The sequence below is a fragment of the Cupressus sempervirens genome, chromosome 2 (assembly GCF_028749045.1).
Source record: "Cupressus sempervirens isolate cs-2001-9-10 chromosome 2, ASM2874904v1, whole genome shotgun sequence".
In the NCBI taxonomy this organism is placed as follows: Eukaryota; Viridiplantae; Streptophyta; class Pinopsida; order Cupressales; family Cupressaceae; genus Cupressus; species Cupressus sempervirens.
Window position 1 is genome coordinate 279,894,952 of NC_143119.1, and position 144,179 is coordinate 280,039,130.

At 35.5% G+C, this 144,179-nt stretch overlaps 1 protein-coding gene across 4 annotated transcripts; it reads right to left on the minus strand.

Annotated features, from left to right (window-relative positions):
• Positions 1-34,782: 34,782 nt before the first annotated feature.
• Positions 34,783-84,889, minus strand: LOC149572138 (F-box/kelch-repeat protein At1g67480-like). Of its 4 annotated transcripts, none has more exons than XR_016359901.1 (3): positions 83,715-84,889; positions 41,059-41,251; positions 34,783-35,261 (listed from the first exon to the last, which is right to left on the minus strand). XR_016359901.1 is itself a non-coding variant. In XM_089813430.1 (2 exons), the coding sequence occupies exon 1, from the start codon at positions 84,820-84,822 to the stop codon at positions 83,716-83,718; it is 1,107 nt and encodes a 368-aa protein (XP_089669556.1). In that variant the 5' UTR covers positions 84,823-84,889; the 3' UTR covers positions 34,783-35,261; position 83,715. The 4 variants fall into 4 exon arrangements, 2 of the variants coding, with proteins under 2 accessions (XP_089669556.1, XP_089669555.1); XR_016359902.1 differs by having other exon boundaries at positions 34,783-35,268; XM_089813430.1 differs by lacking the exon at positions 41,059-41,251.
• Positions 84,890-144,179: the final 59,290 nt, after the last annotated feature.

Below are 144,179 nucleotides of genomic sequence, written 5' to 3' on the forward strand. Positions count from 1 at the left end.
TATATTGATAGCAATGGTAATGAGGCCAATTCCGCCAAAGGAAGAGAAATATCTAATGTTGGTATTGTTACTTCTTTTAAAGATGGTCTTGTCTCATTTCAAACCTATATGGTGAGCATGAAATTACAGGCATAAAATCATAGAGACTTAGAATCAACCAGTCTTGCTAGAGAAGGAATGAGTAACCCAACTACAATGGGACTTAGAGGAGCTTCGTGAATTAAGACTTTTAAAGAAGTAAAGAAAGGGTCAACATATGAATAAAACCATTTGGCTAAACTTTGTAAGAATATTCAAGGAAATTTTAAATATGATTTGTGAAAATTCAAAACTATCTTTTTGTTTGCAGTCATGTTACATCCTATTTTCATGCATTTATTGTTATGTTAATGGATTGATAAATAAGTTCAATCTATTTGGAAGTGAAGTATATTTAATCCTCTTTTATTTGAAGAAAATTAGAGGTTTTGGATGAGAAATATATTGACAAATCCTTTGGTTTTTGTAAAAATTGTCTTGAAACTCTTATTTAGAGACCTAGTGATAAGGGTTTGATCAAATAACACATTTTGACCATGGAAAAATGTTGTGTTTTACCTTTTGGGAAATAAGATTCATGCATCTTTCAAATAAATTTTTTTTGATATTGTTTGGTTTTGTATCTTGGAAGTTATTTGACATTCTAGAGGGCAGAACTCATAAAATATATGACAATAATAATCGGTGTCAGTGCAGAGGCCATAAATTTCTATCTAACTGTTGGATGATTCTGATTTTTGGATATGTTTTAGGAAGGCTAAATATCCACAATCCCACCACTGTGATTGGTGTAATAATGTATAGTTTAAAAGTTATGAATAACAGAATCAAAATTATCAAAACTACATATGATAGTTTCATGGCAGTGAGTAGGTGAAATGTTATCATATTATTTAGGTTTGGAGAATCTTGCAATGTAGCTTATAGAAAATAGATCTCAAATGCTTAATAGAATGAGTATTAATATCTATGTTCAAAAATATAAGGATGACTAATATTTGGCAGCAATATAATACATGTGTGTGGAACATCTTATAAAAATGGTATGTTTGTACATGGAACACTAGAAAATCTAATTCACATGGTGTCCCTACATGATTACCCTCCATAACACCAAACTACTACTTTACAAGGTATGGAATTCCGAATCCATTCCCTATATTGATTTCCATTTCTATAAATTGACACAATCAGCATAAAAATGTCCAGCTAACAATCTATGCATTGTAATATCATAAAATATTTTGAATCTTTGAAAAGGCCTGGGTCAACATACCTATTTTAGCAAATAACCCTTTAATGTCTTTAACGGATCTCTCCAAATTAGAGAGAGGTGTGCAGGCCTGCTCAGTCAGAGTGTTTCTGCTCACCATACAACATCCCAAATGTAAGTCTCATCTAAGAATATCCTGTAAACTACATCTACTAAATAACACTACTAATAGACAAAATGTCAAATAGGTTAGTATGGAGAAAAATAATACTGAAACATATTTCAAAAGTCTCCTTGTCTGAATATTAAATAAACAAATATCATTATTGAGAAATTGCCACCGTGCAAATAATTTTAAATTGAAGTTTGTGTTTACCATGTCCAGAGAAGAATGATCTAGAAATTCAAATGCTAATATGATCTCCCCGAACTGTTGTTTTGCTGCAGAGAGTAGTCTCTGTAAAAAGAAAACAAAATTTTTTAATTTTAATACAACTTTCAACTTGAAAATAGTTCTATGCTCCACAAAATCTGAGGTATCAATCCCTATAACATATGATATGTGCTCAAGTTTAAAGTGAAAGAGACCATACAAACTATTGTAAGTTGTGCCCAACTGGGACACATTTAAAATAAATTAAAATACAAATTTCAATCAAATTCATGTTAGAATCAGTCATATAAATCAATACAATTGTTCCCTTTCCAGCTCCATAATACTACAGAAATTGGTAATCATATCAGATCAACCATGGATTACATTCTTTGAAGTGTCTAAAGTAACTAGCAAAAATCATCATTTCAAAAGTAAACATGAAAAGAAAAGTGTGAGAGATTCTCATCCACTAACAACAATGCTTGAACATTTTTCTCTATATGTTGAGCAGAACTAACCTAAAATACATTCTAGTGTATTTGTAAAGATCACAAGTTATCCCTCTTCAACAGACCCCTCTTGTACACTCTCCAGTTATAGTAGCCACATGGACTCTTGTAGCAATTGTACAGGCACAAAATCCAAATAATTGCTTCTCTAAAGCAACAAAGTTTGAGCTGGGAATTCAAGAGCTTTTATGCAAGTATTTTCTCAAATTTTAAGGTATTTTGGTCTTACATATCCACTTTGACAATTATATGATAACTAATCTCCAAATTATACTCTTCAAAACATCAGAAGCAATGTAGGTAGCAAACTGTATTTAATACATTTGTCTTATAATTGAAATCTCATAATATTAATAAAATATTATGACTGTCAAGTCAAATGGGATGACCTTGAATGCTAAATCATAGAGACTTTCATAATAAAAACACATGGTCAAATCACAAGGATACATGTTACATGCCTAAAATGCACAACTGTTGAACATTGAATTCATGTATAGTATTGGAGAGTGTTTGAATTTAAAATTAGATTAACCATGATATTTGATTTGAGAAACACCAAATGGACATTCCCTTGCCAAGAGTTGCTTACATGTGTCATCATACCTTTCATATGGTTCCATAATGTGGTCAAGTTGCCAAAAATTCCTAAAGGTATTTAAGTCAAAGTGTTTATTGAAGTGTTCTATGTGTTTTTTGACAAGTAGGATTGGTTATAAAGTGTAATGTCCTCATTTTAGCTTGTCATGGTTTATGTTTGGATTGACCTATTATTGGCCCTCGTAGGTTAAGGTTGATGGCTAGAGGGCCCCATCTGAAAAAACAAGAGGATCTTTCCCTTCTATAGTACACAAGTGTTTAGGATTGCTCCTCGTTTATTTCAGTTAGCTACACTTACAATTTATAGTAAGTTAGGTATCCAACATTTCTACATTTGGCAAGGCACCTAGACCGATCTTAAAGTAGTAACGACCCTTGGCACTACTGATTTTATCAAATATTCAAGGAATTACTAGTTATAGTAGGTTAGGAGTTAATAGAGAGAACCATTAATATTTTTAGTAAGGCAGTTGGTTGTGCGATGGAAGCAATGGTTGACCAACTGGTTCAGATGAGACAGAGAGATGATGAGTAATCAATGAGATATTAAAATTATAGTGACAATAATAAAGCTATTTATAATGGTTATATTGTAAATTTATTACTTATCTTCATAAAGTATTATTGAGGAGCCATTATATTTAATGGAAAAGTATGCCTTTAATAATGACATAACTTAATTCAAACTCAAAAAATAGTTATATAAGTCATTAAAGTGACATATTGGTGAAGCCTCATGAGTCAAACTTTATTGAGGAATTATAAAAGCCCTAGAAATGAAATTGATTGTTTTTTTGTTTATTAGTTTTGACTTTTATATTGGATGTTCCAGGGAAGTGTGCAATGTGACCTAGGGTTTTATATTGGATGTTCCAGGGAAGAGTGCAATGTTGAGTTACAAAACATTATATGACTACTCCAAGTCTTTATTGCATTCAAAGCATGAAATTTAGTACTGGTCCTAAGTTTTCATAGCAATCAAACTATGGATTTTGTATTGATTGATTCTAAGACTTTATATTATTCAAACCATGGATTCTAATGTTAATTCTAGGTTTTTATGGCATTCAAAACATGAATTGTAGAAGAATCTATATGGTCTAAAGGGATGCTGCCCCACACTTCTCATCACCACCCTTGTAGTCAAATGTTGTTCTTGGACTCCTAGGATATTATTATTGGGTAAATCTTAAATGGTATTGAATTTTTTTGTTTGCTTTTGCTATTTGGGGTTCTTTGGAAAGGGAGGAGATCCTGGCAACGGCAAGCCCAAACTTTAGATTGTTGTTCCTTCTAGGGCTTTTGGTGGAGCATTAATAAGTTTTGTACTATGCCTAGCACAGTTGATAAAGGTAACAAGAACTAGAGTTTGTATCTATTGTATGTATATAAATTGAACTCTAGACTCCATACCATTGACTATTTGTTGTTTTACAATGTAGATTGCAAGTTCAGGAGAATGCATATGTGTATTTCAAAGTGAACTTGAATTTTTGTTGTCTCCAATGATAACGTGGCAGTGTGGTATTTAATGGAAGGAATTTACAATTGATTGAATTGCCAGTGATTTGACATAAGTGGCTGAACATATTGTATTTATAAACAAATATTGTGTGTGCATGGAGTACTATTCTAAGTAATATATGACAAGAGAGACTTGGGATTCGAGGTTGCCATAGAATTATGTTGAGGATTCGGTAATGGTATTGAAATTATTATTGAAAGTTTCTTATAATGGACACTTGAACAAAGCTGAAATTACTGAAACTTTCAAAGAATGAACATGAATTCTTTTAGTTTTGAGGAATTCCATGATTGGTATTTATATCCCTCGTTATAATGGTTCCACATAGTAATTCTTTAGCACTTCTTTTATTATCTTGTTGATCAATCAAATTATAATATTATTAATTAGATAAATATTAAATAACAATACATAAAATCATCAAAAAGCCCATCGTAGAGCCTCATGGCTTTGGTGAACCATCCGAAGGGAGAAAGAACAATATGGGCATGTCGATAGGGGTGACAGGACACATCTGTTTACTCTTTCTGCTCATGTCTATTAACAAGAAAATGTCAAATACTACACAATATGCATAAAGATTCATGCTTCAGTTGATCTCAAATACAGTTTGAGATCAAATTCTAATTTAGGATCAAAACTGTGAGATTGCAAGATCTTCAACTGAATATTGACTTAAGATTCATGAAGGTAATGTTAATGATGTCAAGTTTCCACAACAAGACCAAACTGCTAAAAACCATTCAACCAATCTTGGGTAAGTTGTTCTTTTCTCTTGGAAGCTTACCATCCCAGAGAAATCACACAGTGTTAGTAACTCTCCTTGTGAAGATCAAGCCAAATTTTTAGGTCATCAATCCAAACCAAACCAAAGTTTGGAGTGATCTCCCTATAAATCTAATTGAACATTTGAGTTGTTACATCAATTTATCTTCAATTACTTTTTAAACTGATCAAAACTGAGTAAAAAATAAAGTTGTTTGTAAAAGGGGTGTTTAAAATTAAAACATCAAACCAATATTGCATTGAAACGTTTGTTGAAAAAGAAACTACAGAAGTATTAGCTAATTCTGATCTTCATGAATAGGTTTAGTTCTCATATTATATGTGTAAATCTAATACAATGCCTACTTCTTTATGCATCGTGTGGGTGTTCATAATGTTAGCAGAAAATATAGCAACGTGGAAAGATGCTTAATGAATAGATTCCTCTATTACCAATGTGTGTTATCCCTGGCTTGAATTTTTTAAGGAAATTAGGATCAGATTTAATACCTTCTTAAATTATATGAATACCCTTAATGCGATGGATCCACTAACTTGTATCTTCTTGATGATGTGATTAATCAATTTTTCTTGCAAGTTTCGCATATATAGTTTGACTGCTAGAACTGTAAGTATCTTCTTGAAATCACTTTCAATATTGTTTTCTACATTTTCCAATCGGCAGCGATCTTGATAGTATATATAAGATGCTATGTGGGTGAAGCCATGTAGGGACATGGCCCTACATGGGGCATGTTAGAAAGATATGATTATATTCTACTAAAATTTTGCAGTAAAAGAAGTCTTTAATGTCATGGAGTTTAAAGCACATCTGCAAAATGAAGATTATGGTAAAGATGGTTATGACAGATAAATATCTCCATGTGTGAAATGAGTCTTACATTGAAGGCAATATTTGGTGCATCAAATATGGATGAATGGAATCTGCTTGCCACATTCACGTGGAAGAGGAGTAAAGATTCTACATAGCAATGAAGACATCAAATATAAATATACAACATAGATATAAGATGGTATGTAATCTGAGAAATGACATGGATTGAAAAGTAGGGTCCACTATTAGAGATGAAATATGCGGTGATAAAATAAGACAAATTGTTAAGCTAGAGATAAAATAATCATGTTGTACTATGATAGCATTTCTGATATAGCACAAGTTTATTAATAAGAAAATGATGCACCAAAATAGCAAGTCCTTCATGTCATAACATCACTAATAGTTGTGTCATTAAAATTCTAGAACATACCTAAAGCGAAGTTGCAAGAAAAATTAACAAAATGCACTAATTTATTGATGCACTATAATCTAGCTTTGTCAATGTCAGTATTATCTCTTTCAAAGGTTTCAAAAATTTTGAATATCTTTAAGAAAAAGGACCCATGCCAGATCGTGAAACTCTAAGAGTCCCCATATAATCCCTGTCTCTTACAAGTTTAAGAAACTCAACCTGTATATCATAACTAGTAGTCTAAAAATATCATGATTGTGAACATAGAAATAATTGACCATCCTTTTATATCAAATATACTAAAAATTATAATCAATGAGAATATCTCAATACTTTCTTTAATTGAAATAGAAACACAAGATTTTCCTCAAAGAAGTTTGAATTCCACTGCTTGATATTTTTAACAACCATAACAAATATGCCTTTATTTACCAATTCTTGCATCTCCAATACAAATTCAATTTTATTAGCATAATTTTAATTCAAAATACCCTAAATAAAAGATCAAAAATAATTGAGGGTAAGTATCTAAGAAAACATGATCTCCTTAAGGGAAAATTGATCTTTTTTTGCTCACATGTACATGACCAAGAGTCTTACTACTATGATCTCTTTGTTTGGTAGAATCCACCATTAAATTCCCTTGTGATTCACTCTTATTATTACTCCCTTTCCATCTAGGATGATTTTCTAGATGTACTCCTAATTTATCAGTATGACAAGTCTTGTTGGAGCTGCAAGCTTCACTACCATGAACATGTTCGATTGGAGATCTCAATTCAACATCTTAATCATGCTTATATGAGAAATTTAATGGGATTTCATACATCACCACATCATTTGAAATGGTTTTAATAACTACCTACTCTTATCCACTCCTAATGTTAATAGTAGAAAATTCCTTTGAGTATGTATTATCTGGATTGGTATCATTTGTAATTAGCTTCAATGATCTAATTGTGAGAGAGATGTCTAAACCTGTCAACAAAAGTCACATATTATGACAATTTGAAGTAATATCTTGCTGAGGATAAATAATTTATTTCAATAATTATTGGTGTCTCAAAACTAACAAAAGACACCCTTTGAAAATGCATCTTGCATTTGAAAATCCATAAGTGACCATATATGAGGGAGAAATTATACTAGAATGTACAAGGCCTCTATATACACAATATTCTTGAACCGGGTCATCAAGCATTCACATGTTCAGCTTCATTCAACTAAGTTCATTCTATGAGAAGAAATACACATAAGAAAATAAATTCATTCAAAAAACCTGTGACAACTTATCATGACAGACAAAATGGAGATGATACCTTCTATTTGGAAAATAAGTAAATATCTCCAAGGAAATACCAAATTCAAACTCATGCTCAAGTTGCATGTGTCAACATTCCCCATCGACCTTAGTTGCAAGGCTAACTAACTTATCAAGAGTGTGTATCCCAAAAATGTAATTGGTATAAATGTTACAACCACCAAATTTGGAGAGCATGGAAATTCAGTCATCACTATCCTATGTAGTACACTTAATTTCATATGTTGGAATCATTTTGTGACTTGTACACATGATAGTCCAATAGTTGTTAATGTCATCTTCATCACAATTTTTCTATGATAGTCTAATAGTTGCAGGTGGCATCTTAATCACAATTTTTCCATGATATTTTGTTATTCATCCAAATGGAAACCCTTGTAGGGAAGACCTAATTGCAATGCAACAATTAAATGTAATTTTGAAATATAGGAGAGAGATTCTTTTGGTTGAACTAGAAGATAAATCATCTTCTAACAAAATGACAGAGACTTTCGGTGAAGGATCCAAAGTACATCAATTCAATTATAGTCTAGTAAATTTAGGTGCCATCTTCATCATAAGTTTTTGAAGATAGTCCAGTATTTGTATGTGTCATCTTCATCAAAAAATTTCCATGATAGTCTATTAGTTTATGGAGTCATCTCCATCACAAGTTTTCCATGGCATACTTGTAGTTAGAGGTGCATTGAAGACCTTTTATCACTACATGAGCTAGTAGTAGATGGTGATTATTCATTATCATCATCATCATCTAACATAGAATCACATGAATGTCATGTTTTATAGCCCACATGGCCTAGGTATTGAGGGTACAACTCCAAGCACTAAACACACTAGATTTCAAATTATTATCTTTATGTGTTGATGTTTAAGTTGAATGTTCTAGAGTTGAAGAGAGAAACACACTCAATTTTTTTTCTTTTTGTTCTTTTTTTGAATATAAAACTGTTGTCTAAATGATACAATATAATTATGTATTATTAAAACAAAAATACAAGAAAAATATGATACCAACACAACTATATTTATAAAACAAAAAATTTGTCATTATTTTTTCTTCTAAGCTTTTACAACTACAGCTTCTACATATACATTTCCTTTCTTTTCTTTCATTGCTATAACAAAAAGTATAATAGTTGTTACAGTAGACCAACATTCCAAATGATAAATCTGCATCTACACACTTTCAATAAAATGAAACAACAAGTGCATTACATTCTTTTTGCAACTAGACACTTTTTAACACTTATCATCAAAACATCATTGAGAAAAAACACTTGAGCGGAGACTCTCCCATTTATATTACACAACAATGGCTAAACTTTGGCATAAAAAATAATAATGATAGTAATAGTATCCACTTCCATCTTCAATATTATCATAAAAACCTACAACAAAAATATGCATGTACCTATGGAAATATGCTCAAAGAGAAATCCCTCTCCTCAACCACCGGAGATGTAGGTGTGATTGGAGGTCGTGAATGGAAGAGCTTTTGAAGTCGAGCACATCAAGAAGAATGAAAGAAAGACAATATCAAGAGTTTCAAACTAATATTTTTCCCCCCCTATATTGATGCAAATGCAGGGGCCCCTTTCATATTATTCCTAGGGCTAGCAGGCGTCATTAATCAAGTGGGTGGAGAAAACCTGAAATGAAATTGGGCTCAGAGAAAACCATGCAAAAATGCAGAGATAACCATGTGAAAATGCTCCAAAAATGTCAAATGAAACCAGACGCGAAAGACATAATAGGGAAAATGTTTTTTTAACTTTGTGGATGTATAAGCCCTGTATTGGTCGAAATTTCGATCAACACGAGTCTTATATGTAAAAAAATGAAATTTTTGCCTTTACATTTCGACCACCCTAAATTTATTTAGTTGATGGTCAAAATTTTTGGTCGAAAAATGATGTTAAATGTAGTAGTGAATTGTTATAGAGGAAGTGTATTGGAAATTGTTGCCTATTTTTGCCCCCTGCCAAAATTTGAATTCAAATGCAAGCTCACCCAACAGTCTCTCCCTCACTTTTATATTATTTTAATGCCATGGAAATATCAAAAAAATGAAATGATAAAACTTTATGATATTTCTTTATTTCCTAAATTTGTTTCGACTTTCCTGTAACTTTCTGAGCCATCAGATCTTGCATAGATCCACAGTGGGCGCTTTCTTGCATTCTCCAAATGCACTACCTTTTTGTAATGTGGGGAAGCCACTTTGTGACACATGGATCAATGAGTCCTTGTTGTTCTTGTGGGCCACAGAGGGGAGAGTTACTGGCTGAGCTGGTGATTCTATTGGCACTCGCTTTCCCGCAATCTAAGTTTTGTCAGATTTCCTAACAATGCAGGGAAGCACTTTTCAGCTGCATGGCAAGTGGGTCTGTATTCTTTGAGCCATCGCAGATGGGGTGGACAAAGTAGCAGGGTGAGTTGGTAGTTTGATTGGCACTCGCTTTCTCGTATTCTATCTTTTGTCAGACTTTTTGACAATGCGGGAAAGCACCTTGGTGACACATGTCCATATGATGTCACGGTGGATATTCATAAAGATTTAGAAGGTACGGGTTATGTACACAGTCAGATCTCCCAGGATCAATGGTTGGTGCATGCTCTCATTATAAAGTTGCAAGGAAATTAAGCAATGCAGCCAAGCGCCTCACTACCGCGTGTCCTTGTGGGGTCGGGTTGGTTTCATGGACCGCAAGGTGATGCCAACATGGTGCCAGGTCATGCTGAGTTGGGTGTTGAATGGTTCATGGGCCCAAAAATTTTGAGGGGAAAGTGCAGTATTATAAGGATCTTTCACGATCATTGATCTTTCGGAGATCAACGATCGGTGCTTTCCTGCATTATGAAGATGCGAGGACTTTAAACAATGTGGGTAAGTGCCTAAAGGACATGTGTCCTTGTAGGCCCAACTAAAGTATTAATAGTTAGGCTAGCGGTTATGTAACATCGCAATTAGGGTTTTGAGGAGGTGGCGTAGTTAGTCAGTTAGATGTGGTCAACCACATGGAGACTTGCAGGGTGGCAAAAAAATGAAATATTATTGGTCCACGTGGCTCACCCTAGTGGTAGAGCTTGGTTGAATTGCTAACTTTGTTGATTCACAAGCTAGGGATGAAGGGGATTGAGTTTTGTTGCATGATTTGATCCTCCTGATCAATTCCAATCACTCCCGAGTGAATGTTGCACTCCGCCACCTCTAATCCTACCCATCTACTTAGTCAGAATGGTTTAATGGCATCGTTTGTTGTCTTCTCGGGGCCCTGTTTCAACAAGAGATCAGATTTCATGGTATTTGAGTCTGTGCCAAGGTTGGATTCACCCTAGATATGCATGATTATTCTCTGTAGGACTTAATGACAGTGGTTGTGGGGTAACTTCAATTAGAAATATCTCAGTTATGCCTAAGCTATAAAGGAAATTTTTGTAGATTTTTTCTTGGTTGACTCTTCTCTGTTTTCTCTGATATTGCTCTACAACTTCAGTGTAAATTCCCTTTGCCTCTAAACTGTATGACATTCTATCTTATCTCCTTCAGCCATTAATGAAAAGTGCAGGAACTATTTGCCTCCCATTGGTGTATTGTGGATACCTGCAATCTTGCATGACTGTATCTCTTTTGGCCTATGAATGGTATATAAGTGAATCCTCTCTTTCCTTGTGTCATTCATTTGGCTTTTCTGATCTGCATGTGATTGTTAGATTAAAGCAAGTTTGAATGTGTATATCTTTTGGTGTCATGATGGTTCAATAGTGCATGTATGGGCAGATATTTGTTTGAACACTCTATTTTGGTGCATCACCCTCTTAGCTTAGAATAGGTAGATTTGCTTCTATGCATTCTTTCTCCCTTTTCCTCTCCAAGAGTAATTAGGTGCACACTGATAGTGAAGGAAGCAGGCCTTTTCTAAAGACTCAACCTCACAGTTCAAGTCCCACAGCTTGGAGGTTATTTCCATGTTTCACAAGGTTTTCCTTAGGTAAAAAAATTGGACATCGATGCAAACTTTCGTGACAACAATTTTTGGCATGCCCAGTGGGAGACTATTCAAAAAATTTCAAGTCTACTGGTGTCAAAAGGAAGATTTCAAGATTAATGCCAAGGAGATAGTATTGGCGTCGGTGTTCAAGCCTTCAAAAGGCTCATTCTTCAAGTACTTGGTGACTCTAAGCTTCAAATACATCTGGTTCCAAACCAAAGCTGTAGTAATTCATGTCCAAAGCTGAAACAAGGGCATCTTTTAGAGGTAAATTTCAGTACCAAGAGCTTTCATTTTTTAATCCTAGAAGAAGGAAGACTAGAGTATCTTTATCACTAGTTAGGAGTGCAATAGTAACAAATACACCTGCAAGATCTATCTCTACTCCTCCTGTTGTTAGACATTAGTCTAGATTGTCATCAACACATATCAATAGATCACTTGTCTATATGGCACAATCTAGGGCTCATGCTTTTGCCACCTTTAATGGTGGAAGTCCTCTTTTTTTGGCCCAAAGAGATGACATACCATTAGCTACACTCAAAAGCATACCAGAAATTACTGGTGAAACGTCTACCTCTCCCTCAGAAAACATTCAAGAAGTTGCAAATGTTTGTAATATCCATGGTATTATAGAGGATGATGTTGTAGTTAGGCTTCTAGCCTCATCCTTGAAAGGAAAAGCACTACGATGGTATAGAGGTTTGGCTCATGGTTCTATAACAGATTTGGATGGATTAGAAGCAAGACTATGTAAACACTTTGAGGACAAAAGTGACCATTTGTCACTTTTAGAACAGTTGACTACTATAAAAAGAGCCCCCCATGAATGTATGACTAATTTCAACTATAGATTTCAAAAGACATGGGATAGAATACCTACTTCAGTAAAACCTACCCCTGGTAATGCCTTCTTGCATTACCTCGGAGCCTTTAAAAGTGACATTGCCACTACAATCCAAACTATGGGAGGAGATACATTGCCTAATGCTTATGACATAGCAATAAAGTCATAAAACATCCTAATACAAGGAGGTAAGCTAGCTCCAAGGCCTCTTATGCCTTTCTTTCCTGATGTTCCAAATCACCAACCAGCAATGGCTCCTCTTCCCACAACTTCCACATCACGATCTTTTGCTCTAGTCCCTCAAGCTTCCACATATTCAAATGGAATAGATTAAATCAAGGGGATGATGCAATCTATGATGCTAAACGTAGAGAACCTAGATAAAAGATTACAAGGTCAAGAGAAGAAGATGGAGGATAACTTCTCTACGATGCAGAAGGTGAGCAACAAGGTGGTGACTTTAGAGAGACAGCAAGCTCATGGTAGCAAGGCTCATCAATTGAACATCAAACTCTAAACAGTGGTAGGCCTCCAAATCATAATTATGGGAACAATTATTTTGATCAAAATAGGTAGAATAGCCATGCGTCAACCTCAAATGTAAACCAAAGTAGGGCCATAGTTCCTCACAACAATATGGCCCAAGATCAGGATTGTTGTCCCTCCTGTAACTACTCCTATGCCCATTGCATGTGTTAGAAGGTTGAATCTTATTTGGCTTTGACCATCCAAGAGCCTGTAGTAGGACAATCATACAGGGAGGACCAATTCAAAGATACCTCGTATATGCAAGGACAAGGTGATTGCTCCTTTATGAATCATCAGGTGGAAGAGCATTGTAATGTAAACCAAGATCCCTTGCCCACAACACTAGGAGCAAAAGAAGAGCTATTGAAGATGCTACCCCTCCTCCTCTCAATCATGCCTCAAGTTCAAATGCAATACCTCATGAGCAAGCAGTAAATGATCAATCAAATACCTTCCAGCAGCAAAGGATAAATAATAGCAGAAGGAATGTAAGTGATCCTCAGGTTGTTCCATCTCAACCTCCTACAAATGTAGCTCCCAAGGTTTCTACCAAATTACCTACTACACCATTTAGTGTGGTAGAACAAATGAAGAAGAAAAATTTGAATATTTTCATGTGAGATGTTGTTGCTACTATACCCATGCAAAAGAGGTTGTTGCAACAAGAATTGGAAAGTATTGAACCAAAGGATCAACCACCCAGCATGGAAAGTGCTCCAAGCCTAGTACAACCATCAAGGGAGGAAGAAACAAGTAAAAAGGTTAGAACCCCTCCATTTTATGTCTCTCTAATTATAGAGGGTAAACTTTTCCACAATTGTATGATTGATTCAGGGGCTAGTAGTTCAATGATGCCTAAGTGTGTTGCTGATGCTTTGGAAATGAAATATAAGCCCATTGTTAAGGATGTATTACAGTTGGATTGTAGTACTGTCAAGACTATAGGGATCCTTAGGAATGTGGAAATGGCCCTACATGCATGCCCTAGTTGTACTATAACTCAAGATATATTTGTTGCTGAAGTCAAGCCACATTTTGTCATCTGTCTACCAAGAGACTTCATTGCCCAAATAGGTGGTTACATATCTTCTTATTGGTCATATATGTCTTTTAGAATGAGGTATGGGACCAAAGCTTCAATCAGAGTAGAGCCTCAAGCCCTCCATCATTTTGAACCCTACACCCCTAATATCATCAACATGAATTACACTATCCTAGAAATGAATGAGAATGACATAGCGAATGAGCCTACTACTTCCCTAGCAAAGATACCTGATTTTTTCTTAAATGAATGGCCTAATGCATATCAATTTGATCCTATGTCAGAAACCCTTGAGACAGGCCTCAGTACATATTGTATATTAGAGAAGGATGCTCTAGTTCCCAATCTTGTGGAAACTAAAGATGTGAGTGGGATATGGAGTATGTACTTTGATGGATCAAGGAATAAGAATGGATCAGGGGCTGGTGTTGTTGGATACAATTGTTCAATTGTGTGTTGTCTTTGATGTCACACAAATGTAATATCAGTCATCAGACAGTGTCTACCGAGCTCAGAAGGTCAACAAGGCAATAAACAGTGTCTACCGAGCTCAGAACATCAGCAAGGCAATAGACAGTGTCTACTGAGCCTAAAAGGTTAGTAAAGATAGATTGCAGTGTCTACCAAGTAGACAGTTGGTTACCGATCCTTCAAGATAATCAAAGAAATTTAGTTCTTATCGAGCTCACTCAGTAATCGAAGAAAATATGACAAAAGCAATTCTTACCAAGCTCACTCATTAATCAAAGAAAATATGATAGAAATAGTTCTTACCGAGTTCACTCGGTCATCAAAGGTAATTTGGTAAAAGCAGTTCTTACCGAGTAAACTTGGCAACCAAGGGATTTTAAGATATTATAATGTTAACCGAGTCAAGAAGGTTAACTCTAGAAATTATTGGAAGCAGTATTTACTGAGCAGGGTTGGCCGGTAAAGGAAATTTATTTGTTTAAAGAATAATATCTGTAGCCGACTATTGAATGGTTTATTGGTAAATGTAACATGTAAATGAGCCGACTTGACAATCTGAATAGTATAAGTAAGAAGTCAACTTGCGAATTCAAAGGAGTATCGTATGGAGATATGAGAAGTTAATGTGATATGAAGACTGATTATTGTGGAAGTGAATTTGAAGAATGATCAGAGATCATTGAGGAGTAGCAGAGTCATATCTGATCAAAGAGGATCTAACGATGCTGAACAGAGACCTATATCCAGCAAATTCAGTTGCATCTTGTTTAGGTCAATTCATTTTTGCTTTCTAACCATTGTAGCAGTGATTTCAAATCTCTTAACAGAGTTGGTTTAACAACCATTTTGTAAATCTTCTAACAAGGTGACAGTTCAATTGAATTCTTCTAAAGACCTCTGGCAAGGCCACTCCTAACAAGGTGATTAAATCCTCTAACAAGATCACACTTAACAATGTGTATTGTAACCTTTAATAGGGTTGGCTCCTAATAGGGCTCACTTCAGAAGAGTGAAAAATTGGTGACTAGTTACTTGGTGGTTTTTCCCATATTGGGTTTCCACGTTAAGTTTGGTGTCTCTTGTGTTCAATTTATTTTCAGTTACATGCATGATTATAATAGTTTAATTTACCGAGTTACAGCAGTTGTTTACTGAGTAAAAGCAGTAACTAGATCATTAAGACATCTAAGAGATTTGTGGATTAATTTTTGTAAGTAACTGATTCACCCCCCCTCTTAGTTACTTTATCTTTAATTTTAACAATTGGTATCAAAGCTTTTGGTGCTTACAAGAAAAGATTTCAAGGATCTAAGCTAAAGATCAGGATGTCTTACAAAAGGGAAATTCCAAGACTTAACAGGGACAACTTCTCAGCATGGCAAGGATTGATGAGGCTTCATTTGGCTTCCATTGGTGATATAGGGTTGCAGTACCTTGATGAAAAATATGAAGAACCTTCTGGTACATTATCTGTCAATGATATTGCTAAAAAGAAGACTCACAATAACATGATGATAGATATAGCATCTGCTCTGAGTTATGAAGAATTTGATGACATCAAGGATTGCAAAATTGCCTTTGAAATGTGGAACAAACTGAAAGAAATCTATAGAGGAGATGATAATGTGAGAAGAGCCAAAGCAGAAAGTTTGAGAGGGCAATTTGATCAAATGAGGATAATAGAGGATGAAAACATTGCAAAATATGTTGAAAGAGTTAAAGCATGTGTTAGTGCAATCAAAGCATCTAGAGGAAATATCAGTGAGGAGATAGTTATAAGTGAAGTTGTTAGAACTCTACTTCCTATTTATGCAATCAGAGTTCTTGCAATTCAAGAAAGGAGATGTGAGAAAAATCATAAAATAAATCTAGAGGCCATAGTTGGAAGATTGACTGTATTTGAGCTAGACAACTATGACAACTATGTTCTAGCAGCCAAGAATGTTGAATCAGCATTTGAAGCCAAGCTTTCACTCCAAGAAAAAGGAAAAAAGATGAAGGAACCACAATCAAAAAGTGATGAAGAATCAAAACAAAGTTCAGACAGTGATCTTAAAGTGGTTGAAGCTCTACTAGCAAGAAAATATTCAAGAGGCAAAGGAAAATACAAAGGTAAATTTTCTCTAATTTGTTTCTCTTGTGAAGAAATTGGACATATTGTTGCTAGGTGCCCAAATAAGTAGAATAAAGATGAAAAGAAAGGTCACAAGTACAATGGCAAGAAAGACTTCAAATCATTCAAGGATTAAGGTAAGAAAACATGTTTTATGGCAAAAGATTCCAATGATTCTGATGATGAAGAAGAAGATGAAAATGTCTACATTGCTATAAAAGATGAATCTGATAATGATGAGGAAATGACACTAATTTCTCATATGAGAAAAAATGATACATGGATCATAGATAGTGATTGTTCTCATCACATGACTGGTGATAAAACTAAGTTTGAATACTTTGAAGACTATGATGGTGGCAGTGTAAGATTTGGTAACAATCAACCTTGTATAAAATGAAAATGGAGAATCTCACTAACCAAGGAACTTGTATGTGATAATGCATATTGGGTAGAAGGACTAAAGCATAATTTTTTGAGTGTAGCATAGCTACTCAATAATGGATTCAAAGTAGAATTCATGCATGAAAAAGCAAGATTGTTGGATGGAAAAAGAAAGCTGATTGGATCTGGCACTCAAACAAAAGGTAACTTATTTTATCTTGAACTTGGTGAATGTTCATGTTTCATTGCTCAAATTGAAAAAAGTTGGTTATGGCATAGGAGGTTGTGTCATGTAAACTTTGACAACTTAACAAAGATCAGTAAATTTAAGAAAGTAAGAGGTATTCCTAACATAAAGAAATCTGAGGTTGGTCTATGCAAGAATTGTCAAATTGGTAAAATGGGAAAGACTAGTTTTAAAAGAAAGAACTATCAGATTGAAGAAGTTTTAGAAATTGTGCATACTAATTTGTGTGGACCTATTGGCATTGAAAGTTATACTGGTGAAAAAAGTTTCATTCTGTTTGTTGATGATTAGTCGAGAATAATGATTGTCATGTACCTTAGAAAGAAATCAGAAACATTTGAAAAGTCCAAATGGTATTTGGCCAAAGTAGAAAATAAAATAGGCAAAAGACTAAAATGCTTAAGGTCTGACAAAGGTGGTGAATTCATTTCACATGAGTTCAATAACTCTTGCATTGAAAGGGGAATCAAAAGACAGGTTTCAGCATCTAGAACTCCTGAACAAAATGGAATAGCATAAAGAAGGAACAGGTCTATAATGGATTGTGCAAGCACCTTAATGATTGAGAAAGGCATTGCTATCAAATACTGGAATGAAGCTATCAGCACTGCAGTTCATACCTTGAACCGAGTACAGGTGAAAAAGGACTCATTCAAAACACCCTATGAGTTGTAGTATGGCTACAAACCCAATGTAAGTTATCTAAAGGTATTTCGAAGCAAATGTTACATTTTGAAAGAATCTAGAAAAAGTAAATTTGACGTTAAAAGTGATGAAGGAATATTTTTGGGATACTCTTGCAAAAGCAAAGCATATAGATGTTTGAACTTATCTACCCACAAAATTATAGAAAGTGCACATGTGAAAGTTGATGAGTTTGCAGAAAGAATAGAAGAAGAAAGTAAAAAGGAACCTGAAGACTACAGAAGATTTTTTTTAATTGAACCTAATACAATACCAAGTATACCGATCAATCAGGAATCCTGAACTCTAGAGTCTTCATTAACCGAGTCACAAGAAGTTCAAACGGAGTCAGCATCTACCGAGCTGCAAACAGAAGCTACTGAGTTAGCATCTAACAAGCTTGAGCAACCTAAATTAGAACCAGAAGTTGAGAGACAAAAGGATAACAATGCAAGTCATTCAAAAGGCAAGGAGCTAGTGTTAGCCAAATATATGTCAAAAAGCATCATACACCAAATCAGATCATTGGTGATAAATCAGAAGGAACAATGACAAGAAGTAAGTTGAAAGGCACTTGTTTCCTTGTTGATTTTGAACCTAGAAATATCAAAGATGCACTAGACAATGAAATTTGGATTGAAGCTATGAATGAAGAGATAGAACAGATAGAGAAAAAAAAAATGGACTCTTGTACCTAGACCCAAAGACAAGAATGTGATTGAAACAAAGTGGGTATTCAAAAACAAACTAAATGAAGATGGTAAGGTATCAAGGAACAAAGCTAGACTAGTATGCAAAGGATATTCTCAAGAAAAAGGTGTAGACTATGGAGAAAATTTTGCTCCTGTTGCAAGATTGGAAGATGTTAGAACCTTACTTGCATATGTTGCATTTAAAGGATACAAAGTTTATCAGATGGATGTCAAGTTAGCATTTCTCAATGGAATATTGGAGGAAGAGGTTTACATTGAGCAGCCTGAAGGTTTTGTTGATCCAAACAAGAAGGACATGGTCTGTAAGTTGCATAAAGCATTATATGGTCTGAAACAAGCCCCTAGAGCATGGTATGAAAGATTGCATAACTATCTTATTCAGATTAGTTTTCAAAGAACTAATGACAATAGCAGTTTGTACATAAAGGAAGGACCAGATAATTAGATTTTTTTGGCAAAAATATTTGTAGATGATACTTTGTTCATAGGAAATGATGATCTTTGCAAAGAATTTTCAGAACAAATAAACAAGGAATTTGAAATGTCAATGTTTGGTGAAATAAAATTCTTAGTTGGTCTTCAAATTCAACAAAACAAGAATGGCATCTACATCACTCAATCTAAATACATCAAGGAGATACTGAAAAATTTTGGTATGGAAGATTGCAAACCAGTTGGGACTCCTATGTGTACTGGATTAAAACTTACCAAGGATGATGAATCGAAGGAAGAAGATCAGACACTGTATAGATCTATGATTGGAAAGTTGCAATATGTAGTGCACACAAAACCAGACATTGCCCTTGCAGTAGGGATTGTAGCAAGATTTTCAGCAAAATCAAAAAAAAAATCACATGATGGCAATCAAAAGGATCATGAGATACTTGAAAGGAATTGAAGATTATAGATTATGGTATAAACTTGGAGGAAAACAGGATTTAAATGTGTTTACTGATGCAGATTGGGCAGGAAATATTGATGACAGAAAGAGCACAAGTGGAGGAGCTTTCTTTCTCAAACAAAGGTTGGTTTCTTGGACAAGCAAAAAGTATAATTGTACATCTCAATCCACAGCAAAAGCTAAATATGTTGCAGCAGCAGTAAATTTCTCAAACATTGTGTGGTTTAAACAATTATTGAAAGGTATGAAGCAAGAAATCATAGAACCAATTGTTATGTTTTTTGATAACACCAGTGCAATTAACATCTCCAAGAATCTAGTGATGCATTCAAAAACCAAACATATTGCCATAAAGTATCACTTTGTTAGAGAATTGGTGCAAGAAAAGGAAATAAGATTGGAATATGTGCATACAAAGGAACAAATTGCTGACATATTCACAAAGCCTTTACCTAAGGATGCATTCTTGTATCTAAGAGGTAAGTTAGGGTTCATTCCCCTATCTAAAGCTCATTAAAATACAATTTTAGTGATGCATCAACAGGAACAGAATTGAAGATCTATCAGTTGATCTAGCAAACCAATGAAGACATTGCATATGAATCAGTACATCAGGTGCAATGCTATTCAGTTGTTTTAAGCTATCTTTGGCATGTGTTGTCAAAGAGGGAGAATATATATTGCCATATCGTTTTGAAATTTGCAAATAATAAGATTTTGTGTAAGAGGGAGAGATTATATGTAAGAGGGAGTTTTGTCATTAAAAAGACTTGTTTTCAAATTTTATTCTGCTATGACATGTTGTGTTTCCATCAATGCCAAAGAGGGAGATTGTTTAATACAATTGTTCAATTGTGTGTTGTCCTTGATGTCACACAAATGTCATATCAGTCATCAGACAGTGTCTATCAAGCTTAGAAGGTCAACAAGGCAATAGATAGTGTCGACCAAGCTCAAAAGGTCAGCAAGGCAATAGACAGTGTCTACCAAGCTCAGAAGGTCAGCAAGGCAATAGACAGTGTCTACCGAGCTCAAAAGGTTAGTAAAGATAGATTGCAGTGTCTACCAAGTAGACAGTTGGTTACTGAGCCTTCAAGGTAATCAAAGAAATTTAGTTCTTACCGAGCTCACTTGGTAATCGAAGAAAATATAACAAAAGCAGTTCTTACCGAGCTCACTTGATAATCGAAGAAAATATGACAGAAACAGTTTTTACCAAGTTCACTCGGTCATCAAAGGTAATTTGGTAAAAGCAATTCTTACTTAGTAAACTCGGCAGCCAAAGGATTTTAAGATATTGTAATGTTAACTGGGTCAAGAAGGTTAACTCTAGAAATTCTTGGAAGCAGTATTTACCAAGCAAGATTAGCCAGTAAATGACGTTTATTTGTTTAAAGAATAATATCTGTAGCCGACTGTTGAATGGTTTATTGGTAAATGTAACATGTAAATGAGCTGACTTGACAATCTAAATGGTATAAGTAAGAATTCAAGTTGCGAATTCAAAGGAGTATGGTATGGAGATATAAGAAGTTAATGTGATATGAAGACTGATTATTGTGGAAGCAAATTTGAAGAATGATTAGAGATCATTGAGGAGCAGCAAAGTCATATATGATCAAGGAGGATCTAATGATGCTAAACAGAGACCTATATCCAGCAAATTCAGTTGCATCTTGTTCAGGTCAATTCATTGTTGCTTTCTAACCATTGTAGCAGTGATTTCAAATCTCGTAATAGAGTTGGTTTAACAGCCATTTTGTAAATCCTCTAACAAGGTGATAGTTCAGTTGAATTTTTCTAAAGACCTCTAGCAAGGTCACTCCTAACAGGGTGATTAAATCCTCTAACAAGGTCACACCTAAAGTGTGTATTGTAACCTTTAACAGGGTTGACTCCTAACATGGCTCACTTCAGAAGAGTGAAAAATTGGTGACTAGTTACTTGGTGGTTTTTCCCATATTGGGTTTCCACGTTAAATTTGGTGTCTCTTGTGTTCACTTTATTTTCAGTTACATGCATGATTGTAATAGTTTAATTTACCAAGTTACAGCAGTTGTTTACCGAGTAAAAGTAGTAACTAGATCATTAAGATATCTAAGAGATTTGTGGATTAATTTTTGTAAGTAATTGATTCAGCCCCCCCCTCTTAGTTACTTTATCTTTAATTTCAATAGGTGTGACGTTGGTTTCTCCTACACAAGTAAGGTACTACTTCTCCTTTAGGCTCCAGTTCAGTGGCACTAATAGTGTGGCCGAGTATGAATCCTTGATTCAGGGTCTCCTACTTGCTCAGAAAAGAGGAATTCAAGCCTTAAGTGTATATGGAGATAATGAGTTGGTGGTTAATCAAGTGAGAAATTAGAATATCACCAAGAAGGATTTGCTCAAATCTTATAAACATAGGATATGGGATCTGCTTGAGGGTTTCAATGCATTTAATATTCAGAGCATCCCTAGAAAAGAAAATAGACATGTTGATAGGCTTGCAGAAATAGATGCATCTCATGATGTGCCAAGGAATCTTAAGGAGAGGAAGAAGCAACAAATTAGAATGGTAGTAAGGCCTGTCATCCCTAACAACAACATCCATTGCCAAGTGTTTGAATGTGATGAACAAATTGTAAGCTTCTTGCAGAATGAAGCAGAATTTTCAAATAGAAACTAGTCGAGATTGCAGGATCAGTATGGTGATCAAATCATTAACCTCAATTCCAAAAAATTACCTAAGGGTCTCATTACCTTAAAGAGTGTTTTCAATCCTGATGAAAGCAAGAGGTAGAGTCATGAACCTAACTGTCCCAGTCACAATTGCTAATGGAAAATCCTTAAACATAGGGAAGGTATGTTCTGAGATTGAGCAAGAGAGTTTTATTCATCTATGTCAAGAATTTAATGATGTATTTGCCTAACGTATGATGATTTAAATGGTTTTGACCCAAGGTTGTTTCAGCATACCATAGATTTAATTGATAATGTCAAACCAGTAAGACAAAAATAGAGGCCAGTCACTCCCAAATTGAACCCTTAATGAGAAAAGAGCTATCCAAATTGATTGAGGCCAATATAATTTTCCCCATCAAGCACTCATCATGGGTAGCAAACCTTATCCCTGTTAGGAAGAAAAATGGAGAAATTAGATTGTGTGTGAACTTTAGGGACCTTAACCAAGCTTCCCTTAAGGATCACCATCCTCTCCCTTCCATGGAGCAGATTTTGTCCAAGGTCAGTGGTTCAAAGAGATTTTCATTTCTTGATGGATTTTTTGGCTACAATCAGGTGTTGATCAAAGAGTCTGATAGGTACAAGACTTCATTCACTACCAAATGGGGTACATATACTTATTGTAAGATGCTATTTGGGCTAATCAATGCAGGTGCTACATTTCAGAAGACAATGGAGATGGCCTTCAAAAATGTGATTGGAAAGTTTGTATTAGTTTACCTTGATGATATTACAGTGTATTCAAAGAATGTGGGAGATCATTTTGATCATTTAAAATAGGTGTTCTCAAGGTGTAGAGAGTTTGGGGTATCTCTTAACCCAAGAAAGTGTGTCTTTGCTACCAATCAAGGAAAATTATTAGGACACATTGTATCTGAGGATGGTTTAACCATTGATCCAGAAAGAACAAAAGCAATACTTGCTCTCCCTCTTCCTAAACATAAGTAAGGGTTGCAAAGTTTCCTTGGTAGGATAAATTTTGTGAGAAGATTTATCCCTAATCTTGCTACCATGGTAAAACCCCTTACAATTATGCTTAAGAAAAATATGGCCTTTGCATGGACCAAGGAAGGGAAGGAAAGTTTTGAAGAGATCAAGGTAGCCATAGCCTCAGCCCCTACTCTCATTAATCCAAATTTTGAAAAGGATTTCATCCTTTATACCCTAAGTGGTGAGTCAAGCATTTATGCTATCTTGACTCAAACAAATGATAAAGATGAAGAGCAACCCATAACCTTCTTTAGTGAAGGGCTTAAAAGAGTATGAAGACAAATACAACTATGTAGAAAAGCAAGCCCTTGCAGTCATCAGAGCTTTAAAAAATTTTAGACATCTCATGTCTCATAATAAAATTCATCTGTTAGTACCCCATGCGAGTGTGAAGGATTTTCTTTTGAGCAAAGATATTAGTGAGAAGAGAGCTAGTTGGATTACTAAAGTAATGGTGTTGACATCCAGATCACCAAGTTGGTAAGAGGGAGGGGGTTGTGTAAACAGATGATATCATCTTAGGAACCAGATGAGGAAGTCGCTATGATACTAATAGAACAACAAGAGACAAGAAATGATGACCCAAGGAATTGGATGGATGATATGAAGAATTTCTTATTAGGCAATGGATATCCTCAAGGATTAGATAGAACTAAAAGGAGACAGTATAGATTATAGTCAATTCCTTATGCCATAGTTGATGGTATCCTTTTTAGGAAAGATTTTAATGGAGCCCTATTAAGATGCATTAACATAGACCAAGCTGAAAGAATTATCAAAGAGCTTCATGATGGTCCTAATGGTGATCACTTCTTAGCAAGGACAACTGCAATGAAGGTCATGAGGGCTGGTTACTACTGGCCTTCCCTATTCCATGATTATCATAGGTATGTGAGGAAATTTGAAAAATGTGCTTTCTTTTCTAGTAAGAAAAATCTTGTAGCTCTTCCTCTTCATCCCATTTAGGTGGACCAGCCTTTTGCTCTAATGGGGATTGGATTTCATAGGCCCTATCAATCCTTCTTCTAGTTCTAGTCACAAATGGATTTTAGTTGCTACAGATTACTTTACTAGATGGATAGAGGCAGATGCATTGAAGGACGCCACAGAATTTTCAGTTGTTGAGTTCCTTGATGGAATTGTGACCAAGTTTGGTGCCCCTTCAACCATTATTTCAGATAATGTAAAATCTTTTATGGGAGCTCAAATTTGTGCATGGGCAGTTGACCATAATATCTACTTGAGCACATCCTCAAACTACTATCCTTAAGGCAATGGTTTAGTTGATTCATCCAATGAAAACTTGATTAGGATTATGAAAAGAACTATAGAGGATTACTAGAGGTGTTGGCATCAAAAGTTGAGGACTACACTGTGGGCTGACAGAATAACACCTAAGAGGTCAATAGGGAATTCACCATTTATGTTGGTATATGGCAGAGAAGCAAGGCTTTCAATTTCATTAGAATTCTCATCCCTAGAACTAGCTCATTAGCTGGAGCTAATTGAAGATGATGCCATGACAGTAAGAATGGCAGAGCTGATGGAGCTGGAAGAAAAAAGAGGTCGGGCCATGCAGATCCTAGAAATACATCAGCAGCAAGTGAAAAGGAGCATTGACAAGAAGGCTAGGGTCAAAACCTTCAAAGAGGGTGATTTAGTTTTGAAATGAGATGCAGACAGGGAAAAACCTGGGAGACACTCAAAATTTGATGCATTGTGGAGTAGTCTGTATCTCATTTTCAGTTGCAAGCAGGCCAATGCTTTTCAATTAAGCAAGCTTGGTGGTGAAGTTTTGCCTATCCCGATCAATGGGATCTATCTCAAACCATGTTTCTGACAGGGGTTGAGGTTTCATGTACATAGGTAGCTTAGTTTCCTTCCTATTGTTTTCCAGCTTTCCAAGAAGTGCACGAGCACATGTGTTTTGCAGAAGGTTTTTGGTCTCTGGTTTCAGTTGCAAAGGGCAGGTTTTCCAGGGTTTTGTTCTCATAGAGGTAGGGTTAGGGTTTCATGATGCACGAGATCCACATTTTTTTTTTACTCTATAGCCCAATGGATGCATAAGGTCACTGGTCATACACATAGCTGGCTTGCGTCCCCTTTGAGTCGCCAAAAATGTTGCCTATTTTCGACCCTCGCCAAAATTTGAATTCAAATGCAAGCCCACCCAACGGTCTCTCCCCTACTTTTATATTATTTTAACACCATGGAAATATCAAAAAAATAAAACGATAAAACTTTATGGTATTTCTTTATTTCCTAAATTTGTTTCGACTTGCCTGCAACTTTTCGCACCATTCGATCTTGCATAGATCCACGATGGGCGGTTTCTCGCATTCTCCAAATGCACTACCTTTACATAATGCAGGGAAGCCCCTTTGTGACACGTGGATCAGTGGGTCCTTATTTTTTTTGTGGGCCGCAGAGAGGAGAGTTACTAGCTAAGTTGGCAATTCTATTGGCACCCGCTTTCCCGCATTCTAAATTTTGTCAGATTTCTTGACAATGCAGGGAAGTGCTTTTCAGCCACATGGTAGGTGGGTTTGTCTTCTTTGAGTCATTGCAGACAGGGTGGACAAGGTAGCAGGGCAAGTTGGCAGTTTGATTGGCGCCCACTTTTTCGCATTTTATCTTTTGTCATACTTTTTGACAATGCTGGCAAGTGCCCTCGTGACACATGTCCATATGATGTCATGGTGGATATTCACAGAGGTTCAAAAGGTACGAGTTATGTACACCGTCAGATCTCCCAGGATCAATGGCTGGCACATGCCCACATTATAAAGTTGCAAGGAAATTAAGCAATGCGAGCAAGCGCCTTGCTGCCGCGTGTCCTTATGGGGTCGGGTTGGTTTCATGGGCTGCAAGGTGATGCCAAGGTGGTGCCAGGTGGTGCCAGGTCATGCTGAGTTGGGTGTTGAATGGTTTGTGGGCCCAAAAATTTTGAGGGGCAAGTGCAGTATTATAAGGATCTTTTATGATCATTGATCTTGTGGAGATCAATGATCGGCACTTTCTCGCATTATGAAGATGCGAGGACTTTAAACAATGCGGGTAAGCACCTGAAGGACACGTGCCCTTGCGAGCTCGGCTAAAGTATTAATAGTTGGGCTAGCGGTTATGTAACATCACAGTCAGGGTTTTGAGGACGTGGCGCGATTAGTCAGTTAGATGTCGTCAATCGCATGGAGACTTGTAGGGTGGCAAAAAAATGAAAGATTATTGGTCCACGTGGCTCATCCTGGTGGCAGAGCTCGATTGACTTGCTAACTTTGCTAATTCACAAGCTAGGAATAGAGGGGATCAAGTTTTGTTGCGTGATTTGATCCTCGTGATCAATTCCAACCACTCCTGAGTGAATGTTGCACTCCACCTCTGATCCTACCCATCTACTTGGTCAGAATGGTTTAATGGCGTCGTTTACTGTCTTCTCGGGGCCCTGTTTCAACAATAGATCAAATTTCATGGTATCTGATGAATCGCCCTAGATATGCATGATTATTCTCTGTAGGACTTAATGACGGTGATTGTGGGGTAACTTCAGTTAGAAATATCTCAGTTATGCCTGAGCTATAAAGGCAATTTTTGTAAATTTTGTCCTGGTTGACTCTTCTTTGTTTTCTCTGATATTGCTCTGCAACTTCAGTGTAAATTCCCTTTGCCTCTAAACTGTATGACATTCTGCCTTATCTCCTTCAACCATTAATAAAAAGTGCAAGAACTATTTGCCTCCCATTGGTGTATTGTGGATATCTGCAATCTTGCATGACTGTATCTCTTTTGGCCTATGAATGGTATATATATGAATCCTCTCTTTCCTTGTGTCATTCATTTGGGTTTTCTGATCTGCATGTGATTTTTAGATTAAAGCAAGTCTGAATGTGTATATCTTTTGGTGTCATGATGGTTCAATAGTGCATGTATGGGCAGAGATTGGTTTGAACACTCTATTTTGGTGCATCACCCCCTTAGGTTAGAATAGGTAGATTTGCTTCTATGCATTCTTTCTCCCTTTTCATCTCCAAGAGTAGTTAGGTGCACCTTGATAGTGAAGGAAGTCGGCCTTCTCCGGAGACTCAACCTCATAGTTCAAGTCCCACAGCTTGGAGGTTGTTTCCATGTTTCACAAGGTTGTCCTTAGGTAAAAACTTTGGACATGGGTGCAAACTTTTGTGACAACAGAAACAAAGATCAAGAATCAAATGGCTTATCGAAGGTGATAGTAGCACCTCTTTCTTTTGTAGATCGACCTCCAAGCATAAAAAGAGAAATACCATTTTGACATTGGAGGATGGCAACAGCAATCAATTGTAGGATCAAGAAGAAATTGGGAGGTGGTTTGTCCTTTTTTTTTTTCTCTAAAGCCTATGTCAAACCTAACAAAATAATTAATACCTCTGTCAAGGATAAACTTATCAACTGTTTTCCTAGAGTGCTTGACATCGAAGATAATGATATTATTGCTAGCCTTGTCTCTAAGGAGGAAGTTAGGAAGGTGGTATTCTCCATTAAAGCATACATGGCCCCAGGCTCAGATGGCTTTCCTCCAACTTTCTTCCACCATTTTTGGAATGTCATAAAGTTGGACTTGATCAAAGCCATTAGGTACTACTTCAGGACAAATATGCTTCTAAGAAAGTTAAATAACACTTTTATTGTGTCTATCCCTAAGGTGTCAGAATTGAAGATCTTAGTTGATTTTAGACCTATTAGCCTTTGTAATATTGTTTACAAAGTCTTCTTCAAGTTTCTTATTAACAAGATAAAACCTTTCATTGGTAATTTTATTGGTTCCCTTCAAAAAGGATTTGCCCCAAGTCAACAAATCCTTAATGTTGTGATAACAAATCATGAAGTGATTTACTCAATGGATAAGAGAAGAAACTATGGTATGGCACTAAAATTTGATATATTCAAGATATATGATAAGGTTGATTGTTCTTTCCTCTACGAGGCCTTGTATAGAATTGGTTTCAATGGCAAAGTCACTAGAATAATCAGGACCATGGTTGAACTGTAATTTTTAATTTCCTTATTAATGGTACTCCTTGGGATTTCTTTGGTGTTCAGTAAGGGTTGAGGCAGGGGAGTCATTTTTCCCCTTATCTCTTCATAATGGTATTAGAGGTGTTGGAAGATCCTTCTCAAGCCTGGCTAGTTCAAGAGCTAGCAAAGGGATTAAGGAAGCCTCCTTCTTACCTCTTGAGGTTATACAGCAACTTGTGGATGGTACCTTCTTGTTTGGTTGTTCCTCTGTGATTGAAACTAGGTGTTAGAAGGTTGTTGAATGACTTCCCTTTCTCTTTTGGTCAATAGATTAATTATAGCAAGAGAAAAATTACTTTAATACAGACCCTAATCTGCAAAGGCATATAACTACTATCATGGGATGTCAATTTGTTGGACTCTTGGACACTTACCTTGATCTCCCCCTTACTATGAAGGAAGTTTCTCCTCAGTTTTGGAAGATTGTCCTCAAAAGAATGCAGAAAAAACTTATGAGATGGAAGGCGAAAGTTTTAAGTAGCATGGGCAAACTTCAACTGTTGTCAGCCTCTCTCCAAGGATACCTATTTACTCCCTTTATTTAAAATTTCCCATGGAACAGATGAGAACCTTGAAAAAATTCAAAGAAATTTCCTTTGGACCATAAATGAGGGAAGAAATAGGATTGGCCTTGTAAACTGGGACACGGTGTGGAAGCATAAGGAGAAAGGGGGATGTGAATTAGGAAGATCGCTAACTTGAATAGAGCTCTAATTACTAAAATTGATTAGCATCAGGCTGTGAATCATACTAGATGAGGAGATATTATTAAAGAAAAATACCTTAACAACTCACCCTTTGTGTATTGTGCAAATGACAATGACAGGCCCTTGGGCTCCAAAATCTGGAACAAGGTGATTAAAAATAAAAAGCTCCCACGAGAGGATCATTGATGGATGGGGGGAAGAGGGAATGGAGTGAGATTCTTGGAAGAACATTAGCTTAGTAGGAAGCCATTAATAATGAGCAAGTTTGGTCGTCTTAAGGATTATCTCAAAATAAAATTGTGGAGAGGAAGTTGATGACAATATTACTCTGCATGGAAAGTGGAGGAAGATTACAGAAGGTGAGTTACCATGTAACCTTGGACCACTTGCTACAAAACTTCAAAATATCATTGAGGCTAATAGAATAAAGCATTTCCTTTAGAAGGACAAATTTGTTTGGGAGAAAAACGCATCTAAGAAATTTACTATTAAATCGGCTTACCTCTTCTTTAAGAGTGATTTAACCCCTTAGTATTGGAAGAATGTTTGGAATAGTTGGTCCCTAAATCAATTTCTTCTAGTGGATTGCTCTGCATGGAAAGATTCTTATTATTGATAACTTAAGGAGAAGGGACTTTGAGATCCCAAATAGGTGCTACATGTGCAAGGCAGAAAAGGAAGATATTCTATACATTTTTCTCCTTTGTCGGTTTTCCATAGAAGTTTGGTCTCTCCAGAAATTATCTCTTTTGTGAATCTTTTTTGAATGACTTGTAACAATTTATTCTAAACTAGGATTTCCCTTTCTACCACCCTCTAATCAAATTACTCTGGAAAATGATCCCTTCCCTTGGGAGATTTGGAAGGAATAGAACAACCATAGGAGGAGTGTCTAGTTGATGTGGTGGTTGTCATTTCTAAACTTTTAAAGGAAAATTCAAAGTGTTGTAAGTGGAAAACTCTCCCTAAGCCCTCGTTTATTGGTGATCAAAAAGTTGCTTTAACTTGGAATCTCTCAAAAGCCTTTAAGGTTTATGACAAATCCAAATTTTCAAAAGAGCACTAAATGGGATCTCCTCTCCCCTTCCATGTTGAAATTGAATTTTGATGGTGTTGTGAGAGGTGGGTGTAATGCAAATAGGGGAGTGGTCATAAACTCTTATGGTTGTCTACTAATGACCTATCCAGGAAACTTTGGCTACAAGTCAAATAACATCGTTGAAGCATTGGCTTTATAGTGGGACCTGAAGTTAGTTGTCAATATGGAGTTGAAGCATCTATGTATTAAAGGGGACTCAAAAATTATTGTGGAAATTGTCAAAAGAAATATGGAGCCATGATGGTCAATATCCAATATTATTGGTGACGTGTGGATACTTCTCATAGGTATGGAGAGATACAAATTACAACACATCTACAAAGAGGGCAATGTTGTGGCAGCCTCATTGGCTAGCCTTAACTTGTTAGTCAAGGGAGTTAAATGTTAGAGACAAATTGCTACTCTACCAGCAAACATTCAATCCCTCTTAGAAAGGGAACAAACTTTCATACATAGGGAATGATCATTACTTTATGGGTTTGGGTTTTATATTGGTTTTTAAAGGTGATGCTAATTTTTAAGCAAGTTACCTTTACGAATTCATATTTAAATTTAAACACCATCATAAAAACAAGGTGATATTTAACAGTGGCTTTTTGGTTTATGTATGGAACTATAATGATCCAATCCATGAGGATTTTGAAAAGGATTTATAAAAATTATGTAAGAGGGGGATTGAATTTAAAATTTTATTTATGTCCTACTGAGCTCTTGGCACTGATTAGTGAACATGTCTCAAAGAGAAGTTGTAATGATAATTGATAGTAGGAATGGTTGTCCACACATGTTTCATTGTTGGTGTCTGGATGGACAATTCATTACCATTCTGAATAATAATTATAGCAACTCGAAGCAACTCTTTACCATTAAGCTTCACTTTTGTGAGTTGTCTGTGATTACCTATCTATTCAGTCAGGGTTTCTAGAGTAAGGGATTGATTAATATTGTCAATGTAGAGTTGCCTAAAGGGTCTCAAGCAAGAGACGGAGATTAGAGGTGATATGGTGAGGGTTGAACCTCCCAAAATTGAGGACTATATGCAGAGAAATCATTGTGTCTAGATGGCTATTAAGGTGGGTGGGTTGGTTCTGTTCATGGAGGCTATGACAAAACATGATAAAAATTGCTCCTTGTAATTTTTTAACTTTTAGAACAACGGGAAAGTTACCATCAATGGCATTACCTTCTAGGGTAATAAGGAAATTATTACAATGGCTTTTGGCTTACCTATGGATGGCAGAAAATGGCAGAAAGTTACTAGGGTTTCAGAGGAGACCAACCTCAATAGGTTTTTTAAGAAGGATGAAGCTCTAGTCAAGCACAAATGTCAGTTTAGTCGTGAGGACCTACATAAACCCTAGGATGAGGTATGTCTTTTGATTATGAAATATCGAAGTAGGTTTGGTGTGCTATTACTACCACATTCCTTTATTGGGTCATTATAGGCACCATGATGAGATATATCCATCCCCTTTTTCTATTGCATGATCTTGAGGCTATGGTGATGGATGTCAGGGGTAGGAAAAAGAAAGGTAAGAAGTTTGTAATATTACACCATGGGCTCATTCTCTATCTTTATAATTTCCATTTAACTCTCCCCTCCCTCCTTGTATTGCCTTGCAAGATGTCCAAGGTCTGTCAAATCCCTTGAGGAATGTGTGTGGTACTTGCTCCACGGCTCTCACTCCTCAACCATCCCTATCTTCCACTCTCTGGAACCTCTAAAAAATAGAAAAATAATATGGACAGGGCCACTGTAAATGTTTAAAAACCCAAAATTGAACATTTGTTGGATTTTGAAGAAGATAATGATAGGGTCGAAGGTCTAACAAATTGGCCAAGAGTAAGGTGAGGTGGAAGCAAATGGCATATAGAAAGATGGAGACTCAAGAAGCGTCAAGGTTGAGGGTGAGTGAAAAAAGGAAGCCAAGGAGGAAGTAGAAGGCATTTACGAAAAAAATATGTTGAGGATGCGCTGGAAGAAGACGAAGCGAAAGAGGAAGCCTCAAATTCAGTGGTGGAAGAGGTCAAGGAGACCTGTCATGATTCCAGTTTCACCATCAATACCATTGATTTCACCTCCCCTTCCCCCTTCTACTCAAATAACAAATGATACATCCCCGATGATTGCCACTTCCTCGGAGAGTACCAAGAAAAAAGAAAAAGAAAAGGTTTTATCTAACCCAAATTTTTTGCAGGTTCGAAATATTATGATGCCTAAAGACAAATGTGCAGATTGCTAGGTTCTAAAGGGTACCATGGAGAAGGCCAATGGAGATATTGAAGCCGTAAAAGTCCAATTTACCCTGAATGAGCGTTTCAATACCCTATCAAGATTCATTGTGAAAAGGACGCATGCAATAGCTACTATGTTGCAATTGCTCCAACAAGAGGAGGATGAGGCATTAAGCATTGATGACTCCAAGAAACTTTATGGATTCCTAGTTGACGATTGAGCGAAGATCTTACTATCGAGGAAGGGGAAGGAAAAGGCAAAAATTAGGCCTTTGATTTTCATGTTTCTTTTATTGTGATGTGTGTTTGTTGCGAAGACCCAACTGTGAAAACTCTCGATTGGCCCTATGTGGACTTTGATGGTTACTAAAAAAATTAAAGTAGTTTTAGGACTTTTTTATGTTATTGTTATTATAATGGACAATGTTATAGATCTGATTATGTAGGTTTTGTGGGAACGGGTTTTTGATATTATATGTTAAGGATGTAAATGTGTTGGTTATCATGTAGTCGGTGGTCTGTTATTAATAGGTTTTCCATAGTTTTGTTCTTAAGAGCCAACCCCCTTGTTTTGGTCGCTTTAATGTCAAGAACATTTAAGAAAAAAAGTAAGCCCATCCTAATGCTCTCTATTAAAAGACCTAGCAGAAATATGAAACCAAATATATCTCATCTCATCTCAAGGACATGAAATTTAAAATTAGTGCACTACACAAATTACATTTACAAATTATAAGGGAATTTGACAAACATTATACGTGATCACAAACCTAATTTTACCATATATTGACCTAGGAAAATGTGTCCCTTTGGTGTACACCATCTTTAAAAGTGTGTATAATATCAGAAGACTTCGGATATTAGAAAAGGTAGAGAAAAAAATAACAAAACACAAAACATGAGTAACCTAATCATTTTCACAAGTACAGGGCATCTCCATGAGCGTGGATCTGACGCAAATCCGTAGACTTGACCAACACATTACTAGATTAAAATCACTCTTCAGTCACAAAACTGAGTACCATTGTGAATTCACCAGCACCTTACTAGATTGATTTCATTCTTCAGTTACAAAACTAAGTACCACTATTTATTACTTTGATAATCATATGTCCAAAATATAAATCTCCCTGTTTATAAATCTGGGATTATTTGTGATTATGGATGTCACATGTTGAATTGGCTAAACTACACTTCAGAAAGTTTATTTTCCTTTACGATTATATCACCTGTATTTTGCAGCTCTTCAAGTATATGTCGAGCAAAATACATAAAAACAAATTGGATCTTGTCTTACAATTTAATTAATTGCTTCCGTATTCGGTGATCTGTGTAAAAGAATATTACAAGACCCCCATATAATACTCTCATACATTTCCTCTGTGGCCATCTAAAAGCATAGATTTCAGTCTATATAAAAACCAAGTATTCAGTAAATAGGGGTAAACGTCAGGATGGCTGGCAGTCGCAAGAAAAAAAAATTCATAAAATCGTCATTTAAAAAACTACACCTTGAAATTTCCCTAATGCAAAAGATGGATCTATCGCACAAAGGCAGTAGTTGTATAAACGAGAGAAAAAACTATACCGTTCATTAATGCAGTGTTATTTTGAACCTGCGCCTGCACATTCAGCTGGGTATCAAGCATTGGGAACTTACTGCAATGACAAAATGTTAGCCCCATCTTCCTTTGCAAATCATCGTAAATGATGTTTTTCAGAACGGGACTAATACAAGCCAATTGTGTGAATGAAATATTTCCATAAAAATTATCCAGGTTATTAACAATGTTGAGTGTGAGCGAAACAACGGGAGAACTCCATTATAAGGGATTAAGCTTTGCAGTGCTTTAGTTACCTCTGAACACATAAATTGAAAAGGAATAATTAACTCTGTATGGTGACTATTGGAATAAAGCTTCCTTATCCTTCCTTGCATGGAATAAACAATCAGAAGCTACCAATCTTAGGGGAAATCTGAACTGTCCTATTCACACAAGGTAAACCAATAAAGACCCCAGAATTGGAACTGAATGAAAAGTAAGCTCAAATTGTCTAAGTCTGGTTACGCGTGAAGTTCTCTGAAGGCAATGGGGCAAAGAAAATACCCAAAACATTAAAAGAATAAACTAAGCAAGATCATGACAGCGGATCACATGAAATTTTCATTTGATTAGGGTCACCTTAGGGTCATATAAACGTGTGCTTAAATATCAACATCTCCACAAATGTTGAAAGATTAAAAAATGCTTGATTAATACCGTTTAGTGCAATACACCACTTACTCTTAAACAAGACTAGATATGATTATACCCAATAATAAAAGGTTGTGAAGACTTACTAGAACTGTTCTTGAAGCATGCATTGGTTGGATGCAACATCATGATCTAAGTGAGAAAGATACATAATTAACTCCAAAATTCTTGCATTCTGTTAACAATATCTTCTAAGGAGAGCATTTTTAAATCTCTGACAGGCCTCCAAAGGTCAATTCTCTTTTACTTAGTAATCCAGACAGTACAAACAATGTTTTTTAAACCATGAGAGTACTTCAAGGTTGTCTTTATTGACTGTATATTTTACATTAGAGAAATGACCAAAAGGTGAAGGTTATGAACAGATTACACAACTCAGAATGATTACAATTCCGAGCACGATGCCTCATTCATCAACTTGTACAGCATTATTTATAGTTTAGGTCCTTTGTGAGTTAACCCAGATATTATGATAAATGTTGCTGCAAAAGCTGTATAACTATATTAGAAAGATTCGGCTTACTCCAATTTGGAAATGGGGAAAATTTTCTCATCCGATGAGCACAAGCATCCAACAGCAGCAAATACTTCATGATGTGCCAACTCTTCTCTTGAAAATTTGCAGATAAGTAATACCAACAATTATAGGACCTCTTCCAGGCTCCCAACAGCTGCAGGTGTCCTGATAGCTTGCCCAAACACAAAACAAAACAAATATAATCAGACATATATCATGATATAATCTAATGTTTCACCTGCAGAAAAATAAGAAAATTGAGAACAACAAATATATTCCATCACGGTGATAAATTAGTTTATTCTGATTGCCAACAAGCTGTGACATTAATACACCCAATAATAGCAACCGTGGCCATAATTTCAGATATGATTTTTAGATTTCCAAATGGAACAACCATCTATAGTAGAAAAGATGGTTAACTTTTCTGGCTGGGGAAAATGCTATGAACATGTACACGTAATAGAAATTGTCAAAAAAAAAAAAAGACAGACCAGAACAAGCAGAAACAAGAGCTCGGATGGAGCTAGAGTCACTGCCTATTATAACAAATTTAAGGCTAGCTTTGTTCTAGGATTAGGACATTGTTAATTTTGTTTAGTCTATATGATATATGGCCTCAAATTTAATTATAATTTTGAAAAAAATCACATATTCTATATTAAATTAATGAAAATAGTATATGAAAAGAGTATGTACCAAGTACATGATGGAAATGTTTTTGATTTGAATGACAAAGAGATTAGTCATATTTGAAATTTTGAAAAATTCTAGTCAAACATAATACTCCAATTTGGAAGAGCCTTTTCCATACCAACCATTACAATTTATTATCTACAATCTACAAACGCAATCCAAGATTTAACATTTTTCTAACATATATATTAAAATTATTCTATTTTATTTTCAATACATTAATAAAAAATATTTTAAATTACAATTAATAAATTATAATCAAAATAATAGAAACCACCAAAATTAACCAATTCATCATAAATTTATTATTTGTAAAATATATTACAACACTAATCATAATTCTAAACAAACTTTTAAAATTTACTTGTCATGTGCCTTAAATCAGGTTAAGTCATAAACCATTTAATTAAAGAGATGTCAATTTATACGTTGGTGGGCAAAGGATAAGTAATTTACAAATTATTATTTTTTTAAAACAAAAACTATGGCCAAACATTGTTGTTTCCGTCTCCTCATTGCCCATCATAAAGTGGAGAGGCCTTTTGCGAGAGATTAATGTTAAAAGATTTATAGCAAGTAAAACTTTGAAATAAAAATTGTCAGCAATACGACGATGTCATCCAGCCACCACCAATAGCCGCTGGCCAAACATTGTTGTTTCCGTCTCCTCATTGCCCATCATAAAGTGGAGAGGCCTTTTGCGAGAGATTAATGTTAAAAGATTTATAGCAAGTAAAACTTTGAAATAAAAATTGTCAGCAATACGACGATGTCATCCAGCCACCACCAATAGCCGCTGTCCACATATAGAGCTATTTTTAATTTTTACTCGACTTTGACTATTTACAGAGTCAGTGATTACTTCTCCATCATTAAATCAAACCGTAAATTTGGAGTGCATCTGACATGATTATCAAATGTAATTAATATTATTGATTTATATTTTTCTAATTTTTTTAATAGCAGTATTTGTGTGCCAGATGAATTTGATTAGCCCATCAAAATCATCTATATATCCTGATCTAAAAAAAACTTTAAAATCACATTTTTAGATGAATGCTAATAGAAACTTTAAACCCTAAATAAATATTTTATTAAAAACTGTATATCATATTAGAAACTGTACAGGAGATCATTTCCAAACAAAAAAACCCAGCATCTCAAATATAGTTTTCAAAAGCAGATATGGTATTGGATAAAGAAATGCCACACTTTTAAAATCTCCTAAAATATATACTACTAAAATAGAAAAATTATTAAATCACACACATTACTTTATTCATAAGTCTAAATTCATAGGCAATACCACTAAAAATATATAGAGCTATAGATATTTTAATTTTATATAATTAGTTTGTAATATTTATTTTACAAGAATTATTAACCTTTTATCATTTTGGCATGAATAACGTGTGTTATGTCTTTTATGGTTAACATGCAATTCAAAAATAGGTGGCATGAACAATTTCATGCATCTGAACAGTTGTTCAGCTACCAGACATTATGACAGAACACCGAATAATCATTTCTTCCCAGTGAACAAGGTGTTAGTAGGAGGATGATCAAAAGATGGGCCAAGCATTGTGAAATGGCAGTAATTTTAATTCTTTTTCTAACACCTCTACATTTCGACTTGCACAACAAATTTGAAAATGGCAGAGGCAAAAAACGGTGAGAAAATCTTTGATGGTGGCTGCTTAAATTCCTTGTGGAGACATTCAAGGGTGGGCAGTGAAGATGAAACTTTCGAGGACTGCTATTTATACCACTTCCATTGTTTCATGGGTGGGATGGGAAAACTGCAGGACGGCCTGACATAAATCGTAGAAGCCTGGAGTCGGTGCAGGGTAATTGAATACACCAATTCTTTGACTTGACAGAGAGTTCGGTATTGTTGTTTATGTTTAGAATGCACCCATGAAGCTAAACAGATTGAAAGCCTTGTCTTCCACAAAAGCGACATCACATGGCCTTCAATAGTAAATGTCCCAAGAAGAAGAAATGGTGCTGGTTCTCACATCCATCTTTAAATAGGGAGCTAATTGTGCTGTAAATATGGGAGATTTTGTTAATGTCTTTACTTGTAAAGTTTTTGGACAGAAGACTTTCCAGGTGACTCTGCGACAAAAATAACGCCGAGTCTGAGCATTTCAAAGGAATTAATGGATGATTTCTTGGGAACGGCTGCTTATTTTTGGATTGGGGATTTTTTTCATTTTTTAGAGTGGATTGGGTTGCGCTGTTCTCTTGATGGATTGAGAAGGCTGCACAAGCGCCTTGATGGTATTCTGGTGCAAAAGTTTGAAGAACAGAGGAGTGGACCTCTGCCCTAGAGGACGACATCTAGATTCAACATTCTTGTAATTAAGTTCAAACTAACTTCAATAACAGAGTTCTGTAAAATTTGCTGTGTCACAAACATTGTGAATTCTTTGTTTCAGTGCTTTCACTAGGGTCTTTAAGCAGCGAGTTGTGTGGAATTGATTTGTGAGGAGACTGTAATTCATACACGGATTTCCAGCCACAAATCTCAATTGTGGCAGGGTTCCTCTGGAGGCCACCACTACATTTGGAGAGTTAAATGCTTATGTATTTGCAGTGGCAGATGCTGCTTACAGGCAAGGCCACTGAGGGCCGACTTAGCTTGGAAAATAAAATGTTGATTTCTACTGATCAAATAGACGGCTTTCGTTGGAAATTCCCTCTAATATCCTACACTTGAACTCTGTATAACTGAGACTCTTTCAGGCTCGTCTGCTTATATATTTTGCGAGTATATCATATGACCTTACAATATACAATTCCACTATCTATAATTGTTGCCTTACACTGATTTTGATGGCATCAAGCTAAGCATTCCATCCTCCTTACTTATTCCAGTCTCAACTTGTATTTTCCGCTTCGTGTTTAATCCTCCAAAGCTTGTTTCAGAATTTGAGATTTTGCTGAAAGACCCAATTTGAAGTGGAAATATCAGGGCTTCTGCTGATTCCAACCAATGATTTGTCACCTGCCATTGACGACATATCTAAATCTGCGTTTAAACCGTCCATGATTAATAAGAAATTTCTCTTCATCCAAAAGATCATAATTTGCATCAACGTGCAGAGTAGTGGATATGCCCTACAGTTTCACACACCGCCCACCGATGGATAAGATGAAAGAGGACGTTCCAGATACTTCTAGAATTTGGAGGAAATTTAAGATGCTTGCCATTTGTCTGGCTATCTTGTCGGAGAGACAATCACCCATGCTTCTAAATCCGTCAGCACTGACGGTAATTAATGCACAGTTATCTATTCACTTTTTTCCCCCCTATTTTTGCTGTAGAAAAAACAATTTTACTCCCAGCAAAATTGAAACTGACCAATAAGAATTCCAAAAAATTTGACAATAAGAATTCCAAAAAATTTGACAATAAGAATTCCAAAAATTTTGTACAAAAAATTGATTTAAAAAATAAACCAATTTTAGACCTTAGATACAAACATTGAAAATAATTAATAGAGGGAGGTCTAATGAAAACATTTTTCATTAGTGCCTAGGCAGGGACTAATAAGAAATGATAAATGATAATTGGACTAATAAGAAATGATTAATGATAATTGAACTTTCAAATGATGATTAATGATTAATGATAATTTTATTATTTTCTCTTGCTTTGGGATGTGTGCAATCCCTCTCCTCCTGATCTCCTTCATTTGGTGAACCTATGCTAAATCTGCAACTTACATTGTTTTACACCTCCTGCTCTCTCATCCTGATGATGGATCACGTAGTGTGATTCGAAACGTTGATGAAAAAAATTTCACACAATCTAATCCAGAAACTCAGTATAACTAATAACGATAATTGAACTTTCAAATGAAATAAACATCTACAATTAAAAATAGAATGCTAATTCATCTGGAAAAAGTAAGGTATGCACATGTATACACAGTAGAAATCATCTGTGAAACACTAAAAAGATGTAAGAAAATGCAGAAAGTACTGCATATCTAAATTCAAGCATTTTAGCCTTTGCCGCAAGGAATATCATATGTGATCCAGTGTACTCTCTCTATAGGAATTGCATACAACAGAGCTAAAGGCGTCCCCAGGTTCACTGGATTAGATCTTTTGGACATATCATAATCTAAAAACTATTCTGCTGTCTACATAGTTGAATAATAAAATTTCTGGGCACAAGCAATATAAGGTAGTTGTCCAATAGGCTCAGCTGAGATTTATTAAAGCATTTGCAAGAGCATCAAATAATTTAGGTTCCTCTCACTTCCATAAAGAGGCCCATAACCCTAGAAAACCTGTAGTGATGACGATGTGTAATAAAAAGGTAGTACACTCAAACATAACCCAGGTTTAACAAAGTACACTCAAGCATGATGCGGCTAAAATCTAAAAACTTTTGTCCAAGCTTACCACATAGGAATGTGATGATGCCTGCCCTACCACCTTAAAGGCATGCCCTAACATCACCCAGTTTCTACCAAGCAAAAGGTTAGTAAATTTAAAAATTGAATGCCGAAATAGAATAGTGTGCCAGCATACCGTATTGTTCACCTTCAATTAATGCTTAATAAAAAGTAAAAAAATATTCTGATAAACTTGCTCAGAAACTACCCAGCTTATAGCATCATGCTACTTAAACTTCTGAGCTTGCTTATTACACGTATAACCTTTCTGAAATATAACAATCAGCATAGGGTTTTTCTCAAAGTTAATAGGAAACACGATTACAGGTGCATTTCCAAATTCGGCCTCTCATGGTATGAGTATGAGCAAGCAAAATGCTGAAACGGTCATGTATACTAAAATTAATGATTTTCTTATTTAAGATAAGATATGCCAGTTCTATGACCTTCAGCTGAACTTATTTTCGTATATTTCATTAGAAAAAGGTCAAGTCAATATATGATGTAACTACAATCAGCATACATAACTCTTGCAATGTAACCACGTACCTTTCTGCAGATCATAAGCAATATAAATTCATACATCACCATTAAAACATTTAGAAGTATGACTCAACCAAAGGAAATACGCTTTTCCAGAAGTACACCAAGTCAAGATATGTAAAATTCCACAGGTAAGAGGTGGAAATCTAACAAACTACAAATTAACACGGAATTGAGCATTTTTTTTCAATCCTGACAGATGACTTGACATTTAAATCAATTCTTCTACATTTGAACGAACTTATATTATGATATGTAGCATAGAGGTCAATTTTGGTTTTTATCTTTTTCATCTTCTTTCTAGTTTTTACCTTCCGATATATCCAGAGATGCTAACAGTACACATCTGTGATAATGGGAGATTTCAGAAGACATCTGCTTGAATCAACAATCATCTTCAGCCAATCCTTCATACTAGAAAGTCGAGGACATACACCTGTGATAATGGGAGATTTCAGGAGACATCTGCTTGAATCGCCAATCATCTTCAGCCCATCCTTTATACTACAAATTCAAAGACGTACCGAGGGTCAGGATCAACGTGTCTTTTTCTATTTTTGGGCCCCACTGCTATAGTTTTGATAGAATTTTAAAAACAAAAAGGGTGTAATAAGTTTAGGCAAAGACCATTTATCTAGTTATTTGTTAATGTTCGTCTCTGAAAACCCAAAGATTAAAACTCATTAGTTAAATTATTACTGTTTAGGGCCCTAGGGGCTTATTTCCATCTTATAAGAGTAGTTTTATGGGTGGCAAAGGTGGGAGTAACTAATGATTTTAGAAGTATTTGCTTGTAAGAGACAAAATGAGGACAAGAACCCAATAATAAATCAAATATTATAAGAAACATATGTTCTTTATATTATATATGTTAACTGAGAATGTAATCACAAGATTGAGACAGACAGCATACCCATCAAATAACTGACAAAGATGCAAAACATATGAAAACAAGCTCCAAGTGTGGCTGCCTCCTTGCCCAAAGATACATCATAAACAATGTAAAAGTGGAAAATAACTTCAAACCAAATTTTATTAATACAAGAAAATATTTATCGTGTTTTTATAAATACTGTTCAAACAAGCCTCCCTGGTAGTTCCCATCCAACAATCCAAACTGAAGTTGGACACAACAAACTATTTCTCAATTGAGTTTGTGAGAAAAGTGCTAACATCTAAGTTGCCAATTCGGGTTCTGGTTTGGTTAAGGATACGTGGTTTGGGTACGTGGGTACGACAATTTTTCCCCTCCTTGCGGATTCACGTTTGTCCATATATATATATATATATATATATTTATTTATTTATTTATTTATTTATTTTCAACATCAAAGTTACAAATACAAAAAGAAGATTGATGCTCATAAATCCATATTGGCGAATAAAATTATAAATAAATAATTGTATTACTAATATGGTTTCAGATTACATCCATTACAAATTGACATCAATTCAGACATGATCAACAAACGTAACTAATGGCTGGGTTATACAAATCTATCAACAGTAATATACTCGGCTCTTCAAATTTAAAAAATTAATCCGTGACCATCAAATGAATCAAAGTAGGTTGCTGTTCACTACTGTCATAAACTAAGGCCATTACATAGACCAATTTTAACTTGAATAATACTAGCAAGCTGTTGCAAGACACTATGTAAAGCTGATGCAAAGAGCATGCTGATGAACAAATCAGAAATACATACATAAACTAACCTACTGCCTTGGGGTACTTCCTGGGTGCCCATGTTTTTTGTGTGCCCCTTCTACGAAGGACCCAAAGAGAACTCATGAAGTACCCTGGAAGAACCTGTACCAAAACTGTACCAGTACCAGGACCCAGGCCTAAACAGCAGTACCCGGTAACTGAGGCTAACATTGATCAAGACATTTGAAGCTTCTTTCCATTCAGAGCAACATGTTGATCCACACTGGATTCACCTTTGGTAAGAGAGTAAAAAATTAAAAGTATGTGCAATCATTTAGTAGTAACTTTTATTCATGACTTTTGCAAATGGTATAACAGTCAGAATTGGGGTAATGTATTAAAGAGGGTCCAAATAAAAAAGTGGATGTAACACTATTTTGAAATTTGAACAATAATAAATTAGTAAACCCCCATGCTGATAAATAGGAGATAATAGCTGTTGAGGGCCGTGTGGAGGATTAGGCCCTCATTTGCTAGTAAGCACATGTGCCATCCTACGGGTAATTTACTACCACTGCTATCATATCAATACTTAAAAACTTACCAAATTATGGTTCCATTCACTTGTCAGTTAGAATACAGAAGTATATTGTGTTGGCATCATTGATGCAGATTGTATTGAGGAATGTTGCAGTACGAGTTTGCTGCCAAGATGATCCGTTGTGTTGTCATTGATGTCAACTTAAGTTGTGTTGGTTGGCAGTTTATCGGGTGAGCTGCTAAGTTCAGAGGTACTTGAATCCCATGTTGCGACAGTAGCTGGAGTTAAATTGGAGTGTACGACTCAAACGGGAGACTTAGAGATGTCTCGTGATGTTGTATTTTGGATTGCACAGGCTGGCAACAAGCATGGAGACAGTTCTGATCGATTGAAGGTTGACAGAGCAACTGGGAGAACAGTCAGTGACAAATGAATGAATGATTTGATTGGTTGATCAAATATACGAGGTTTCAAGTGTTGTGGTTCAGCCTGCATTACCCAGGCTCAGCCATGTGATTACTGTTTCAATCGCACAATGATTCATGTACCGGAAGACATAATTTCAGTGGATTGAAGATCTTTCTGTGAAAAGTTGAGTATTTAAAGCAGTTGACATTTGATTGATAATTTGGTTGCTACCAGTGAATCATTTCATGATCCAGGTGTCGTCATGAAATGGCAGCATGATGTGTAATGGTGAGATGATCTCGTATCGATTGTGGTGATCAAATTTCTCGAAGTTATGGAAGTTTGTGGGAAAAGTATAAAGGTCTAACTATTCTTGGTCAAATCGATGAGTGATTACATTTAGAGACCATCATCGATTGGTAAATGATGGATTAGGGTTTGGTAACACATGTTGGTGGACCAGATCAATTCAAATGATGAAATTCAAGTCTAACGCATTTTAGTAAGGCAGTGGCGTCCTAGCCAGTGTGAAGTGTATTTATATTCAGCTTGATGTATTTGCAAAGTTGTAGATCGTGGATGTCAGGGGCGATTGGGAAGTATGTGGATTGTCTGCAAAAGAAGCAAAGATTGTGCTTAACTGGTTCTGTACAAGAAAAGGTGCAGTGCTATTCTCCTATCACTTTCACTTGTTGAATCCTAACAGGTTCTCCAAGAAAATCCCTTAACCTGATCACTCTTTAACAGGGTGAGCAAGATCCTAACATGTCTGAAGTTGAAATCCCTTAACAGGTGGCTCTTTAATTAGAGTCCTAAATCCTTTAAAAAGGTTACTCCTCGTAGGGTAAAACTCACAAAGCTAGACGTAAGGGGTAAATCCCTTAGCCGGGTGGCTCCTAACAGAGAATTTTGTAAAATCTCCTAACAGGGCTGGGCCTTTAACAAGGCGTACTTCAGAAGAGTGCAAATACTTGTGGGTAGTGGGTACTAATTCCCACCGTGGTTTTCCCCTCTAATCAAGTGTTTTCACAAACAAAACTCTTTGTGCTCTTGTGGGGATGAATTTATTTGTCTCATAATTTGTTGCTTCACAAGATATAAGTTAATGCATGCAGTTGAATGCTTAATGAAAAGGTCTGATTTGGATTGCTTGGTTAACAAAAGTTTACGATTTGGTAGATTACGATTTAGTCTTCACCATAACTAAATTGTTATGAGCTTACAGCTTTTCCAATTTGCGTCAGTAAGTGTTGCAAGAATGCATTTTATCTACCAATTTCCAATCAAGCGAGCATGATGCAGTCAAACTTATAGGTCCTCAAACAAGGAAAGTCTGTACCTTCTCCAAAATTAGTGCAGCTCAGATCTCAAAACATAGTTTCCCAAATTTCCATACATCATCAATCTTTTTTAATAAAATATTTTGAAAATTTCTTGGTTTTCTAACAAACTCTACAGATCATCAACAGCGGAAAGCTCCGTTGGTACTACTAACATAAAAAAACAGCTCATCGAAAAACTAAAATATTGCTTTTCCAAAAAAGAGCCTGTTAATTATTGTGGTTTTGTAACCACCGTACACAAGGTTCGTGCAGATCCTAAAAAAGCCAACATCATTACAGAATCGTCCACACCATTAAACATAAGAGACAACAGCCTTTTGGATGGCATGTAGAATATTATGCCCATTACTAATATGGTATAGCTTACGCCTCAATGGAAGCTTGGAACAGAAAATACCTTCCGAAGCCTTAAAATTGCTCCATGGTCAACATTAGCAAGCATTTGATGTAGAAATGTATGCCTCTCATTTTAATTAGGTGTAGTTCTTTAGTCAGAAGGATGTGAGATTTCTTATCACTCCAAAGCCTTATAACATATCAAAGTCAGTTCTGGCATGTGTGGCAAAGATTATGTATGCAGGTCATGAAGTGTGTTGTTCCTGATTTGCCAAAGTAAAAACTAAAATATATTATGCTAAGCATATCTTATTTTCAGCAGCTCCAGCTATAAAAATTGCTTCAACTGAGCATCACGTTACAAACTTTCCCCACATATAAGAGGAAAAGAAGCACAGTGGCTTGCATCCCTCTGATAGTACTCAACAAACAAAAAAGATTCAACCTTGGCAAAAACTCAGCAAAACTCAACAACTTATTATATACTTACATTTCTTTAAAATTTACTTTTTAAGCAAAATACAGTTTTACTGCTGACCCACTTAAAAGACAAATTTCTCAAAACAAACCATAATCTGTGCAATCAGCAAACAATCACCAACACAAACGATGGAATAGTGCAATAAAGTAATGTTTGCAATGTAAATGAGAAAAAACTACCAAACTCAAGTGAAATGGGGGAATAAATCAATCAACACAATCGTTGTCAAAGAGGACCATCTAGACACACCATTTGTGAGTGTTTTGAGTGGCAAATACCTTGTAATCACATGACAACAGATATACAATAGTGTAGGTCATCAAATAGTGTGAGTACCTTAAAATGTATTTGCAAGGACATCTATTTCATGTTGTTTGGCAATAGAGCACTAGAGAAACAAATGTTTCTAAATGACAAACATAAAAATGCCAACAGCATTTGACAAAGACCATACAATCAGCATTAATCGTGAAATTGCACAGATACCTTGTTTTTCCGAAAAGAAAATCTACATTGAAATAACACTTTTTTAGTCATAATAGTATCATTAAAGTTTTTGTCTCGAACTCATCAACTGAATTTTCTGTTTCAAACCCATTCAGTACCCACCACAAATTCAGCATTAGATTATTAAAGTACCAAAATCTATATTTTTTCTCAAAAACCCAATATGATCTTCTATTTGTTCAGAGGTCAGTGCCTCCATCCCCTCTAGGTTGATGCCTCTGTCCAGCATAGACCGACGGATTTGTGAGATGTGCTTAACTACCTCCCCTGGATCCTTGTCTCTCGATGTTGTACTGTTCATTGACAGCGCAAGCTTTTGGTGTAACGGCAGCAGTGACTCCGACAAGTGGGATCAGAGCGTTGGTTTACAGGTTCAAATCCCTTGGGTCGTACTGAGGGGGGGATTGTTGAGAGGTCAGTATCTCCATCCCCTCTAGGTTGGTGCCTCTGTCCAGCATAGACCGATGGATTTGTGACATTTGCTTAACCGCCTCCCATTGATCCTTGTCTCTGGCTGTTGTAACGTTCATTGACAGCTCAAGCTTTTGGTGCAACGGCAGCAGTGATTCCAACACTATTGCATCCTTAGATGATATGGAGAATCTAAGTGATCTAAAATAAAAATATACATCTAGTAATCAATCTTGTTTTATGATGATTTTATGAGCGTACATCAGCTTAGTAATCCTGTTATCATTTCCAGATGCTCCATGACATGTAGAATACTCAAGAAAGTGAGATCTGGCTTCATTTTCCACTAATCAGATACTTGAAAGCAAAACCTCATCTAAGTATTCTTGTTGTAATATCGAATTTTACAAGTGACATGATTTACTCTACATGTATTGTCATTGCATCTGAGAGGCCTCAAGCATAGTCATTTCCATACAAAATCTATAAATTTTCAAGTTCATGATCAAGAAGGTTGACATTTTTTGGCCTAGCATTTTTCAGCCATAGTCATACCATTGTTTGAAGACTAGACCTGTGTACTGTGAAGGACAATGCAAACCCCTGAACCCCCTGAGCTAGCAAACCAAGTTTACTAGAATCTCGCTTTAGGTCTGGTCAAATATTGAAGTGAACTTGGCAAAGTACAGCTCCATGACTCTCTGAGTCTCATGCTAAAACTCCCGAGTCTTGAGCTCAAACTCTTATGCTTGGTGCTTGGACATGAATGCCACACTTCTTAAGTGAAATTTCAACTCTTTTAGATCATTTTTTGCTTTTACTTGCCCAGTTCACCTACTGGAGCATCAACATAGTGAGATGATTTGAGAAGAAAAACTTTGAGCATTCAAAGTTGATCAAATCGGCAAACAGAAGCAGCAAAATTGGATGCAATGGAGAGAAAAAAAGACACTTTTTGAAGATACAATCTATCATCATTTTGATATTGACTTGCCTCGTAGCTCAAGGCTTGAAGTATTAAGTTCCAGTAGGAGGGGAAAGATGAAGATAGAGATTGTTTTTGGTTGTTTTTCATTTTGATATCATCATGTGTAAACAGTTATGATGCTGATATACATTTGTTATTTATTATTTTGTTGTATTACAGTGTATTGTTCAACTTTAAAACTATGATTTCAAATTTTGAAAGCTTGAGCATCAAATGATGTATAACATTCGACTTATGACAAATTGATAGTCGAATTCAACTTCTGTAAATGCATTAGTTTTAGTTTTTGGAATGAATATGAGGTAACAGGTTTTTACCAAATCCGTTTTGATTCCAAATCAAAATTTTGTTTTGTCAAGCCCAGTTTAAGTTCTCAAACAATGATCCATACAATCACACCATCCTACTTTCTATATTATGCACAGTTTTTTGCTATTGTGCAGTGCTGACATCATCACTTCAAATAGGAATCCTTCACCATTGGCTATTTTGACTTTGAACCCCAACACTAAAAGATAGTATCTCAGTCAAATAAACAAGATTGTGTATTTTTTTTATTTTGGGCTCTTTTCAGCTGCTATTTCTGGTGTTATCAATTTTGAGGTCTCAATCATTTTCCAAAATTTGAGTTATATTTAATATTTTATTGTTTAGTCGTGTCTTTTAGAACTTCCACAAACAAGTTTCATTCTACGAGTTACTTTTCTTTTGAAGTTGATATTTTTCAGAGCTCTACATGATGTAGTTTTTTGGTCTTTATCGTCGAAGCAGATATCACTTTCAACATTGAAATCACATTTGGGCCATTTTAAAGCTCTATTAATAGTGTACTTGGCATTGCAACATATACTAAAATAGAGTGCAAAACCATACAATCTCAATGAGAGTCATTGTGCTTTCACTTTTCCATGTGGTTTTTTTTACTTGTAAAGCTAAGTAGGTTTCCAAGAAGATAAAAGAGAAGCCTAATTAGTTAAACTTTTGATTTATAGCTCTATTCCTTACATTTCCACGATAAATATTTGAACAGAATTAAGGGTTTGAAAGAACATTTAGTTTACTAATACTGTATTATATCTTTCAAATGGGAACGGTTTTCTAGAAAATAAAAAAGGCAAATCTAGATTTTAAACTCTGCTACTCCTGGCTGTATCATTCTTTCATTCTACCTCAATTTAAGTAATAAAGTACCTAGAAATTTGGAAGGATAAAACTAGTTTATTCCCCTGTTATTACAGTTGCATTAAAACACATTTGGTTCCTATATAAAGAAGGGTTTCGTAGATTATGATTTCTTAATGATGATTTCAAATTTGTTAAAATACTTTTGTTATGTATTTTTCAGACCTTGGGATTTAGCACCATGCATCAAACCTTAAGAATGTATTCCTTATGTATGGTACAGACCTTGGGATTTAGCACCATGCTGTTCTATATCAAACCTTTGGAATGAATTCATTATGTATATTTCAGACCATGTGATTTAGCAACATGCTGCTCTATATCAGACCTTGGGAATTAATTCATTATGTATGTTTCAGACCTTGGGACTTACTGTTCTATATCAGACCTTGGGAATGTATTCCTTACGTATATTTCAGACCTTGGGACTTAGCACCATGCTATTCAATATCAAACCTTGGGAATATATTCGTTACATATATTTCAGACCTTGGGATTTAGCACCATGCTACTCTATATCAGACCTTGGGAATGAATTCATTATGTATGTTTCAGACCTTGGGATTAGCATGTGTCAAAACTTGGGAATGAATTTGTTATATACATTTCAGACCTTGGGATTTAGCACCAGGCTGTTTTATATCAGACCTCGGCAATGAATATGTATATTGCAGACCATGGGATTTAGCACCTTGCTGTTCTATTTCAGACCATTGGGGATAGAATCAGGTTAATGATTTCAGACATTGGGAAATAAAACATGTAATCATTCCAGACTTCGTGAAGTAAAATAAAGACTAAGCTCGTACCTAAGAAATAGAATAAACCTTAATCTTAAACAATCATGAGCCTTAAACTTGATTATCCCCTTAAGTGGGTAAGGTTAGGAAAAGATTTTATCTTGTCTATAGGATGAAATCATTCTTATTCCATCTTCAGTTTGTGAAAAAATTTTGATTAGAATGTTGCATTGACTGCACGGTCATACGTGCTTGCACAAATAAGACCTTGGCCAAGGTACACTAAGTCGTTAGTCAGTTCTGTACCAGATACATGATTGAGTCAGAGGTCATAGTAGTTAGAAGTGCCTATAACACCAGGATTCAATTGACTTTAACTGATGACCATTTGACACCCCTGCAAAGGGTCAAGCCCAGTTCGAGTAGGAAGTGAACAAGGGCATCAGTAGATCCATGGATGGGTGGTTAAAAATGCCCTAGTGATATTTTCCCTCCAATAGTGCATTAGAAGGGACAAGAGACAAAATGCAAACCTTGAGTACATGAATGCAGTAAGAAGCCCTAATCCCATCTGTACTTGTTATGGTAAATCAATGTTGTTGTAGTTGTATTAAATAAAGGAGATGAAAGCTCCTTATATAGACTTACAAAGACGATGTTTCTAAAAGAACAATCGTGAACTAAAGACAAACAGAAACTACCCAATAAACTAAAGACCAACAAAGATGACCACTAAAGAAACATTACAATATTCTAATACCCTCCCTTAATGATCATTCTCTAACTGTTGTGTTTTGGTCATAAATTCTTCAAAACATTTGTTGTTGTTGAGATCCTCCCAAGATCTACAGAATGTCAACAACAAAGAGTAGCCAAAATCCATCCAAAAAAGAACAGAGAACGGTGTCTTCTTCAAAATGCTTTGCAACAAGAGACGAGAGACTGCCACTAACTCTGCCATTGAGATGAGTATGCCACTAACCCTCCCATAATCAGCAAAATATCCGACTAGAAATCATCACAAAAACATCCAACTTAATTAAATAACAAAGTTGCTCTTCCCTAGAGACATAGACAAACATTAAGAACAGCTGACACGATTTTGAGGAAAAATCAGCAAGCCCTCCAAACTTTAAAGATGAGTATGATGCCCCAAAATAAACTGCGAAGCCACAATTTTTTTATGAGAAAATTGACGAAAAAACCAACATAATTTTTGAAGTGAAAAATTGATCAAAACCCAGCATGATTTTTGAAGTGAAAAACAATTGAAACCAAACAGCACCCGAGACACAAATAACAGAATACAAAACTTTGTTTTTGAGGAAAAACGGTAAAACCCACCAAATTAATTTTTAGGAAAAAATTATAAACCCACAAAGGAATCCCACACAATTTTGTGAATTACAAAACCAGATATTTTTTGAGGGAAAATATTATGAAAACCCATCAGATTATTCTTTAAGGAAAAATTATAAAAACCCATCACAGATTTTTTAAGGGAGAAAATTATGAAAACCCATAGCGAAACCTTCATGATGCAAAATGCAAGACTTTGCATGGCAAAACAACACATGCAAGTAACAAAATGCACATGCAAGAATATGCAACTTACGTGCAAATACATGCAACCTTCGAAAATCAAACACTATTGCTCAAACCAAGAAATCACGCAATCAAAACCCTCGACTAGGCTCACGATTTTGGGCAAAAAATTTCAAAGGTGAACCACAAAATTTCATAAAATAATTCTTATGAATTTCAATTTCAAAAATCAAATAACAAAGTTCTAGAAAAAAACACAGGATTAGAAGAGGCTTGAATTTTTCTTCAAAAATTTGCCAAATTTTATGAAATCCCATTGACCTGCTTTGATACCATGCTATGTTAAATTGATGTTGTTGTAGTTGTATTATACAAAGGAGATGAAAACTCCTTATATAGATTTACAAAGACGATGTTTCTAAAAGAAACAATCGTGAAATAAAGATGGAAATAGAAACTACCTAATAAACTAAAGACTGTCTAAGATGACCATTAAAGAAACATTACAATATTCTGATAGTACTTCAATTATGATAATTTAATTTCATGTATCATACTCCAGCTTCATTTCTATAGACCTTTTTCTATCTCATTTCAACACTTCCTTCCATTTAAAAGTTCATTTTAGTCTTAGTTTTTACAAAAAAATGCACTAATATTGTTCAAGATGTTAGATCTACTGTAATAGGATTCCATTCATTCAATTCCTAATTCATGTTATTAGTTTTGTTTATTTATTTATATATAGATTAGCCTATTACACCATTATCAACTAATCTCATGTGTGTTTATTAGATCACTCACATAGGTTCGAGCAAGCTAATTGAGTTCACTATCAATTCAATGATGGTCAAAGAAACACTTTGTGGTTCTACGATTGCAATGTGGGGAACACATCGTCAACCTCAACTCAACCAATAAAGCTTGACTACAAAGTTGCTTTTTGTTCATTTTTCTATGGCATTTGCCAGGGTACATCCTTGGGAATCATCCAAAAATAAAGTTTCATAAAAGAAAAGGCATGTAGGGCTTTGTAGATACTAGAGTTGGTTCACAATGATTTGGCTAGACCATTTTCGCCTCCTCCTTTCAATAGGGCTAAAAATGTTTTATTATTCATTGATGACTTTTCAAGGTATGCTTGGGTGCAATTTCTTCAACAAAAAATTGAGGTATTAAAAACTCTCAAGATTTTAAATCTTTTGCAAAATCAACCATCATTTTTTGTGCGCAAATAATTGAGAATATCAACAAACATCTTAGGTAAGGAAACCAGATCAAGGCAATTGCATCCATCAAGCAAAATGGAAAAAAATAACAAGTCAATGTATAAGGCACAATTGGTTGCAAAAGGTTTTTCTCTGATCCATAATGCAAAGATGAATTCCATTCACCTTACTTGCAATCACTGCAACACATTGCTAGGAGGTTCACCAAATCAGCATGAAGAGAATGTTTCTTCATGAAGGTCTTGACAAGAAGATATGTAGGTAGCAGCCATAAGGTTTCATATAGAAATATTCTTTGGTTTGCCAACTGTGAAACCTATCTACTACCTCAAACAAGCCCCTTGGGCTTGGTATGCCAGAAGGATTTCTTCCTTGTCACGCGGGTTTTCTTGATGCCAATCAAATCTAAATATCTACATTTTGCACAATATGATTCTCTCCTCTTTTTAGTTCTTTATGTTAATGACCTATTAATCACAAGCAAATCCCCATCCATTGAAATAATAAAAATGCCCCTCGTGATAGGATTTTAATGATCGACTTGGGATCACTACATAACATTCGTGGGTTTGAGATATTTCATCTACTTCTAGGATTGCCATTGCATAGTACAAGCATGCGCTTCTTGACTCGCATGATTTCACATGGCTAACTACAAGCATGGCATTAACTTCAATGCTCATCATCTTTTCTTAATAGTACCTTTTATCAACTTGTTGGGAGCAATATTACAACATCGATATATCATGAAGCAAGTGACCCTAATTGAGCATTGGGAACTCGAGACTTAGGTACCTAACAAGTTTGAAAGATTCACTGAACCCAACAAGTCCCATAGGCTAGACTCAGTTGGGGTGGGGAAAGAAATTAGTTAGTTTAATAAACTAACAATCTTTCAATGTTAGCTTTATTAAATGCCCATCAAGGATTTTAACTAAAAAATGAAAATGGTATGTGTCATGAAAGTTTGTGTGCTTTTGAAGGTTTCCATTTGCGCTAGGCAATGAGGCTCCACCCTTCAACCCAACCTTGTCTCACAACAAAGAATGCGCGAGGGATGTTGCCCCCAAACCCCTATCAAACTCTAAATCTAACCAAGTAATAAACCAATGATGAATCATGTGCACACAATCTACAAAATATATATTCCTTTTAGCAAATTTTTGCTTCTTCACAATCAAAAGCCATAATAAAGGATTTCTATGTTCCATACTTTGGACAACTTCTTTGATATACAAGAGTTGTCGTAGAAAAAGTTGGCATGCTAAAGTCAATATACTACTAAATACAAGTTAAGTCAATTAGGAAGAAATGGCACTTTTAAAATGCCAAAACTGCATCAATTATATCTTCGAAGGTGAGGTTCTTGTATGGGTTGATCAAGTGGATCAAGAAGCAAAAGCAATGGCCATCGACGAGGAGGATTAAGCACAAGGAGAACCCACGGATGGTGTTGTCAATAAGACATACGCAATTATCACGACCATATCATCATCTACGACCTATCTTAAATGCTAGTGCAAGACTTGCCATGATGTTGGGATGCGCTATGCAGGCTCCTCTGGGCCATAGACTTATATTTTTAGTGTTTGTATGCCATGGATTTCATAATCAATGAGATTTGTATACCTCTAACAATAGATACAATTTTTATTTATATATCTAACAATGTTGCTACCTTCAACTAAAACTTGAATTTCATTTTAAATAGTTTTAATATTTTATACTCATGTAATTAATGCATACTTGTGTATATGATCAAAGTAGTTCTATTTGATTAGTTTGTTGTGCCTTTAAAGTTTATTGATTGAAGTGTTTATAAATCAAGTTTTAAATCCATAAAAATCTCTACATTTTACAATTTCTTCAATTTGTTGAATCTAAGCATTCAAACCAAGTTTGAGTCTTGCAACTATGGTTGGAAACCTTAATGGATTAATTCATATGAGGGTTGATATTTAATATGTTGTAGGTATGGTCTCTTTTTTTATGCAAGAGCCCCATGAGTTGTACTAAAAGACATAATGTTGCTACCTTCAACTAAAACTCAAATTTCATTTTTGATATTTTATACTCATGATTAAAGCATCCTTGTGTATATGGTCAAAGTAGTTATGTTTGATTAGTTCGTTGTGCCCTTAAAGTTTATTGATTGAAGTGTTCATGAATCAAGTTTTAAATCCTTAAAAACCTCTATATTTTACAGATTCTTCAATTCATTGAATCTAAGTACTCAAACCAAGTCCAAGTCTTGTAAATATGGTTGGAAAGCTTGATTGGTTAATTAGTACGAGGCTTGATATTTAATATATTGTACGTATGACCTCTTGTTTAATACAGGAGCCCCATGAGTTGCACTAAATGGCAACCAAGTTGATTCTGCATTACATTTTGGGTATTCACAATTTTTGGAATTCACTACACAATGAACATGATATTGACTTGGTAAGCTACATAGTTTCAAATTGGGTAGATACTTCTCATAATTGCAATATCACTGTATATTACAACTCCTCCCTTGGTACGAGACCTATTTGTTGTTCAAGCAAGAAGCAATTTATTGTTGCATATTCCACTGCCGTATCAGACATTAGTTAGCGGATAGTATGATCGACATACAAATTTAAGGACACCTGTAGCTGCAACATTAATTCTCTATTCTTTAGGCCCTTTCGAGAAGAGCTCATTCATGGCGGTTTGAGACCCACATGATAGGGGTTCCTTTGAAAGTCAATCGATGTGTTCAAGTACAAAAAACGAGGGCTTGCATTTGGACATGGCCAGACATCAATCCATTCGAACAGTGAGAAACTAAAGAAATCAACCCTGGCTCTTTGTCTTGTATTATCAATCCATGAATCTCTTTCCTACAGTTTTATTTTGATGATCAAGATTTTTCAATTTGATCACAATTCTCGAATTTGACCAAGATTCTTGAATTTGATGGCCAATTTTGATCGCAGGACGATCATATTTCTAAAGGTATTTAAAATCGAATGGACGTGAGAAACATTTATATTATCTGTACTTGTTTTCTTGTTCATAAATTATTCGCTACTCTATTACCTCTACTTTCTCTTTACATGGAAGCCCCCAAATTCTTTCTTATATTTGTTTGATCATCGATCCCAACCTAACTCTGATACCATGTTATTTTATTAGGATCTCTACAAAATGAAGTAGCTATTACAAAGTAATTGGTAAATATTTGCTTGATATTAACGAAGACCGAGAGGTCAATATATAGAAAAGAATAAAATGATGTTTCCTTAGGAAATGATTGTAAAGAATAGAAACATTCTATTCTAGCTAAAATAAAGTTAAAGAAAGATAACAGATAACTACAGGCTAACTAATATTAGAAACACTCTAATATTTACAATTGATTACAAATAGATAACCATTAACTAATAGTAGAAGCTTATCTATTATCACAATACCCCCCCTTAATGGTTAATCTATCCACAACACCCTAATTGTTCTCTAAATTTAACAAACTTATCAAGACCAAGAGGCTTGGTGAGAATGTCTACAGTTTGATCCATTGTAGGAACCATAGTTCCAAAAATCGCCATGAAATCGCCGAAATTGCGATAAGATTCATGGCTCCCAATTTTTTTGGAATCGAAAATCGCTGGTGGCGATTTTTTCTTGTGAATCGCCTGAATCGCCAAAATTGGCGATTCATGGCAAAAATCGCCAAAATCGCCATCGTGAATCTCCAAAAATCGGCCGCGGCAGCAAGGATAGAAAGTTCAATTTTTTTAAAAAAACACATGTTTTATTTGCTTTCTAAGTTGACTTTCCTCTTTGTTATAACCCTAAAGAGCCTTCTATTTGCTTAGTATGAGTAGAAGAGAGGAAGAGTGAGAGAGAAGAAGAGAAAAGAGAATCCATAGGTTTCCAACCGGCAAGAAGGAAGAGCACCAAAGAGATCAGAAGTCCATTTGGGGAGGCCATAAATTGCATTGGGAGCATTAAGGAGTCAATATCAACACTCCTCAACTCATTTGCAAGAGGTAAGTGTTGGTTTTTTTTTTGCATGTTAGTGTAGTATGCATTTTTTGTTAAATTTTTTTAGTGTTCATTTGCAAATCTTGAATGTTTTTTATTTTTACTAAATTGCAAACTAGGGTTTGTTGTTTTGTAGTTTTTGTTTATTAGTTGCAAACTTTGATTTTTTACATGAATTTTTTTATTGCAGCAGCCCTTTGCTTTCATTTTCCAATTTCCACAATGGGTAAAAAAGATGAATGCTGGAAATATAATGAAGAGTTTCCTGGGAGAACCAAATATCAAACAAAATGTATATTTTGCAAAGAAAAAATAAATTCGGGAGGTATCTATAGATTGAAATACCACATTGCTGGCATACCTGGCCATGATGTCACAGTTTTCACTCAACAAACTGCTGAGGCAAAACGCTCTTGTTTAGTGGCATTAGAAAAAATTGAACAAGACAAGTTGACTAAGAAAATGCAACTTGAAGGGTTAAGAGGTATTGGTTCCCGTGCTCCCACATCAGCAATCGCATCTACATCTGCAAGTGCATCTGCATCAGCTTCCGCATCCGTAGGTTGTGTTGGAGAGGGTTCTTCTAGGCCTCATTTTCATCCTAGTGCTAGTGCTCATGTGAGTGTTAGTGGTAGTCGGTCTCATACTGAGACAAAGTCCAACACCAACCTATTGCGGCCTAGAGTGCGGAAAAGCAGAATGGATAGTTACTTTGTGCCCCGCACTACTCCTGGCTCCCAACCCACGCTTGAGGGCATGGGTTTGAACAAGGAGATTCATGATGCTGCCAGAAAAGAGATTTGCAAATTCTGGTACTTTTGCAACATTCCATTTATTGCAGCCAGGTAATTGATTCTTTTTTCTTTGTTATCTTCAAAGTTAAAGTTAAAAGTAAAAGTAAAACTTTAATTATATCTACTTGTTTTATGATTTTAGTTTTTGACATCTAAATTTCTAATCAATATCATTATCTATTTGTGACAGGACTCCTTATTGGCAGAACATGATAGATGCAGTTACCATTTGTGGTCCGGGGTTTAAAGCCCCAACTGAGACTGAGTTGAGTGGATACCTCCTGGAGGAAATGGTTGAGGATATGAGGCATGAGCTTGAGGACAACCGAAAGGAGTGGATCGAAAAGGGTTGCACCATCATGACTGATGGTTGGACAGATAGGAGGGGAAGAACACTCCTCAATTTTCTTGTATCCTGTGGAGGTGATTGATCATTCTACTTTCCTACATACATAATTTTGAATCGTGATTGACTATTTCAAATTTTGATTTGTTGATTGCTAATAGTAATTATAATTCGTTGTTTTGTTACTTGTAGGATATACCATGTTCCTCAAATCCATTGATGCTTCTGCTCATGTAAAAAACGCCACATACTTATGTGAGGTTATTGAGGAAGTTATAGCAGAGGTGGGGGAACAACATGTGGTGCAAGTGGTGACGGATAATGCAGCAAGTTATGTTGCTGCATGTAAACTTTTAACTTTTTAAGTTTTGAAAATAAATTTATTTGAATTTTGAACTTTTTCTAATTCTAACTTAGAATTTCTAAGTTTCCTAAGTTCTAACATATTTGAAATTTGAATTTCTCATTATCTTAAAATTGTTGTAGGCAAACTTTTGATGGAGAGGCACCCCACCATATTTTGGTCCCCTTGTGCAGCACACTGCCTTGACCTCATGTTGGAGGAAATTGGCAAACTTGAGTTGGTCAAGTCATGTGTGGAAAGGGCAAAAAACATATGTAAGTTTATTTATAATCATTCATTTGTCCTTAGCACAATGAGGAAGTACACAGGAGACAAAGAGTTAGCTCGTCCAGGGATCACGAGGTTTGCCTCGAATTTCATCACCTTGCAGTCCTTGTTGACATCAAGGGATGATTTGAGGAGCATGTTTGTTGGGCGGGAGTGGATTTCATCTTCCTATGCTACGACCACTGCAGGGATAGATGTGGTGGATTGCGTATTTGATGATGATGGTTTTTGGAAACCTGCTAGAGAAATCCTTAAGGTAATTTTATTGCAATTTAACATTTAATATTTTACAGTTTACTATGCTAATTGTTTAATGATTTAGTTTTACCTTAAGTTATATTATTGAATTATACTATGTTTAAGTTTTGACTCAAATTTTTGTTTTACTTTATATGTAGGCCACTGAGCCTCTTGTATCTCTCCTACGAACTGCTGATGGGGAGAAGCCCTCTATGGGCTACATATATGAGGGCATGGATAGGGCCAAGGAGGCCATTAGAGCTCAGTATGCAGGAGTGCAGGAGAAGTATGCCCCTATTTGGGACATCATTGATAGGAGATGGCAAAATCAGCTCCACAGACCCATCCATGCAGCAACTTACTTTTTGAATTCAGCATTTCGTTTCCGTCCTGACTTCAAGGCGGATGAGGAGGTTCTCACCGGATTATATACAGTGATCCAGAGGTTGAGTACTGATGAGGATAGCAGTGCTACAATTATTGAGCTTGATAAGTTCAATAATAAAGAAGGGCCACTTTTCTCTAGCAGGGTAGCCATAGATGCTCGGGAAACAATACAGCCAGGTAAAAATTAAATAATATATTCAATGTTCATGAATCTAGATTCTAAACTTAAAGTTGATTATGTAATTTTAGAGTTAACTTGTAATTTGTAATTTGTAAATGAGACTAATTATTTTTATTTTCCCTTATTTCAAATAGATGGTGGCAAATGTTTGGGGCCATAACCCCAAAACTTCAAAAAATTGCCATTCGTATTCTGAGTCAGCCAAGCAGCGCTTCTGGATGTGAGCGCAGTTGGTCCATGTTCGAGCACATCCACTCGAAGAGGAGAAACAGGTTGACAGTGCAGAGGTTGAATGATCTTGTCTTCGTTCATTACAACCTCCGTCTTAGGATCAGACAGATTTTGGGCACTGACTCCTCTCCGATCATTCTGGAGGAGATTGATCCAGAATCAGAGTGGCTCACAGAGGTTGTAGATCCAGTCTTCACTGAGGAAGACCGTGCGTGGATTGACCAGGTGGATATAGAGGCTGAGGCAGCTAGAGCACGTTCTTCAGGCATTGGTAGACGCACACGTGCACGCACAGACACAGGCCCTAGCGACATTCGTGAGCCCATCTTATATGCGGGAGATATGGCTCGACAGTCCTCTATGACCTACATTAGACGCCTTGCTACTAGGCAGACTGGATACTCAGAGGCTAAGGCTGAGGCTGTAACTGAGCTTGAGGATGATGTTGAGGATGATGATGACTATGAGCCTGAGGCTTGAGCGGGAGCCTTGTTTTTATATTTTGTTTACAGATATTGATACTGAATCATTGATAGACATATGTTTCAAACTTTCATGGATCTTCATCTTAGATTCTTACATAAATTTATGATTTGATGTCTTATGGATCATTTTACATACATTCTATGATTTAAATCATTATGATCATTTGATTTCTATTTACTTCAGCTAGCCTACAATTTACATTTTAGATAACATAGTTACGTATGTGATGGATTTTATGTTCCATGTTTATGTAAAGTTTTAACTTCTATTTGATGATGTTATAGTGTGCTTAAGTTATATTCAATAAAGGGTGCATGAAATAAGTTTTAAATTGTTAAAATCTTTAAATTTAAAGGGTTTTTTCAAATTTGCCGATTCATCGCCGATTCATTGCCGATTCATGATTCGATTCGGCCTTGCCGATTCCGATTCACATTTCTTTGGTAGGAACATACTGCAAGTCTATTGTCTCATCTTCAACCAGTTGTCGTATGTAGTGACAATGAACATCCACATGCTTGGTTTGTTCATGAAAGACTAGATTTCGTGCTAATTTGATAATGCCTTCGTTATCAACAAAGTGGTTGGTCCTGCTGGTGACATCTGTATATCCCTAAGCATCTAACGAAGCCAAACAACTTCACAACCTACCTTAACTGTCCCTCTATATTCAACCTCTATGGAGGAGAGAGAAACTGCATGTTGCTTCTTACTGGTCCATGTGATGGCACCGAATCCCAAACTGAACATATATTCGGAAGTTGACTTTTTATTGTCAACAAAATCTACCCAATCTGAATTTGTGAACCCATTGAGTCTAAAATTAGAACTTCGAGAGTAAATAAGTCCAAAATTTGTAGTGCCCTTCAGATAACGAAGCACACACTTTGTTGTCATCAAATGATCAGCCTTGGGAGCTATCAAAAAGTGGGAGATCTAACTGACTACGAAACTGATATTAGGCCTAGTACCAAAGAGGTAGATGAGGTTGTCTACTAGTTGCCTGTATGTAGTATCATCAACGGGAGGAGAATTAGACTCGGCTAATAACTTGAGACCTTTCTCCATGGGTGTAGATGTAGGCTTGCAATCCTACATACGGAATTTGTCTAACAAATCCCTAGCATATTTGGACTGAGAGATGAATATACCATAAGACTATTGCCAAACCTCAAAACCTAGACAATAGTGCATGAGCCCAAGGTTAGTCATATCAAAAGACTGGCATAAATTTTGTTTGATCCCCTAAATCAAAAGATATCGAACTGCCAATGATGATCAAATCATCCACATAAATAACCAGAAAGATGATGTCACTATCAATAGTCTTGATGTACAAATTTGAGTCTGAAAAACTCCTTTGGAAGCCTTGATCACTGAGGTACTTATCAATTTTCATGTAACATATCCTAGGGGCCTACTTCAAGCCATAGAGAGCTTTACTAATCTGACCTGAGAGATGAATATACCATAAGACTATTGCCAAACCTCAACACCTAGACAATAGTGCATGAGCCCAAAGTTAGTCATATCAAAAGACTGGCATAAATTTTGTTTGATTCCCTGAATCAAAAGATGTCGAACTACCAATGATGATCCAATCATCCATATAAATAACCAAAAAGATGATGTTACTGTCAGTAGTCTTGATGTACAAATTTGAGTATGAAGAACTCCTCTGGAAGCCTTGTGTAATAACCCTAACGGATTATTGACTCAAAAATCTTAAAACTTCAAGTGTTAGTTAATTCGTCAAACACTTCGCTGGCAAGCTCTAATACCACTGAAATGACCCTGACAGGATTATTACTACTTCCAACACCAAAATCTCATTACTTCAGGGGTTTGACATTACGTCAAACAGTTTGCAAACAAGTTCAATTCTTACTGTAACATTAAGTAACTGTACTGGAAAGTGATCAAAGTACTTGACAATGAAACAAGACCAATCCTTAAGCAATAGTTAATGACAGGATTCAGAAAGTGATTTAGTGGCAAGTAATATGGTCATAGCAACCTTAATATTAACAATCAAATAGAAGAATTACTGAATTTGAAAAATTACAACTGAGTACTGAAAGGGACCTGATAATTGGATAATGCAGAGCTTGATCCAAAACCGTCTTCTTTCAAATGTTGGATCTGCAACAACTGGTTTGAGGCTGTACTGATACTTCCGAAACTAGCCGCTTGATGATTATGCAGTTATCTCTTATCCATGTTAATGACAGATTTTACAATATTATTCCTTGTGGACAAATCGCAAGCTGCACATGCATTTTCCAATATGGAAATCGCGGGTATCTGAGGTTTCTCCGTGTCCGGCTGATGTAGTAACTGACGGGTTTACCAAATCGTGCTGGACGCCCTTTCAAAGCCTCTCCAAATGATGACTAGTTGGCTGAGTTGGATGATGTCTGTGGGTTCACCCAATATTGAATCACGATTTCCACTGAGTTCCCGAAAAAGTCTGCGACTAATCTCCAAACCCGCGGTATATTCTTGCGTTCTCTTTAACTCCCAAACAGGTAACTGACGGTCGTGTTGTAATACGAATCTCGCGAAGATGAGCAATGCCGAATGAGAGGACTCTGGTTTCAGCGAGTCTCAACCCTTGAATGTTCGTTGTTAATGGGATCTCATTCTGTGACGGGTAGGGTCTTGAAGCCCATCGACTCGTCCAAGCAACCCGTGTAATCCTCAATGATAGGTCATCCAAACCTGACCTGAGACTCGCATGCCAAACCTGATCCAGCCACTTGAATTTGCTTGCAAGTGAAATAAATTGATGCCTATAATATCTTCTACAAATTGCACCTTCTTGTCCTGTTGTTCTGGATCGAATTCCTGATTTGAAGTTAATTCCTCCCGAATTCTCTCCAATCTCTGCAACAATTTGTGGAATGATGACGAACTCTATCCTTGCTGCTTCCTAAATGAACAGTGATGCTTAAAGCCTTCAGCCACCAATAATCGCCCTGATGAAATGACTGGATGTCACCTCCAATCAGCAATAATTCAGATGATATTTCACACCCTCAAAATTGCGCACCAATTGAGAGTTTTCGTTCTCAATGGCCAGTTGTGACGATTGCAGAAACCCTAGGTTCCACAACGCACCTGTGATTGAATCACAATCTGAAACAAAGAGAGATAAAACATTGCCTGATTCGAATGGAGCCCCGGGCTGCCTATTTATTCTTTTCTCTCCATCCTCTCCAGAGACTTCTAGAACATTTTTGATCTTATCCCTCAAGTGACTTTATTAAATATTTTTATAATCCAAGTCACTTTATTAAATATAAAGTTATCTTTTAATATTTATTAAAATAATTAATTAGTCGTCCTTAAAATATTCATTATTTTGGACAACCAGATTAATTAAATTAATTAAATCGAACTGTCACAAAAAATGGGGACATGACACCTTGATCACCGAGGTACTTATCAATTTTCATGTACTATGCCCTAGGGGCCTACTTCAAACCATAAAGAGCTTTCACCAATCTGAGACCCGATGTTATTTACCAACAACTTTGATACCAGTCGGTTGCGTCATGTAGACCTCTTCATGGACAACACCATTCAAGAAAGCACTCTTGACGTCCATCTGATGGACCTTCCAACCAAACTGTATTGACATGGCTAAAACTAATCTAATTGTGCTCATCTTTGCAATAGGAGCAAAGGTCTCCTCATAATCAATGCCCTAACGCTGAGAAAAGCCTTTTGCAACTAAACGAGCTTTGTACTTTTCCAAAGTACCATCAAATTTGTATTTGATCTTGTAAACCCATTTGCAGCCAATGGGTTTCTTCCCTGGTAGATGATTAGAAAGGACCTAAGTGTTATTCTTCAACAGGCTCTGGTGTTCAAATGTCATGGTCTATTCCCACTCTGGAATTCCTTTAGCCTAGGAATATGTTTGAGGTTTAAATACACTGTGAATGTTGGTCATGAGAGAAAAGTTAACAAACTTGGTAGGTTTGCTCTTTTTTTGACCAATTCTCCCATCAATGAGTTCATCATCACAAAGATCAGCAAGTGTCTTAGCCCCACCACTTAGGCTAGAGAGGAGAATGACCAACATTAGTATCAAGAGATACTCTATGATCAGGTTCCTCATCTAAAGAATTTGGATCAAACTCAGGTGAAGCATCTACAAATCTAGATGATCCTGAAGGAGAAGTTGGAGGTGTCTATACAAGGATCACTGGTATAATTGGTGCTGCAAGAGCTATCGGAGCCCTCCCATCAGGTGGACCTAATAGAAGCCTAACTCCCAAATCATGAGCCTTTATAGGTTGGTCTGTTGGATCAAGAACAGGAGAAACAGGAATGAATGGTCCTTGTTGCTCATCAAAGACTATATCACAATTGTACAAGAGACGAGATGTCTCAATATCGATCAAGCAGTAGGCTTTGTGAAGACTACTATATCTAGCATGCATGAGTTTTTGACTCTTGGCATCCAACTTGGTGCGTGATGCATCAGGGATCAAAACAAAAGCAAGGGAACCAAAAAAATCCAGTGACTAATTCTAGGCTTGTGACCTACCTAGGCCTCTTTCGAAATCTTAACTTTAACTGCTAATGTGGGTGACTGGTTCAAAAGATTAACTGCAATGTTAATTGTTTTTGCCCAGAACTTCTTCGGAAGATGTCTATGTTCGAGCATGGAGCGAGCCATCTCAATTATTGTTCTGCTCCAACATTCAACTACACTAATCTGTTGTGGTGTGTGAGGTGTGGTTACATAGCGTTTGATGCCATGAGTATCCAAGAAGCTAGAGAATTCATTAGAGCAAAATCCCCCCCATTGCCTGACCTAAGAGTAATAATAGATTTCCCACTCTTTTTCAACTAAAGGTTTAAAATTCTAAAATATAGGAAATGCATCTAATTTCTTTTCAAGAAAATATACCCACATTTTTCTACTGAAATCATCAACGAACAACAGAAAACACTTGGACCCAAGAACAAAAGGAGTGGCCATAGAGCCGTAGATATCGACATAAACAACCTGAGGTACCTGAGAAGCTTGCTACGAATCACCACTGGTGAAAGGTGTGTGATGTTGCTTCCTAGCCTAGCATGCATCACAAACTCCAACCTACTAAGTCTGAATCTCTGGCAAACCAAGGACAAGCTCTGGTCAAGCAAGCTGAGAGAGATAATGCACATTTAAGTGCCCATACCATTGATGTCAAAGTGTGCTAACAGAAGACCACCAAGCCTAAGTCCCGAGAATCACCAGAATCAATAAGTTGGAGAAGATTGTGATCCTCAAGACCCACTGCAACAATAGACTAAGTTGCCCTATTAGTGATGGTACACTGACGTGAACTGAAGGTGACATCCAATTGTGGAGAATGTCGTAGTAACTAACTGACTGAGAGTAGATTTAGTTCCATCCCTAAAATCTAGAATACATCGAGGAAAATGAGATTTCTCCTAGCACATTGAATCTAAATGTTGCCTTTGCCGACAACGGTGTACTCTTCTCTACCACCAAAAATAACAAAATCTGAATAAGGTTGGTCATTAGTGAACCACTCTCTATGGTGGGTGAAATGATGCGAGGCTCCTAAATCAATGCACTAGGCAGATGATTTAGCCATGAAGGCGTAAAACGCAGATTACGTCTGCTCAGTGTGCTCTACACTATTCACTTTGGGCTGTGAACCTGATTGCTTAGATTAGGTAGCTAAGCATTTCTAACATTCAACTTTCATGTGACCAAACTTGTGGCAATAGTTGCATTGAATGTCCTTCTTCTGGGAGCCTTCTGAAGCGAGAGCAGAAGACTTTTGCTGAGAATACTGTTGAGACTTGCGTTTATCTTTCTGAGAGGATTTAGCAACAAAGGTTTGCTCTGTGGAGGTGGAGTTGGAATGGGTACTGAACTATTGTTTCCACTGATCTTGCTGAAGCAGAAGTGTGCCGAGATCTGTGAACTTCAAATCAACACCAAAAGACATGATGTTGAGAGTCTCGATAAAATGCTCGTGGGACTTGGGTAAACTCCTAAGAATGATGACCACAATGTCCTCTTTCTCCATCTTGCGACCAATGGCAAGAAACTAATCACAGATTTCCTGAATCCTATTCAAGTGAGCCTAGAGCGATGATCGCTCATTCATGATAATAGAAAACAAAGTATTCTTCAAAAAGAAAGCTTTGCTATTGTCAAAGATCTCACGAAGATTCTTGAGATGTGCCCATATCTCCGCTGTTGTCTTGTCGGATGAAATCTGAGAGAGTTGATCATCAGCTATGGATAATTTCAGAACACTCACCACCTCCCAATTATTCAGATCCCATGTATCCTAATTAGTTGAACGTTGTGTAGCACCCAAAACAATCTGATCAGTATTCTAATGTTCAAAAATTGCAATGATCTGCTACTACCAAGTGCCATAATTTTGTCCATTGAATTTTGAATTGCTCTTGAGCTAAAATATTAGTCAAAGATGCCATAGCACGCTTTTCAATGAAAAAGCGTGAAATGAGAATGCACATATTTTGGGGCAAAAAAAGGAAGACCCAAAAAAATTGAAGGGGTACCCAGAAGAGAGCTCGAAAAACCTAGAAAGAACATGTTGTCGATTTCTAGATCCACTTGCTCAAAAATCGAGGCAGCCAAAAAAATATGACAACCCAGTTGAGCTCTTGAAAATCCCTCTAAGAATCTATGATTAGAAAGAAAATTCGACCCCAGAAATTAGGGTTTCGAACAAAAATGTCTTAGGCTGAAAAAAGCTTGAAATCAATGGTGAATCTGCAGCAAAAAACATAGTTTTTGGGTGTGAATTTGTTACTAAGGGTTTTTAGGAAACCCTTAGCGTCACTCCCATCCACAGATGTGCAAATTAATGGACATAAATGCCTAAAAAAAATCATGTTTTTTCAAAAACGGTCAAAAAAAAAAACGTGAATGTTGATGGTCAATATTCTCAGACAAACCCTAGTTCAAAACAAATATTTTAGAAAAATAATTTTGAAAATACAGTCTGCTAATTTCAGAAAAGAAATTATGATTTTCTGTAATGCCCCGCCAAGAGATCCAAAGAATTTCACTAAGTTTTGCCAAACAATTTTTTTTTTTTAAAACATGAAAGATAAACCATTCACAACATATGCGGAAGCAATAGTAACATCCAACTACAAGTAATCATAACATACATAACAGATTACACTCTTTAAAGATCCCTTAACGTTGCATTACTTCTAATCATAACTTATTCATCTAACATCACATCTTTATGAAATAACAATGATGCATCCAATGTACTTAAACAATATACAAGTGTACATTTTAGATTGCTCAATCATCCATGTAAATAAAGTACATCATCATTCAATACTAATCCATGATGCAATAACATAATGAAATCATAAACCATACATGTTACATCATCACAGAAAATATAAACATCCATCATAAAAAAAATAACCATATATCACAAACATAACTAAGTGCACGGTTCCTCCCAACCGTTAATAGCATCATTAGACCATCATGGATCCTAGCCATCCCTCCGTGCGTAACATTCCAAAGCATCGAAGAGATCATCGACTATATACATAGTAGGAATGTCACTCCTAAAACATCCTACTAACATGCAAAGTAAAGCATAAGATACCATCATCTAACATATGCATATCATCAATATAAGAAACACACCAGTAAATACATCCATCATAAGGTACATCATCTATCATAATGCTCCAAGAACATAATGAAGATAAACACCAACCAAGAATACTCCAGCCACGGTGTCTCAAACGGATCTCAAATGATAAGAGTGATAAAACACTACCACCCGACCGCGTGGAACCTAAGTGGTCCACTCCCACCATGCTGAGGAGATAGTCTCAAGTCCCAAACAGGATATCAAAACCACAAAGTACAAATCTCTATGAGTCCAGGAATCCTAAAAAGTATACTACTCAAAGGTTCCATCACTCACCAAACTGACAGCTAATTCCCAGAGGCAACACAATGACATGTAGGAAACCTACTCTGCAAGCGAGAAAGTGTCATCGCATTTATCTCGTACAAGTTACCCTGGCAGTTAGCTAAACTCCACGGGTCCATATAGATCTCATGCAGCCATTAGTATCCTCTCATACTGACGAGGCATACTATGGAATGCAAGGTCGCAACCATGCGTCTCACTACTCCCATCCTAGCCTGTACAAGCGCTCAAGGCATGGGCGAGAACATCCAAAACAATTATCTTTTTAGGTTCATTTAATCCTCATTTAATGTGTAAATGTTATCCCTTATTAACCAAACTTACAATGAGTTACCCTGGTAGCCACTTAGGGCCCCGGCCCCCATTGCAAGCCACTTCCCGACACTACAAGTAGATTACCTACCCTAATGCTCATGGAATCATAAATCACCACAGTCCTGTACAAGCGACTGTAAAGAAAATCCAAAAGATAATCCATAAAAAGAATCATCAAATATCCACAATAAGAATCATCAAATATCCATGATAAAATCATCAAATATGCATAAAAGCATCAAATCTCCATGAGCATCTGAAAAGCATCCATAGAAAATCATGACCACAACAGTTCTCTATTGGCAACTGAAGGCATCACTGATAATCATAAGTATCCATTGGTTCTCAATAACCAAAATAAATCATCACATCCATTGGTTCTCAACAAGCAACCAAGAATATCTCAAATTCATACTGATCGAAGACTCCAAAATGGTTGAGTCAAACATGTCACAACATGACATCATCAAGAAATAATTCCACATTATTGTCCCATCATGGCGACTAGAAAACAAACCAAGGATAACTGATCGATGACTCAAAAATGATTAGCTTAGGTATCTCATACACATACATCACAGCTTCACACATGAAGACTGATGAACAATAACAATCAGTTAATACAAACATTTCATAGAGCATACGATCACATAACCATGGTTGGGCTTATAAAGATCGAGACCAAAAAAGATCAACATACCATCACATCTCATAACCCCCGAGCCTCTGGTAACAACCTAGGACCGGTCAACACTAGTCAACCCAAAACCCAAAACAAGAAACATATAGAATACACGATGCAAACACATGTTTTGGTTTTGCTATAATACATAGTTGAACCAAGTGTAGAGTTTCATTTTCCATTCTCAAGTGTAGGGGTTTCAGTTTCCATTTTCAAGTATACTTCAAATGTCTAAGTTTCATCATTGACCTACAAGTCAACCCATTTGTTCCCCGATAGCATTATCCTTCCATTATTAAGAATTACACTCTAAAAATAACTTAAGGATAATTATTCACTAAACTGATCATCATTGACCTTAATTAAATTGTTCTCTATATTTAACCATGATCCATATTCTAATTGAGTAACTCTTCTTTTAAGGTTACTTCAACTTTTCACATAAATCAAAGATCATTGATCGTTAAATTATAAGAGAGCCAATTATCATTCTTCGAATAAGATATCATAACTTAATTAGAATGATCAATTAAATTCATTAACATAGGTACATCATCCATGACCTATTAACCCTCTAATAGTTTCCAATTAGAAACTTAATTAAGTATTACTAAAGTTTGAGTCTTTTAATTTAATCGATCAATTAACATAGGTACACAATTCCATGATCCATTAACATTTTAATAGTTAAAACTCAACTAAGTATCTCTAACACTTAAGCCTCTTAATTATAGTCATTATTAAATTGTCACTAATAACTGTTAAAATATCTAAGTCATAATTCAAGTCATAAAACTTATCAACTTCAATATAGATAATCTACAATCTCGTCAAAAGATTTATATTAATTAAATCTCCATTACATAACTTAAGTATTAAATCCAATTAACTCTAATTAATTGATTTAATTAATAATTTCACAACCAAACCATCAACTCAATGAGTATTAGTTGACTAACAATAGTTTGTACGTCAAAGTCAACTTCAATCCAATACACAAATATTAATATTTTAATAATAATATTAACAAGTTATTTTGGAAATCTTATCCATAATGACTACATTCATCTTTCTTAACAATTTCGTATTAATGATAATCATTTCCTAGTTAAATCTCTATCGCATTTAATTATATTGACAACTTATTAATCAATTATAATCCAAATCCAAGAACTAATGTCTTTACAAGACTTCAATCGTTAAATAATCTCTTCTGGATTAATTCTAATCAGCTTATTTGATATCTATTTAAACTATTTATTATTTATTAATAGTTTGTTAGACCCAACAAACATTAATAAATAAACTAATCACAACTATAAATAGTCGATCTAGAGAATCTTTGCATAAACTTCATTAGTCAATATTTAACTAACTCTTAGGGTATAACGTATTAACAAATTCAGATCATGACTAGGTTATTAAATATTATAACAATGATTTTGACCTTTGTCAATTAAATCCAATATCATTTAAAATCTCTTAATTAACATTATAATAATTCACCATTAAACATCTTTATATACTACCATCTCATAATTATTTAATATATATTAAATAGTATCTAATATACATAAAATTAACATTAAAAGTCAACCATTAGACTCCATTTTCTAGTTCCTCAATACTCAAATTAATAATTCAATATCTTTTTTCTTTCACTCGCAATAGTTTACAGTAACTAGCGTTGCTTAAGAAAGCCCTCGTTGATTCTAAGATCAACTTCCGTTAACATTTGAATTAATAGTTTAATATTAACTTGTTAACAACTAATGACAAGTTATATTAAATTAACCTCATTAAATCAATATTTTGAGATGTTCCTACAAAATATATTCCATATTTGAAAAGATCCCTATTGTGTTTCAGAAAGACTCATTGCGAATTCGATATTAACAAATATAATTTCCCCCCCCTAAGTTCATTTAGATTAGATCTATAACATTAGATGTCAACAGAATTATATATATATATATATATATTATTTAACATTAATAATTATCATTGAAAATTTATTAATAATTAATATCATTATATGCAATGATATAACATATAAAATTCATAGTATTATAACATATAACATTTGTGTTATAACAAAAACGATAATAACATGGAAAGCGATTTAAAATCGCTGCCGTTTATACAACTGTCACATATGTGACTTAACGTCGCAGCATGCCTACCGACGTCATCCCGTCGCGGGTACTCTGCACACGCAGGTACCCTACGACCATTGCAACAACGCAGTACTACGTTGCGGGTACACTGCGTAGCAGATACCCTGCGACATGTGATCGCAGCCACCATTTTTCGCAGGGTGGGGTACGAGGAAAAGTATAACCCGCCCCCCCTATATTTAATAAAAACAATTTGTATAATGGTATTAATAAAGGTTTTCTTTCTATCTTTTTTTTTATCGCGACTATTACCGATCAATGTTTATATATATGTATATAAATATACATATATATATGTATATGTATATACATATATATATATATATATATATATATATATATGTATATGTATATGTATATATAAATATATATACGCAGAGATTGTTAATCAGTTTTACAGCATTTTAAATTTATATATATATAAATATTTATATTTATATATATATATAATTGTATGCAGATTTTATATATATATATATATAGAAAGAAAACATATATATAAAACTTAAATAAGAGGGCTTTCAAATTCCTGAATTAAGAATTTTCCCTTTAAAATAATTGTTTTCTAAACATATCCATTAATCCATCCAATAGGTTTAACTATAAATTTGATATCATCTTTCTCAATTTGATTCTAATTAGAACCCAAACCCGATTTAGATCTAATTTCTCTTTAATTGGATCTAGGGTTTTCTAATGTTTTCTAATCAACCAACATAATATCTAGATACCAATTCAATTGTAGATTCTAACACAAGAGTATTCAGACACATAAAATAGACATGATGAAGACAAGAAGGGAAATAGTGCAAAGAGAATATGAGACTATCACGAGTGCACCTGGACACCAATGCTAATCCGTCATGCCTCAGAAGTCCATAGCAAATTCCTTCCTTTTCCATCATTCGCAATCCTTCCAAAATCCAAGCCAACCGAATCCTCCAAGTGACTAGAAGGAGCATAGAAGCATATAGAAAATATATGAGCATGAAGAAGAATATGAGCTTGTAGCTTGTAGCTTCCATTAAACTTCTACTTCAGCTTGTAGCTTGTGGCTTGTCCAAATACACTAGGAGAGCCTCAATTTAAAGGCCTCTAAGATGCATCTACAGTGTCTCTAGAAACAACTAGAAGATAAGCATGACAACCAAGCATGGGTCTTCTCCAACCTTCTAGATGAGTCTTAAGGTTGTAGACACCATGTGCTCAAATAAAAATGCTAACTTCTAAGTGTAGACAACTTGTGCATTCTTAGAGTGCAAACTCCAGTGTTGTCTACATGACAACTCTCGAGAATTTGCCAACTCCTATGCGAGCAAATACTAAAAATAATGCACATTAATTAATATAATATTTAATTTACTCTTTCCAATTTAATTTATTTATTTATTAAATCTCATGCACTAACTTTAATAATTCCACTTTTCAATCTTAATATATTTATATTTTAATCACATGAGATTTAGAATCTTTTATTAATTTAAATATATTTTCTACTTTTAAATTTCATTTTCCAAAACTTAATTGCTAAAATATTTATTAGCTTTAATAATAATATTATTTAGTCATTTATTAAAAATGAACTCCAAATATATTATTATTAAAATAAATATTGTCACATTCCAAGTTTAAACTTTAAACTTTTATTTTCACATTTAATTATTTTATTTAATTAATTTTCCATTTAATTAAATAAAATAAATATTAAAATACCATATTAATTTTTCATTTAATTAAACCATTAATTAAATCTTTTAATTAAGCTTAATTAATAGAAAATAAATCAAAGACTCTCAAGGTAAAAATATGAAAATCCATCATAGCCAAAATACATACAAAATCAAACCAAGGGTTAATATCACGAATTATGTCATCCGACATATTCGGAGGGTACTCAACTTAGACACTTGTCCTAATTTTTCAATTAGAACAAATGGCTTAAAAGGTAGGGATTTGGACTTGAGAATTTATCTCCCCTCTCTTATCATTGAGATAATGTGATAGGGTACGCTCATCCTGGAAATTCAGGAAAGTCGATACCCGGTACCTGCAACCTACATAAAAACCATGCATGTACAAGCACAATATACACTAAACTAAACAGGCAATGGCAGGAAGTGGTGCATTGTGTAGATCCCGACTAGCAGGTGACTATGACTCCCTTCCTTGACCACATCAGACACGCCATACAAAAGCAAACACGCAAAGAAAACATGCACACCATACACATGCAAGTATGGGGTAAGTATCCATAATAGAACACGTATGATAATAAATCATCTTACTAATCATCATTAATAACTGAAAACAATATAATGATCATCATGCATACATGAAATATAAAGTCTAAGTGATCTCATCACGTAATAAACTGAATCCATAGCAAAATATCCGATAATCTCAAAAGAATGCTGCTAACCATCAACATAAAACTAGCTCCAAAAGAGTTCAACAATGATAACAAAATGCGAACTAGGGGCAGGCACTACATTTTCAAAATAATTTTAAGTTGTGGCTCTTATACCATATTACAAAGCTATTCATAAATATTTGTTTGTTATTAACAGAGAACGGGAGGTCAATATATACAAAATAGCAAAACAATGCTTCCTTAGGAAATGATCGTAAAGAATAGAAACATTTTATTCTAGCTAAAAAAAAGCTAACAGATAACTACAGACTAACTAATATTAGAAACATTCTAATATTTACAATAGATTACAAATAGATAACCATTAACTAATAATAGAAGCTTATCTATTATCATAATAGTAGCACTGCCTTTGCGGTATGTACTTTCCAAATGGCAGCCATCTCTCTTATATTAGATGAGATATGGATAGACATGTCTTGTGAGTCTATTCATTAGTATGTAATATAATAGTTTGTTATTTAACACGCACATATATATTTGAATATATATAAATATCACATATATAATATATATATGTAATATATCTCATATATCTAATTTGAATAAATATCTCATATATATATATATATATATATATATATATATATATATATATATATATATATATATATATATATATATATGAGTCCGAGGCAGAGGCGGCCTTTCCGAGGCAAATGGCCGCTGGACTCTAACTCGGCTGAGTCCTAGCAGAGTCCACGTGGACTCACCGAGTCTCAAGCCCAAGAATCTCCCGAATTTTATTTTATTTTTAATTTAAAAAGATAGAGATTTCTAGAAGGTGTTTTTTTTTTTAGTGTATATTAATTCTGAAAATGATGTTATGATATGTCAAGAATTTATTAAGAATTGAATCTTAAATCTTAAATCTTCAACTTTATATTATGTTATTCAGTTTTTTTTCTTTAGAAATTCATTGTTATACTTGTGTGATCTATGCAAAATTGTGTATGAGTGTTAAGTAGCTTCTATTTATCTCAATTATTGTGTACTTGATGTTAATTGACTAAATGATGCATGAAACAATCGTTAAATCCTTAAAAATCTTTGAATTTCATGGGTTTTTTAATTTTCCGAGTCCTTGCCCAGTCCAGTCACCGAGTCTAAGTCCGAGTCAAATTTTGACTTTCCGACTCAGAGGCGAGTCCAGGTCCAATAACTATGATCTAAACTGTGTTGTCTGAAAAGGCATCGTTAAAAACAATATTACAACCCTTTCTTCTTCAACCTGTTTAAAGTATAGAGACTCGATCCACGTGGTGCTCATGGACATCTACTTAAGAAACTTTGTTGAACCTGAAATACTTTGCAATGTGGCTGAGTTGGTTGCAAATTGTACAAGCTCTTTTCCGTTAGTGTACTCTCCCACCAATTTAAGCACCTAAATGTGGTTGAAGATGTATTTGGCAATGCTCTCCACCTTTTCGACCACAATTTCATCTATATAATTTTCCCTACATCTTCAAACATTAGATCGATGCAATAGGCCAGATGTCTGTCCATTGCTGTATTTTAGTCACAACTTAAGTGTTATTCTTCACACCCACTTTCATGACCACCTTTTGCAATTTCAGAGTCTTCAAATTTATCACTTGACATGAGGCATCAATTGAATTTGTAAGTGATCAAAATGTAGTATACAGTTTTTGACCATGCAAGCATATGGTCCGACGCAGTTAACCCACAACTTGCTCTGGTGCCCCTGGCACCAATCTCCCATCATTTAGGAAAAGCTCAAGACATCAAAATACTTCAACTAATTTCTTCTAGTGTAGCCATAATGTTCCTTTCAATTTGGGAAACTTTAAAGTGCCTCAACTTTATATATATATATATGTTATATAGAATATACAGACATTTTCCTTTACATATAATAAATGAATCGAGTTTCGAAAAGCTAAAAGAATTCATAACTGACACTACTTCGCTGATGCTTGCATGAAAATTTACAGTATGCTTTGGTCATTTTCTTATCATAGAGGAGAGGTGTTAAAAGTGTTGAAATGGCCACGAAGAGAAGCTAGATAAATTGACTGAAATTGGAAAAAGGATGCTACATATCAGTATCTTATACTAAAAACTGTAGCATTGGCCAAATGAATTTGCAAAATTCTTGTAACTGACAAAATTACATTAAGAAGGAATTATCTGTAACCCTCAGTTTCTAAAAATGGCCTTCAAGATTATTAAACCACTCGAGACAATACAGGACACGTAGGACTGTAGCAAACAACAAAGTGTAAGAGCAATAATTCTTTTGGCCATTCCCATGTACATGATTCCTCGACTATGGAATGGAGCTACTTCTTCAGTAATCGTATCAATCTTGCTTGAGAGCTCTTGATCAATCTATTTTCTAATCTCTTCAACTTTCATGTAATATCCTTCAAAATAAGTATGCATTGTGTATGCAATTTTACATGTTTATAAATCATTGCAATTTTATTGTTTACATTTAACTTTTGGTGTTTTTATTTTTCTGTGATGTATCTAACTCATATTTCGATGTGTCTATGAATGGACATATCCTAGTTTTTGAAAAATTGGCAAACTCATTCCTAGTCCTTGTTTCCCATTCCTCTTTCCATCTGTCTTCTGGTAAGCATAGATCAGACCAGTGAGGCCACTTGTCCATAAATGCCTCATCAAACTCTTCGATATTGTATACAGCATAATGATGATCTTAGGCTGATATTGAAAAGCTAATCGAAAACTTGCAGCTCCAAAAGAAAAATCAAAGTTGACATGGCTCAGCAAATTCACAGGTTCACATTTGAAGGACAAAAGACATATCACACTTTCCAATTTCTATTTTAATTTCTCATCTTTCTTGAAACAGTATTTTGTCCTGTTCACTGGTGAGTTTCGTAGAACTTTATTCCAACTACCATAATTCCATCCAAGTAAACATCTGCCAGCCCAAGTAGCATGTGTATCTCATGAAAGACTGTTTCTCAAGAAATTCCAGTACGTTGCAATATAAATACATATCTAAAGTATGTCCTGCCTAAATTGTAGGTCCCTAGAATTTACATCTCTAAATAATTGTAAATTTTTGCTACAAAGCAGAAGAGAAATTTGACATAGACAGCTTCCCATTTCATCCATAGACACAATGCTTCTCTGTATACTAGTAATTTACATTGTAAATGTTTTGATTAACTTCAGGCCTCATTGACATTAATAACATGTAAAAGAATATCATTGTTTTTGGTCATTGTTAGTGAAGCACCTAGGCACCGTAAATAATCTCAAGCTGTATGCAACAATCATCACTTACAATTGTCAAAGTAGCTAACTATCATTCCCTATAGACAACAGTGGAGGTGCATGTTAATAAAAAGTTAAAAACAATTGAAATATTGGGACCAATTCTTAGTACTTGCAATGTTCCATGGAGCCTTGAGGCAGGGAGACAGGGTGATGGGTTTCAGGGATGGGGACCAAGGGCCTAAGTTTGGGGATGGCAGCAGCCGGCACTGCTATATGTATAGTACAGGAAAAAGTAGTTATAAAAATGTACAAGAATTACATCCGAAATTAAACTTTGGCAAACAGTAAAATAGCAAAATTGCAAATACTAAACACCAAAATTTTAAATACTTGAGTACTAAACAGAATTTGACAAATGAAAATGTCAAATTGTAGATTTCTAAATTCTCATATATTAAAGCATCAAAAAGATTATTACAATAAGTAGCATGATATTAAAATAAATACAAAATGTTAAAATGTAGAGAAGGGAGGCCTCTAGTCATCCCCAAACTCCTCCTCATCATGGGAACTACTAGACTCCTCATGGTCAAGCTCTATCAACTAACACCAACCAATCCTAATTCTGAAGTCGTAGCATCCTCATCACTTTGTACTAGCTCCTCTAGCTCTACATTTCATCGTGTTGTTAGACTCTCTTTGTACACAAGTTTCAGCCTACAAAATTAAACAAATGAACAATGAATATTAAATTCAAAAGTCTAACCCCAATGATATAAAGGGTCTAGGGAAATGTTTTGTTTCCCCGTGGACCAAAAATAGGGGTTCGCAGGTCTAATGGCTATGTGCCCAAAAAAGTTAGAGAAATAATAGAAAAGAGTTAATCAAGATCATGACCACTCAAATCACCAAAATGGGAAATTGAATAAAAAAGAAAAAAAATTGGATGCCCTCAATGTGAGACCCTTGGGGCTCCCTGCAACACCTAAGGTACACTTGGGCATCCAAAGGCATCCCAGCATCCCCCGTTGTCCCCAAAGCATACCCCTAAGTCCCAGCAAGGGTGGCAGGGCTACAAAGTGACATCTTCGAGACATCAGCCTACCGTACCCCCATCCCAAAGATATCACTCCAGCCCAAAAAAATGAGGGTTCTAGGCAGTATTACACCGTCGCAGGGGAACATCAGGACAAGTTTCGAGTGCAGGAAAAAAAGGGCCTTAATTTGGGGATGGTGGGGGTTGCAGCGGCAGGGGTGCAAAGGGTGGGGGGGGGGAAGTTGCACAGTGTACATATATGACTTGAAATGCTAATTATGAAAAGATACTTAAATATAACATACCAAATATAGTTCAACAATGAATATAGAAAATTGAAATGCAATTCACAAACCATAAGTTCAAACTTGAAATTGCATAACCAATGACCATTGAACTTAGTAACATACTCATAGTAAGTTGTAACATTAATAATATTAAAGTTTTAAACATAATGATAATGATAAATAAAAAATATAAATCATACATAGTACCATGTAAGTCAACCATTGACTATCAAATGACAAAGATGAAAGATTCAAAATCCATTGTTCAAATTATGAATATGATATATCATAAAGATCAAGATGCTCATGATTACAATGAGCAGAGTAGCATGAAACAATGAAATGAAACAATGTATCATGGCCATATCAAAGTGAGTACAATACTACAATCTACAAAATGTCAATAATGAGAATGTAAGGGTAGGAGCTCTCTAATTATCCCCTAAACCGAAGTTGTCATCACTAGAACTACTAGACTCCTCATGGGTAAGATAATATAATAAACTTTTAAAAATTTACTTACCAACATGGGCATCAGACGCACCCCGCACCTCCCCTGGAAGCACCCGAGACGCCAAACGGTGCAGCATTACTCCAGCAGCAATGGCGGAGTGCGGTTATGCGACATACCCATACCCAAGAAGTATGCCCACCCAGTGCACCAAGGTTTGGGTGCGCACACCCAGGTAACACAAGTTTTAGGGGGGAGACACATCCTTATGGTTCATTGGTAATTTGTAAAGGTTATGAAATTGACTGTTGTGATCATCCCCATTGGGTTCAGCTAGCATCATGTGACTGTAAGGTATCACTTCCATTACCCTCTACATGTGCTAAAGTTATGTTAGTCCTGTGCAGCCAAATAAAAATTATCAACATAAATTCTTTGTACTTAGCAATGGTTATGAGATTGTTTGTAATGATCATTCGGACACCCAACATGCTCAACTTGCATCATGAGACTATAAGAGAACACTTCTGTAAGAGCTTAGTAATGTCTATGAAATTGTTTGTCACGATCATCCCAACACATTCGAGTTGCATCATAAGACCATTAGATATCAATTCCATTACCCTCTACATGTGCTATGTTACCAGATCTGCACAGTAACCAGGAAGTACTCATGTTAGATCTGTACTCAGAATCAGTATTGTCTGTGTATACCCTGGACTGTGAGTCCAACCCAGGTTTGCCCAAGACAGACACCAGCTGGATCTACACTGGGGTCATACTGGAGTACCCCACAACCTCAAACAAACAAACAAAACAAAATTTTAAACACAAAAGTAAAAAACAAAAAGTACAAATTTATAGACTTATCCTAAAATGAATTTTCCTAATCATTAAATACTGTGATATTTTGAACAAATATAAATCAGTTTGGTTTATCTTATTTTTCGACATTAATTTACATCAGAGAAAACTCCAGGATAAGATCAATATCAGCTGGATTTATCTTATTTAATTTATATAAAGATAAATCTGATTTAATATCTATCTTTGAGAAAACAAGGCACTACAAAAACTGGTCCAATAGATCTTCTGTGCAAGGAAAATGATATTGGCACTTCATGATGCTCTTGTTCAGGGCTTTGTAGTTAAGATGCAGAAGTTCCATGTACCTGCCTTCTTTGCTACTGACATTATTAGGCTGCTGCAAGGCAAAAAGATGGCACTGATGTGTTCTTTATCTAAAAGTACAAGAATCTATGGTTTGATCTCTCCATTCTCCAAAAAAACAATCTCTAGAGTGATGCATTAGAAAGAAATTGTCCTAAATTCAAAGAAATAGTTTATGCCTTGCTTCACACTGTTTGGACACTTTGATTAAGCAATAGAAAAGACTCTTTTAGTCCAACACATGGGTCAATTATTTTTCTTCACTGGAAGAGGTTGAGTATCAGTTTGTACTGCAAGGCTATTTTCTTCATACATGTAGATCTCACTGTCAAGAATATACTATTTTTCTAAAGCTGGCTAAATTATTGCATTGGTTGGCACTCACAATTCAGCCCTTAGGAGCTACGACTACTGTGCAGTATTTATTCCTTCCAACATCTACAATAACACGCCAAAAATTTGCTTCATGGGTTGCATGGCATTGGAAAGGATACGGTCGCTGAAGTAAAACAGCATATACCTCTAATAACACTATTCATAAATGACGATCTTGACAAGGCTTGATTTTGTACATCAGAACTTTTCTAAACCTGAGTTAAAGCATCTGATTTTGTATAGTTGCGGGTCAGCTGCAAATGGCAAATTCGGCCTTCAAACTAATTAAAATTTGCCCAGTAATGAAAATCAAAGGTTGCCCAGTAATGAAAATCTCAGAATAAAACTTCTTTATCCTTCCTTTGGACTTCAATTGAAAGAAGAGGCTAATTTGGTGGACCACTGATGTTGTACTTTGAAATGATTATGGTGCCAGATCCTCCTAGATCACTAATGGACCTGAAAACTTGACTCAATGTTGTCTTGAGACAGCACCAAAATAATTTATAATTGATCCCACTAACTGAAGCATACATCTTCTTGTCTCATGAAAAAACAAAAAGGGTCCAAACATATTGTTTGCGGTCATCCTATTGAACTGGGTTATACAAAATGGCAGAAAAATAAATTGCCTGTCCGGTTTCAAGCACTTGAAGAACATATTTTTGTATTACTCTTATAAGCACATGGACCTACAACTCTGGGAAAATCAACAATTCAACCAAAGACAAAAAAAACTTAAATTTGTGGATCCAACCTTCTCTCAGAATTAAGCAGGCATCATATGTCTACAAACTGATACCATACTAGGTTGCAGCAACATTTGGAAAGAGAGCAATCTAAGAATTTAGTAAAATTTTGATGTAAACCATATGACAAGAGTGGACAGCCAAATGAAAAAGGAGTTCCACATCTAGACGTAGCAATTACCATTGCTCAATGAAGTGCATTTATTGAATAAAGTCAGAATTTTCAATTATAGAAAATAAACTGTTTTTCTGTAACATTTGCTGTGACACAGAAAAAAAGCCAGTTTCAAATATGAGAGACAATAAGTAGACTTTCTGTAACATTTGCAGTGAGACAAAGAGATCAATCCAAAATATGGAAGACAATAAAGTGTACCATTCATCTGTAACACTTGCAGCACCATATGTATCATGTGTCAATCAGCTGGTCCTGGTCCTCAGCGCTCAATTGTGGGCAAGAAACAGTCTCATTTCTCTTATGGAAACACCAGTCAGATGCTATGCGCCTGGTTAGACCCAGTAGGGACCAGGGACGCAGGTAATTAATTTGGATTGGCTAACTCGGTTTCTACCAGTTATAACTACATAGGGCCAATCAATATGTTCAGTCAACCAGTGTCAGTCCTCTCCCTCTCCACCACCCTCCTACCATATAAATTGGAAATGGTGGTTACCAGTTGTTGAGAAAGCCCACAGACAAAAGAGGCCACTTTCAAATAATGAAGAGATTCCCATGCCTATATCTTGTTACATACTTAACAAGGAAATTTGCAACTACACCCAATAGCCAAGCTCTTTGGTTTACAGCCTCCACTATTTGTCTAGAATTTACAGTTTTCCGTGCTTGACACAACTCTGTTATTTAACAAGACATTTATCAAGGAAATTTGCTACTACACCCAATAGCCAAGCTTTTTGGTTTACAGCCTCCACTATTTGTCTAGTAATTTACAGTTTTCTGTGATTGACACAACTCTGTTATTTAACAAGACATGCAATATGCCTGCCATTTTAGACATGGGTAGAATTTGCCCTCCCCAGTTCTACATCATAACTTAAACATTCACAATAGGATAGTCACGATAGAGCATAACGTGAGCTCTTAAAATTCATATATATGTAATAAAAAGGGAGAAGACCGTAGTTAGATCATCACCGAATTGAAATTCAAACAATAATCTCATCAAAACAGTTGGAAGGTATTATGATCAACAAATTACAATAGCCGGATTATAGAATGGAAGCCTCCTCAAAAACATCTGTTTCGGCAAGGTAGTCTTCACCTGTTGTGGATGTCTGATCCAGACAAGCCAACTCTCGAGGTTCTGTTTGAGAAAGACAAGTTTCCAGAGTAAATGCATGTAAACAACAAAAACCAACCGATTCCAAGATCAATCTCTAGATCTTACAAACATACCCCAGTGTAGCACCTGATTTCATCAAGAAATCCTACATTGACCACTATGCGATCTTTGTCCCAATAAATGGCAATCTTATCAAGTGTTATCCCAAACAGTAAATAACAACAAAGCCATATTTCACAAGCTCTAATCAATAGCATTAGAGTATAATACAAATTATACAAGAAAATATTGTGATCATGAAACAAATGTTCTCAATGTTTTAGATCACCAAAGTGGAAACACAAAAAGAAAAATTTGTCCTTGGAATTCTATCCTGTAAGCATTCAAAGTGGAATACAGGTATTTACAATTATTTTGTTCTACACATGGTTCCAAGCTCTTCTATGAACAAGAGTACAATTGAAAAATAGAAAATATTTGATTTGATAACATTTCCTAACAAAGCATATACTAGCATTTGTAATTAGGCCATGCATCCTTCAGAAATAGTTTTTTTATGCTTTTTTATTCAAATAACAATAAGTGGCCAAATAGTATCATATAGAGCACTGCTGAAGTATTGAGTCTCTTGACCAATAAGTTAAAGAGAGTTTCTAGCAAGAGTTGGCTCTTTCTATAGTCAAGATTTTCAATCAAAGTTGCATGGACACATACGAATTCGGTATCGGATATGGGTACAGCCATTTTTTAGTATCCTCCATATGGATACACCTAGATGTGGCACTAATAAAAAACACACATATTTAACACAATTTTCCAACTTATTAGAGGAAATTGTTATTACTTAAAAGCATTATAGACAGAAAAATGCTACAAATATAATTTTAAGTTAATTTACGACTTTACAATATGCAAAAATAGTAGAGGTGCAATGGAAGACGACCCACAAAAATGGGTAACCGAAATAAAAAACATTTCATTTAGTGTAGATTTTGTCTATACCATTAAAAAAAAAATCAAAATTACATTAGCGGTGTTTTTAAAATTAAATTTGGGAAGATTTGTTTCAAATTTTAAGAACTCAAATCACATAGTATTTGGCACAATTGGAAAATCAATTGTTTTTGGGCACACATAGGTAAAGTATTCAATGTGTATCCAGGCTGTATCAAATACATTTCCAAATTAAATACAGGAATACGCATACCCAAGAAGGGGCAAAGAAGTTTCCAGCTACTATGTTTTCAATACACTTCCACAGTTGCTTATCAGATGCACCGTATTAATTATTATACAGTAGGAATTGTTTACTATGGTTAACGTAATTACTTTAAACAAAATTTCACAAACTTCTTGTGTGTTGAAAAGTGTAAACTTGGTGAAGTGAAACCATATCATATTTACAAGATTAACATAATATAACATACATATGTAAATATATTTTAGCACTATTAAACAATTTCAGAGCAATATAATGACAGACAGCTAAACAATTACAGGACAGTAAAACCATATTATGAGCTTCATAAAGTGTGCTTGGTAAAAATATCGTAACAGGTATCCAATAATTAATCCTCGATAAAGTGTATCATTATCTTTTTCAGTCTTCAGATGAAACGAATATATTATTTGTCTTCATGCAAACTGCAATTAAACCTGAGTCTCCTGAAAATTAACTGATGCATTTTTTGGGGTATTTGTCAGCTTTAGGAATCAATTAGGATAGAGCATCTACTATTTCTGGACATACAATTGAATGCAATCATTTGCAGATGATTTAACGCACCCCTCTTTCTCGGACGTTGCAGAACATGTTTGAAAATTCCTTTCTTTAAAAAGACTGATGTCCATTTTCTCTTTAACATATTTATTTCCTACCACAGCTCATTCAAGTTCACTTATTTATGTGTTTCAATACTCAAGTGTAACATAGAAGCACTGCTAACTAGAGTTTGGCAACCAAAGGAAAGACACATGGAAGTGCTTGGAATGCATTGCAAAATTTCTATATTTGAGTTTCAAGGAAAAGTGAAGAATAACTGCAAAAAAAAACCATATAAACTACTTTTTTATTAGAATGATATTTATGTCAAAATACATTAATTCCAAGACTGCCCACTCACCTCAAGAGCCTGGCTCGGCAAGAGAAACACACGCATCAATACTCCACGGTCTGCCAGAAGAAGCCTCAGAGTGACACCACAGAACATTACAGCGCAGAATGCCAGGGATCTTAAGGATATCCAAGCAAGCAAATATAATTGTATTTGCATTTTTACGAATCACACAAAGCTTTTCCTCTACATTAACCAAAGAAGCCTTGGACATCCCATTTCGCAAACGTTTTCCAGTGCCTTGCAAGGGAAGCCATGTATTGTGATCAAAATCATAGCCCCTGATCTTGCCATCAAAGTAAGCGAAAAGAATCCCTTTCACTACAGCTGTTTTCTGGTTTAGCTTATTCCATGTCGAAAACAGTGTATGGATGTTATCACAAGGGCTCGACTCGTAAGATTCACTACTGACTATAGTGATAGATGATGAAATGGGATCAAAGATAAACCCCAACCCCCCATAACACATCCCATATAGTTTCCCATTCACCACTGCACTGTCCCTACAAAACACATCTCCAAAAAAGCGCCAACAAGGAATCGCCAGAGAAGTCCATGCACCCACTTCAGGATCATAGACCTCTGCCCAATCTGACAAATCCCCCCCCACCCCACCACCCATTACATAAATCTTCCCCGCAATACTAACAACTGCAGGTTCATACCTAGCAACTTTTAGGGATGCGACAGACTCCCACTCATTAACACAGGGGTCATATGCCCACACTTCAGCTGAGTTGGCAGAGTTAATCAAACCCCCAATGGAGAAAAGCCTCCCTCTGCTTACAACAAACTTGGCACAAGTCAGATTTGTCGGAAACGCGGGCAGAGGCAAACAAGCCCTGTCTTCCAGATTCCATGCAAAAAATCTCTGGTCCCCAATTGAGAACAACAAATTTACATAAACATAGCTTGTGGGGAGCCCAGGTGATGCATTCCAATTGAGAGTGTTGGATGTTAGTAGGGTTTTCCATGACCTAGAAACTCTTGTAAATTTCTGATGCATCAATCTGGGAATTCTAGCCAAACAATCCAATGCAATTTCATTGGGTAATCCAGGAATAATAGTAGTGTCTGAAACCTTACCGTCGCCATCATTTTCCTTGCACTTTTTCATGTTCTTCTGCTTCTGCCCCTCCTCCTGCCGCTGCAGCCGCTGCCTAGATTTGCTGTGGGTCTGTACTGAGACACCGTGTGACTCTCAAATGTATTCTTATCCGTTCAGAAGGAACTGTAGAAGATATCGCTCTCAAACAAAACTTCACATTTCAACCCATTTCGATCGACCCACTTCCCTGAAAGCTCAATTTTCAATTAACAAACGATCGCTCAATAATAAAGTATTAGTTTGAGAACTGAATTTGTTTTCCTAACCAGGCTTATTAATGTTTAGGTACGTGTCCTTCTGACCTGGATACGACATATACACACAGCTGTATAGTTCATATTATAATACGGCATTCTCTGTTTTTCATATGGGCTATTGTCTTACGTGTGACACATACACGCAGTTGTCTACATGGCATTATGTACACAAATATATAAAATGAGACCAGGTCAGATGCATGACGTGGGCAATACACCACAATGACGTAAGTTTGTGGGGTAATCACAAGAGTAGAGTTGCACCATTGTTGTGGTGGAGCTTCGAAGGCACATTTTATAATTTAATGTTGCCTTAATTGTGAGTAATCACAACCATATTTAAAAAGGACAGTTCCAAGTTTGAAGATGGAGTGTTGAAATTTCCATCTGCTGATGTAGCTCAGTCTAACAAGAAAATTGGTAGTTGTACATTGTTTTTAGATTTGTTCAAACATATATTTGGGGACTATATACCTACTTCCTTCTATATCCGATTATATTTCACAATTTTTTTCCCACTTGTGTACAAATTTCTTAAATTAGTTAAGATTGTTTACTTCTTCTTTTCCCTTTTCTCTTTTTATTTTTCTTGTCTTCTTCTTTTTTATTATTATTATTATAGACTTGTATGTTATTGTAGATTAAGTCCATCATTTTATTTAGTTTTTTAAGTTTTTATTGAAGTTATTTTATTATTTATAATTTATAATAAAAAATTGTTTAGTTTTTAAGTTTTTATTGAAGTTAATTTATGATTTATAATTTATAATAAAAATTTATATTAAAAAGGATATGTTGTTCAAAGAGGTTGATGATACACATAATTAAGTCTAGTTGTATACTGTAGTCTAGTATACACATAATTAATATATAGTACATTAATTGAATTATAATTTAATTAGTTAAATAAGTAAAGTCATTAAGTATAAATTATGAATTTAATCATTATTGAATTTTTAATTTCATTGTATATAATCATCAAATTGTTAAAATTATTTTTAGTTTATATAATATTAAGCTTTATGTTTATTTTATATACACAATAGTTTTTATTGGTGGACTATTTTAAAATATTTAATGTTCAAATCCAAAAGAATGAAGTGGTTAAACTAGGATACAGTATTTTTTCCGTAATGGGGCTCTTTACTAAGTGTGGTGAGTGTCTACAAAAAGATGGTAACAATCTAGAATCTTTATGTCACTTATGCCTAAAGTATCTTCGCAACCTAGCACAACGATTAAGCCTCCTAACCTTGGTCTTACCTCCTACCAAGTTGGGGTTGAGAAGGGGTGAGCTAGGGTGAGTCTAATCATCTTGGAGTGTAACTAGCAACTAACAAACCAAGTGAATTGAGCAAATTTGAGATTAGGAGTTAAACTTGAGACTACTGGGGAGCAAACTCAAGGCCCAAGCCAACTTTGCCACCCATGTAGAGCAACCAATGCTCCTTACCTTAGTCTTACATATTGCTATGTTGGGGTCAAGAAGGGGTGAGATAGGGTGAGACTAATCATCTAGGGATGTACCAAGTCACCTAAAATCCAAGTGTATTGAGTGAATTTGAGATTTGGAGCTGAACATGAGACCACTAGGGAGAAAACTCAAGACCCAAGCCAACTTTGTCACCCATGTGGTTGAAATCTTGTCTTTTATATAATTATAAATTTTATTTAGTATTTCTCTATAGTTAGGCAAGAGCCTACAACACAACGGTAAATTGTGAACCTCATTACTAAGAGGTCTTGGGTTCAAGTCTATTCGATCTTAACTAATAATAATTAATAACAATAAATAATGATAATTGACCATGGCTTCAATAAAAAAAATCTCTATAGTTATATATTGAGATTTATTATTATTTTATTTAGTAAGTCAAGTAGACTTGAACCCGAAACCTCCTATGTGAAAGATTCACAACTTTATTGTTGTGTTGTAGGTTGTCATGTTCATTAATAAGAACTTAATCTCACACAATCCTCTTAGTTAATTAATACTTATGTAGCGCCCCATTCGAGAACCCAAGATAAATAAACCTAATATGTTATAATGTTTATTAAACTATTTTTTTCTTTTAAATAAATATGAAAATTAAATTATATTTTTATAAAATAAAAATAAACATGCAATTAGTATTTTCACATGCCTTTGATCTTTCAAATCGCACCTCTGGCATAAGGGAGAAATGTAAATCAAGATGAAATAATTCCTATTAAGAAAAGGATGTGACGTAATTAAAAAATGATACTATATTAAGGAAATTATATCCTTAGAAGAAAAAAAGGAAGGAGAACAATGAAGGCTACTCCCCTTATTAATGCGCGTGCGCGCGCACACACACACACACACACACACACACAACATAATAGAGAAACAATAACAAATTGTAAGAACAAGAAACATTAAACTCTCTTTCTATTATCTCCAATGAAATGGGATTACAATATTCATAAAAATGACATGCTTAGCCACATGGTCATTTTCATTACTCTGCAAGTCAGAGCCACCACATTCATCCTCAAAATTGCCCTAAATAACCCTACAAGCCTTCATTATATAGGAAATTTTTAACCATCCAAGAAATTACTAGAAAGTTTGACCCTAAACTTTGATGTCAACCATCCCTAAGATATTATTATTCATATTTGATTACATTGGAATGATCCCCAAATAACTTTGGGAACTCAAATGGGTTTTTGAAGAAAGTTTGGATTTTCTATTTTAGACAATGTAATTTAGGGAGACCATAACTCCTCACAAATTGAAGAGATTAGCTATTGTAATCCCATTTTGGAAATGGTCTGAAGTTCTAATACATGATTAAGTTGTGAAGGATTACTAACACCAAGCTTTGACCCCTTTTGAAAGCCATTGAATCCTTCACAACTAAGCTCAAACTTTTTCTATCCTTTTGCTAAAATTGAAAATTGTCAATATCTTCAAAACTAAACTATCTTGGAATTAAAATTTACTAGTAGACTAATACAACCAAAATGAACCTCTAGGGAAGAAACTCAAACATTATGATCTACAACAACCAACTTGTCAAGTTGTCATTTTGCACAATGTTTAATGGCAGAAATCCTTTCGAACTCCTCTCTTGAAAAGCTAATCCAAGGATCAACTCCAAGGCTTTGAGTGATCTTGTGACCTACTAGAATCTGCTCAGTTGAAGATAAATGTGAATGTTCACAAGGAGGCCTTTGCTGGTTTGAAAACTTCAAATAAGATGTAGAATCTGCTTACCATCAAAAGAATAAAACACACACAAAAAGAGCTATATTTTGGTATTTTTCTATTTTTATGATGAATGCAATCTAACAAATGCAACTATATGAATTTATAATTTAACCAAGGGGTTGGCAAAGCAAATAACAAAGATAGGGTAACAAGAAGTTTAAGCAAATAATGTGAAAAGTAAATCCTAATGGACATAAACTACAGAAACAATGCATCTATGAGTTAAGATTTTGAAAAGATCGGTGGATAACCAATGAAAATAGGAGCAGCACCTCCTTAATTCCACTGATGCAATCATCGATGGGAATTCAATAACCATAAGATGTTTCACTTTTCATCAAATTGCAAGGCCACGGAAAGTGTGCTTATGCAAGACAAAAAGCTATGTAGGAACAAGATGATGATCTCTTCTCAAACTAAGTACTTCAGCGAAATTTGTAAAACCATAGCAAACACTAGAATTAAAAGATCACACAACTAGAAATAATGCAATAAAATTTTGGCTCAATTACATTGCATGAACATACATTCGTAAAATATAACACACTTAGGCAAGAATCACTACACTCTAAATGCGAGCACCAAAAGCATATATTATTGTAAAATAACGACAGCTATTATTTTCAAAAGCTTAACTCACAGATGCATTGTTTCTATAGTTTATGTCTGTTAGGATTTAATTTTCATGTTATTTGCTTAAATTTATTATTACCCTATCTTTGTTATTTGCTTTGCTAACCCCTTGGTTAAATTAGGAATTCATATAGTTGCATATGTTAGATTGCATTCATTATAAAAATAGAAAAATACAAAAATATAGTTCTTTTTGTGTATGTTTTATTCTTTTGATAGTAAGCAGATTCTACATCTTATCCGAAGTTTTTGAACCAGCAAAGGCCTCCTCGTGAACATTCACATTTATCTTCAACTAAGCAGATTCCAATAGGTCGCAAGATCACCCAGAACCTTGGAGTTGATCCTTGGATTAGCTTTTCAAGAGAGGAGTTTGAAAGAATTCCTATTGTTAAGTATCATGCAAAATGATAGCCCAATATAGCTTACAAAAAATAGAAAATTTCAAAAACTAGTAACTCTACACTAAAATAGCCCTCATTGATAAACCAGATGATATTTTTGTGTGATGTAAGATTTTCCTTCCCAAGATGGTAAGACACCTGGGATAATTTGAGAAGTGACCTTGTCATATCTTAGGTGTGTAGAGAAAAACCAAGGTGGTCAACCTCTTCCCTTGACAACCATGATGAATCTTCAACAAACCTTTCTTTCTATTTGACTAGATATTTTTTATATGTCATGTATCTTATGCTTCTTCCAACAATACTATCCAAGATATCTTCAATCTCCTATGTAGATGAAGTAGTTTCTATAATATTCCATTGTGCTTCTATAATCTCATCATCAACACCTCCTCATGATACTTGATTAGATTTGAAATGTTAAAAACTAGTGAAATATAGAGTTCAGTAGGTAACTCTACTTCATAATAAGTTCCTAAATAATGCTTCTTCCATATTTTGCATGGTCCAAACTTCTTCCTCTTCAACTTATTATGTGTTCCCATTCTAAACATCACCTTCCTCAAATGAACCATGACTTCATCTCCATTCTAAAAATTTTCATACCTCCTTTTTTCACCTACCTTGGCCTTGTAAAGTCTATTCATTTTATTAACATGCTTCTCAAGTATTCTACAAAGTCTTCTGCTTCAACACTACTTCTCCCCTTTTTCCAACTTCCTTAGTTCTAAATCATTTATGAGACTACTTCCATACACTATCTAGAATGGTGATTTACTAGTGCTCCTACTTATATAATTAAATGTATGCAAATTTTTCCTATGGTAAAATAAAATCCCATCCTTTCAATTTATCTCTAAACAAGCATCTCGATAGATTCCCCAAAACCCTATTTACCAATTTTGTCCTTCCATTAGACTATGGATGGTGTGCTAAGTTGAACTTGAAATTTATCTTTATTTTTTTCTATGATATTTTTTAAAAGTATCTAATGAACATTGTGTCTCAATATGAAACTATGCTCTTTGGTAGACCATGTAGTTTCACCACTTCTTCAAAAAATAATTCTACCACATTAACAACACCAGTAGTCTTCTTAAAAGGAATGAAATGTGTCATCTTTGAAAACTTTTCTACCACCACAAAAATTAAATCATGACATCTCTGAGTCTTTGGAAAACTAAAGAAAAAGTCCACAATAATATGTACAAGTAATGGTTGACATAACCTTGTATTTTATTTGGCTCATTTTTCCATCCAACATATTTTGCAACATCTTGTTGCAATTATAGCCAGTAATAATTCTCATAACCTACTCAATGATTTTATCTCAAAATGTCCAAATAATCCTCCTTTATTCTTCTCTTTGATGAGATTCTACCCCATGTAACTGCTTGGGAAGCACAAATGACTACCTTTGAATAACATACAATCTCAGATTATAAAGTCCAACCATCTAGTTCTATCTAAAGTAACATGTTTTGTATAAGGTCTCCAAGCTTCACCAAAATTAGGATCCTTGAGGTGTTAAATCTTCAGTTCCTCAAACCCAACAATCTCAATATGCATCTTTGTTAGTAAAATCTACCTTCTACCAAGGGAATCTACAACCCTATTAGACTTCTCACTCTCACATTTCAAAAAAAATGTGCAACTCTCCAAAATTTCAACCCATTTCAAATGCCTTTGATTCAACTCTCCTTAACTATTCAAACATTTCAATACTTAATGATCAATAAATAAAACAAACACTTCAGGAAAATGATAATATCTTGACTTCCTCAAAACATGAACTATAGCATATAACTCTTGATTATAAACAAAATACTTGCTTTCAACATCATTCAAATTATCACTAAAATAACAAATGGTTTTACCTTGCTTATTTAAACAACTCTAACGGAATTATCACTAGCACCATAGTATACTTGTAAGACCTCATTAAAACCTCAAACTTCTAAAATAGATTCCTATGTAACTTTTATTTTCAATAATTCTAAACTCTTGCTTGCTCCTGTACTCCACTTTACTATTTCCTATCCCCTTACATTATTTTAGTTAAGGGTTCACATACACTATTAAAATTTTTGATAAACTTTCTATAAAACTATCTAAACCATGAAAATATCTTATTTCAGTTTTACTGGGTGGGCCACTTGAGGATAGCCTTAATCTTCTTTGGTTTCATTCAAGGCCAGTATTAAATATATTCTAATAACTAGTATAATATATTATAACATACTATTACAATTTATTATATCTAGTATCAAATATATTATTATAAAGTATTAAATATATTATTTAATATGTATATATAATTTTATTTAATATTATATATTGTTAGAGTAAAGGATTCATTTCATTTCATTTATTAAATTACGTTTACTCCATACTTGAGATTTCTTTTTATACACATGCATTCCTATTTAATAATTAAATATTAATTATTAAATATATTTTTACCTCTTAGGGTTTCCCTTTTAAGTTTTGTGATCTCCTTCTATAAGGATTGATCCATTGTATATTTCTATTATTCATTTTACTGATAATTCAATCTTGGATATTATTAGAGTAAATTCCTTGTACTTTTCTTCTCTTTCCTTCTTTGTGATAGGTTTTTTCCCATGCAAGTTTCTTGGGCTTAGAAGAATTGTTTTTCATCAAATCTTACATGGTAACTGAGTTGCTCTAAATACAATTAAATCTTTCATATTCAAAAATGATTATTGTAAGCATAGAAGCATGCTATATTTATACAACGATAAATTGTCGCATTAGAAAAGGTTGTAGTGAATAAAGGTGAAGCCACCAACCAAAAACATCAATTTGCATGAGAGGAAACTACTATGAACACTAAGAATTGCGATGGAAGAGGAGGCAAGATTAATGTAATTCTAAAATATCATTAGTTAGACTTATGCATGAGAGATAAATCTGCTAATCAGGAAAATATCATGTGAATTGTAAGCATAATACAAGTTGATTGCAAATTACAACAGATAACTAAAATAAGCTCTACGTTAACACCCCCTTAAGTCTAACTAAGGAGGATAGAAGCTAATGAAGAAAGGAGGAAAGAGGGAAAACCAATGTTGGAATTCTTTAGAATAATTGAGAGGGGGGGTGAATCAGTTATCAAAGGTTTAGATGTACAAATAAAAAATTTCAATGCTTGGTAGGCCCATATCCATAAAACTTCAACATGCATGCATCCATTAGATCATATAATACTTAAACTTTGTAGGTCACCATCCCAGGTCAAAACAACTTTGCAGAAATGTAAACATGAAACACCACAGGAACAAGCACACAAATTTGACACAAGGATTTTACGTGGAAACTCAATTTGGGAAAAACCACCAATAACATGCTACTAATTCTCACTCTTCTGAAGTGATGCCCTATGAAAGGCCAACCTTGTTAAAGATTACAATACACACTATTAAATGTGACCTAGTTTTAGGATTTCAATCACCCTATTAGGAGTAAGCCTTGTTAGAGGACTTTAGAACATTCCATTAGAATATCACCCAGTTAATATATTCACAAATGATTGTTAGGTCAACCTTAATCCAAAAGATTTTATCCACGCTGGTATAGTTATTAGAAAGTAATAGTAGGACTTGATCTGATAAAAACTTACAACTCAATTGTAGATTATAGATATTTGTTTCAATCCTCCATTCTACTTGGCATTCATACTCTGATAGCTTGTTCACCTTTCAAGCATTCATACCCTTAAGCCTTCTTGCTTTGTATGCCAACTGCAATCACCTTTGTTCGAACACTGAATAAAGCAATACCGTAAACTCCTTGTCTTCCTTAGGTTCTTGCACATAACAACCTTTGCTTCTGACCAGCTATCTTTATAAATAGAGAATTTAGATCTTTTGTTGCTTAACGACAATCATCAATTTTAGGGTTAGGTAGGATAAGGTAGGATTCAATGAATCTGCCCACTTTTCCATTTGGTTCCTTTAGAAACTTCCTTTTCAATCTTCCTTGTGTTCACCTCAAAATGGTTTACCTTGAATTTTGTGACACCAGCTCATCATAGTTATCTTCCACATGCTTCACATAATTCAAGAAAATAAAATAGTCAACTTGGATTCGTCAAATCTTCGATTTAACACAATTTGTTGTCACTCGGCATTGATATTGTTTTGTCACTCGGCAAACACTAAAGTTTACTGATGTTTGACACCAACTAAACTTCACTTGGCATATACTAATATTCACTTGGCTTGCATTGTTTTTCATCTTTGCTCAGCATCTCTTGTTTTTTACTTGACTTCTACTAATTTCTGCTCGGCTCACAGTGACTACTCGATAAGGCTTAGCAGACACTTTTCTTACTTGATCTTCTTCCAATCTTAACTTGAGTAATATTTCATTTCAGACTTTAAGTAGATAAACAATACACTATAGTATTAATGTCTTACTTAGTCTTAGTGCTTCTTTTACATACCAAATAACTCAACCTTTCTCTAGATGTTATTGTTATCTCCTCTTTTCAAATCCTCTTCATCAATCAACTAAATGATAGCTTTCAAACCAAAAAGCAATTGTCTCACCAGTAAGTAGTAGGTTTGACATCATTGACAAAATAATGATTGTTCCATTATAGGTTCTTTACTTCAAAATAATCTCATATCAACAATCTCCCTCTTTAGCATTGACAACAAACCAATACCAACAACAATACCAAAAGGAAAATAATATCTTTAAAATTTCTCTGTCTATCAGTATATGTCCTTCCTTTGTATAGGGTAATGAGAGCTTTGTCAATCTCCTTCAATGTATCTCTCTTATATCTCTATCATTAGAGTATCTCTCCCTCTTTTTGATATTCAAGTACTTATCTCTTTCATCTTATCTCCCTATCTCTCTTATATCTTCCTCTTTGACAACGATGCCAAAGACTTGTCATCTATGTATGAAGATATAATCAATTCAGGTTCTCCCTCTATCACCTTGCATGTGACTAATTCTTTTAATTCAGCTCCTTCATTACTTTAGGTAACTCCTAAAGTAAGATCCACCACATCAAGTTGTAAGATACAAAATTCAACTTAGTTGATGTAGGGCACTACTCATGCTTCTTAAGTAGCTTTGGATAGGGGTATGACCCCTAGTTTACCTCTAAGATATTCATGTGCATCCTTATGTAAAGCTTTTGTGAATTTATCAACTATCTATTGTTTTGTATTCATATATTCCATCCTCACTTCTTTTTCTTGAACCAATTCTCTTAAGTATTGATACTTGATTGCAATGTGCTTAGTCTTTGTGTGCATCACAGTATTCTTTGATATGTTTATAGCACTTGTATTATCACAATAAAGTACCGCAGGTTCTATGATTTCCTCCTTCATACCTTTGAGTAGTTGTTTGATCCATACCACATTTGTACAATTTACTGCAGTAGCTACATATTTAGCTTCAATAGTAGATTGAGACATACAATTTCGTTTCTTACTAGTCCAGGTGACCAATCTCTTTCTTAAGAGAAATGCTCCACCACTTGTGCTCTTTCTGTCATCAATATCTCCAACCCAATCAACATCTATGTAGGCTCTTAACTCAAATTTGTCATTTTTCTTGTAGTATAGACCATAGTCTTCTATTCCTTTCAAATATCTCATAATTCTCTTAACAACCATCAAATGATTCTCCTTTGGATTTGTAGAAGATCTTGCAACAATCCCAAAAACTAATGCAATGTCAAGTCTATTATGTACTACATATTGCAACGTCCCAATCATAGACCTGTATAATGTTTGATTCACATCAATAGAATCATCATTCTTTGAAAGTTTGTGTCTTATCACCATAGGAGTGCTAACTGGTTTTGAATCCTCTAAACCAAAAGTTTTCAATATTTCCTTCACATACTTATATTGAGTGATGTATATACCATATTTCATCTTGATCTCTCCAAACATAGACATCTCAAATTCTTTCTTCATTTCATTTGCAAATGCCTTACATAATGCATCTTGACCTCCAAATATGATATCATCAACAAAAAATTTAGCTAGTAAAATACCTTTACCTCCTTTTCTCTTCAAGTACAGATTATTGTTATCATCAATCTTCTCAAAACCAATTTTCACAAGATAATTGTGAAGCCTTTCATACCACGCTCTTGGGGCTTGCTTTAAACCATATAAAGCTTTGTGTAGTCTGTATACTATGTTCTTGTTATTTGGATCAACAAATCCTTGAGCTTGTTCTATGTAAACCTCTTCTTCTAATATACCATTGACCTTACATTCATTTGATAAACTTTGAAACCTTTATATGCAGACTAAGCAAGTAGAGTTCTTACTCCTTCCAATCTTGCAACAGGGGGAAATGTTTCTCCATGGTCAATCCCTTCTTCTAGTGCATACCCCTTGTAAACTAATCTTGCCTTATTTCTTGTGACTTCACCATTCTCATCTAACTTGTTTCTGTACACCCACTTGGTTCTAATCACATTCTTATTCTCTGGTCTAGGAACTAGAGTCCATGTTTTGTTCTTCTCAATCTGATCAATCTCTTCTTTCATAACTTTATTCCAATCTTCATTCTATAAGGAATCTTTCACTATATTAGGCTCATGCATGGTCAACAAACATGTATCAGTTCTCAACCTATTCCTTGTCATTGGTCTAGCCTCTTTATCTCCAATAATTTTTTCGATAGGGTGATGCCTTTTGACATACTTTGACAATCTTGGTTCTGCTCTTCTATCTTCAATGGGTCTATCAACTTCTAAATCACTATGTACTTCTCTATCAAGTAGATTGACATTCCTCTCATGTACACTTATCTCAGAATCAAAATGTACCTCAACTTCTATCTACAGCTCAACTCCTAAAGGCAACTTGGTTCCTAAATGCAACTCATCATTCATTGTATGTGACTCAACAGTCACTTAAACTTGTTATTGAATTACAACTTGGTTTACAAAATCTTCATCAGCATGCATACCTTCATAGAAGTATATAAAGGATTTTTACTCTTCAAGTTCCTTCATAGGTTCAACTTCATGTACCTTTGTATATTCATCAAACATCACATTTGCACTTTCCACAACTTTGTTAGAGTTAGTATTCAAACACTTCTAAGCTTTACTTCTTGTAATATAGCCAAGAAATATACCTTCTTCACTTTTAACATTTAATTTATCATTCTTGAAATCCTTAAGAATGTAGCACTTGCTTCCAAATACCTTAAAATACTTTACATTAGGTGAGTATCCATACCATAGTTCAAAAGGTGTTGAATGAGTACCTTTCTTGACTTGTATATGGTTCAAGGTATAGACAACTATACTCACAACTTCTCTCTAGTATTTCAAAGCAACATTCTTCTCCGTCATGAGTATTCTAGCACAATCCATTGCAAATCTATTCCTCCTTTTAGCAATCCCATTTTGTGGAGGGGTCCTAGTTGCAGAAGTCTGTCTCTTGATTCCTCTATCATTACTAAACATCTCAAACTCATTTGATGTAAATTTTCCACCTCTATTAGATCTTAAATATTTCAAGCTTTTGCCCGTCTCCTTTTCAACTCTAGCTAAGTACCACTTAAACATTTGGAAAGCATCAAGTTTCTATTTGAAAAGCATAACTATCATCACCCTAGAATAATCATCAACAAATAGGATAATGTACTTGTCACCTTTGTAGCTTTGCACATCAATTAGTCCACACAAATCAATATGAACTAATTCTAGAATTTTTTCAAGGTGCGATTCTTACTTGTAAAACTAGATTTTGTCATCTTACCTAACTAACATTGTTTGCAAACCATATTGTTAGGTTTCTTTAGTTTAGGCAAAGTTTTGACTCTTTTCATGTTACTAATACTCACTAAGTTATCAAAGTTAACATGACATAACCTCTTGTGCCATAGCCACACATCATCAAATTCTACAACAAGACAAGTAGCATCATTCATGTCAAGATAAAATAGATTTTCTCTAGTCTGATCACGTTTTCCAATTAGTTTCCCATCAATGTCATATATCTTTGCTATATTGTTCTCAAACTCAACTTTACAACTTGAACTATTCAGTTGTGACACACTCAACAAGTCATAGTTAAGTCCTACATAATAACCATTGTCACACATAATCTTTCTATGAGTCTGATTGATCCTTTTCCTTTGATCAAACTTGGTGCATCATTACCAAACCTTACACTATTTTTATTATAATAATCAAGGGTAATGAACTTACTTTTGTCTCCAATCATGTGATGTGAACAACCACTATCAATGATCCATTTATCACTCTTGTTCACATAAGATACTAGTGCAATTGCCTCATCCTCATCAAAATCATCCTTCATTGCAACATACACCACTTCATCATCATGGTCGTCAAATCCATCTTTGGTTTCCTCCTCAATAATGTAGCAAAACTTCTTTCCTTTATCTTTATAATCTTTGTTGTCCTCATCTCTTTTACTTATGTATTTGTCTCCACTTATATTATTCTTCTTCTCTAGACATCTAGCAACAATATGACCAACCTCATTACAATTAAAGCACATGATAGGTAGCTTACCTTTGAATTTTTCTTTGCCTCTATGAAATCTCCTTGCTAGTAATGCTTCAAGCTATTCTACATCCTCCTCATCTGTATCATTGTCACTTGAAACATATTTGACCTTTTTCTTTTTCTCTTGAAGTTCCTTTAATGATAGTCTAGCTTTGAAAGTAGATTCAACATTTTTAGTTTTGAAATGATCAAAATTAGAGAGTTCAAAGGCAATGAGCCTACCCACCAAACCTTCAAGGGACAATTAGTACCAGGTATACATCTTAGTTCTTGTATGGAAAACACTGTAATAGCATAGATAGGCAGTAGTGTTCTCAATAATTTTCTCATTACAGTATCATCATCAATGAAACCACTAACTCCTCTAATAGAATTACAACATCTTTTATTCTAGAGCAATATTGAACAATGTTCTCACTTTCTTGCATTCTCATTTCATTGAACTTCCCTCTTAGACTTTCATATTTGGTTCTCAAAACATTTTTATCTCCTCCATAAATTATGTGTAAAGCATCCTGCATCTTCTTTGCACTATCACAATCCTTGATGTCATCGAACTCAAAGTAACTTAGGGCAAAGGCAATCTCCAACATTGCCTAGTTGTGTTCTTTCTTATTTTTTAGATCATCAACAGTTAGGGCTCTAATAGGATCAACATGCTTAGTGGTGATGGTAGATTGTGCATGGTCTCCAAGACCCCATATGTGTAGCTTCATCAAACTTTTCCATGCAAGAAAGTTTTCCTTGTTAAGCTTGGATACTTATCTTTTAGACATCTCTGATCTTTTTCTTTTAGCACTTTCAAACTTATCCTCTCAAGCACTATGGCTCTAATACCAATTGTTGGAATTCTTTAGAATAAATGGGGGGGGGGGGGGGGGGTGAATCAGTTATCCAAGGTCTAGATGTACAAATAAAACTTTTCAATGCTTAGTGGACCCATATCCATAAAACTTCAACATGCATGCATCCATTAGATCATACAATACTTAAACTTTGTAGGTTATCGTCCTAGGTCAAAACAACTTTGCAGAAATGTAAACATGAAACACCATAGGAGCATTTACACAAATTTGACACAAGGATTTTATGTGGAAACCCAATATGGGAAAAACCACCCATAACATGCTACTAATTCTTACTCTTCTGAAGTGATGTCCAGTGAAAGGCCAACCCTATTAAAGGTTACAATACACACTTTTAAATGTGACCTGGTTAAAGGATTTCAATCACCCTATTAGGAGTGAGCCTTGGTAGGGGACTTTAGACCATTTCATCAGAATGTCACCTGGTTAAAGGATTTACAAATGACTGTTAGATCAACCTTAATCCAAAGGATTTTATCCACACTGGTATAGTTATTAGAAAGTAACAATAAGACTTGATCCAAGTGCTTGAACACTTTCTTGAGACCTATATTGATCAATACTTTCGTCATGGCCACTTTGGGATTTCCCAATATGATCTCCTTCATTTGGTAATCCTTAGGAGTTAGTTCTTTAGTGTCAACATGTGGAGTAGGAATGACGATATGTGCTAGAAGATCTCGATCTTGATTCTTAATGATGAAGACAAGACTTCTAACATCACCCTTAGGTGGCTTAAGCTTCTTTATCAAATTTATCAACTATGTCATTCCATCCTCTTCTATTAGCTCCATCTACTTCTTTTGTCAAAACATAACCTCCTTCTTCAGCCATGATGGTGTGGTCCCCATTGGTGACATATATTTCGCTAAAGAAATCGGTTTTGAAGTAGGCTCCTTTCCCTTATTACTCCTCTCTAGAGTCTTCTCATGTTGAGGGGGTTCTTCAGAGGGAGTTTATGTACTATGTAGGGATAAGGATCTAACTTTTGTATCTAAGGGAACTTATTGAGTTTCTTTTTCTATTTTCCCTTCTTCAGATACTTCATCAACATAAAGCTATTGATACTCTCCTTCCTCTGTATTTTAAGTTTTTGGTTCTACCTGGATTGTCAAAGGAAGTGGAGCTACTAGCCCTTTATCCATTATCATGGCCATGTTCTATGGTGGTGGTGGTGGAATGCCAAGAGGTCTCTAAGGTAGAGGAGACAATTGATTCCAACCCTCTCCTAATGGCTCATTTGTTGGAGTATCTCTTATCTTTTCTCCTACAATCTCGATGCCCACTAGCATTAAATCAAAATCTAAGAGGTAAAAAATATCAACTCCTTTACCTTCCATCTTATCTATCCACTTTTGTTGTCCATCTTTTGAAGTATCCACCTGGATAGGCTCCTTAGGAGTAGATGTAAGTGTTTGAGTAGAGCTTCTCCTCTTCTCCTCCTCTACTGCCTTAGTCGAGCGGGTTCCCTTATTTAAGGAGACAAATTAAAATTGTTCCCCTTCTTCCTCACCCTCTTCTTTTAGAATGGTTTCTAGCACCTATGGTGAGGGAGTACTCTTATTTCTCAAGTTCCTCCTCTTGACACCTACCAGCATTGTTTTAGTTCTAGTTCTCTTTGAGACTGATGGGGAGGTTTCTTCCTCTGACGTTCTTGGTGGTGGGACCCCTTGTTCTTATAGTGCTTCTACCTCTTGTTGCTTTAGCGTAGCTTTTCTTGTGGTTGCTCTAGTTGAGCTTGCTTGATTGGCTCTAGCTCTTTTTGGGCTTCTATTGCTTAGGCCTTGGTTGCTTGCTTCCTTCCCCTAGGGGTTTCTTTTTTCCTTTTACCCTTGCCCTTGTCAGTCTTGAAATACTCAACCTCTTGCTCATGCTGATGTATCATTTCTGACCTCATTAATGATTTAGGAGGATAGGTTGGTACAATGACCTTGGTACCTTTCCTTTTATGAGGCCTGGCACTAGCTTGTAAAGGTATGGCCTAGGGAACTAGATCCATCTAAAATGGCTTCCTGATCCATTCCCTCATTAGTTTCACTACATGTCTACCCCAATGATCTATGTCATCATTTTCCTCGCACCCTTTATAGTGGGCTTATCATATATTTTATCACTATTATACAAGGGATCCATTATATCTAGGACATCCTTTTCTATGGCTTTTAGGGGTATCTTCATGTTTAGCACATTTTCTATCAAATGTAGACTCATCCTACAATAATCCTTAATGCAGACATCATAGTCATCTATCACATTCATCCAATGGTCTTCGAGGACTTCTTCATGCACGGACTACTTCCCTACTAGATGTTGAACCATCCCAATATTATCAAAATATGGGTGAGGAGCCAGATAATCTTCTAATGGATACTGATCCCACTCTTAGTCGAAGTAGCTATATCTTGTTTCTAATTTACCTTGAATGCTCCAATAGTGATTGTCCAGACCCAGGTCTTCTTATGTTGTTTCCTCAACTTTTCATATGTAGAAGTAAGTTGGTGAGCTATTTCCAAAAGTATAAGTCGATATGAAGGGTACCTTGGGAGCTCCTTGGGACACAAAAGAGTACTAGCTACCCAGAGATACATAAATGTCTTAAACCAAATGTAGTAGGCTCCTACTTAAGTTATTGTCACTGCTACCTCTGTTGACATTTGTTTGGCATAATTTCCTTCTATAAATATGATGATGGTAAAAATGAATCCATCATTCACTACCTTATATTCCACACTTTGCAGTGGAAGCTTCTTCTTCACGAGTTATGCGTAAACCACATAGGGCCAAGCATTTGCGTCTTGCATGCTTCTCTTCCTATATAGCCCTGGGTAGTCTGTAGTTCTAGTCAATAGTAGATACACCATATAAGATGTCATATAGAAACGTGGATCAATCTTGACCAAGATCAATTAATCATTCAAGTTGTTACTCAGGATGGTGGCCCAATCCATAGGCATCTTTGTGGTCCTGATGGTCTTAGTGAAGTGAACCATCCATTTTTGTAGGTGACCTGCTATAGGGAGGCACATTGCTCTACTAAGGAGAACAATTGAATACCCAATGTCATCTTTTATGTACCCTTGGATCATGTCCACCTTTCCTACTCTCTGGCCTAAGGGTGTCATTTCAATCAAGGACGTGGATTGTACCAATTCCTTGGCCTCTTCTCATTTTCTCTATACCACCTATCTGCCCCTTCATAGGATATCCGAGGGTATTGGTCTACTTGGGGAGGTGAAAAACTTTATCAATGTTTCATGGTCAAGGTTTGAAAACTAAGTCTCCCATCAAGCTCTTCGTGACCTTCTCATCTAACACATAGTATTCGACTAGTGTCATGATTAGTTTAGAGGATTGAACTGATGTAGGGTGTGAAGCGATGTTCACCAACCCACTCTAGATCAATGCTGATACCATTGCTAATCTCTTCTTTAGTTTGTTGTAGTGTTAAAAAGGCATTCTAGTCAATATGGCTGAGTTCTGTGTTCCAAATCTTTGCATGCCTGTCTTGGAATATGGACTTCTTGGGAGCTCCTTAGTATTTGAATGCTATAGGTTTAGGTGTCATTTTCAATGCCATGGATGATGATGATGATGCCATTATATCTACATAGAGAAGGTAAACATTAGTATACTAATGTTGGAAGACCGAAATAAGATTAAACTAGAACCCAAACTAAGAAAAAAAAATGAGGAAAAACTAGCCAAAATTGACAAAATAGTGAAACCCACCCAATGATCTATTTTGTGCACTAGTGCACTTGTGTAGGGTGCACTAGTGTGCTATCTTTCTACCCTTGAGATGGAAAAATGTGTAGTTGCGCACATGTACACCTACACAGGGTTTGCATGTGTGCACATGCATACTTGTGCAAGGTGCGCATGTGCACAACTACACTTGTGTAGTATTTTGGAAGGGGGGAAGTATCTTTTGTCTTGATGTGCACACCTCATGAGGGTGTGAACATGTGCATGTGTGAACCTCCAAAAGGGTAACATTTACCGAGAGGTTGGAGGCGAAGTGACACAATAGCAAAGGTTAAAGGGGTGTGTTGGAGCATGAAGAGCAGAAGATAATGAGTGAGAAGAAGGGGTTAGGAAGGGGGTATTATAGGACCAAGGCCTTGCCTTGGTGCACACCTCCAAGGGTGTGCACATGCACATGTGTGCATATGCACATCCTTGGAAGGAGATGAAGTGCACATCTGCGCACTTAGCGTACATGCGCATGTGCACATGCATGCATTAAAAGCTTAATTTTTAAAAATTTGTTCTCCTATCTAACTACCTGAGACTAGTTGATTAGAAATCTAGGTTTGACTTAGACCTAGGGAAGGGTCCTAAATGATTGAGATGCCAGAGTAAATGCTTTGTATGGGTTTTGAAACTAGGGGGTCCCCATTTTGTGACTCAAAATGGGGTGTGCGTTGTCAGACCACAACATTTACTAGTTGTATCCCCTAGCATTCCCTTCATTATTGATGTTATCACACAACTTGTTTCTACACCTTTGAACATTACATGGCCAAAACACTACCACCCAACAAACCCTATCTGCATCCACCATTCTTCCCACTAGCAATTCTATCATTACATCCCAACAAGGGTCACAATATGCACCCCAATACATTACAGGGATGCTATTTATGGGGCCCATTACCCAAAACAACTCACCACCTATTACAACCCCCACTCCATCCACGATAAAACTAAACATGTTCACATCATTTCCATCTACCTGATAAAATTTAAACCAATCACAAATGCAAGTTGTAGGCATCCTTACTTTCACCCCCATGTGCCAACTCCACCACTTGCAAATGTACAGATACCTATCCCCAACTACTTCACAATACCACTACTTGGAAGAAGATGTACCCTTCACCCACTACTTCAAAAACTGATGAGGATAACCCCCTTATTAGCTAGTTTATACCACCCCCTACCCATGTATCTCCTTATACCAACATACCACCATCGTATAGTGGGTAAACTATAGCTGCCCAAACCAATATGTAGCTTCCTCCACCTTAGCAAACTCCACAAAAATAGTACATGCCATATTTGCCAACACAAACTCATCCTTCTATGCAACAACCACCAATTTCCTTAGTACCACAATACATGCAAAATCTACCCTCACAATATTAGTATGTCTCAACACATCCCTGACCAACACCAAATCTTTTCCAAGCAGTAGGGTGATCCTCATCTTAGCCACCACCGATCATTCAACAAAACCCACCATATTCACCCACTCCATCATATCCATATCATATACTGGGGGCACCTGAAATGTGGGCACTTCTCACACCACTTATAAATCTAGAGTGGGAAGAAATGAGAAAATCCTTTACAGAACTCAAAGTGGGCAACAAACCTAAGACTTTTAAATTTGAAACTATATGCCTCTATCTATTTGATAGATCTATCATGACTATACCCTTCCTTGAGCATTTTGTAATACCCAAGTTTGACAAATTTAAGGAGAAGGGAGATCTTGTAACACACATAAAAGAGTTCTAAATGCATTATTAGTAAGTGACATACAATGATGTGTTCCTCATGCATCTATTCCCTATAAGTCTTGGAGGTCCTGCTCTAAAATGGTTCTATCATATACCTTATGAGATTGTGAATAAATTTGTTGAACTTTCTGAGACATTCCTTGCACAGTACACTCTCCTAGTTGAGATAGAGCTATCAGTGGTGTACCTAGTCCATACCAAAGATAAGGGAGGAAAAAGCCTTGCTAACTTCTTATAGAGGTGGCAAGCCCTCACCACATAAGTATTGTACAACTTGACTAATTTTCTTTTGATAAATATTCATCAACAACACACATCGTAAACTTGAAAACCACATGTGCATGAATTGCCTACAAATGTACAAGGATGTTAGATAAAAAGCTATAGAACTAGATCAGGGACTCATTGAAGATGGTGTTGTAAAACTATACAAAGGAAATACCTAAGATCGTATTCATCCCAACGACAAGTCTAGATACTAAAACAAAAATAAGAACGTAATAACTCATGACACTACCAATACAAAGTACATTCATGTGGTAGGCATCACTCAGAGTCAATAAAATACCACTTATCAGCCACAACAATCTTACCAACAACAACAATGACTGCAACAACAACAACAACCCTATCACCAACAACAACCATATAAATAACAAGGGTACCAACTAAATACACAAACACACCAAAAGCAAGACCACACAAATCAAACAAACACCATATATGTTGCACCAAGACAAAGACCATGTGTCCAAAATAATCCTATATGAGTTTATACTCCCCTTGGTGAACCTATGGACATTGTATTTGATAGAATGGTAAACAATGATTTAGTGGTCTTTCCACGTATGAAACAAATGAAATTGATGACACCTCTAAGCCACTTTGGTTTAAAGAAAATGAATACTGTACTGATCATCGAGTGAAAGGGCAAGCCACCCTCAAGTGCATGAACCGCAAAGACAATGTACAAGACCTCATTGATCATAAAGAAGTCAAAGTAGTAGGGAATGTACAAACCTCCCCAAACACAAAACTACAGTTCTACCAAAATACTTTCCCACCCCGCAAAAATAACATGGAAAAGACACCTAAAAATGATACCAATAACAACAAAAAACCTAATAACAAAAATAACAATGACATGCACAAACAAGGTGACTTTCAAGATAACAAGGATTACATTGCATATTACATCAATTATGACAATCTTATCAACTATATATCCAAATAAGAACCTTCAATTAATGATATCCATGTCAAAGGTGTTGGGTTCCAATGTGTTATCACAAATTAGTGTGGCCATATAAATGTTGCAAGACCAACTATGAATGCTACCTTGAGAGCCCAAGGCCCAAGCATGGTTGATACCTCAAGAGCCCAATACAATATCTTGGAACACCTTAAGAACACACTATCCCAAATCTCCATCTTGGATCTTCTTTGCACAAGCCTACTTCATCAAGAGATCCTAAATAACACCCTCTATGAGTCTTGTGTCCCCACAGACATAAATGTCACTAAATTTAGAAATCTTGTGGGACACCTATATGGACCATGTGCACTATCTTTCAAGCCATCCAACATTCCTAGAGTTGAGCCAAATCATATCCTCCCACTTCACATAGCCATCATGGTTTCCAATTGTGTCATCAAAGGGTCATGATAGATAATGTTTCGACCCTAAACTTAAGCACTCTAAAATTCATTGAACATGTAGGATATACTAAGGCTGACATCATGGAAAAGGTAATCACAATAAAGGCATATGATAACCTTGAAAGAACATTAGAGGGAACCATATGATTACCTATCAAAGTTGGTCCAGTTACCCAAGAAATAATGTGCCACGTGGTTGATCTAAATGTACCATTCAACATCCTCCTCTGCCAACCTTGGGTTCATCTAATATAGGATATTCCATCTACATATCATTATTATATAAAATTTATGCATTTGGGTATTTAGATAACCATCCATGCTAATCCATAACCATTCGCCTATTATAATGTAGTGGAAGAATCCTACAATAATCATTATCTCAAAATTGAAATTGACACTATTGTCACAAGCTATTCCAACACTTGCCATGATCTGTACACCATTTTTGCCTCCACTATTGGAAATATGGTCAGATAGATGTCTTGATGATTGTCATTTATGGCAACATACATTCAACATTTCATTTATGCATTTAGAGATAGAAAATTGTCTAAGTATTAGACATTTTGCAGTAGCACAAAGTATAGATCTTAAGAGTATAGATGATGCACAGAGAGTTAGCTTATGTGCAATTAAGGAAAGGTTTGTGACACTATCATGATGACGTGTACCAGTGTGCATGTGTGTATGAATAGTACAACACAAGTTATATAAAGATTAACAGTGCAGGTATTTAATAGTGTAGAACAGAGCATGGTAGTAAATAGAGTTGTACAGCTTTAGGGTTTATTTTGGTTACAAAATAATTACTAAGTTATGTTGAGCTGACTATGTGGATATTATTCCATAATTTATATTATGTCAAGCATGTGATGACATGAAGGCCAACAATGCAGATTTTTTGTGATTGTGCAAGGTATAAGTAAAGACCTTATCTTGCACACATAATGTGTAAGTTGCATGATTAGATGTGACATGCAAACTATTGTGGGAACTATCTGTGAGCCTTATGTGATGTGAAATTTGATGTAAGATTAGAGCAAGTGTGAGTCATAGTAGCAAAGCAAGTATTGTATTTTTACCTATCTTGTGAAGGAATTGAATTGTATAATTGTATTTCAAGGCAGTAGGCTCTTCTTGCATACATTGTAATTGTTGTAGCAACTCCTAACAGGGTTGTAGCAACTCCTAACAGGGTTGAGGCTTCTAATAATTCCTAGTACTCTAACAAGGACTTTAGGCACTATATGTACTTCAAAGACTCCTAACAGGGTCAATATCCTTAACATGATCTTATTGTTTAGTGAAGCATCTACTAGGGTATCATCCCCACTAGGATTTTTCCTTGGCTAGGGTTTCCCCAGTTAACAAATAATAGCATTATGAGTTCTCTATGTGTATGGTTATATTTACTATTCAACATTGTTGGTTTACTTTCATATGCAAGTTATAAAGTAATTAACAATATTCAGTTGTGGGCAAAAGTTTGTAAAATATCGATTCACCCCCACTCTCATTACTATCTATTTCTAACATCTACTTCATCCACTTTTTAGATCAACCACCAAAGATGTGGTAAATAAAGCCTCACAAATGCATTTGCAGTCAATGCCTTGCCCCTTGATCCACATACACAAGGGCATCCATCACACCAAGTCAAAAGAAAAACACCACCACTCAACTCAAGCATATGGGAAAGTGCACATTTGTCTCCAATGGCATATTGAGTGGAAAAGAAATAACACAAGCCATAAGCACATGGCTATACAAGGAACCACCTCCTAAGGAAAAAGGCCTCCTAAACTATCTAAAAGACACATATCCTTGTTCCCATAAGCTTGAGACAAAACAATGGGACTGTCAAAGAGGTGGCCTAGGCCAAAAAGAGACATGCATCACATAACCTTTAGAAGTATACGAAAATAAAAAGAAGAAAGGCCTTGGATTTGGATTACCCACAACTGGGGGCACAACTAAGAATGACTATACTTTTCTTAATATTCTAAAAAAACTTGTGGAAGCTCAAAAACATCTTAGAAGAAGTAGAAAAGAGAGCCTACAGTGATACCCCTAGTAACATCTACCTAGGAAAATCTTATTAGAAAGGATAGGGTTGTCATTGCACCAAAAAGATTGACCTATCAATGCCCGACACAACCAATAGTCATATAGAACCACAGGAGGCAGTTAAGCCATGTCGAGGACCCTGCGAGTGACATTGACCCATTGCCAACAATCCTCCTCCCGGCATCACTCATCATTGCCTATGGGATTCAAACCTATGACCAAGCTCTGATACCAATTTTTAGAGAGGATAGGGTTTTTGTTGCACCAAAAGATTGACCTATCAATGCCCGATACAACCAATAGTCTTATAGAACCATAGGAGACGGTTAAGCCATGTCATGAACAATGCCATAGATGCTGACTTAATGCCAACAAATCTATCCTCCACAAACTATCCATCAGCCTTATTGACCTCCCACTTACACATCCTAAACTCATTGATTGGGACCAGCCAGACGTACTCCATATTGACAAAGCTCCAAGCGAGACCACACTCCTAAGATTCATGGGAGCTAAAACACCACATAAGAAGGTCAAAGTACCATCAACATAGATCTAAAAATTGAATCTGAAGGGATACTTTAGGGAGGAGGAAATCTCTAGTCACAAAATTGAAATTTAAAAAAAAAGTTTAAAAAAAAACAAAAAAACTCAAGGGTCTCTTGGTGACAACTCCATTGGAGCACCACTACATGTTGATATAAGATTATTTTGAAGTGAAGAACCTATAATAGAACAATCATTATTTTTTCAATGATGTTAAACCTACTACCTACTGGTGAGATAATTTATTTTTAGTCTAAAAGCTATCATTTAGTTGATTGATGAAGAGGATTTGAAAAGAGGAGATAACAATAGAACCTAGAGAAAGGTTGAGTTATTTGGTATGTAGAGAATAAGCACTAAAACCAAGTAAGACATTGATACTACAGTGTATTATTTATCTACTTAAAAGTCTAGAATGAAAGATTACTCAAGTTAATATTAGAAGAAGATCAAGAAAAGTGTCTACCAAGCCTTACCGAGCAGTTAGTGCAAGCGAGGCGAAAATCAGTAGAAGCCAAATGAAAAACAAGAGGTGTTGAGCAAAGATGAAAAATAGTACAAGCCAAGTGATTGTTAGTATATGTTGAGTAAAGTTTAGTTGGTGCCAAGCATAAGTAAACTTTAGTGTTTGCCAAGTGAACTAGTGTTGGCTGAGTGATAGAACAATATAGATGTCAAGTGATAAGAAATAGTGTTAAATCAAAGATTTGATGAATCTAAGCTGACTATTTTGTTTTCTTGAATTATGTGAAGTGTGTGGAACATAATCACGATGAGCTGGTGGCACTAAATTCAAGGTAAACCATTTTGTGGCAAATACAAGGAATATTGTAGTGGAAGTTTGTAGAGGAACCAAATGGAAAAGTGGGTAGATTCATTAAATCCTACCTAACCCTAAAATGGACGATTGTGGTTAATTGACAAAATATCTAAATTCTCTCTTTATAGAGATAGCTAGTCAAAAGCAAAGGTTGTCATGTGCAAAAACCTAAGGAAGACAAGGAGTCTAGGGTATTGCTTCATTTAGTGGCCGAACAGAGGTGACTACAATTGGCATGCAAAGATTGAAGACTTAAGAGCATGAATGCATGAAGAATGAACAAGCTATCAGAGCTGAAGAGTATGATTGCCAAACATAATGGAGGACTACAGTAGAGATCTATAATCTATAAGTGAGTTGCAATTTGTTGTCAGATCAAGCCTTACTGTTACTTTCTAATCATTGTATAAGTGTAGGGTAAATCCTTTGGATTAAGGTTGACCTAATAGTCATTTGTAAATGCTTTAACCAGGTCACATTTAATAGTGTATATTGTAACCTTTAATAGGTTGGCCTTTCATGGGAATCACTTCAAAAGAGTGAGAATTGGTAGCATGTTACTAGTGGTTTTTCCCAAATTGGGTTTCCACATAAAATCCTTGTGTCAAATTATGTGAATTCTCTTATGTTGTTTCATGTTTACATTTCTACAAAATTGTTTTGACCTAGGATAGTAACCTAGAAAGTTTAAGTATTGTATGATGTAATGGATGCATGCATATTGAAGTTTTATGGATATGGGTGTAGTAAGTATTGAAAAGTTTTATTTGTGCATCTGGATCTTGGGTAACTGATTCACCCCCCTCTCATTTATTCCAAAGAATTCCAATACTAGACTCAATAAAAAAAGAAATAGAAACAAGGGACATATCTAATTGTGAGAACCTCCTAGAGGCACCTAAAGATGGAGATTTCATCCTTCCCTTGTAGGACAATATACTAGAAGTGTCATCTATTGTTACCAAAGAAATAAAGTTGATCAACATCAGTAAATAGAGATCCCAATGCTTGTTCACATATCAACATCATTACCAGTACCTAAAGAGGAAGCACTTGTTGAAGTACTAAGGGAAAACATTGGTTGCTTTACATGGTCCTATCAAGACATGTCAAGATTAGATCTAGAGCTAGTTGTACATTGCTTGGTAGTAGAGCCAAAGGAAAATCTAGTCAAGAAAATGTTGAGAAAGATGCACCCTAAGGTAGCCTTGTTAGTAAAAGTAGAGTTGGATAAAATACCCACTCTAAAAGTTATTACACCTATTGATTATTTAGAATGGATCTTCACTATGGTACCTGTTACTAAACCATCTGGTGACATTAGAATCTGCACCAAATTTAGGGATCTCAATAAGGATTGTCCTAAAGATGACCTTCCTTTACCAAATATAGACATGATTATGGACCTTACAACTGGACAAAAATTTTGTCACTCATGGATGGATTTTCAGGATATAACTAGATCCACATTATAGAAGAAGATCAACATAAGACATCATTCACAACCCTATGGTGTACCTTCTATTACAATATGATGTCATTTGGGTTAAAGAATTCTAGTGCCACATATTAGAGAGCAATGACATTTATCTGCCATGAATTAATCCACAAGACTCTTGAGGATTATGTAGACGATATCTTGGTCAAATCACTAAACATTTTAGATCACCTGCATCATTTAAAAGAGGCCTTCAACCATCTAGAAAAATACCATCTCACATTGAATCCTAAAAAGTGTGTCTAGATTCATCTCCTAACTTGCAACTAAATGTCATCCATTCACACATCTGCTAAAAAAAGACTAAAGCTTCAAATGTGATCCAATAAATCAATGTAACTTTGACACACTCAAGAAGTATCTAGAAAGTCCACCAATATTAGTGCCACTAGTTTCCAGTAAACCATTGATCTTGTACATCACAACTACAACAACAACCCTAGGGGTGCTCTTAGCTCAACTAAATGATGATGGAAAAGAGAGAGCCATTTACTACATAAGTCATACTCTTGTTGGATATGAACTTAATTATTCACCTATGAAAAATCATGCTTGGTAGTGGTTCTTTCCACCCAAAAACTTTTCCATTACATGCTCAACCACATAGTAAAGAAAATCTCAAATATTGACCTGTTGGAATATCTTAATGGAAAGAATGCTTCTAAGAGGGGGTGGGGGTGAATCAAAAGTACTAGCTTTTAACCTATTTTTCACAAATCCTTAATAACATAATATTGAAATGTACATGCATGCATATCAACATTAAGCAATTATGAAAAACACATGTGCATCACCACATAACACTTGAAATTTTGGTAACCCAGAAACCCTCCAGGAATAAGAAGGTAAAACTGGGGTAGGGATGATACCCACAAAATCACTACAGTAATAACGTTTAACCACTTCTAATGGTCTGCCTTATTAAAGGCCTGCCCTATTAAAGGCTTTACACTGTATCAATAGTGACCTGGTTAAAGGATTTACAAACACTTTACATGAAGTGTTACCCTGTTAAAGGATTTAATCACCTATTTAAAGGATCTACAAAATAGCTGTTAAGCTAACCTATCACCATAGGGTTTCCTTTCTAATACAGTTGCTAGAGAGTATTAGGTATAATAAACTTGATAGCTTACAATCCTTTGATTGTTGAATACAGGCACTTAATCTGCTTTCTCTGATCTTGATCCTCTAAGATCTGATATTCTTCACTCTGAAAATAGTTTCCCTTACACACCTTTGTCCATTCTCATATATAATGAGATTTAGTCTTCCTTATAAAGACATTCGAAGACTTAGGGTTAGATGTGGATCTACGATCCATATTGAATCTCTGTTTCTCGCTCATTCCTTGCACTTTTATTATTGGTTGCATGTCTTCTCCATTTTTCTTATTGGCTGCATGTAGATTGCATAGGAAATACAAAAGATTCGATCTAATTATTTAATCCTTCGAGATTCGTCATATGTCAGCCATGAAAATGGTTTACATCTGAATTAGTAACGTTACAAACTCATATGTACATTTTGTGTTACTCGACACTTATTGATTCTTGATGCTCGACACATGTAACAAACTGGCTTACTCAGCTTCTGTTGCATTTCTATATTGTTCGACATCATCTGTGATTCGGCACTCAAATATCACTCGGTACTTATATAATGCTCGGCACCTAAAGTCATTCGACACTTGATCTTCACTTGGCACCTGAAGGCCGCTAGGCACCTGAAGATCACTCGGCACCTGTTGGATTTCCTAACTCGGCTCATGTTGTGGCTTGGCATACATAGTGTGCTCGACTCCAATGTAGAAAATGGTTAAGTGTGTTGGCACTCAAATGTCAAAACCGTTCTAAGACTAACAATCTCCCCCTTTGACATGAGTGACAAAAACACTTAACTGACCTTATGAGTACATTTACTAATTTTCTCGGTATATATAGAGGTTCTAAAAACTTGATCAAAATTTTGTAATTTACAATGTATACCTCAAAATTATTGTAACTCCCCTTGAGTTGATTGTGCCATTATTTGCGCTATCTTAGTAACCAAAATTTTATGTTGAATATCATGCTCCCCTTTTTATCTTGTCTCCCCCTGTTAACTTGTCTCTTTGTCTCCCTCATTCATCATGTCTTCCCCATTCATCTTGTCTCCCCCTTTTTGACACTTATGTCAAAGGGTTTTAAGGGTTAAGACCATATTTCGCCAAAAATGTGTTGTTTACCTCCATAATCATCCCGAGAGCTGCATCCCAATTATGCAAAGCAATTTCCAATTACTTGTACTTGATGGTAGTCTCTGCAGCAAGGTGATTAAGTCCTTCTAAAGTAGAAAGATTAGGATCTTTCTTGAGAACAACTTCAACATAAACCTGCTCTTTATGGAGTACTTCTAAATGTGGGGTAAAGGAGGATTGGAGCTGTATCGGTTTTGCCTTGATGGTGGCCTCCTCTGTTGTTAATACAGCTATTTCTTTCTGAGTGTGAAATGTTTGAGAAAAATGCTTCTCACTTTGAGTTGGATCTTTGGGTAGTTGCATGCTTGAAATATTTAAATTCCTTTCCATGCTCATTATCTTTTGGCTCGTCTCCTGTGTGAAGTATGAAAAGTCACACAACTTTTTGTACAATGAGAATATATTCTCAAGTACCTTTTTCACTTTGTCTATGACCTTTGCCAATTCAATCTGTGAAAATGCAATTTCACTAGATATTTTATCATTAACTTTCCCTTGAAATTTTCTTTCAAACCATTCCATAAGTTTTGCATTTGTCTCTTGGTCTGTGTGAGGCCTCGCCCCGATCCATCGTAGCATAGTGATACATTACTCTTATTTTGTTATTCACGACTCGAGATGTTGAGACATTATCTGATGCTTAGAACATATTTTATTATTTCATGTTGTGTGATGTTATTTTCAGATATATTTGATGATTGTAATTTAATGTTTCATGTATATGTATGTTGATGAAATCAGTAAATGTAGGATTGAGATTTTGATTTAAGATATTTTTAAATGGTTAAGAATTATGTAGGATGAAGAAACCCTTATTGACGTATGTTTTAATTTATGTGAATTTTGAATACGTATACATTTATGTACATGTGACTTTACGGGACTATTGATGTGTGCAATGAGTGTGCAGATATTTAGCCGAGAAACCCTACGGAGGAACAGAACTGATCTCCATGTGCTAAATTTTGGAAACCTTGTTGTTCGTAATTCACGTATTTGTATTGTGAGATGTATGTATGCATCTTCTTTGTTCAGTGAGTGTTAATGTTCGTAATTATGTTCTTTCAGTGTCGCTTGACACTCGTAAAGTGGTTATGTGTTACAGTGGCTGTTTAGGGTTAATTGTTAAACCTTTGGACCAAGTTGGTTTAAGTTAGTGTCAGTTTTCTATTAGGTTCTTAATCTAGGTTAGTCATCCCTTAATTCGGATTGGTGCTTAATTGCAAGTTAGAGTAGGGAGTTGGACCTATTTTATTTCTAGATTTTGTTTGGCTCTAAACCTCTTTCCTAAGGCTTAAAACATGATATAATTATACCCAAAGGGTATGGGTATGGGTTGGGGGACTTTTCCAACCCCTAAGCCCCTTTTTTTGACTTTTGAGGTCACTCAAAAAGTCCCTTTTTGCCTTTGTGCGAAAATTGACCATGGTTATCTTGAGTTACCTCACCTCATCTCCACTTAGGGTTTAACCATGGTATAGGTTGAGTTAGGAGTTTCTAGATTTGTTAGTAGGTGGAAATAGTTATTGCTCCTTTTGGGTGGTTGAGTTGGAGGCTTATTTAGAGGCCTTCCTTGGACTAGTTGGTTGTTACCCAATCTCTACATTTAGAGAGGAATTCTTGAAGGTTGAAGGAAGGAAAGGGATACTCTACTCAAACTTGTTCATTGCCATTACCTCTTTGTGAAGGTAGGGAATTCTCATCTCCCTTAGTCAGTTTTTATGTTGGTTTCATGTTCATGTTACCTTGTTGTTGTTTCACTGTTGTATGGTTGTGGGTATGTGGGAAGATTTGAAAACCATGTCATTTTGGTTGTTTTCCTTTCTTGTTTATGTTTGCAATTTTGAGTTTTCCTTGCATGGGTGTTTTGGTATTACTCACCCTAGGAGAGGGCAGAAGTGACCAATTTTGGGAGAGGTCTGTTTAGTTGGACTCCAACCTGTGTAGAGTCTCTTCTCAGGATGAGAAGAGGGATAAAGGGTAGGGTGTTATGGGCCCCTACCCGTTAGCACAAACCTGGTATGAGTATGGCAAGTTTAAATGGAAGAACAGAAGTTTCTTGGTTATTAGCCCCGATTGGGCATCTGAATTGGTGTTGTGCTTGACTTCTCCAGTTGGAAGAATCCACCTTTCCCTAGTCTTGATTCATTGTGAATCCTATTGTGTAAACCATGTATGATTATGCATGTTTGATTTTCTTTTAGTTCTGCTTGGTTGTCACCCGATTAGTTATTGGTTCCCTCCATGGTTCTTGAAAAGATATTCAGAAAACATTCCAAATTCCTTGATTTTGATCATGAGGAAAAATTTGATTTAATGGTTGAAATTTGGGATTGAGATCCTATTGTAAATTGCATTTTAAACCTTATTGTAAATGGCAATGACACCGGGTTTTCTTACTAGTTCTTTCTCGAAGGAGCCTTGAACTAGGATGCATAATAGAAAAAAAAAAGATTTATGAAATTTTCCTTGCAATGTGTCCTTGAGAATTTAAAAATTTGGCTTATGTTTGTGAGAAAATTATTGGTAGATAATGTCTTGAATTATGAATGTTCAAGTTTTAATTATGATAATGAAGAGTTGAATTGATATAGTGAGTTTTCAAATATGATGTATAAGTATTATGATGAGATCAAATCAAGAGCAAACCCTATATTACGAAATCAAAGATATTTCATTTCTTGATAATTTTCATGTTGGTTATAATCAAATTTGAATTAGAATAATCTACCACCTTTTCAATTATGTGTATAGTATCATTCACCTCCTAAGTTCTTCAAATATGATCATTTGGATTGAGAGGTTGTATTCTTGAAATAAAAAATAGTAATAATAATAAGAAATTTGAACTCCTACCATGTCCATGAAGAATTAATATAAAACATACATGTTTAAATAAGAAACTGAGAAACTATACCTAATGTACTCCCTTGCATTGGCATGCTTGTATAAAGGAAAAATGTTAATAATAGATTTGATTAAATCCTTAGTAACATAAATGAAATGCATAAAATAACATGACCATGCCTTGTTAAAATTTTTGCTTCAAAAAAAAAAAATGCACTCCCAGGAGTAAAAACTCTCTGGAAAATACATGAGGAGAAAATTTTATTTCTTCCAAGACCACAAAGCATATTCTTGAATAGATTCCTTCCTAAGAGAATAAATAAATAAAAGAAATCTTATGCTAATCTCATGGGTGCATAAAAATTGAATATATATATATATTTTTTTTTCCTTAAAGAAATTAATATCTAGGTTATCACCTATAAAACTTTATGCAATAACTACTTTTCTTTAAACATCCCATCTTAGCTTTCCTTCTCCTCTTTCTTCATGCACGTCAACTTGAAAGTTTCTCTTGCATGTCAGTAAGGATGACGTCACCCGTACTACACTGACCTTGTGCATGATTTCGTTACCTTCCTTGGGATGCGATTGAGTTCTTAAAGGAATTTGCACTTAATTTGATTTGTTTTAAGGCAATCACCTTGCCCCTTTCCCATTGCCACTTTTCATGGCAGATTGGGATGGGACGACACTTTTTCCCTTCCCTCGTTTTGCGCTCAGTCCTTCCTTTGGGACACTTGGGAAGCGCTTACGTGGCGGCTAGGGGGGGGGGGGGGGGGGGGTTGGTAGAGTTAGTAGATTAGAGTTAGCTGTGTTAGGTGTAGGTTAGTTTATTTAATTAATTTAGATTGAGTTTTTTTAAAAAATGTTTTAGATTATGTTAGAGTGTTAAGAGTTTAGTTAAGTTGTAGTTAGATTAAGGTTTAGTGTTTAGTTAGCTTGTAAGTTAAATTAGTTAGTTTTTAAACTTTAAGTTTAGTTTTAGATTTAGTTAGTTATTTATTTATGTAATTTTAGTTTCTTTATTAATTTTTTTTTTAATAGTTAGTTTAAATTATAATCTAAATTGTTAAGTAATAAGTTGTGTTAGTTTAGGTTAGATGTTGTGTTATTTTTTAAAAAAGTTAGTAGAAAATTAAGTTAGCTTACTAGTATATTGTTTAATGTAATAAAGTTTAGATTTTAATTAGTTGGTAGTGTTTCTTTATATATATGCATTCGTAGTTAAATGATTATGTAGCTAAGTGCTAATCGATTAAGTTTCAAATCTGTTTAGTAAAGCAGCATAATTTAAGGGTCATTGGTTAATTAAAATGGGTTTTTAGTAGAATTTAATTGCTTAGATATTTGACCCAACAATCTCGTAGTCATCTACACTTTTAATTTAAACAAATTTAGCTGTGATGTTGTATAGTCACGTAAGAACATAAGTACCATTATTAATCTAATAACGAAAGTTTTAAAATCTTATCGATATAATCATCCTCATGTTTATAATCTTAGGATGTAATGTAAAGAACCTGTACAAAAACTTCTATCTCCATCATTTCAAACTTAGAGCATGTTTAATTATTAGTTACTATAAAAAAAAAAAAAACAAAAAAAAAAATTGTGTGTGTGTTTTGCCCTCGTAGTCTGGGCATGACAGTCTGCATTTGTCACCTAGTCAACAATATCTGTCAATTGTTCCATTATATGCTTGGACTCATCTAGTGACTAAATACTCAAGGCATCCATAAAGATGTCTTTAATCTCATGCAGTGTTTGTTTTTGTTTATACTCCTTCCTGAGTATCTCTTGCCTCTTTCTTCTATTTAATGCTTCCTGCACCTCATTGATTTGATCAATGCTTATTGCTTTTGAGTCATAACTCGGTATGACTATATCCTTATCTAGTTCAGGGTCTCCATAGTGAAGTACCCTTGCAACTTTTGTAGAACTTGATCCTAGTGCTGATATTTGCAGTGGTTGTTGTGAAGGAGTCCTCGAGGTAGGAAAATTTATTGATGTTTGTATTGCCTCCTGCTCTTTAGGGGTTTCCTCTATTTACTCCTCCTGCTGTCTACCTTGATCAATTATAGTAATTTTAGGAAGTGCACCTTGTGTTTATGATGTAGGATCAGATGTAATAGTCTATCTTGTTTGTTCTGTTCCTTTGTCTCCTGCTGCACTTGGCTTCTGTACAGTGGTGTCAATTATGCCTGATGAAATAACTGTTGGCATTTGAAGTTGACCACTAGTAGTTGTAGAGATGATGGAAGGTGGTTCTTGTGGATTCACCTTATCTCTAACTATGTTTTCTAGTAGTTTTTGTAATTCATTCACACTGACCAATACTGGATCTGCACATAATCTTGCTTGTTGTGTGGATTGGTCAAGGATTCTTTTGAGATCCTCTGTAGTTAATGGATTGAAGTTCTGAGTAGAAGTGTTAGAAACATCTTGTACTATTACAATTTTTGTAGGTGTGATGGGTACATGAGGAGGGGTAGAAGGTGGCAATTGTGTGTCTTGCACACTTCGATCTTATTGGTTCTCTTGCTCAGCTATTGCCATTTCATCTTGCTTTTGTGTCTCCTCCTCTATTTCTTTCTTTTCTTCTTCCTTCTATTCTTTTCCTTGCTCTACTTCTGTCTTCTCTTCTCTCCTTTTTCTTCTTTCGTCTGGTGGAGTAGTAGCTTCTTCCTTGTACTCTTCTTCAAGAAAACCTTCAACCTTTTTGTACAAATTTTTCCATGATTTTGTTGTTCTTTGTACAATTTCTTCCATTTTGTTTTGGAGAATGAAGAATGCCCTATACTTAGGTGTAAACCTAGTATTATGCCTTTTGACTTCTTTCTCTATTTTCTCCTTAGTCAATTCAGGCAGTATGCTTGCTAGGGTTGATTCTCTCATCTCCTTCTCCATTTCCAAACAAAAATGCCATTTGTCTTCTACAATTTTAGACAGTTCATTTGGCAATTGTCCATCTAGTTCAAGAGGAGCATACTTGAAATGTGCCATCATTCCATAAACCGATTCTTCTATTTTATTTTGTTCATCTTTAGTGAACTTATTGAAATCAACTTTATTTATGTTGCTTAAGTCTTCATTTTCAATTTTTTTACATAATGTATCAACTGAAAAATGGCTTATCTTTTCAGATCGATCTTCTTCATCAGTATCAGGTTGAGCCACATATTTTCTTCTTTTCCTTGGCTCTTCCTATGTCTCCTTGATTGTTTTCTTCTTTGTAGAATCTTCTTTAGCTTTTTGTGTGGAGGCCCTCATTGCAGCTCTAGTTGTTGGCTTTTGGGGTGATGGCATGGCAGTTTTCTTTGGTTTTGATTGAGCTGGAGGCTGTTTTGTTGCCTTTCTCTTCTTTGGCTCGGCTTGGGTTGGTGCTTCCTTGGCTTCTTCTTCCTCAGCACCTTCCTCCTTGTCTTCACCTAGGCCTTGAGTTAATCCCATTGGGCCTTGCTCTTGTTCATCCTCATCATCATCATTGTCATCATCATCTTCTTCTTCTACTTCAGTCTCTATTCCTTCACCAAATTTCTTCTTAATTTTCTTCATCAATTTATCTTTCTTCTTCAATGTGGAGGCAGTATTTAATTCCATATTTATCTTTGACCTTACCACATCATAAGTGCCAAAATGTGGAGCACTCTTATCTGTCTCTTCTACCAATAATGCAGTTATGGTTGCAGATGCTTCATCTATGTTAATCTCATAACCAAATGGTCTTAGCCATCTCACCCTTGGAATTGCTGCTTGGATATAGGTGAAGTCAATATCAACTAAGAAGCATATATCATTAATATGTTTTTCCACTAAGGAAATTGGTATTCTCACCCTTTGCTTCATGGATTTCTTGAAATCCTCAAAATAGCTTGTCATCAGGGTATCAAAATTGTCTCCCATTTGTTCTATATATTCATTAATTTGGAATATGATAGTTCTATCATTTCTCCATGTAACTTTTCCAAAAGAGGGAAATTCATTCTGAACATAAAAGAATACACAAATTAGAATTGCTCCAAATTTGCATTGAGCACCCTTTGTCCTTCTTATGGCAGCTAGGTTTTCATTAATCTGTTGTAGTTGCAGTTCTGCAAGATCATAAGTATGATCCTTTTTCACTAGTTTGTAGCCTACATCTACTGCAATACATGGCACACTATTGAGTCTACTAGATTGATAGAATTTATGTGCAATAACTCTAACAACAAACTCAACTAGAGGATCCTGAATGGTGTGAATTGTCATTCCTCTTTTGTTCCACTGAGCACCTGTGTTCTTTTCAATAACCTCCTTGGATTCACTTCTCAAGGTCTTGAACCGATCTAGGGTAGGATATCCAGTTACCCTATGAATGATTCTTTTTTGTGATTTTGATAGGGACATCTTCTAACCATAAACTACCATCATGAATCCGGCTCAACACGAGTCTGATCCATTCTATTTTAAATACGGTGGGAAAACTCAAAACTCGTGTTAAACACTTCCTTTCAACAATTTTGTATTCATCTTTCAAGACTCCATCGACACACAGCTTCACAAAGGTTTCTCTTATTTTCATGTCTCCTATGGCTCCTATCTTGCAATTATAGCATCTCCTTACATCCTGAACCATAACAACATTTGGGGATATGCATGAAAGGGCTCCGACGAGATCGTTCTTGTATGCAACTTTAGGGATGGGATGAAAATCAAGTTGCCTAACCTCATTAGATACTAGTTGGACTTCAAATGATTCTTTGTCCTAGGTTTTCTTAGAACTCGAAGCCATTTATGCAAACTAGGGTTTCCTTTACACAGAAATATGAAATTGCATAGCTCAGCATAAATGAAAATACCTCAAGATCGATGAAAACACGTTGTAAGAGGTTGCAATCTGCTTGGAATGCTGGATTCTCTGCTATGAAGTCGCTCTACTCTCTTTATCTTCTTTGCTTCTTGATCGTGATGAGGAAAAATGATTGAAATCGCGATAATATACTCTATTTCCATCGCATTAAATGCTCAACTGCAAACTCAGCTTTTGAAAGAATTTTAACCTTACTCGGCTTGCACTACATTTCCACTTTACTCGACTTCCATAGGAGTTACTCAACTCAGCATCAGCTATCAACTCGGTCGCTATTAGGAACTCGACATGCATTGGAGTTTTACTCGGCATCCAAAGACAGCTCGACATCTTCATTTAAAGTTTTTGTCTTGGCATCTTGTTTCATGCAAATTTATACTTTGCATTGCTTCTTCATGGTTTAGGGCTGATGTATGATACTTCCTTATATGTATCAGCCCTGTAGGCTCTTTCTTGTGTTTAATTGAATAAGAAATGATCACTTGACCTTGTGGGTGAAGTGACCCTTTCATTGGATGAACTTGATTCATTCTTTTTCTGCCATGTTTTCTTCATGTTTGTTCTTATGTGTTCCACATCAATCTTTTCTTTACCCTTGGTTACTTCAATATTTGGTGTCTTTGACCTTGTAGGATAGTTTTTGCTGATATGACCAGTTTTCAAGCAACTAAAACATGTGGTTTGGTTCAACCATCTTTTATAGTTCCCTTTGAAATGTGTTCTTATGCAATTTTGGGGTGTATGTCCATATTCCTGACAATAATGAAAACTATGCCTGGTGTTGTAATCCTAGTGGTAGTGACTTTCATTTCCTTTTGTTTTTGCTAGTTGATTTGATGTCCACATAGGCTTTGATTTGCATTCAAATGCTCTATGTCCATACTTCTTACAATTATGACAATGTCCATCAAATCTTTGTGTCCTTGTGACTTTGGATTTGTAATCTCGTGTCATATGTCCTTGTATGTTGCACTTGTGACAGTAACTCTTACTCTTGGGTGTGTTTTGCTGATTGAATCTTCTACTCTTGTAAATATTAGTAGTATGCCCCTTTTTATTACAGTAATGAAAAATGGGTTTAGAATCCTTACCTTTGTCACTTCTTTACTCAATACTCTTTGATGATTCTCCTACTTCTGTGTTGTTGTATCCAAGTCCTGATGTATCATGGGTGGATCTTGGAAATTTCATCAACTGTTCAAAGTACTTGATGGCTTCACTTGACTTGTTGAGATTCTTTGCTACCTCTTTTTCTCTGTTCAATTCATTTTGAAGTTGTTCATTCTGCATCTTCAAAGTAGAGATCTCAATATCTTTCATATTGAGTTCATGATGAAGGTTCATCATTTGGGCAAGTGTATCCATCTGCATGTTTGAGGTCCTTGTTAGTTCAGTACATTTTTCTTTTGTTCAATGATTTCACATAACATTATGGCCTATGATTCATTTTCCATCTTGAGAGATCTTATCTCATCTACTTGAACTTTGTTTTTCTCCATCAGTTCTGCTATTGTTGCATCAAACTCTTTAGTGTCTCCATTGGAAAATAGTTTTGTGGTGTCGATTTTCTTGTAGTTTATATCATTTTCAGCTATGGCTATATCCTTCCTTCTTTTCAAGGATTTTCTTAGTTCCTCCCTACCTTCCTCTACTTTTTGTACAACCAGTTGCACATCAATCACTTGATTGTCAATAATCTTCCCAAGTTTTAAGACTTCCATATTTAGATCTTTTTCTCCAAGCTGTTAGACTTCTCCTTGTGAGAACCTTGATGCTCTGATACCAATTGTTGGAATATCTTAATGGAAAGAATGCTTCTGAGAGGGGGGAGGGGGGGGGGGGGGGGGGGGGGGGGGGGCGGTGTGAATCAAAAGTACTAGATTTTAACCTATTTTTCACAAATCCTTAATAACATAATATTGAAATGTACATGCATGCATATCAACATTAAGTAATTATGAAAAACACACGTGCATCACCACATAACACTTGAAATTTTGGTAACCCATAAACCCTCCAGGAATAAGAAGGTAAAACTGGGGTGGGGATGATACCCACAAAATCACTGCAGTAATAACATTTAACGACTTCTGATGGTCTACCCTGTTAAAGGCCTACTCTGTTAAAGGCTTTGCACTGTATCAATAGTAACTTGGTTAAAGGATTTACAAACACTTTACATGAAGTGTTACCCTGTTAAAGGATTTAATCACCTATTAAAAGGATCTACAAAATAGTTGTTAAGCTAACCTATCACCATAGGGTTTGCTTTCTAATACAATTGCTAGAGAGTATTAGGTATAATAAACCTGATAGCTTACAATCCTTTGATTGCTGAATACAAGCACTTGATCTGCTTTATCTAATCTTGATCCTCTAAGATCTGATATTCTTCACTCTGAAAATAGTTTCCCTTACACACCTTCGTCCATTCTCATATATAATGAGATTTAGTCTTCCTTATAAAGACATTCGAAGACTTAGGGTTAGATGTGGATCTACGATCCATATTGAATCTTTGTTTCCTGCTCATTCCTTGCACTTTTATTATTGGTTGCATGCCTTCTCCATTTTTCTTATTGGCTACATGTAGATTGCATAGGAAATACAAAAGATTCGATCTAATTATTTAATCCTTTGAGATTCATCATATGTCGGCCATGAAAATGGTTTACATATGAATTAGTAACGTTACAAACTCATATGTACATTTTGTGTTACTTGGTGTTTACTGATTCTTGATGCTCGACACATGTAACAAACTGGCTTACTCGGCTTCTGTTGCATTTTTGTATTGCTCAACTTCATCTGTGACTCGACACTCAAATATCACTCAGCACCTAAAGTCATTCGGCACTTGATCTTCACTCGGCACCTGATCTTCACTCCGCACTTGAAGATTGCTCGGCACCTGAAGATCACTTGGCACCTGAAGGTTGCTCGGCACCTAAAGATCACTCGGCACCTATTGGATTTCCTAACTTGGCTCATGTTGTGGCTCGACATACATAGTGTGCTCAGCTCTAATGTAGAAAATGGTTAAGTGTGTTGGCACTCAAATGTCAAAACCATTCTAAGACTAACATGACCCATTGAAATACATACTTGCATAGATAGCTCTCACAGGGCATCTAGAAATGTAGGCCATGTTGTTTAGTGAGTTTGACATCTAGTTTGTAGATTGAACAATAGTGAAAGGGAAAGTTATTGCACATCAATTGGTAGATGCACCTCTAGATGATGACCATCTTTTGATTACAAAATTTCCTAATGAATATCTCTATCTAATAGAAAAACAACCTCCATGGACACTTTACTTTGATGAATCTTACACATCTAATGGATTAGGATTAGGGATTTTTTTGGTCACCCCCAAGGTGATTACATTCCCAAATCAATCAAACTAAGTTTTCCATGTACAAACAACATAGCAGAATATGAGGTTCTCATCTCAGGACTTAGAAAAACCATTGAATGAAACACCATAGAATCACAAGTTTTGGTGATTCCTAACTCATCATCAAACAAGTCTTGGATGAGTATAAAAAAAAGGATGATAAGTTTCTTCCCTATAAAGAGATGGTCAAGAAGATGAAGGAACACTTTACCAAGCTCTAGTTCATATAGATCCCATGGCTTTAGAACAAGGTTGTCGGTGCTATGGCTACTATTGGCTCACTCCTGGACATTCCAAAGAAGCTTCACAATACTAGTTCTTAATTGAGGAATTACATGATCTCGCTTATGAAAATTATGAATCAATGATGGTTTGCATTCTAGTTGGTCCCCAATCCCCTTGGTACCATGAAATTCATGCTTACCTCAAAGATGATATCATCTCCCCCCATCTTACAAAACACCAATGCCTCAACCTCATTCATGGATCTTCCCACTACACTATTGTAGCAAACATCTTATATTGTTAGGGTTATCATGATATTCTTTCTTGATGTCTAGACTTAAATGGGCTCATTATGGCTTTAAAGCAAGTACACTATGGATTTTATGGTGCTCACATGAGTGGAATGGTCCTTAAAAAGAAAATATTAAGGGCTAGGTATTATTGGCCCACATTAGAACATGAAGCTTGTGAGTTTGTTAAGAAATGTCTACCATATCAGTAGCATGCTAATTTGACACATGCACTAGCACAAGATCTGCAACCCATCACACCACCATGACCCTTTGCATGCTCATGGGGTTTTGATCTTGTTGGGATAATCACATCCCCATCTTTTGATGGACATAAATGGATCATCATAGCTATTGATTATTTCACCAAGTGGGTTGTAGTAGTCCTGCTTGTCAATTCCACACGAGTCCAAGTTTCTAAATTCATCATCTGCCACATTACTTGTTGCTTTAGTATCCCAAACACTATATTTTTAGACCATGGGGGAAATTTTGAAAACATTAATATGGAGGAATTGTGCTCCTATTTACACATCCATTACCACTTTTTCAACCCATAATCCCCACAAGGCAATGGTTAGGTGGAGGCAACCAATAAAACCCTACTTCAAATCTTAAAGAAAGCTATCAATAATTCTGGCTAGGATTGGCATCTTCAAATCAACCTTGCCCTTTTGACATATGACACTTCATTCTATGCATCCATTGGCACAACCCCATACTCCTTGCCCTATGGTGCTGAAGTAGGCTAAAGTAGTCTTACCCATAGAGGTTGAACTCCCATCCTTGCATATATCTTTGTAAGGTAAAATGTTTATTAATGACTACAGAGTTGCTAGACTCACCCAACTATATCTACTTGATGAGAAAAGGCACCAGGCCTATGACCACCTTGTAGTTTATGAAAACAATCTCAAGATGAACTTCAACAAAAAAGTTCATCCTCATCAGTTCTAAGTAGGTGATATGGTCTTAAAAGAGAACATGAAGGTCTAATTAGATAGAGAGAAGAAAGGAAAATTTGGGCCTGCATGGCTAGGTCCATATGTTGTCACAACATAATTTTTGCTTAGGAGCATATCATTTATCTACTCTCAAAGACAAGGTTCTAAATGATCCCACCAATATCATTCACCTCAAGAAGTTTTATGCCTAAGCCACTTAGTGCACTTTCCTAGTCCTAAAAAAAGTATAAAAATGTCATAAAAAGTCTTGAAAAATGAACAAAAAGTCAAAATATCAAAAGAAGAAGAAGAAAAAAAGTAGAAAAAGAAAAGCACAAAAAATAAGCATCAAATGATAAAAACTTGGCAATTCAGGCACCATTGGATATGTCACTTGTTGAAAACCTAGTAATAGGCACCATATGTAATTGGATCTTTCTATTGTCTATCAACACTCATCCCTGATCCCCACAATATTCCTCCATCCACTTACCCATATCCCCAAGTTGTTCCAAAATCACACAACCAAAACAACTATACCAATCACCATCCTTGCAGAAAATCCAAAAATATTGTATTCTATAATAATCTAGATGTATTATAGCTCCACCATGTACGATACCATCTTAGATCTTCACATGCACTATATCACAATCCAAATGTATCATCTCCTATGTATTATATTAACAGCTCACAATCACACTATCAAACACTCTTAACACATCTAGTATACAATGCATCCCATACACACTTCCACCCTAGTAAATAAATCTTGTAAAGTTTTGTCCTTGTAAATATCTTAGTCAGTTTCATTCTACATACCATCCGCCATAGTACTCATCAATCATCAACCATCCACCTCACCAATCATCAACTCATTAATCTTCATCCAATGCCATTATATATAGCCCAGTCTCATGTTAGTTTGCATCATATTTGGTCATCTTGTTCTCACCACTCCAAACTTAAGAAATTCCTTATGTAATATCCTTTGTCACTAACTTGTTGTTGTATATGAGCAATGTTAGTATGCTAATAGAAACCAAATTTAAATAAAGCTTCTACAAACTAAACAAAATTCATAAACTTCAAGATAGACTAAGATGAGCTCTCAATTGAAAATATGAGCCATTAATGGGCTCTCTCAATGAGAAGCTCTCTTGTTGAGTAGCTTTGTCTAAAAAGATAGGATGTATGCTCAATATGCTTCCAAAGGCTTCAATGGATGATTGTGGATTTTTGGTGTGGATAGATGGCTTTAGTATGGATTTGGCTCTCAAAATAGCATTATAACTTTACTTCATGGATTGTGTTGAAATGGCTTGGGAGAGGATTCCTTAAATAGGCAAAGGGCTTGAGGAATCAAGGGCTAGGATGCAAGGATGGGAAAAAGCTTATGGAGGGATCAGATTGCATGAGAGGAGAGCACATGGATTGTGCTTCCTTATAGCCAATCAAGGAGTGACACATGTCACATGGTGAGAGGATGGAGGAAAGGGGAAGGATGAGTCAACAAAGGAGGCTCAAGGGATAAAATCTTCATAAAGACCCTCATAATGACTTGTAAGAGCAATAAAAGGGCTTGTAAGAGTCATTTATGACCTAGTGGACTTCATAAAGTTTTATGGTTGAGATATTTTGAGGGTGATGAGAGCAAATTCGACTTGGACTTGATTAGGAAGGTTCTAAGCTTGTTTAGGCTTGTGCAAATGATTAGAGGATGGATTAGGATGGTTTAGGATTAGCTTAAGGATAGGCAAGTGGATGGCATTTAATGAGGGTGGGTGAAGGAAGAGATATTTGTTAACTTTGGCTTGGGTTAGTAAGTTTTAACCCATGTTTAGGGAATGTGACAAGGTTAGGAGGGGATTAGGATTAGTTTTAAAGACATCTTCTAGAAGAGTCTAGACTTTGGATGAGGATAAAGACTTTCTAGAATAGTCTAGAATTTCCTAGGATGAGGATGAAGACTTTCTAGAAGAGTCTAGAACTTCTTAGGGTGAGGATAAATTAGATTTTTAGGAAATAAATAAAGTTTTATTTATTTCAAGGGTTTGGGTTGAGGAGATATTTATTAAAACTTTTTTAATAAACATGAGGATTAATATTTAATCTTAATTAAATATTTTGAGTTGGGATTAGGGGTAGGAAATGATGGGATTAGCCTTTAATTAAAATTAAAGAAGGATTAGAAGATTTTGGAAGAGGTTAGTGGTCTTAAGGAAATTGACCATGTTTTGGGCAAAAAATAAATTTTTTATTTATCTTAGGATTTTTGGTCAATTTATTAATTAAATAATTAATAAATAAGAAAATAATGTTTAAATAAGATTTAAACATTTTTGGGAGGGATTCCTTAATTAAATATTTTTAATTAAGATAAAGGGATTTAATGGCATAAAAATTAATAAATGATGATGTCATCAGAGATTTTTTCAGAAAATAAAAATACTTTATTTTCTAAAGGATTTTAGGTGTCTACATTTTGCCCCTCTTTGATGTGATGCCGCAAGTGGCATGGCATCAAAGATAAGAAAATAAGATGCCCAAGGCTAGAGCAGAAGAGGAGAGAATGGACTGTGAGATGCCCCCTCAAGAAGGTGGTGGGGAGAGAAAGTGAGGTTCGACGACTTCTTGAAAAGTACAAGAATCCGAGATGAGCAAGAAGACTCAAATTGGCAAAGAGAAGGGGCTAAATTAGCTCAAACTCTCACTATGGGAGAATGATAAAGGAGAATCAGATGCACAAGAGGAAGCAAGCTTAAGACTTTAGGGAAGGTGGAGGATGAAGGAGCAGAGCGCTATAAAAAGGAGTCCAGGATAGGGAGATGGATGAGGGGATTAAAAAGCTGATGCAACAGGATTTCAAAGAGTTAGATTGGTGGAAGATGGGTTTCGAAGATCCCTAGGACTAGGATTGTGGATCTCGAAAGATGAGGCTTGGTGGATTGATTTGGATTGGTGGATCCCTAAGACTAGGATTGTGGATCCCTAAAGTTAAGAGTGATGAGTGATTCAAAGAGATACTGATGCATAAGCTGGGGTAGGAGAGACGGATGCTGGATATGGATGGGGGATAATGGAGATGAAGGAAAACCATTGAAGCTTTTTGAGCGGGGGGGTACTTCAAAGAGAAGTACCACCATGTAGTTGAGCACTAGATTTGCTATAGGACTATTGGTTAATTGCCAAGGTTACCAAGAACATCAAGGCCTTTTCACCAACCATCCAAAGGACTGACAAACTAACTCAAAACCAACACGCAAGGATTGCCCCAGCATCACACATGAATCCCAAAGGCAGCATTGTGGAAACGACACTGGGTAACCCACAAGCAAAAAAGAAAACAAGCAAAAGACAGGATCAAGACCTTACGCTCTGATTGCCCCATTCACAGTATACCATGATATGGAAGATCATGGATACCTTGAGGAGGGAACAAGGATATTGCTTGGAAAAGATACTTCAAGACCCAAAAGGGAAGATCCCAAATCAAAAGAAAGTGAAAATCCAAAAGAGAACCGTTTGCCAACGAGATGGGTAGGACGAGGTACTAACGGACCAAGATCAGACATGAGGAAAGCTATATCCTGCAAGGACCTATCGAAGAGCACCTAAGCTGGTGGATTTGGATGAGTGATGCGTCTGGCAAGCAGAACTAAGAAAGATAACACTTTGGTGATAGGAAATCTAGCTAAAGGATGCATTGGAATATCTAACCAAAGTGTGCGATGTGTGCAAGATGTTGACCAAGGACGAACTGACACGAACGCTGGATAGATACAATGGTACTAAGCTAAAGAGGATGTACAAGCTGACGAACCAAGATATTTACAAGCTGAAGCTGACCAAGATAGTTACAAGCAGACAAAAGCTCAGGATGATAGGATAGCGGGATGGTTCGATGTTGTGCAAGATGCAAAAGATAAGGGTGGGGTGATAGCGAAAGATATGGATTTGGCAGGATGCATCCAATGATGATGAGAGATTTTGTGACCAAGGATAGCTAGAGGAGCAGGATGAGATGGCTGGATAGGATGGTAGATAGCTAGGATTATGATGGATATAAAGAGATGACATTGGGTTTGCATGAGGATAGCCTAGAGCTAGATACCAATGATAAGGGAGGATGGACAAGACAAGATCTCCAAGGAATATAGTGCCCCCAATCAGAAGATAACATGCAGAAGGAGGTCTTATGATGGATGTGATAGGATTGAAGCTAGGATGGCAAAAGCTGAAGGGGCTAGGGAGATGGATGATAGCTGAGATGATTGGCTGAAGCTGCATAAGATTAGTGGATGGTGTGAGATGGAAGCTGGAGGATGGAGGATAGGTGGATAGATTGGAAGATGGAGGTGGATGTCAAGAGATGACCAAAAGCATGAGGGTGATAGGCTAAGCTGGGGATGGCAAGATTACGCATGATGCTTGTTTGCCAAGTTTTCATCATGGTAATTATCCAAGGTTCTTGAATTGCCAAGTTTTCACCAATGGACGCTTTATTTTTCTTTTCTTTTTTTTGACTTTTTGACTTTGGACTTAGCTGGAATGATTTTGGCTTTCTTCAGCTATTTTGGCTTTTTTGGGATTTTTCACTGGCTGTTGGAATGTTCAATTTTGTTGCTAGCTGTTGGTACACTGGATGTGTGATTTATGCAATAGATCGGATTAGATGGGATTGATGGTAGGAGATGGAGGGATGAAAATGCTGGAAAGGAGCATGAGATGGGGATGCTTGCAAGAGCAACATTGGCACATGTTGGAACGGGTGTGAAAAGAGCATATGGGGGATAGATGGTAGATGTGGGCGTGATGGAGGATTTGTGGAAGCGTGCTTGGGGATATAGGCACCCAAGATGGAGTTAGGAGATGGGGGACATGAGTCACTAGATGGGGGATTAGCAATGGTGGATGCCATTATGCATTGGGTTTCAACTTTTTTCTTGGGGATCCACATGGTTTTGGATTTTCTTTTCATAGGCTTTTGCATTGTTTTGCATTCTTTGATTGGATTTTTCCTTTTTGGAGTATGTCTTTTAGAATAGACATATGATTTCCTAGGATGTGGATTTTTAGCTTTATGCATTTTGAAGTTGGCATTCACATTGCTGTGGTAAGCTTTGGGAAGATGGTTAGGAGAAGCTTTGTGATATGGAGAGGATATGAAAGTGCATGTAGGGGGATGATGATGGATGATGTGCCCTGATATGTGCCTTTGTTGATCTTGCATAGGAATGGATGGAATAGGATTTTTATGATGGTTGATAGGAGGATGGAGGATGGTAGATTTTGGGACATAGGGACCCAAAATGGATTTAGCGGATGAAGGGGGGATATGGTAGGTTGTTTTGGGTTGCAAAGATGGTGGAGGGGGGATGACATAATATTTCTTGAAGGAGTGATGGGAGGTTGGCATGGTGGGCTTGGAGATAGGCTTGGTTTGGGGGTGTGGTGTACCAACACCTTTAGATGGTGAGCCTTTGGATACATATCCAAGACCATGAACTCCTAGATTTTTTTGTGCAATAATACGCTCTCTGATTCCTTGCTCTTGTGGTCCTAAACCTTGACCTTGATAATGCCATCGATTGAGCATTTGAACAAGCTGAGGAAACTTTTTGCTTGCAGAAAATGGTAGAAGTGATTTATTAGGTGTATTGCAATGGGGAGATACTGTTCTTAATTCTTCTGTTGAGAGAGGGCCACCGTGGATGAATGTAAGTGAACCAAGAGGGTAGATTATAGATGGTGGAATATCTTGGATAGGTGGTAAGCTGGAAGCATGAGGCGAGGGAGATGGAAGGATAGGATCTTGATGTAGTTGGTGGGATGACAAGATATCTTGTAGTGGAGGAGATATGGCTTGAGGTTTTGGAGATGGAGGAGATGGTGACTGCACTATGGATGGAAGACATGGTACGATGATATCTTCATTTATGCTTTGGGGGATGTCAACATGCTTTTGGGTAGGATCTTGATAGGATTGGTTTGGAGTGGATGGTGCGATAGGAGGTGAAGGGATGGATTCTTCAAAGGCAGCAGATGGATAGATGGGAGATTCAGTAGTGGAGATGGGTGAGTAGAAGATGGATGCATAAGGGTCATTATGAGAGATTTGGGAAATGCTTGGAGGCGATGTGGATAGGATTTGGAGGGATTTGACAGGTGGTGGGATTTTGATGCTTGCGGGAAGTGGAAGGATTTTAAGCAATTTGATGGATGGTATGGGGATGATAGCTATGGGAGATGGAGGTGATATTATAGATGGGGAAGCTTCATCACTGACTACCTCACATGGTTGGATTAGATGACATGGCTTATCGACTATTGGAGGCAACTTTTCTTGTATTTCCTCTAGGAGATTCCTTGGAGACTCGTGTGTCGAAGGTGGAGGTGGATTGACAGGAATAGCTAGTGTGATGGGGGTGGAAGATTGGAAGCTTGGTTGATGGGGTGATGGAGGGGAAGCTGGAATATCAGATGGCATGACTAGATAGTTTGGAATAACTCTTGGATTTTGGGGGATGCTTGGGGGAATGTTTCTAAGGCTTTCAATATACCCGTCATAGTCAACAAGATTTTCATCATCATTGGAATAGGAGGTGGCGGGAGCAAGGACAATGCGACCAAACACATCGTGATAGGATTGGTACTTCATGCTTTGATGATGAGTTTGATGGGGATGGGGTCTTGCATATGGATGAACACGGAAGCTCATGGTTGGATTTGGGTTAAGCACAGATTTTGGATTGGCTGATGAAAGATTTCCTAGGGAGAGTCAAAGTTGCATGTCAGACCTAAGGAGGATTGGCTGGAGATTTTTGGCTTTCCTTTGGATGGAAGACTTCAAGGGCATGCTGTCAAAAAGTGAGAGTTTTGCTTTCCTATGTGCTGGATTTGGTGGTGATTGTGTCAACTTGAGGATAGACTAATGATCCTATGGGCATGACACGAGATTGACCACTTGTGGATCCCAACCTTTAGCTCAAGGTGATGAGGGATGCAAGTGACAAAGCTAGATTACCCTAGACAATGCTTTGTCAGAGGGATAACCTTGGTGAGATTGGTTGATTGGTAGGATTGATTGGATAGCAAACTCTAGCAGAGTAACAACAACTCTTTAAAGGCTTGGGTGATTTTGGATTGGGTTGCAAGCTGGCTGGGGGGATGATTTGGATGGACTTTGGATTTGGGATTGTTCTAAGGCAAAGAACTAGATAGATTCGGTTGCAGTGGGGGAGCTTGGATGATTTTCTGATAAGGCAGTGACTACGCTAAGTATGCCTTGAGCTAGGAGATTTCTGCTATTCTGGGATTTCGACCAAAATTGGCAAACATTCATTCAAAAGCTATGAACAAACAAGAAGACAAAAGTTTTTGAGCAAGCACGTCAAATACACCAACATCCTAAGAAGCTTTCTACAAGGATGAAATTTGGTTTAGCTAGGGAGTCCTCGATATACGCAAGGTACGTGAGGCCCAAATCCGTTGATGAAACCAAAAAGATGTCACACAGCCGAGAGGAGCGGTAACCCACTTCTCCTCTTTCACTTCTCAAGGGTATAAAGTTCCTTGAGGCTTAGCCCAAATGACAAAATCTTGATTCCAAGAGAGGTGTCTTTGGATTCACCTCCTAATTTTTATACTCCGCCAGAATGCTGGAGTTGAGGTCGTCCCAAGGGGTGATGAAATCCCCAAGCAGGCCTCCTAAAAAGCTAAGACAAGATTTTGGATCCTAATCTTATGCACCCAAGATGGCCTCGAAAGACGACAAGGGGAGAGAAGACTTGGATGATCTTGGGCTAAAAAACACGCTTGTTCTTTTACCAATTGACGCTTAAGTTTTCTGATCTAGACTTTGCAAGCACTCATGTTTAAGATACAATGTTTATTCCAACTTTGAAGCGTCGACAAAAATAAAATTGATCGAAGAATGCGAATAAGAAGAAGAGTTAGGGTCAACAAGAAGGTAAACCCGTGCACCCGGAGGCTCTCCACGTCAAGTATCGATTGAGGCTCTCCAAATGAAGTGTGAGCGAGATTAATGCGCATTCAAAGAATTTTCTAACTTAGAAAAACCACTAAAAACCCAAGTGAGTGGAGTTTGATTTGCGTGGAGCACTTAACACCCTCTTAAGTGGACCCATCCCCATTGATGGCACTGAGATTGCAACCAATGGTTAAATTGATGGGTGATTAAAGAGGGTGAGTCCAACAACAAACTCACTCAAAGCATTTTTATTTGTTTTTATAACTTAAAAGATTACAAAAATGTAGATTCTTTTTATGCTCCAAAAGATGATTATTTGATCTATGGCATTCAAGATTGGATTTGTTGTTTTAATAATGCATTCATAAAAAAAAAAAACTTTGATTTTAATCCATGGCACTCAAGAGTGATTTTAGCAACATGCATTCAAAGACAAGTGATTAAACATTCAAGTTTTTTCCTTTGAGCATTCAAGATTGAGATTTTGTGTGTTGTTTTAAGAACTTTGAAGTGCTTTGTTTTAACCTTAGATCATTCAAGATTGTTTTGGACTCAAAAGTGAAAATGACTCTTTGGACTTTGGTTTTCATTCAAGATTTTGTGTTCTAGTTTGCATATTTTAAGCCCAAAAATGATATTCCTAGATTGTTTTGATGCATGAAAATCCTAAGAAACATTTAAGATTTTGCAATAAGACATTTGTTTGGAACAAATAACAAAGCTTTTAGGACAATTTTTTGGCAACCATTTAGGACTCTTAGTTTTCATGAGATTTTTTAAAAGAACTTTAGTGTGCACTTAGTGTTGATTTTGAACCTTTTGAAATGGAAACTTGAAGTTCTTTTTAAATTCCCAAAAATGAAGTGTTCCTAATTTTGCATGAATGCATCTAAAACCTTGATGTTGCAAGGATGCAAATGATTAGATTGGTTTAGTTTCACTTGTTAAAAGATTTTTTCTTTCTTGCAAATTTTAAATTTTTCAATGGATTTAAGTATGATTTGGGGGTTCATTTTAAGCACTAAAAAGAAGTGTGTATGATTTTGCTTCCTTAAAAAAAATGGCCAAGATCTCCCACAAGAAGAAGAAGAAGAAGTAGATGGAATAAGAAGAATATAGACAAGAAGAGGAAGAAGAATTTCAAGTTCTTTGTCCACCTATAAGCTTGAAAAATCTGCAAACACTATGAGATAGATTATGAGTTCCTTTGTCTTCTTCATGCTCATGTGGACCTACAAAACCAATTTATACAATCCTACCAATCACAAAAACAAGAAAAATTAGCCAAAATCAGCAAATAACATACAAAACTTGACTAAAAAAAGCTAATGAAGATGACCCATGCGGGGTCCCACCGGGCGTGCCAAAATGTATATGAGCAATGTTAGTATGCTAATAGAAACCAAATTTAAATAAAGCTTCTACAAACTAAACAAAATTCATAAACTTCAAGATAGACTAAGATGAGCTCTCAATTGAAAATATGAGCCATTAATGGGCTCTCTCAATGAGAAGCTCTCTTGTTGAGTAGCTTTGTCTAAAAAGATAGGATGTATGCTCAATATGCTTCCAAAGGCTTCAATGGATGATTGTGGATTTTTGGTGTGGATAGATGGCTTTAGTATGGATTTGGCTCTCAAAATAGCATTATAACTTTACTTCATGGATTGTGTTGAAATGGCTTGGGAGAGGATTCCTTAAATAGGCAAAGGGCTTGAGGAATCAAGGGCTAGGATGCAAGGATGGGAAAAAGCTTATGGAGGGATCAGATTGCATGAGAGGAGAGCACATGGATTGTGCTTCCTTATAGCCAATCAAGGAGTGACACATGTCACATGGTGAGAGGATGGAGGAAAGGGGAAGGATGAGTCAACAAAGGAGGCTCAAGGGATAAAATCTTCATAAAGACCCTCATAATGACTTGTAAGAGCAATAAAAGGGCTTGTAAGAGTCATTTATGACCTAGTGGACTTCATAAAGTTTTATGGTTGAGATATTTTGAGGGTGATGAGAGCAAATTCGACTTGGACTTGATTAGGAAGGTTCTAAGCTTGTTTAGGCTTGTGCAAATGATTAGAGGATGGATTAGGATGGTTTAGGATTAGCTTAAGGATAGGCAAGTGGATGGCATTTAATGAGGGTGGGTGAAAGAAGAGATATTTGTTAACTTTGGCTTGGGTTAGTAAGTTTTAACCCATGTTTAGGGAATGTGACAAGGTTAGGAGGGGATTAGGATTAGTTTTAAAGACATCTTCTAGAAGAGTCTAGACTTTGGATGAGGATAAAGACTTTCTAGAATAGTCTAGAATTTCCTAGGATGAGGATGAAGACTTTCTAGAAGAGTCTAGAACTTCTTAGGGTGAGGATAAATTAGATTTTTAGGAAATAAATAAAGTTTTATTTATTTCAAGGGTTTGGGTTGAGGAGATATTTATTAAAACTTTTTTAATAAACATGAGGATTAATATTTAATCTTAATTAAATATTTTGAGTTGGGATTAGGGGTAGGAAATGATGGGATTAGCCTTTAATTAAAATTAAAGAAGGATTAGAAGATTTTGGAAGAGGTTAGTGGTCTTAAGGAAATTGGCCATGTTTTGGGCAAAAAATAAATTTTTTATTTATCTTAGGATTTTTGGTCAATTTATTAATTAAATAATTAATAAATAAGAAAATAATGTTTAAATAAGATTTAAACATTTTTGGGAGGGATTCCTTAATTAAATATTTTTAATTAAGATAAAGGGATTTAATGGCATAAAAATTAATAAATGATGATGTCATCAGAGATTTTTTCAGAAAATAAAAATACTTTATTTTCTAAAGGATTTTAGGTGTCTACAGTTGTTCTTATTATTTGTGTTTGCTAGTTAATTTGACATAGGGAGATATAGGAAAATCTTTATAACAACATGTGGGATTAAACTCAACTCAAATATTTTGTACTTCTTACTCAAAGTTGCACACAAAAGCTATACATATATTTAAGAAACCATAGAGAACACAAGGGCAAATGCAACATATTTATAGGTGTAATAATTTAACTTCACATATAGAGCAACCACAACATACTTGGCTATGTTGTCTTCCAAGTTGCATCCTTATACAAAATAAGAATTCCTCAATCCTAGAGCCTTATCTTGAATCTTCTATCTTCTATTCTCTCTAAGAATGCTATTTTCCTACATCTAACCAAGTTTGTTTTATAGCCAGCTAAGCCTAAGTCAGATAGTTTACAATTTAGGTCCATACTTGGAAGAGTAAACAAAAACCCACACAAATGGTCATATGAAGTGATTGACACTTGAAGGCAGGTCCACACGTGTGCTAGGAGTCAACTCCTAACTGCACAAGATGCTACATAATCAACGAAAATTGTGCCTATTAGAAAACCATGCTACACGAGGTGGAAACAATTGGAAACCAAGACCATAAAGAATGACATAAAACTTAAGAAATATAGAAAATAAGAATTTGTGTGATTAGGACAAGGATCTAGGAAATGTCCTCAATATGATGACAACTACACATAACCTAAAACCAAAAGCAACAAAAACTACATCGTGAATAATAGAGTAGTACAAAAAAACTAGAAATATTTTTGGTTGATGCAACATTGCTCAAAGACCTAGGATGTTCTCACATAAAACACCCAAGGTTAATAAAGAACTCATGACCACATCAAGCATGACTGATATTCTGACCTAAATTGTAGAGATCTAACTCATCTTGCATAATCCATGAACTTTCTTCAATTGGTTTATCTTTCCATTGAAATAGGTATTCCATGTAATCTTTTCCTATGGTGCTTTTACTTACTCAGCTACTCAAGATCTTCTTAATGTTATCTTCTTTCTCCTTAGGGTAATCCCAGTTATCTTTCCATTCTTCATTTGATTCAAAATACACAAAGATAATTTCAATGTTGAATATAGGAAAAATATCCATGTCTTTTGGTAATTCAATTTCAAAGGCATTTCCACTATCAAACTTTCTTAGAATCTTACAAGGACCAAACTTCTTCATCTCTAGCTTAATGTAGGTACCAACTTTAAATATATTTTTCTTCAAGTGAATCATTGCCTCATCACCAACTTTAAAAGATTTGTCTCCTTATTTTATCTTCTATCTAGTTGTATTCCAAATTTATATGTTCCAACTTCCTTTTAACTTCCTCATTTAAAGCCTTCATTAAATTTACAAAATCTTCACCTTTAACACTCCTCTTTATTTCAAGGTTCATATTCCTCAATTCAGTAGCTCCCTTAGGATTCATTCCAATAATAATCTCAAAGGTGTCTTCTTATTGCTCCTACTCACAAAATATTGTACGCGAACTCTTCTTATGCCAACATTAAGTCCCAATTAGTAAGCTTATCTCCAACCAAGCATCCTAATAGGTTACCCAAACTTCTATTCACAACTTCAGTTTGTCCATCTACTTGCAGATGAAATGTAGAAGTAAACTTCAATTCTATATTTAGTTTCTTCCAAAATTTCCTCCATAAATAACCAGTGAATTTAGTATCTCTATCTAAAACAATAGTTTTAGGCCATCCATGCAATCTCACCACTTCCTTAAAGAGTAATTCAACTACATGTATAACATCAAATGCCTTCTTACAAGGTATAGAATGTGCCATTTTTGAAAATCTATCAACTATCACCAAAATATAATCATTTCCTTTCTAGGTTCTAGGAAAACCAAGAACAAAATCCATACTGATATCTTCCCAAGACTTATCAGGTACAGGAAATGGTGAATATAATCCCAAATTCTAACTAGTCACTTTTGTTGTTTGAAAAATTTTGCAACTTCTTACCATTTTTCGCACATCCTTATTTATCCACAGCAAAAAATACCTGTTTGAAATAAACTTCACTAGTTTATCAATCCCAAAGTGTCTAGCAAGTCCACCACTATGCTTCTCTTTTGTGATGTTCTCTCTCATAGATCCTTTGGGTATGTACAACTGCATTCCTTTAAACAACATGTCTTTATGAATAAAATAATTAGTCCACTTGTCCCTCACCATCTATTCCTTATAAGCTTTCCAAGGTTTTGCAAAATTAGAATTAGTTTCATACAAATACTTCAAATTATTAAAACCAATTACCTCAATTCTCATTTTTGTCAGTAAATTCCTTCTTTGTCTCAAAGCATCAACAACCTTGTTTGACTGCCCACTCTTATGTTTCAAAGAAAAGGAAAAATTCTGCAAAAACTCAACCCACTTCATATGTCTTTGATTCAACTTTTTTTGAAATCCCAAATACTACAAATCATTATGGTCAATATACAATACAAAATCTTTAGACATTAAATAATGTCTCCATTTCTTTAGAGCTTGAATAATAACATATCATTCTTGATCATAAACTAAACATTTCCTCTTAGCATCATTCAATTTCTCACTAAAGAAAGCTACAAATCTCCCTTCTTAACTCAAAATATCTCCAATAGCACTTCTACTAGCATCATTTAACTTGAAAAACTTTATTGCAATCAGGCAAAGAAAGCATAGGCAATTCTGTAATATTTTATTTTAATGTTTCAAAACTCTTTTGTGCTCTATGTGTCCATTTGAAATATTTTTTTATCTCCTCTCATAGTCTCAGTCATAGCATTACAAGTAGAACTAAAAATTCAGATTAGCTTTCTATAAACCCTTGCCAATTCATGAAATAATCTTACTTCTCCAGCATTCTCAGGTGTAGGGCAATCAAGAATAACTTGCACCTTCTTAAGATCCATGTTTAAAACATTAGCTAAAATAAAAAAAATAAGATACATAATATCTTCCTTCATGAATGAACATTTCTGTAGGTTAGTCAATAATTTCTTCTCTTTTAATCTCTACAATACTTGTCTAATATGTTCAAGATGCTCATCCTTAGTCTTATTAAATATGAAAATGTCATCTAGGTATACAATAAAAAATTTACCCAAGAATCTTTTCAAAACCTCATTCATCAATCTCATTAAAGTACTAGGTGCATTAGTTAAACCAAAAGTCATAACCAACCACTCATACAAATCTTCATTAGTCTTAAAAGAACCTTTCCATTCATCCCCTTCTCTAATTCTGATATGATAATATCCACTTTTCAAATCAATCTTGCTAAAGTACTTTTCTCCACTCAAACCGTCCATAATGTCATCCATCCTAGGCAAAGGAAAGCTATATTTCACTGCTATCTTATTTATAGCTCCAGAATTAGTGCACATTCTCCATTCCCCATTCTTTTTAGGTGCTAACACAATAGCTACTACACAAGGACTTAAACATTCTCTGATCAGACCCTTCTCAAGTAATTATTGCACTTGTTTATTCAATTCAACCTTTTCATCAAGTGTCAATTTATGTGGTGCTTTATTAGGTAAACTAGCTCCAAGTATCAAGTCCTTACAATGACTTCTCATAAGTGGTAAACCATTAGGTACATGATCATAAATTATGTCTTGGAATTTTCTAACAAAGATTCAATCTCAGGTGTATGCTCTAGCTCATCTTATTTCTTAGTCTTTCAAAGCAAAACAAACATTCTATTCTTTCACATCTCTAGTAAATTGATTACCTTTAACCAAACATACTCTAACCATGGTACAATTATTCTCCTTAGGTTTCTCTACCAAGGGTATAAATATTTTTTTCTTTCTAGCTACCCAAATAATATACTAATTCAATCTACCATCATGCAAAGTTTGTCTATCATACTGCCAAGGTCTACCCAAAAGAATATGAAAACAATCCATAGGCATAATATCACATAAGACTTCATCATGATAATTGACATTTTTTGAATTTAACAAGGCATTGTTCACTTACAACTAAATTACGCTCCTTCTAGATCCAAGCAACATGATAAGGTTTAGGATGTCTCAATCTCTGTAACTGTAACTTGTTAACCAACTTCTTAGATGCCAAATTATCAGAACTTCCACTATCAATGATTACCTTGCAACATCTTCTAGCTATTTCACATATAGTTTTGAACATATTTCTTCTTAAAATAGATTCTCCATCAATTTACTCATTCCACAAGATTCTTCTTAGCATCAAGTTCTCACCATTTTTAGGTTCATTAGGTGTTTCTGCAACTTCTTCACAAGCCAAAGTACTTCTGCTATTATCTCTAATCTTCTTTCCAGAGTTAGTACATTCAAAGGTCTTATTTCCTTCTTCTCTACACTTATAACAAGTACCTTTAAACCAAGATATATATATATTTTTTCCACCACTATTATTCCTAGTGTAATCAACATAGCTACCTCTAGTGTAGTTATCTCTTCTGCCAGCAAGTTCTTCCTTCCATTTTGATTTTCCTTTGTCCTAATTTGTGCTATTACATCTACTACCTTCTCCATGTTCTACCTCTGCTTCTTTGAAATATTCTACCTCTTCCTCTCTATCTCTGATGATGTCTCTTTGCTAATCTTTCTTTAGTCTTCAAAGAGTATTGTTATGCTTCTTCCACACTATCCGTCTTAACATAGACGATCTCATCCTGAATTGATGTCCTTAAACCATTTAGTTATCTTGCCACCTTTTCAAATTCATCATCTACATGTGTAGATGTAATATACAATTTATATAATTTCTTAGTACATTCCTTTACACTCATGTCCCTTTGTCTCAAATTTTGTATCTTTTGCAACAAGTTAACTTAATAATCAACAAGAAGAAACTTCTTCTTTGTCTTTCTAATCATATTTTCCCATGTCTTGATCTTTTCTTTTTCCCTTTTTCATCTCTCAGTTTGCAAATGATCCAACGAAAGTGAAGCATGTCCCTTCAACTTTGTGACTGCTATCTTAACCTTCTTATTGTTAGGAGTACCTTCATGCTCAAAGTATTTATCCATCTCAACAATCCAATCTAATACAAAATTAGTCTCAAGTCTTCCATCATAGAAAACACCTTCAATGATAGGTCTAGTATTAGCCCTAGACAAAAATCTCAGAAGCCTTTCCTCATCTTGTTTAACCTTAGGTCCAAGATTAGGATTTGGTGCTACCTCTTCATCATCACTAATATCTTCAAGATGTAGACCTCTTCTCTTTCCTATCTCTAAAACTTCAAGTCTCTTTGCAATCTACCTCACCATGTCCATAATAACATTATCAACATTTCCTCTACCACAAACTATCTTGACAATAGTTCGTGCAAGATCGTAAACTTCTACAAGTTATAGTTCGAATTTTAGATATGCCACCCTACAACCAAATTCACAAGGTTCTCCATGATCCAAGCCTTAAGAAAGAACTCATTCTAATACCACCTAATGTAGGGAGATATAGGGAAAGGTCTATAAAAACATGTAGGATTAAACTCAACTCAAACATTTTGCACTCCCTACTTAGAGTTGCACACAAAAGCTATACATAGATTTAAGAAACCATAGAGAATACAAGGCCATATGGAGCATATTTGTAGGTGTAATAATGTAACTTCACATATAGAGCAACCAAAACATGCATAATTATAAGGCCTTTCGAGTTGTAGCTTTATATAAAATAAGAATTCCTCAATCTCAGAGCCTTATCTTTCATCTTCTATCTTCTATTCTCTCTAAGAATGCTACTTTACTACATCTAACCAAGTTTCTTTTATGGCCAACTAAGCCACAAGTTGGCTAGTCAAGCAATTATTTATAATTTAGTTCTATGCTTGGAAGAGTAAACAAAAACCCACACAAATGGTCATATGAAGTTATGTGCACTTAAAGGTAGGTCTACACATGTGTTAGGAGTTAACTCCTAACTATGCAAGATGATACATAATGAGCCAAAATAGTTCCAATCTAAACAACACACTACACAAGGTGGAAATAATAGGAAAATATGACTACAAAGAACAACACAAAACTTGAGAAATAAGAATGTAAGAATTTGCACACTTAGGATAAGGATCTAGGGAAATTCCTCAATATGATGACACCTGTACATAACCTAAAAATAAAGCACAAATAACTACTTCACAAACAACAGACTGGTACATAAAAACTAGAAATATTTTTGGTTGATGCAAGACTGATACAAGACTCAAGATTCTCCTACATCATAACCTAAGTGGTAGGTGATACCGATAAGTCCTTGTAGAATACATCTTTCCTCTTGTTAGACTTGGGTCTGTCAGTATCAAGTTCTACCGTTCTCTCCGACACAGTTATTTTTTGTCAATTTACAATTTTTTTCGAAGTTGATTTTCAAGTCTAGTTCTTGATTATCTTCTCTAAGAAATATGGTCTAGTGATCCCCTCTTCAAGGTTGCCACAATCATTCATCATGGTGTACTACGAATGAGACAATCAAAGAGAAAAGTCTTGATCAATCACCACTTTGTTTTGCATCTCATAGTGTGATTCAAAACATTGATGGTAAAAATCTCAAAAAAATCAAATCCAAAAACAAATCACTGTAATACTATAGACACTTAAAATTGTCCCAGACACTTAAAATTATCCTAAACACTATATTAATTGATTCAATATCTCCCTTGACACTATAATTATTATTAAATTATATTTGTCATATTCTTCTACTTATTTAATTAAATAGGTTCACTTCCCTAATGTATTTAAATTTAAATTGAATACTCCCCCTAATGTGTTAAATTTATTTAATGCATAATGTTCCATAAACCCCCTTTAAATAAATTCCAATGTATTTAATTTCTCTCCACTTTATTAAATTCTTTAATCCTATGATTAAATTAAATCCTATTTAATTTAATCCTAATCCCACCTAAAATCTAGTCTACCATCCATCACTCTCATCCTTCTAAGCCTACCCACTAGTTAATCCCACTTTATTAACCTAAATACCCTCTTAAACACCTTTTAGCCCCTAAGTAGTTGCTCACACATGTGTGACCAATTCAAAGCACAAGAAAGCCCCCCTTTCATTAATTCCTCCAAAAGTCTCTTACACCCTTGTTCCCTTTCCTTTCTCTAAGGTTGCTACCACATGTGCGAGCACACCTTAAGCCATCTTAATCACAAAAAGACTTATGTTGACCTTTGCATGGCTTGTCCCCTTATCCCATGTGTCTCCCTTGTGGTACCTATGTGGATGCCACATAGATGCCACCTCCTCAAGGTCTCTCTTAAGCCTATAAATAGAGCCCTTTTCTCAAACTTTTTTCATCTCCCTCATTTGCATTGTTATCATGCTAGTATAATTCTAGAGCTCTTAGTAGTTTTATATAGTTTTCTAATCTTTGGTAGTTGCTAGCTTTATTTTACTTGCATGGTTAACTTAGTTTATTTTCTTGCATCCATCTTCACCATCCTTGAATACTTTGAGCATGGTTGCATCCAAAACCATTGTTTGAAGCATTCTCCTTGCATCTAGTTAGCTTCATGCATCTTGCAGTTCATTTCAATCATCTTGGGATTCAACTGTTGTGTTTGTGAGGGCACATCCACATCCCTCCAACTAGAACACACCAACAAGGTTCACACAGGTGCCCTTGTTGAGCTACTCCGAGGTTGCATGGGACTCAT

Excerpts from the sequence above, each read along its gene's own strand:
- LOC149572138 (XM_089813430.1), bottom strand. The coding sequence starts at position 84,822 with ATGAAAAAGTGCAAGGAAAATGATGGCGACGGTAAGGTTTCAGACACT.